The 121,896-nt window shown below is 50.4% G+C and overlaps 2 protein-coding genes across 2 annotated transcripts; both read left to right on the forward strand.

The window, feature by feature from the left end:
- Positions 1-38,280: 38,280 nt before the first annotated feature.
- Positions 38,281-65,184, forward strand: ZBTB40 (zinc finger and BTB domain containing 40; the record flags this gene model as incomplete). Its single annotated transcript, XM_079545473.1, has 17 exons — positions 38,281-38,989; positions 39,629-39,762; positions 44,518-44,713; positions 45,292-45,434; positions 50,013-50,205; positions 52,842-52,978; positions 53,399-53,597; positions 54,696-54,829; positions 55,245-55,413; positions 59,926-60,336; positions 60,824-61,030; positions 61,917-62,081; positions 62,467-62,681; positions 63,273-63,435; positions 63,751-63,837; positions 64,138-64,313; positions 64,993-65,184. 17 exons carry the CDS (start codon positions 38,281-38,283, stop codon positions 65,182-65,184), a joined length of 3,630 nt encoding a protein of 1,209 aa, XP_079401599.1.
- Positions 65,185-84,042: 18,858 nt separating this feature from the next.
- EPHA8 (EPH receptor A8) lies at positions 84,043-121,175 on the forward strand (the record flags this gene model as incomplete). The annotated part of the gene is made up of 17 exons (XM_079545465.1): positions 84,043-84,127; positions 95,843-95,907; positions 101,516-102,179; positions 108,917-109,072; positions 109,563-109,898; positions 112,380-112,504; positions 112,667-112,829; positions 113,184-113,280; positions 113,712-113,779; positions 114,325-114,450; positions 115,191-115,376; positions 116,178-116,239; positions 116,514-116,723; positions 118,067-118,216; positions 119,347-119,537; positions 119,809-119,964; positions 121,061-121,175. 17 exons carry the CDS (start codon positions 84,043-84,045, stop codon positions 121,173-121,175), a joined length of 2,955 nt encoding a protein of 984 aa, XP_079401591.1.
- Between the last annotated feature and the right edge of the window lie 721 nt (positions 121,176-121,896).

Raw genomic sequence — 121,896 nt, forward strand, 5'->3', positions numbered from 1 at the left:
TTGGTGGTGCCGAAGCTCGTCCTGGCACCAAGCTGCTGTCTCACATGGGCACTGTGAATCTGGCTGAGCTGCCAGAGGCTTTGCTTTGGATGTCCCCAGTGCTTCTCCCCAGGCTGGACGCAGAACTGCAGAGTGCAGGAGGACGATCCCCCCTCCTGCTGCTGCCATCCTTCTGTTGAAGCAGCCCAGGATGCCGTTGGCCTTCCAGGCTGCAAGCGTGCATTGCTGGCTTGTGTCTACCAGGACATGCAGTCCCTTTCTTCAGTGCTGTTCTCCCACTCTGTACATATCCTTGGGACTGCCCCAACCTGAGCTCAGCACCCTGCACCTGGCCCTGTTTGGGTCACATACACCCACTTCTTGAGCCTGTGGCGTCCCTTCCTTCTGCTGTGTCAACTGCACTGCCCAGCTTGGTGCCATCAGCAAACTGCTGAGGGTGTTGAGGGTGTTCTCAATCCCACCGTAGTGGCATACCATTGGTAAGATGTTGAAGAGGACTGGTCCCAGGACGGACCCCTGGGGGACACCGTTTGTCACCAGCCTCCACCTGGACACAGAGCTATCGACCACGGCCCTCTGGCTGTGACCATCCAACCTCATCCACCAAATAGCCCATCTGATGTGGAGCATGAACTACTGCTGAAACAGGAGACAAGGGCCAGGCAAGAGCCGGGGCTCTCCGTGAAACACAGCAGGGCTTTATGTCTCTTTAGGATCCCGCAGCGGTAGGCTGATACTGAGCTGCAGCACGGTGCATTAACCTGGGATTAGGAGAAGAGTAACGACCGCCTGCCTGGCGCTGTCATCCCTCAGCATGACAGATGCTTAAAGACCTCTCCGGCACAACGCACACACCGCTGCCCATGGAGAAGCTGCTGGTGGGGGGAGGAAGGGAGCCTGGGCCCCGAATCCCCAGCCCCGTTCAGGAAACCATCAGCATGATATGCAGCCCTAATTAGAGGGGAATAAACTTCGTGAAGAATTCAAACATAAATTTGCCCTTGCTGATTTCGGGCTGCGCACATGTTTGCGGAGCAGACGGGTTCCCCCAGGACCCCGTACCGAGCTCTGCACTGTCTCTGATTTATAAGGTCCTCTTGGACATGTTAAATATAGTATTAAGTATAATAAATGTAGATCACTTTCCTAAATATTCTGTGATTTATGCCCAGGCTCCTTCCCCTGAGAGCTGGGCTCATAAATCCTCTGTGCAGAGCTGTCGCAGGGGGCACATTTCCTCGGGCGGCTCGGAGAGTTAATAAACGGGAAGGGAGCACCAAGTGTGAAAGGGAGCAGGAGAGAAAAGCCGAGCTGGGGGGGTCAGAGGGGATGGGATGGAGGGAGAGACAGAGGGACGTGCTTAGTGAGCATGGTGGGGATGGGATGTGGTTGGACTCAGTGATCTTAGAGGTCTTTAAACTACAAGAGGGGAGATTAAGGTTTGATGTAAGGAGGAAATTCTTTGCTCAGAGGGCAGTGAGGCCGTGGCAGTGCTGCCCAGGGTTGTGGGTGCTCCATCCCTGGAGGTGCACAAGGCCACGGATGGGACCCTGAGCTGCTGGAGGCCACCCAGCCCATGGCAGGGCTTGGAACTGCGTGGATTTTACAGCTCCTCACAACTCAAACATTCTGTGATTCCACGATTCTATGGCTGTGGCTGCAGACTTTCCTCCCTTTCCTCTTTCCCATCCCACACCTGGCAGGCTCTCTTAACATCCTAGTGATCCTCTACTTTTTCTTCCTTCATCCCCTTCTGGCAAAGTCCAGTCTCCTGTCCACCACCCCATCCCTCAGCCAGGCCCTCAAAAACCTTCACTGTCCTTCCCAGTGACTCCATCCCCAATGAGAATGACACCAGCTTCTCACCAGAGCCTCTCTCTCTGCAGGACCGTAATTTCTGAAGCTATTACTGCAGCTTGGGCATTGCCTGAGCAGAGCAGGGACTGGGGGCTGAGTCCGTGTCCCCTCTGAAAAAGCCTGGCCAATCAATGGGAAAGCAATACTGTGGGCTGGGAGGCTTTGCAAGTTCAGAGAAGGAACCTCTGGGCCAGAAGGGAAGTGGACCTGTTAGAACCATAAAATCATGGAATGGTTCGGTTGGAAGGGACATTAAAGCCCCCCAGCCCAAACTCCTGCCTTGGGCTGATTGCCCCCCACCAGATCAGGCTGCCCGGGGCCCCATCCAACCCGTCCTTGGGCATCTCCAGGGAGAAAAAGAACCTTCCAAAGGGAGGAGAGGGGGAAAATACTGCAGAGGGGAAAAAAAAAAAAAAGCTGCCGATTGGCATCGCTGTGCCCTTTGGAGAAAGGCTCATTTGTGATCGCAGACCGTGCTTCCTGAGGAGGACAAGAGGGTGATTTATCGGCAGGAACAAGAGATGGGTCAGGCAGGGAGAGATGCGAAAGGCGAATTTGGTCAGAGAAAAGATCCTGTCAGCCCTGGGCACAACAAGGGGGGCTGTTGTGGGATGCAACGGTCCCTTTTTCTGGGATGATCACACCAGTTTGCCTTCTGGTCCGTGCAAGGATAATCTCAGCGTGTGGCTTCATAGCTCCTCAACCACAGTCAAAGCAGGAGGGCTCGAGCGGGGCACGAGGCCAACTCTTTAATGACCGTGCTCTGCATTACGGATTTCCAGTAAAAATCCATCATGATTAACGCATTGCATTTGTCACAGCCTAGACTTTCATGACAAAAAACATGACTTTTTGGGTTTTCTCACAACAAGTCATGTTCTTTGTAATCTAATAAGCGCTGCTCCCCCACAGTCCTTTACAAACTCAGCTCTGTTTGGTTCCCGGGTCGTCACAGATGGGAAAATGACCAGAGCTGTGAAACGCTTTCATGCCATTTGTCAAGTTTTATTAAATGGCTTGGAATATTTTCATTACCAAACAAGGGCTTCTCAGTGGGACTGGGGACCCCACATGGGCCCTCCTCGATCTTCGGGGTTTTTGTGTGTTTTGTGTGACTCTTCCTCCCTGCTCTGCCCCTACAAACAGGCAGCCTTAGTGAGAATCTGAGATTTCTCAGCAGCCTTAGGGGAAGCCTGGAGGAGCATTGTATTCAGCTGTCTGTGGCATTTCAGAGGCCTATGTGCAAAACTGACAGTGGACCGTGAAGTCCATGTTTATCCCATTGGAAAGACAGAACAAACACATTGTGAAGGTTTGCTGGATACTTTGGATTTGGAGACTGATGTGGATATTGATATTCCATTGTGGGCAATGTTGGTAGTAGGGGGAGGGTTGGACTGGATGATCTTAGACGTCTTTTCCGACCTTAATGATGCTGTGATTCTGTATCAGCAGGATGACAGAAGCAGGTCACATCACTACTGTAACATGTAACACATTTCCTGCCCTCCATCCCTTGCCATCTCCTCCCCCTCCCCTCCCCTCCCCTCCCCTCCCCTCCCCTCCCCTCCCCTCCCCTCCCCTCCCCTCCCCTCCCCTCCCCTCCCCTCCCCTCCCCTCCCCTCCCCTCCCCTCCCCTCCCCTCCCCTCCCCTCCCCTCCCCTCCCCTCCCCTCCCCTCCCCTCCCCTCCCCTCTAATCCCATCTCCCATCCCATCCCATCCCCTCCCCTCCCATCCCACCCCATCCCACCCCATCCCATCCCATCCCATCCCATCCCATCCCATCCCATCCCATCCCATCCCATCCCACTCTATCTTATCTCACCCAGTCTCAACTAACATTTCTCAATGCTGCCCTCCTTGTTCACAGCTTGCAATTAAATTATAAGGCCAGCACAAGCACCTTAGTATGGAATCACAGAATCATAGAAAGGTTTGAGTTGGAAAGGACCCTTAAAGGCCATCTGGTCCAACCCCCTGCAATGAACAGAGATATCCACATCGTGACCAGCTGTAGATGGAGATGTATTCTGTGCAGTCAGAGAATCTCTTGGTTAAAATCATAACAATTATGCAGATTGAGGAAGAATGAGAAATGCTGGCAGTTGATACAAACTATAAAGCAAACTCTGGTCTCTGAGCACAATATGTATGTGACCAGAGGGTATTTCTGATCCGTGCCACAGAAAGCCCATAAACAGTCTAACTATTTATTGCAGAAATTGCAGGGATTCTGCAAAAAATGTCAGGAATGACGAAGGCTTGGGAAGCCCTTCTGCGAGGAGGGTTGGAAAGGCTTTCCCCTACCAGTAGAGATGAATGAGAGCAAAGAAGGCCATCAACAAATGCAGTGTTTGGAGAGGAGGGATGAGACCAACTTCCACCTCCCACACCAGCCCTTGAGGTTATGGGGTGGCCAGAGAGGCTGCCTCCATCCAGCTTTGTGACAGACATGACCCCACTGCAGGACAGTATAGGAAGCAGATGATTGCTCAGTGCATTGAATGGCACTGATTTACCCCGTAATTTTGGCAGTACCTCGAAGACTGAAGCTCTGCCTTCTGTATGAAACGTAAGATTGACCACAACATCAATAGCCTATAACCTTGATCAAGAAATCAGGGTCTGTAACGCAGCATCCTCTAACTCTCAAGGACCAAAAATGTGATTTGGATAACGCAGTGTCACACCCAGAGCCAACAGAAACGAGCATGCTGCCAGGGACTCTGTTTGGGGGATGCTGTTTGTGCTGTATGACGGGATCATTTATCTAGAAAACATTTTCCTCTTTGTGAGCCTCAAGGCAGTCATCACATGGAGCGTGCATTCCTCTGCACTGCGAAGATGAACCCTCCAGCCTCATCGGTGAATACTGAAGAAATATTTGAATACTAGGGAAGTCTGTGTAGGTTGGAAGATGGGGCCAAAGGCCTGCAGACTGGTTTGGTTAGAAGAAACCATAAGGAAAGTCAGGCTGATCCCCCAGTCCAGCATATCTGTTTGTACTACAGGTGTCAATCTCTGATCACATGCACATGAAGAGCATCCAAGCAAAAGCAGGGAATGTTCTTGCTCCAGGAATGGTTGTGGGAAGATGGATGGGGAAAGAAAGATCAAGCCTCTGTTAGGGTTTTTGGGCAACAGGTTTTGGCTGAGGCTGATGTTGGGAACGTTGCCCAGCTGCAGAGATCACGGAGTCAAAGACCTGAGACACTGAGACCTCAGGGATGGATCTCCAAGGTCAGTGAACTGTGCTGTATGCTGTACTCTATGCAAGCACCTTACATTTTATGACATGCCCTCTTGCCTTGGAAGGTGATCCCAGAAATGTGCAACTACAGCAAGTAGCACTGCCATATTCAGTGCAGCTCCTGACACTCACTGGGTTTCTCATCAGTTCAACATTCTGGTTTGGTGCATCATGCCACAGCCCCCCTGCTGCCACAGCATAACTTATTGCCATGTAAGGCTTCGTTTTTTCAACCTTTTTTCTTTTTTTAAGCTCCTGTTTCATTCTCAGCAGCGGCACTGAAGAACACAGTCATTTCTGTGGGATGTCAGCTCTTCCATCTGGTTTGGGGAGGGTGGGTATTTTCTTGGAAAGAATGCATCTGAAAGCTGTTTGAAGGGGCTGCGTGCAAGAGAAAAGAGAAATTTCCTGCTCTAAGACAATGATCCCTTGGGGGGAGAGTACTGCTGGAAGCACAGGATCATGGAAGGACTGGTGGAAGAGTTCTTAGGGCTCTCCAGGACAGCATCCTACCAGCAGCAGAACTATCAACTCCAGCTAAGGTTGGCTGTGTCCTGGATACCCCATGGACAGAAATCCTTCACCTCTATGAAGATCTGTCCCAAAGCTGCAACACCCTCCTGGGGAAGGAGAGCTTCTCATGTGCTGATGTATCCACCCCACCTATAGCTGAGGCGTCCCAGAATCAAGTATTTGTCCAAGTGAATGACACACCTCAGAGACAGAGACTGCTCAGGGATAGGGCAAATTTGTACGGTGCCTGAGCTTGGTCAAAGCTCGGAGGAGACCCTGGATTGAGATGCTGAGCACTGGCCCCTGTGTATCCATGTGGAATACTCCCAGAGACCTCACAGCTGCCACTTGTGTGAGCAGAGGTGATTTATGCTGACTTTTCATTTTGTTGTTGAGTAACTTGGAAATCAGCATGGTTTCATTGTGAGCCTCGCTAACGGCCCAAGGTTATCACAACAGCTATAAATCCCCCACAATTCTGGATGGGAAATCTCATTATTTCTCCTCTCTCCTCCCTTCCCTGGGCCACGAGACCTGGCAGAGCCACAGGAGAGAGGAATTGATTCAATCCAGCTCCGGCTAAAGTGATCAACCATGAATCATCATCTCCTGGAGACCCTCTTCTTTGCTGAGCCTAGGGAAGCCGTGCTGGCTGCTCCATCAGCTCAGGCACTGAGGTTGGGCTGAAGCAGAGAATGAGTTGGGGCATCTTCTACCCTAACAAGGAGAGAGATGGAAACCCTCATGCTTTTGTCCACTGCAGCCATTAGGGTGATGGATTCCTGTTCCCAAGGCATCGGGTTGGCACAACCCACTCCAAGATGTCCCTCTGGGCATGGAGGTCCTGATGTCAGGGCTTGTCCCTGCTGGAAGGCTGGATGATGGATAAATCCTGCACCTATGGGGCAGTTTTCCTGTTTGTCCTCAATGTCATGGTTTTGGCTGGGACAGAGTTAGTTTTCTTTCATAGTGGTGCCATGTTTTCGATTTAGGAGAAAAACAGTGTTGATAACCCACTGCTGTTTTACTTGTTGCTGAGCAGTGCTTACACTAAGTCAAAGACCTGCTGGCTTCTTGTGCTGCCCTGCCAGCGAGGAGGCTTTGGGGACACGAGGAGCTGGGAGGGGACACAGGCAGGAACTGACCCAAAGTGGCCAAAGGGATTGTCCATAGCATATGATGCCATGTGGAACCATAAAATGGGAGAGCTGGGGAACCTGCTCCTTGGGGACTGCTTGGGCATCGCTTGGTAGGCATCAGCCCAGGGGATCGTATGGTTCACGGCCTCCTCTTGCCATTGGCAGCCCTCTGGAGAAGCCAGGGCTGTCCATGTAAGTCCCCCCTAGCTGGTATAGCTTGTACAAACTCCTGCTAATCGATCCCCAACCTCAGTGCCCCACTGCTGCCACGTACCCCATGCAGAATGAGACAGTGACAGCAAAGGGCACAGCTCCAGAGGAGTGCACCATGATGCCTTTATAATATATTCCAGACTACCCTTATTCTCTTCTCTGCTGTGCCCTATCAGTTCTGTGTCTTTCTGGTGGTTTTTTTTCTGAATGCTGAGCACAGACCTTTGTGTGCATGTTTTGTGAGGAGCTCCATCACTTCATTCATGTGTTTCTACTCAAGTCCTGGATGCGTAAGTGGGTGCCAGTGACTCCAAGCCACCCCACTTATCTTCTTCTGATCTGGGCAGATCCGGATACCTGATAGCATCCCCCATGGTCCCGAGCTGTTTGAAGAAAGCGTTTTGCTTCTCATTGCTACTTTTTGCCATCACTCCCTGTTTCTCTCCCCCAGGCTTTCAACTTCTCACAAACAACAGATTTCAGATAATTTTAAGTATTTTCATTGTTTCGGTTTTTTCTCCTTTTTCTTTCTTCTTTTATAACTTTTTTTCCCTGCCATTTGCTCTGATGAAATCCCACCCTAATTCCCTTGTTACGTAATCCCTGGCACGCTTTACGCTCGCTTCCATGGCCTTTGCTAAGGCTGGATTTCCTTTTTTTTTTTCCTAAAGGAGCCCATTCAACTCAAACACATGATGAAACCTCATCATTTAATCAAATGCTGTTGATTTTCTTTCCCACGTGGGCCGTTCTGCTTTTCCTCCTAGGATATGCAATCTTCAGATCCTCACTGATGGGCACATACGTGGCTTCCATATCAAAGCAGCGGCCTTAAATGAATTTGCCTTTAGGGCTCTTTAAATGAACTCTCCTCATTTATTTATTTTGAAGTCCCACTTTCAAACACTGAGTGGTTCTGGAGACAGCACTTCCCCAGGGGACTCTGGCTAATTGCGTTGTGTTAATAGCTCACCACTGGCAGCTTCTTGAACTAAAACCTCCATCTGACTTTGGAGTAAGCGCAGAAATGACAAGATATCTATTAAAAACAAAGCCCCAAACAATTAAACAACTCATGCAGTAGTCATAACTCCATGTATTACTGTCTGGCTCGGATCAGTCACCCCTGCCTGAACTGGAGCCCTAACAGCTCTTACTGTGGTTAAATCACAGAACCATGGCATTGTTAAGGTTGGAAAACACCTCTAAGATCATCCAGTCCAACCCCAACCCGTCCCACCGTGCCCACCGACCAGCTCCCTCAGTGCCACAGCTCCACAGCTCTTGAACATCTCCATGTGCAGTGACCCACCACCTCCCTGGGCAGCCTGTGCCAGTGCATCACCATTCCTTCTACGTACAAATTTTCCTCATAGCCAACCTGACCCTTCCCTGGTGCAAGTTAAAACCATCACCTCTAGTCCTATCACTGTCACCTGAGAGAAAAGGCCGACCCCCACCTCGTTACACCCTCCTTTTGGGGAGCTGTGGTTCCTTGTGGAAGGAATGCCCCTTTAGACAACAGTCACAGTTCTGAGAGACACAGATGTTCAGTTGTGAATGTAAGTCATTTTGTCAGGTGGGTTCTGGATTCCTTGACTCAATGGGGCCCTTGGGAGCCTGAGCTGGTGGGAAGCAAGCAACCAACAGTAGGGGCTGGATTTGGATGAGCATTGAGGTCCCTTCCAACCTAAGCCATCCTATGATTCTATGATTTATAGGTCCAAACCAAAGACATGGTAATGAAGCTTGAACCAAATATTCCCCCAAATACTGCAAAATCCCAAACTCTTCAGACTTGCAAGCACAGTGAGATGCATATTTGGGCTGCAATGCAAGCAGGAGTATCCCTTATTAAAAATATCTCCTTCGTTATGTATTATCCCCAAAATATCCCCTTGAAAACAGCATTTGCATCCAGCATCCATGCAGAGGTGACGGTGCTCAGTGCCCCAGAGGCTGCAGGCCCCATTGCAGGTCCTGCCAGCTGCAGCCAGAGCCAGAATTCCTCAGCCGATGAAAAGCCCCAATTCAGCCGAGTACCTGACACCTTCCCCTGCACAAAGAGGGCTTTCTGCACCCCGCAGCCGGAGAAGCAGTGGGCACAGAGAGCTTTCCCTCGCCCAGAGAGGTCACAGAACCCACATCCTGAGCACAGCCCGAACAAAACTCACTTGTGTGGGGGTGTGCAACCTGGGCAGGTCTGATGGCTGAGGCTCCAGGCCTGACATCTGAGGGATGCATTGAGTTTCCAGGCCTTGCTCATGTCACCAGCTTGGTGAACCCCAGCCTGCTGAGGCTTTAGGATCAGCAGCACCCACGCTTAGGCTCAGAGCTGCTGATTGAAGCCTGTATTGGGGTCTGCACCCCACGAGTGGGTGATCGCACCGAGACAGCCATGTTGGTGGGTCAGCGGGGGGTGATGATCCCAGCCCTGAAACAGGGCTCGTGATGGATGGAGGGCAGCTCATTTAGGGAGTTATCCCCTGGGGAAGCAATGGCCAGGCTGTTAGTCTTTGTATTATCTTCTTCGCTCTTCCCGTTCCCCTGGGGAGCCGGAGTTGGAAGTGGTCCACAAAAGCTCCCCAACCCGCCAGCGCCTAAATGCAGACAACAGTGTGTGACACAGACCCTGCAGGACATAAATTTCTCTGCTCGGAGATCCTGCACCATTTCTGCTTTTCGTCCAGGGACTGTCAAACACAACGGACATAAACCATCGAGGAGGAGAGGACCAGGTCTCAGGGCTCCCTTGGTGCAACTGAGAGCCAAAATCTCCAGACTACAGCCAGGGCTTCCCATGCCTGCTCTGTGTCTGTGCCTCTGAGCCTCTCCCCAGCTCATGAGCAGTCTCTTGGGCTGATGCTCCAGTACTGGATGTCAGGAAGCTGCTTGAGCCCCATACCCAGCTTCCCTGATATCTACAGAGGGAACCCAGCCTTGCAAATCCTCTCTTTCCCAGTTCATTGCAGGGGAGTTGGACTAGATGGCCTTTAAAGTTCCCTTCCAACTCAGATAACTCCATGATTCTATGATTCTTCCTTGCCAGTCAGGTGTCCAGCACACCTCAGGCACTTCCACACCTCAGACACTTCCCACAGAGGCTCAGACCATTAAGAGATACTGGGATATGCAGGAAGCCTTTGCACTCCTTCTGAATATAAGTCAGATGTGACGTAAGAATCACAATCCAGGCAGAAACCAAACCCAAGTCTGCATTTAGCAAGATGTGCAGAATCCTTTCCTGTCTCCCATAATCACTGTTCTGACTTGTTCTTTAGCTCTAATGACTGCTGCTGCAGAAAGCACACGTGGCTTAAAGAACCCAGATCTGTTCACAGACTCCTACAGTCATCAAGGCTGGGAAAGATCATTAAGATCATCCAGCTCAACCCCAACCCATCCCACCATGCCCACTGACCACGTCCCTCAGTGCCACAGCTCTGTGGCTCTTGAATACCTGCAGGGATGGTGAGTTTTCTAGAAAAGGGTAAATACGCCATGCACTCATTTTAGGTTACTACACACATTTCCAAAGCAACAATGGAGCACTTAGCAAGGGAAGCAATAAATTGCTCTGAGCGTATTTTCAAGGAATAAAATGCTGTAGCCCTGCTCTGGGGCTTGTAAAGCCTGATCCCCATGTGGGCTGCGAGCACTTCTCCATTGGAGAGGATGCCACTGGGGAGAGAACTAACTCTGCTCTTAGTGGGATCTGCTTGGAGGTGGCCAGCAGACATCTCCCCACCTCCTTCCTTTCCTTCAGCATCTCAGCAATTCCTCTCTCAGCTCTTTCTCTCTTCTGCTTGGAGCTTCCCCATGGAGATGCTATAAACAGGATATGGGCTCTCTGGAAATCTGCAACGAGCAGGAGAGGCTGAAGGTATTTAAGAGTATCCCTGCAGTAAACAAGGATAAAGGGGGATCAGCTGTATGGAGCAGAGAGACTGTATCAGATAGGGTTGCTCTGCCATGCTATTTACTGAAACAGGAAACAAATATTTTTTTGGCTTTTTCCAAAGAAAGATTTCCTTTAAAAATGTGTTAATATTAGAATTGAAAACGTAGCTTTTAAACATGTTAAGTGGCCACATTCGCTGGGGTTTTATTTACTATATAAAGGTTAACATTGGTCTGTTTATCCTACGGACGAGATTTCCAGCAAATTACAAGAAGGGTCATATAACAGTCAGCTCCTGCTTGCCTTAGCTTATTTGCCAGAGCCAAATCCCCAGAGCCTGGAAAGCTGGGGCAAAGGGAAGGGATAGTCCAAAGGACACTGAGAACTGGAGAAAAGAAATAACAGAGAAATAACAGGTTGCTCAGAAAGGTGGTAGATATCCCATCCCTGCAGACACCCAAGGTCAGGCTGGATGGGGCTCTGGGCACTGAAGGAGCTGTGGGTGTCCCTGTTCATTGCAGGGACACTGCTGTCAGTGTCGTGAAATCCCTGCTGAATGGAGAAGTGAAATTCTGCTCTAATGAGGCAGTGCTGGTGCAATCAAGTAATGCTGCTAGCTGGAAGAAATGCTTTTGACAAGTTATTAGCCCTGATATAGGAAACATCAAAGGCTTGAGGTACCTAGGAGGTTGAATGAGGTAATTTTCTGCTTTTCTGGTCTTAAGCATGGTGATTTGCATAGTCTTATTAGCTGGAATCAGCATGACCTTGTGATGTCCTAGCAAAGGACAGGCAGGGATGGAGTCAGAGGTCTTGGCTATCAGTGCTGCTTGGGGTCCCTGAGATGTGGTCTTGGTAAGTGGTTGTTTAACACCTGGGAACACCTCAGCTACTGGTTTGCATGGTAATTTGCTGAAGTGTTTGGCACAAAATGTGCCCTTCTGGGTCCTGGCAGCATTTCCACACTCCACACATATAAAGCTGAGCATCGCTGTGGATTGTGGCAGATGGGTACCTGGAGAGGAGGGGAGGCCAAAGCAAACCTGGGCACATCCAGGCAAGGACCAGGCTTCACATCTGCCACCACGTGTGGTCTGAGCACTGATGGAGCTGTGGGTGTCCCTGTTCATTGCAGAGGGTTGGAGCAGGCGGCCTTTAGGGTCCCTTCTCACTCAAAATTTCTGGTTTCAGAAGGTAGGGAACAAATTTTCCCAGGCAGGCTGCACTATAAGGATGAGAAGACCTATACAGTTAGATGCCATTAGGTTAAAGAGGATTTGCAGCTTCTCTGAGGGATCAGTCCAATTTGCAATGAAAGGGGATGGATTTCTGTCCTCTTTTGGAATAGCAAGCAGGGACTTTTCCCCACTATGTGCAAATGTATCTCCAGATGTCCCCAGGTGTGAGGTCTCTGCAGACCTCCCTGCACATTCAGATAAATCCAGACCCTGACATCTTACCAAGAAACGGCCCTTTTGCCCTATATTATTCTTCCCCTGGAACACCTGGCCTGGCAAGCCTGTGCTTTCTTCTGAACCCTGCCAGAAATTGCATAGTGCTGATGTGACCTAAGACAGAGGCAGAGTCCTTCTCTTGTCCAGCTGTTGTGACTATAATGACACGTCTCCTCTTTCTGGTCAGTGCCATCTTCATTCAATTGCTGGAAATGGTGGATTAATAAACCACAGATCAAAAAATGTCGAAGAACGTGTGGGCTGGCTGCATTGGACGGAAGATAATTCCTGGTGAAATCCACAAAACGTCTGGGATTTGTAAATGTTTTCATGATGACTTTGCTCCTCCAAACACTCCCATCTACTGACAAACTCGAGTTGTGAATCACTGTGCAAAAGAAAATCTCCCAAGCCCTTGACTTACTCCTCACTCAGATCTGCTGGACTGGCTTTGATGACACTCACTGTCTGTTGGGGTAAAAAGGCTTTAGGGTCATGGTGAAGAAGATGCTTGGCAGCCCCACAGATGCCCTATATTGGTCCCTGGGCAAAGGAGGTGATGACAAAAAACCCAGGTCGTAAAATACTCCCCTGCTGATTCATGAGCACAGTAGGTGGCCACAATATGTTGGCCACAAGTGCTCAGTCCATGTGCCAGGAATGGGCACACAAGAATAGCTGGTGATGTGGGGACAGGATATTTTGTCACTCCATCCATAAGCCCACACGTTCCCATGGCTATCATGCTTCCATCCCTGATCAAGCCAGGAGAAGATGGAGAAGTGATTTCCAAGCAGCTGTTTTTCCTCCTCCTGTTGGTCTCTCCAAAGGGAATGCATCCATGGCAGCCTATCCTTGTCACTGTGCCACTATGTCTTCTTGCTACATCATGAAGCCCTCAGCTCTTCTTTGGATGCATGTGATTACCCTACTTGCAAATACACTGAAATCCAAGGATCCCAGCATGCAGCAATCCCAGCAAGTCTCCATACGTTTCCTCCTAAGTCACCTTACCTTTCAACAGAAAATACAAGATGTTCAGGGCAGGCTGGAGGAGCACTGATAGAGCTGTGGGTGTCCCTGTTCACTGCAGAGGGGTTGGACCAGATGGCCTTTAAAGGTCTCTTCCAACTGAAACATTTATTAGATATTATGATTTTATATACTGAGAAACTCCAGCTTTCCCTTTTGTTTCCTCTTGCCTATGCTATGGCTTGCTTTGTTGGAATCCCTAAGATCCTTGGACTTAAGGATTCACCAGAAGGCCAGTCTGCTGTTCCCACCTGATCAAAGCACTTGAAAAGGACAAAATGTGTCACCATTTTGTAGCCTGGGAACACCAGTACCCATTCTTTCTATTGAACAACTCATCCTGTATCTTTCCAGCATCTTTCTTTCACCCTGGATCCTATTGTTGTCTCCCAAAGGCTTGACAGCTTCTCAGCAGTGGCAGTACTTAGTCACGACATGGTGGAAGTGCTCCTCATAGAGTCATAAATGTTGGGAAAGACCTCTAAGGTCATTCAGTTCGATCATCACCCTTAAAACAATGTCAGATCTTAGCAGAACGCCTCATTCTGCACTGGACTGACACAGACCTCTTAAAATCTTTTTAGAGGAAAGCTACCGAGATGTTTTGTTTTGGAAACACCTGCAGTGCAAACAGTTTGCTATTTCTGAAACCAAACTATTCATAACTTCCTGCAAACCTGGAAGCCACTGTTTCCTGCCAGCTGCTCTGGATGTGGCTACGGAGCATGGGAGGGCTGGGAGTTGTGGCTGCCTTGGGGCTGGACGGGCAAGCGAGCCAGCAGGAAGGTGGGCAGAGCCCAGACAGATACCAGCTTGCACCTCACATGCTTTACAATGCTGCATTCCACCCAAAAAATACCCACCAGTGAGCTCTCATCCAGCCCCACTCTCACTTCCGAAGGAGACACAGACCACTTAGCACACTGCAGCAGACAGAATGGGTAAGAGATGGGTGGTTTGTTTGGAAGTCTGAGCATGTGGTTCTCATTGTAAGACCAGGAATGCTCTTCCCATGCAGTTCATGCTCTCAGGGCACAACCTGAACGGTGGCACCTTTATGCAGGAAGATGATGGAGTCTACAGTTCGCAGCATGGGCCAGTTCTCTTCCCAGAAGGACATCACTGTGGAAGATGTCAGGGGCAAATGTGCCCTTTCTGACTATAAATACCTTTCCAATGCACTCACACCTTCTGCACAGCTTTTCCTGCAGTATCTCTGCCAAGGAGCATCCTCAAAGTTGAAGGATGGAGGACCAGTAACCTAGCAAGACACAAGGAAACATTTCAAAGTCAGAGGCATAGAAAAATCTTCTGTCTTTCACAGAAGCACAGAATCATTAAAGTTGGAAAAGACCTCTGACATCATCCAGTCCAATTACCAACCCATCCCTACCATGCCCTCTAACCATGCCCCACCTCCACAGCTCTTGAACACCTCCAGGGATGGTGACTCCATCTCCCCGGGCAGCAGTGCCAGTGCATCACCACTCCTGACAAGAACTTTCTCCTCATATCCAACCTGAACCTTCCCTGGTGCAAATTGAGGCCATTCTCTCTCTTCCTAGCCAATGCCTGCCTAATGCCTCTTGGGTGAATGTCATCCATGAGTGGTGGATGCTTCTTGCTATCTGCAGACTCACTCATTTTCTTCTCAGGACTTTTGTGATGTTGAATCACTCGTACTCCCAGGACATAGCCACTGGTGTGGAAACAAGAGAGGTCCTCTTTTCCACCAGAACTGCATTAGCTCAACTCATGTACCATCATGCTGGTGTCAGCATTAGAGATCTCATGCTAACAATGCTTAGTCCCTCATGGAAAGAAAGTTGTTTGAACAGAATTTCCAATTAAAAGGAGGTTACTAGAAGAGATGGTTTGGGAAATCCCAAGGAGTTCTTGTCGTGTGTGGAGACAAGTCTCCCTCAAACAGGTACACTGCTGTTGGGGGGAAGATGTTTATTTTCAGGGGGAGCTGCAATGAAGTTTTCATTCAGCGTTGGAATTAAATTTCACTTTATAATGAGGACTTTAAATATTTCCAGAGCCTGACCTTTTCTGGAGGCTGTTGACTAATTAATGTCTGGTCTGCTATTCTTCAAACTTTCCACATAGTTCAACTTGTTGCCAGCTGCTTTCAAACACATTTTTCAAGAAATTAAGTTGTAATTAAGTATAGTTATTAATGACTGTTTTTCCTGCCTTTCCCATTGGGTTTGCAACCTACTTTCTTCCATGAGGCTGAAAAGATGGCCAATATTTCACGGGGGTGAGTGAAGGAATGTCTAATACGATCTCTGACATGTTGATTTGACTCGGCTCCAACTCTGTAACACAGATTGCGGTGACCACCAAACCGCACAAGAGAAACACAGGTAGAAAAGTACTGAGTCAAAGTAGAGTTCTTGTGCATGAGTTGGGGCAGGGGCAGGGACCTCCTGCATCCCTGGGTATCCTGCCTACTGGAGAAGCTCTTGGTCAGCAATGATCAAGGCCAGGTTGAACAGGGCCCTGGGCAACGTGATCTGGTGGGGGGCAACCAGCCCACAGCATTGGGTTGGAACTGGATGGGCTTTGAGGTCCCTTCCAGCCCAAACCATCCTATGGTTCTATGATCTTTGAGATCCCTTCCAACACAAACCATCCTATGGTTCTATGATCTTTGGGATCCCTTCCAACACAAACCATCCTATGGTTCTATGATCTTTGAGATCCCTTCCAGCCCAAACCATCCTATGGTTCTATGATCTTTGAGATCCCTTCCAGCCCAAACCATCCTATGGTTCTATGATCTTTGGGATCCCTTCCAACCCAAACCATCCTATGGTTCTATGATCTTTGGGATCCCTTCCAACCCAAACCATCCTATGGTTTATGATCTTTGAGATCCCTTCCAACCCAAACCATCCTATGGTTCTATGATCTTTGAGATCCCTTCCAACCCAAACCATCCTATGGTTTATGATCTTTGAGACCCCTTCCAACCCAAACCATCCTATGGTTCTATGATCTTTGAGATCCCTTCCAACCCAAACCATCCTATGGTTCTATGATCTTTGAGGTCCCCTCCGACCCAAGCCATCTTGTGGTTCTATGATTTTACGGTTGACGCAGATGGGATGATTCCCTGGTTGGTCTTCACCTGATTCCCTGAGGGATGGAAAGGAGAAGCCACAGACTCTGCAAAGTGAGGGAAATCACTTGTGAGCTTAAATTCAGAGCACCTTTGATCTAGATCCTTGGCAAATAATGTTGTCTATTTGTCCACCCTGGAAGGAATAATAGGGAAACCTGCGCGTGAAGGGAGCAGATGGAGCTGGGAGCAGCTAGGAAGGGAAGCAGCACTCTTACACAGAGCCCCGAAAGGTTTTACACACCCTTCACTCTCCAGTATTGCTGAGGTCACTCCTTTTGTCAGGCACATGGCAGCAAATCCCCCTCTAAGCCCCAGATCTCGGAGGCATAATAATAATAAAAGCCTGAGCTGAAGCGTCTGAGCAAACACATCGGTCGAGCAAGTGTTTTTCCCCAGCCCTGGCCCAGGTTATTTTGGGACCTGGCAGCCCCGAAACATCGGGCGGCAACATCATACAGCTCAGTGCACTGCCAAGGGTCGGCAGGGCCGGCTGGGGCTGCCGGCAGGTGAGGCAGCCCACCCACACAGGGCAGCCCGGGCCCCCAGCACCACGCTGCATCGCACCTATTTCATTTCCTGACTGGCCTTCAAGCAAGTCCTGGCAGCTCGGGGCAGCCAAGGAGGCAAGGGTGGAGGCAGAGAGATGCTGACAAGTACTGCACGTGTGCACCCATGTGGGTGCATGCATATGAGTGTGCACAGCCCCTTGCCAGAGGGTTGGGATTTACTCAGATGTTTTTTTTTCCAGGGTCGTGCCCTTCTCGTTTTGCTTTCATCCAGTGTCCCATGTGCCACATAGAGCTGTGGGATTGGCGTCGCTTCGGTTGTGGGATGAGCTGCACACTCGCAGCCCCATTCTGGTCCAGGTGCCCATGCATGGCAGACAACAGAATCACAGAATCATGGAATCATAGAATGGTTTGAGTTGGAAGGGACCCTTAAAGGCCACCTGCTCCAACCCTCTGCAATGAACAGGGACACCCACAGCTCCATCAGCACTCAGAGCCCCTCCAGCCTGACCTTGGTAGCCTCTGCGGATGGGGATCCAGCACTGCTCCAGGCAACCTGTGCCAGTGCCTCACCACTGATGGGATGGGAAAAGAGCCTCCAATGGAGGTGCACAGAGAGAGGTGGGACTTGGCCTTTCTCAGCCTCTATGCATCTCCCTCTTGGGCAGCCTATGGCCATTCCCAGAACTGGAGCAAGGCTGGCTTCTCAGAAAGAATGAACAACAGCCATGCTTCATCGGCTCAGCCGCTAGGAAGGACGGAGCAAAGCCAAAAATCCATGAGAAAAAAATGTTATGCAAAATTGTTCATCTGTTACTGATTGGGAGGCTGAGAGCTCAATTCAAACCACCCAATAAAACTGGCTTGGACGAGAATTTCCTGAATCCCAGATTAAGTGAATAAAGATGTTTCAGGAGTTCAGGGCCACAGTTGGGTGGTTTGCGCACAATTTGCTGTTGGTTTCACCCTTTGTTGCTTAATGAAGAACAGAAGGAGGATCTCCCATCTCATTCAACCAAGGCAAAAATTATTTCTTGTAAATTTAAATTAATTTCCTGTTGCAGGGCTGGCTCTGTTTATCTGACCTACACAGAGGCACCATCTTGGATTGCAGCTCCTTCTGCTCTGTGCAAGACGCTCTTCCCCTTGAGGACTGCATCGTTCCCAAGCCTGTGGCACTGGGTCAACATGGCTGGGTTTGTACAAGTGCAGCTCAGAGACTGAAAGCTATGGTAAGAAATACTTTGAAAGCCATTTCTGGAATAAATCCTGCAGTTCTGTCCCCCTTGACTCATTCAGGGAGCAGGTTCTTCCTCTTAATAGATCACTTCATCCCAGCAAACACCTCACTGCTACCAAACCCCAGCAGACACCGGTGGGTATTAAAAGTAGCATTGCAGGATTCTGCTTTCTTCCAACCAGGGCTGTAGGATGGGCTCACTGGGGACAGAGGGGACTCCCCACCCTCGTGGACAGCTGGTCTAGCAGGTGGGCTGCACAACCTAAAATTTCTCTTATTTAAATAATCCTCTTATTCAACAAAAGGGAAAGAAGTTAAGTATATGTACTGAGGTCCTTCGGAAGCTTCCAAGCCATGGCCACATCTCTTGCTCCTGAGGATGTGGAACCATAGAATCATTAAGGTTGGAAAAGACCTCTAAGATCATGCAGTCCAACAGCCAATCCACCCTACCATGCCCACTGTGTCCCTCAGTGCCACATCTCCGTGGTTCTTGAACACCTCCAGGGATGGTGACTCTCCCATCTGTGCCAATGCATCACCACTCTTTTTGAGAAAAATATTTCCTCATATCCAGCCTGCACTTCCCCTGGCACAACATCCCCTGGCCATTACCTCTCCTCCTATTGAAGCTACCTGGGAGCAGAGGCCGATTCCACCTCATCACAACCTCCTTTCAGGAGTTGTGGAGAGCGATGAGGTCTCCATCAATAAGAATATCTTACTCCTTCTCCTTCTCTCCTCATTTGTCTTCCAACTTGCTGTTAAATGCCGAATATTTTACAAGAAAATCCCTCCAGATTATTTCCCTGTGCAGAATTTCTGGGAAAACTGACTTCTTAGGAGGAGACCAAAGGCTCCAAGGATGAAGAAAGCTATTTGAGGCTTTGGCTCAGGAGTCATCATCACAGTACCATGAAGTGTAGCTTGTCTAGATGGTAACCCAGCAAAAATAAAACACGAACTGTCAGCAGGAATGTGATGGGCACGAACACCAAGGAGAGACGTGCTTTCAGAGGGCCCCGCGGGAGGATCAGCAGGAGTAATGGGATGTATGTGAGCAACAGCATATTTAGGCAGAATATCAGGAAACGGTTCCATCTCAGCTATTAGTTTTATTAGGAAAAGTCTCCCGTGGGAAACTGGAAGCTGCATCACTTGACTCACTCCAAGCTAAGCACTAGATAACATGAAGCAGAGAACAGGCGGGGGCAGATGGTCCAGATGACCTAATGGTCTTTTCCATCACTCCGATTACAATCTCGCCCGGGTAGAGGCTCTCTGTTTGTCTCCATCTGACTCAGGGCAATGACAGGCTGGAGAATAACTTGTGAGTTTGTTCCAGTGTTGATTTCCAGTTTCTCCGTCTGAAGTTGCTGGGTAAAAAAGATGGGCTGCAATGCGACCTCAGCTGGAGCGACAGTATTTCCCAGTCCTCCTGCCAGGGTTCTGCTGGGGGCTGCAGGGTGGCATGGCTTTCCTGGGTTCCAAAGGTCCTTGTTTGGAAATTGTAGCTTCATTAAGGAGAGGGGAAAATACTGGTACCAAAGGACAGGAAATCTAGAAGAGCTTCTCCCTTGGGCTGCTGGTTTCCTGCAGAGGGATGGTAGAGACATCCAGGGATTCATCTTACCCCTAAAGAGAATGGTTTCCAACCTGCAATGATAAAGCACTGGCACAGGCTGCCCATGGAGGTGGTGGGGTCACCATCCCTGGAGGTGTTCAAGAACCATGGAGATGTGGCACTGAGGGGAATGGTGGGTGTGGGTTGGGGTTCAACTGGATGATCGTGGAGGTCTTTTCCAATCTTAATGATTCTGATCTATAATGAGAGGCTCACAGGTGGCTCTGGGGCCTGTCTGAATCCTCCTGCTGACATTAAATATGTTTGTAAGTGCTTTATTAGGGGGTTATATAATAACTCCCTATGTCTCGTTTTATAAATATCTGATTTCACATTTTAGAACTGAAATGGGTCACCCGGTCTGCAGACGTTTTCTATCCTGGTTGGAAGCGACTGGGAAGTTGCAAGCACAAGAACTTCATGGGAAAAGTTTGTTTATAGGATTAATGACAGCTCAGAGTGATTGCCTGGGATGGGATAAAATCTTATCTAAAGAAAAATACAGATGGTTACTTGGTGGCATAGGAAGAAGTCAAGCTGGAGTAGAGAGGGGTATACAGTCACTGAAATACAGGAAAATAGAAACAGAATCACAGAATGGCTTAGGTAGAAGGGATCTTAAAGCCCATGCAGTTTTACACCCCTGCCATGGGCTGGTTGCCCCCCACCAGATCAGGCTGCCAGGCCCCAACCTGGCTGTGAACCCCTAGTGATGCTCCAGTCAACATTTACTGGCTGCTTAACACCAGATGTGCAGGGCACTTGTGGAGTGATGGACCATAGAAAGCAGCACCTCTAGAATGGGTTTGGGTTTCAAGTGAAATTCAGAGAACAGAAACTCCCAGTGCTGCCACAAGGCTGAATAAGATCTTGATACGCACAAGCAGGAGGTGGCACAGCTCCTGTGTGTGACTTTAGTGACATCATCACCAAAATGGCACATCCAGGTCCGGTGCTTATTCCTGAGAGTGACCCTGAACATTTGGGAAAGACTCAGGAAAGGAGGAGCAAATTATCCCAGGGCTAGAAATCATTCTTAGTGAGACTGGCGGAACACGATCTGCTTAGTTTATCTAGTTTTCAAGAGGTGATTTAATCATGGTCTGTGAGCAATGATGTGGGGGAATATTCGGAGTGCACAGGGCTCTTTAAGAGGGCAGACAAAGAAAAAGATTTGGGATTGGGAAGCAAAGCTGGTGGTTGTTGGGCTAAAGATAAAGCGACTATTTTTAACAGTGGGAATAGCTGACCATTGGAACAAGGAGCCCAGAGGCCTCATAAACTCTCCACTGCACACAGCCCTGAAAAGCAGACTGGCTGCTCTTCTGCAAATGAACCTGAAATGACCAGTGGTGGTTCCATGGGGATGTGGTAGTGAGGCCAGGCTTGAATCTCAGTCACACTGGCAAAGCCAGACAAGCACAAAGCAACGTTTTCTCTGTGTACCATCCTATCTGAGGCTACAAAACATCTGCTAAAATCTCCCTTTTCTATTCCACTCGTTTACATTGATTCTTTCTTCTTTTGGCTCACTGCAATGCTGCTGGGGGTTACTTCTGCATCTGTTTTTCAGGACAAAACTGGAAATAGACTTCCTAGAAGAAAACACTATGTGAAGAAATCACAACCTTGATCTTCTCCTGGCAACGTCTGCTCAAGGACCAGCAGAAGCTGTTGGTGTCCCCACTCATTGTAGGGTAGTTGGACCAGATGGCCTTGATGGATCTGTTCTAACTCAAGCTATTCTATGATTCTTTGGATCTCAGAGCTCTTAATGTTAATGGGCAACTCATATCTGCCTCCCTTCCCAAATGCACCTTGCCCAGAAGCTCCTTTTCTCCAGGAGGATTAGCACATATGCAGACACTCATCTTGGGTGCTCCCCCACCGCCTCCATGAGGGATCAATATCATACAGGATCTTTGGTGGTTGCAATGATAGAAATTATGCTAGATCACAGCTGGAGCAGCAGAAGAGTTGGACTCAACAATCCTTACAGGTTCCTTCCAAATCAGGACATTCTATGATTCGGTGATTCCATAATTCCAAGAGTCTTTTAAGGGCTGCTTTCAGCCTGGAGGAGTTTGTGGGCTTGCTGCTTCTCCAGGCACATTCTGCAGTCATAACAACATATGATTTCTGAATTAGTGACACTGTCCCTCCTGGGACGTGGATCCAAGAGCAGTAGTCATTGCCGGGTCATATGAGAAGAATTAGAACATACAAATAGTTTTGCCCTAATGGATATGAGACCCTTCTCCGTGTGCCATGAGTCTATAAAGGTTGAAGCACTGTGAGGATAAGAGGCCTTCCAGGCACTCAGATGGAGCATTGTGCTGGTAGGTCTTTGTACCTTAAATGTCCCTTCCCTGATATGAGAGGGTTCAGACAAGCATCAGGGCAGGAACTCCACATTTGACATTGACATGACTTAAACCCTGCATTCAGCCAAGTTGGCCACTTCTCTGATCAGCTGCCCAGCAGAAGGGCTGAGACCTTCCAAATGTCTGTTCTGTGAAACTGAGAATACAATGGGAACTAAGAGATGAAGCCTCCTTCCTATCCCAGCCCAAATCATTTCACCCACCCCTATTTTACTCAGGGAAGCAATTTGCTTTCTTGCTGTGTGGATGTGGCACCAAGGGATGTACATTAGAAATGGGACTTGGTAGGTCAGTTTGATGGTTGGACTTGATCTGGAAGGTCCAACCCAGATGATCCTAGGTCTGAGAGAATAGGGGACATCATTGTCTTTTTGTTGTCTCAGGTGAAATAGAAATCAGGAGCATCTATTTGGTGCTGTAAGAGGTGGTTTCCTATGCCTTTTTTAGTCTCTGTGATATAAAAATGATGCTTTTTAAAAAAGAAAAAGCTAAAATGAAGCTCCTCGCTGTTAGAACTTCTGCTGTAAAACTTTTGTTTCCCACAGATTTCCAAACAAATTGAACCTTTGCTGGGGATGCCTGGTTGACTCTGAACTCTATGACACAGATAATCTTCAAAGTGAGACTTTGTTCATTATTATGAACAATTATTATTATGGCACCAAGCCTCATGGAGCTCAAGAAGTGTTTGGACACCACACTTAGACACAGGGTTTGGATTTTGGATGGTCCTTTGTGGAGCCAGGACTTGGAGAAAGTGATCCCGGTGGGTCCCTTCTAACCTGGGGTGTTCTGTGATTCAATGCATTTGGTCCCATTCCTGGGCCCCCTTTTGGGTGTCAGTCACTTCTGAGATCTAGTAATTTTTGTGGTAATCTGTAATGCCTTCTCCATGCTGTGAGTGGAGGTCATCCCAAAGACAGGGGGGTCTTTGGGGTCCGGCCCCTCAGCCCCACGGCTGAGATGACCAGTTAGGTGAGTGCTAAACGATGAAAAATCCTGAAGAACATAAAGGAGAACACTGGAACAGGCGAGGGAATAGGAACATAAGGATGCCTTAATGGGACAGATCTACAGCCCATCTGGCCTGTGTCCAACAGAGACAGTAGGAAATGCTATTTTGGGTGGGACTTTACAGTTTAAACCTCTTAACACTGACAGACTAGGACCTAGCCTCCACAGTCTAGGTACAGTAGAGGGCCCACCTCTGCCAGTTCCTTCAGTGTTCCGTTATGGACCTCCATTTATTAACTGGTCTAATCCCTTTCCAGCAGTGCTGACAGCCTCTCGTGGCAGCAAATTCTTTAAGTTTTACTCACTACATGAAGAAATCTTTCCTTTTCTCAGTATCAAACTGACATCCTACCAGTTTCACCAAGACTCTACTTCATGGACCCACGTCCATGATTTCATGTTCACCTGATTCACCACGTTGGGGATGTTGCAAATTTCATTCACATCCCTTTTCCTCCTCTACAGGATGACCAACCCCGACCTTCCAACCTTTTTAATGCCTCTTAGAATCACAGAAGCATTAAGATCGGAAAAGACTGCAAACGTCATCCAGCCCAACTCCAACCCATCCCCACCATGACCATGTGGCACTGAAGGACGTGGTGCTGTGGCCACACAGGAGAAGAGGGTGGTGGGAGAGGAGGTCCCCACTGATATCTGTGATATCTGCATCCCACATGGGCAGAAGCAGTTCCTTGGCTCAGCAGCTCAGCTGTCTCTTTGCAGATCCTGTGCAGAGCGAGCAGGATGCTGACCTCTCCCTGCACGTTGGCTCAGGATGGCTGGACACCACGGTCTGTGCTTTGGGACCTGCTGACTCACACGTCTGACTCACTCTAAAGCTGAATTTCCATTGCCCCACATTACTCCCTTCTGCTAACCCTTAAATCCCACCCACCCACAGGGATCCTCTCCCTGTGGCAGAAAGAGTAACATCTTCAGTGAGAGCCAGCAGAGCAGCTGAGAAATGACAAACAAGTTGGTTTGGCTGCAGTGTGTGCAGAACAGAGTCCTTGTGCACAGCTACTACCTGTACTTACTGCCTTCTTGCTGGGGCAATGCAGGGGAGTCCGGGCCAACTCCAGCCCACAGTGCCCATGCCAGATCCAGAGAATCACAGAATCACAGAATGGCCAGAGTGGGAAGGAACCTCAAGGATCATGAATCTCCAACCCCCTGCCACATGCAAGGCCACCAAAATCCACATTTAATACTAGACCAGGTTGCCCAGGGCCCCATCCAACCTGGCCTTGAACACCTCCAGGGACGGAGCATCAAGAAGGAGGTGGTCCAGGACAGAACTGCGTGACTGTTCACGTTGCCAGCTAAGATGTTAAACAGCACTGCTCCCAATACTGATGACTGAGAAACACCACTTGTAGATGTAGAGCTCAGTAAGAAAGATCAGAATGAGTGCAAGCCAGCCCAGTGCTTGTTCCCGTAGCACCTCCTAAGTTTGGCCTTAACCCTGCCCTTCTCTGTGAGGTCCAGCTCAGAGCTGGTTCCTCCCAAGCTCTGCTGCCTCTGCCTATAAGGGCGGTGGGGACCTGGCTGCTGTTGATTCAGGAACCCAGTTTGGCATCACGGTGTGGCTAATGTACTGCACCCTGCTATTATGTACGTGGGCCACCCCCATGAATGGCAATGGGGAGCTGACAGCCTTGGCTGTCTCCAAACTTGTGTGATGTAATGGATGCACATCTCTGTCCAGAGATGATACGGTATTTCTTCTTCCAATGCTGGAACAAATCACACTCAGGTCTCTAAAACTCCGCAAAGAGGAAGACCCCTGGTGCACAGGGTCCCAGGACAGGTCATAGGGTGTCCCTCTAGCTCCAGTTGGGAGCTCTGACCTTCAGGGATGAAGAGTTTGGATGTTGTGGTTGAATTTGAAACCGCTTACTGTGATTGAAACACTTCCTCTTTCTGGAGGTGCTCCATCCCAGGAGATTACTCACTTAACTTCCTTTTATGACAAGGTTACCCACTTAGTTGACCAAGGGAAACGCGTCAGTGCAATCTTTTGGTATTTCAGCAAAGCTTTCAATGCTGATTGTTGCAGTACCTGCACCAGAGGGCAGCGGGCATGGAACTCCTCCTCCAGGCGGTGGGCACAGCCTTGAGACGCCGGAGCTCAGGGACGCAGAGCCCCTTCTGGAGTGCCAAAGGGGAGAAAGAAGCAGGCAGCATCACCAGGCTGATGTACTGCATGCAGGACAGCCACACAGACCCACACTGTTGACAGAGCCCAAAATAACTCTATTTAATACTATTTGGAAAAGCCTCCCCCTCCAAAATGGTCAGCATCCCCAAAGTCAGGATCAATATTTATAAACGTTGTGACTTCTGTGACCCAGTGATCTGTAGGGGAATTGGGCTGTCAGGCAGGGTTGCTGCAGCCCCAGCTGGGACTCTGTGCTTTAACAGTGTCAGCCAGGTTTGCTGTGCCCCAGGGGAGCCAGACGGGGCTCCTGTACCCTAAAGGATGCAGATCAGCTTTCCTCTTCCCAAGAGCATGCCCTCCCCACGTGGAGAGGAGCCTGGAGCCTTAGAAATGACCCAAATTTGAGCCAATAAGGAAAAACGCAGAAAAATACTCCTAGTGAACTGAATTTTCTGGGATGCAGTCTTTCAGTCCACAAGTTAGTCAGCAAACAGTGACTGCTGAGCCCTGATCACAACAGCTATCATTCCCTAGTAGGCAAACTGGCAGCCCCTTTGCACCCTTTCAGCACAGATGGAGTAACTCAGCGTGTGACAAAGGTGACTGTAATAATTTCTCTCCTTCCTCTCAAACCTCAACATCTCAACATCTCAACATCTCAACATCAAACCACTGCCCCCATTCACCTGAGTGTGGGCTGCAACAGAGAGCAGACAGAGGTATCAGTCTGGGTTATATTTGCCTCCACATCTCAATCTTTAGCACAAGTAACTGTGTCAGCACATGGCAGAGACAAGTGGCACGATGACAGAGAAACGATTACCAGCAATTCCACATGCTGATTTTCCTTGATAAAAGAGCCAGCTATGCAACACCACTTCTCAAAATGTCCTGCTGGGCTTTGGGACTGGGATACTGAAAGGATGGCATGCATGCTGCTGGTTGCTGGGGATATCACAGAATCGCATAATGGCCAGGGTTGGAAGGGATCTCAAAGACTGTGAATCTCCAGCCCCCTGCCAGAGGCAGGGCCACCAACCTCCACATTTAATGCCAAACCAGGCTGCCCAGGGCCCCATCCAACCTGGCCTTGAACACCTCCAAGGACGGGGCATCCACAGCTCTCTGGGCAGCTGTTCCAGCACCTCACCACTCTCACAGTAAAGAACTTCCCCCTGACATCCAACCTAAATCTTCCCTCCCTCAACTTAAAACCACTTCCCCTTGTCCTGCTAGGTGGATAGGTCCCACCTTGCTGCATGCCACCATAAGGACCTCTCCTACTGGGTCTTCACTGACCCCAGGTGATAGGTCCCAGTCCATGACAAATGACCCTCTGGAAGTGTCTGAGGCACTACAGCTGAAACCCTCTTCTACAATGGAGTCCTGAAAACAGGACTATTCCCATGCAGGTATACAGGGCCTGCATGTCCAAGTGGTGGAGAACATCAAGCCCTTCTTTCTGCAGCTCAACCCTGCTGACTGGAAAGAAATCCATGGTGCTACCTCTGCACTTGGCAACGGTGGAAGTCTCCATCGTCTGCACCTCCAGAGAAAGCAAAACGTGGTGGGAGCACTGGCGTGCAGCAGCCTGTGTGTGCTGAGGGCCATAAAGGGGACTGGCAGGAGGCTCTGCCCTAACAGGAACATGGTCCATGCAGCAACTGGGGTGGGACGTGCGGAGGGACATGTGCCCCAGGGGGCAGTTTGGAGGGAGAGCAGCTAAGTCAGCATGCGAGCACATGGCTGGAGCCCCGCCAGCACCTGCCACCCCTGGAAATAGCTCTCAGAACTGGGTTACAGGCGTGGAGTCCCTTTCCCTTGTGTTATTATGCAGCGTGTGATACATGAAACATATTGGCTGTGGTCTGTCTTGGGAGAGTTGCAGCAAGGGAGGGAGGGAGATTAATAGGAAAACAAATCAGCACCTAGAAACAGAGCAAATGGACAAATGGAGGGACCCAGACCACCGAGGATGCTGGAACGCTGACAAACCAGTGCACATGTATGGAAGGCAAAAGAGGCCATGTGCAGAGCTGGCCACGGGGAATAAGGATGGGATAATGAAAGAAAAACCCTTTATTATCTAAATGGGAATATGATTTCTGGAAGAACAGACGCTTCAGGCCAGGAATGGTGTATGAAGAACTGGAACAGCTGAGAGAGGTGTTGATGGGTGCTGTCACCAGAGCACGGAGATATTGTTCTTACCTAAGACATGGGAGAAGAAATAGATATTTGATTCTGGAGCAGGGAAATCTGCATCAGCGTTAGCCTGCTGAGGTAGTAAAGAGGAATGTGTAGGGGAGAAGTTGAGAGAAGCAGATCTAACACAAAGGAAATGTCACAAGACTAACAGTTATGAGAAATGATTGCTAACAAGCAGTAGCTGCTGGTGTTTGAGACATGCTGGCTGAGTGTTGTGTAGCAGACAGAAAGGAATACAGTAGATGGAAAAATGCATGGGTGATAGGAACTGTTCTGTGCTCAGTGCCCTCTGGCAGGCGATGAACCCACCAGCTCACCACAGTGCGACGCTCTGTGATCCCAGGTCACCACGAAGAAGCTGCTATTGAGGGGCTTGGGAGATCAGCACTGAGACTGTATGAGTTGAGCTGGTCACGCCTTGCATCACAACACACATATCTGCAGTCTTTTGGTTTATTAGAGAAGCAACAAGGCTGGAAGGAGAGGCTCAAGGGATGCTACAGAGATCCCAACGGGAAGGGGTACTGGAGGTGAGACATTAATTTGTACTGCAAGGTTGGTGAGATGGCAGACGGTCAGTGTGATAGATAGCAGCTACTCCTACAGCACGTGAGGGGTGAGTTCCGGGCTACATTTCGGGTGGGGTTTGGATTAAAGGAGGCCAGGCACTAATACTGGGGGACTTAAGGGCTGACATCATGGACAGATGCCTAGGCAGACTGAGCTGGGGATGAAGTCATGCCTGGAGGGGCACCAGGGCTGAACACTGATGCCCAGCTGAAGATAAGGGCTATGCCCCATCCTGAAAAGAACATCCTGAAATTCTGACCTGTCTGTGAAAGAAGAAACCTTATCACTTTAAGTAACAGATCCCAGACAAGCGATTCCAATGAGAGCAACCACAGAACCTGGGAACTGGATTTTCTAGAGGTGAATCAGGTCACAGACCTGGTGAAGAAGCTGAAGATGCACTTTGGAAAGTGTGATGCTCTTGAGGGCGTTAGGAAGTCGGTCTGGGTGCACGCATTTGGGCCAGCAGTCCACCTCTGAAACAAGAGAAACACAGCAGTGAAACAGCACAAAGCAATTCACAGTCCCAGCTTTTTAATTTGGATGCCATCATCTCCAAAAGACCTCATCAAAGTGAGTTGTGTGTGTCATTTAGCTGAGGTAACAGGGCAACCTACAGCCCTAGATCGTGCTGGCATAGGCAAGAGGACAGGATAGAAGGGGTGACAGCAGCTTCTCTGCTCCCCTGGGAGAAGGGGTGAGTCCTGAGGTGGGAGGAAATCTGAAGTTTGATACACTGAGAGTGCACTTTGCTCAGTACCTCCCATTGCCTCCTCTGGGACAGCTTGGAGGGATTGTGCATGGTGTTCTGCTCCATTAGTAATTACTTTATGCCAGCACATGTAAATAATTACTCTGGCACAGCTTCTCAGCAGAATGCTGTGTGCACTCCTTCTGAGCTGTTGTAGCATTGACCCTGGAGCACAGCCTGCTCTGCTGGCTCCCTTGGAGGCTGACAGCGATGAGATTTGTGTTTGCACACAAGTCCATGCATGAACAGCACTCACAGTATCCGTGCAGGTGAAGCATATCTGCATGTGATCTGACCTTTTATGGTCTGCTTCCTCCCAAGAACCGACTGTGCAACGCGCTCCTCTCCCTAAAATTGAACCTTTTAACCTTTGGGGTTAAATGTAGAAGGGAGAAATGCTTACAGAAAAAAAAAAAAACAACAAAGATTTAAGAAGCCTCCATTACCTAATATTTTCTGAGAAAGTTTTTACCTGAGACAGCGCATGCATGCCAAAGTTACCCCTGCAAGCAGCAAGGCTGCCAGTGCTGGAGTCCTGGCAACCTGACGTGCCTCTGCACGGTGCGGCAGGAAACAAATCCTTCACCCCACAGATCAGCCTCGTTCCAAATTCCAACAGTGCCCTCAAGCGCTCGAAGGAGAAGCCGCAAGCCAGGGCTTGCTGCCTTCAAGGCTGCACTGCAGTGGAGATGATGAACAGGGGGGAGGTGGGGAAGATGCGGTTGCACGGCCTTGAGCTTGCTCCCATATCAGCAAAAGGCAAGGAAATCCCTGCTGTGCTGAGCCGAAATGGCTGCAGCTCTGTCTTACAGCGTGCCAGCTGTCACCAAGAGATGCTCTAAGGGACCTGGGGGAGGCCAAAGCAGACCTGAGGTCTGTGCTGCCTGGAAAAGGCGAGCTTATCAGAAGTTGCGTCAGCCGCATGGTTTGGTTGTGCCTGCAGGCTCACTGGTGAGGCACCTCTGCTCCTGCACTTGAGGGAAGTACCTCACCAGGACTTACAGCATGAGAGTTAAGATGCTTGCAAGAGACAACAGAGGGCTACTGTGATGGGAACTGAAAAAGGTGTATTAGGATACTGTTCTTGTTCCTATTTTCTTGTCCTTTTTCCTCAACAGGGAGATTATTCTTCACCTGAAACACAACACTGGCTTAATTTGCAATGTACAGCCCCCAAATCGTTTGAGTGAAGCAGCAAAGGGGACAGAAACAAGCAAATGAAGAAGCCTGAGTTGTTCTGAGTCCGTTTTTGTCCCTGTAGCCAGAGAAGCATGGGACTGTCGCCTTTAACCATCCTCCTTCAGCCCTTGGGGAAGCCTGTCTAGTTTCTCTGAAGCCAGATACTTGCTGCTCTCATCCATCAGTTCTCATCATGGTAGTGCTCTGTCATCTCTACAAACGATCCATCACCTCCAAGGCAGGAAACTGTAGCTGCTCTGTCAGCAGGCTGCTGTCATCCTGTCAGCCAGTCTTGAATCAGATATTACCAAACGTGCACTTCAGTTCCAGAGGCTCCAGAGCTGTTTTCAGCCATCCCCTCATCACTTTTGCTTTGAGCAGGGCAGCAACAGGCACTCAGTTTTCTCTCTGTAGTCTCAGTCAAAAAGCTGCTATCCCATGTCAGCTCCAGATGTTCTCTAGAAGTACTGTGGCACAAAGCAGATACCATACAGACAGGCTCACAGATAGCAAGCCACTCATGCATCACTGGATGCCTTCTTAGTGCCAGTGCTGCAAGTTCCTTCCCCACTGATTAGATCTCAAGATGGAAGGTGGTCAAGCATTGGAACGGGCTGCCCAGAAAAGTGGTGGAGTCCCCATCCCCGGAGGGATTTAAGAAATGTGTCTGTGGCACTAAAGGACACAGTTCAGTGGTGGGATTTGCTAGGTCAGGTTGGTGGTTTGACTTGATGCCCTTGAATATCTTTTCCAGCCCACGTGATTCTAATGTGGTTCTATGAAACGACCAGCAAATGCATTTGTGAGAAAACTGGCAGAGCTGGAATCGACAACTCTAACAAAGACAACTTGTTGCACGAGGCTGGCAAGGACTGTAGTCTGAGCATCTCCTCAAGGAGCCTTTCTCTGTAATCCGACAAGAAAACAGCCAAGCCTGCCTTTCTTGCATCCTCCAGAAATGACCTTGAAACCGGCTGCAGCGATACCATTTGTATCCTAATGGCCCCAACTGCAGGCTGTGCCGTTTGGAGCTGAGGATCTCTGGCAGTGTGCAGAGGCCCCAGAACAGAGCAGATCTCATCATGACATTATGGATTCTTAATTAATACCCATTTGTTTGCAAGATGATCTTCCTGACCGCATGCCAGCCTCAGAATTTCATTCACTTTCCTGTGGAGAAGGCTTGACAGCAGACAGGACACACAGTCCCAATCCCTGCCTACCTGCTGCTCCTTACCAGCTCACACAGAGCCTGGTGTCAAAGCTACACAGCCGAGGCTGTTATCCCTCTGCCCTATGCATTTATCCAGAAATTAACACTTGCTCATGAGGACGAGTTGGCTCATGAGGTCTTCTTCTCCATCTATCAATAGGTGTCAGCAGTTAGCCCCCTTCCAGGCATCAAAACACAAATGGCAATACCTGAATTTGCACTGTCTCATGATTTCCTTTCCTTTCCTTTCCTTTCCTTTCCTTTCCTTTCCTTTCCTTTCCTTTCCTTTCCTTTCCTTTCCTTTCCTTTCCTTTCCTTTCCTTTCCTTTCCTTTCTCCTTTCCTTTTTCCTTTCCTTTTTCCTTCCCTTTTTCCTTCCCTTTTTCCTTTCCTTTTTCCTTCCCTTTTTCCTTCCCTTTTTCCTTTCCTTTCCTTTCCTTTCCTTTCCTTTCCTTTCCTTTCCTTTCCTTTCCTTTCCTTTCCTTTCCCTTCCCTTCTCCCCACCTTCCTTCTTCCCTTCCCTTTCCCTCTCCTCCTCTCCCCACCTTCCTTTCTCCCTTCCCTTTTTTTTTCTCTCCACACAAAGTATGGCCAATCCCTTTTGCTTCCACCATTTCAGACAAACCCATTCCAGAGAGCCCTGCCAGAGCTGCACGCAGAGCACCCTGCAGCGGTCAGGTGTGCAAGCCGGCACTGTGCAACAGCCAATTCAAAGAAGATCCCCATTTGGTACAACACACAGGGAAGCTTCATCTGCCCTGACGTCCTCCCTGACTGTACAGGTTCGGTGCAGGTCCTGCACAGGTTCGGTGGAAGCTCCCACTGAACGCACCCTGAGCCCTCCTCCGAGCTACGGGCTGGGTCAGGCCACCGCCCCGAACCTCCCTCAGAGCAGCGGACAGAACCGCGCATGCGCCTCCCCGCAACGCTGACTCCTCCGTCACGTGACGCGGGAACCAACCCTCAGCCGCTTCAAGATGGCGGCGCGCGTAGAGCGGCGTAGAGCCGCCGAAGGGGGCGGGGGCGGCTGTTGTTGAAGCTTTATTGTTCCCCCGGCTGTCACAGGGCGCGCGCCGTGTTCGCCGCGCTGCTCCCAATAAAGGTAACCATGGCGACGGCGCGGAGTGCTGTGCGCTGGTGCGGGTTTGGCTCGGAGCGGACCTTGTCCTCTGCTCCCCTCTGCTCTGCCCTGGGGAGGCCGCATCCGGAGCACTGGGCCCAGTGCTGGGCTGCCCATTTCAAGGCAGGCAGGGAACTGCTGGGGAGAGCCCAGCAGGGCTACAGAGAGATCGGGGCCTGGAGCATCTCCTGCATGAGGAAAGGCTGAGAGCCCTGGGGCTGCTCAGTGTGGGGAGGAGAAGGCTGAGAGGGGATCTGAGCAACGCTTAGAAATGCCTGCAGGGTGGGAGGCAAGCAGATGGGGCCAGGCTCTTTCGGGTGGTGCTCAGAGACAGAATGAGGGGCAACGGGCACAAACTGGAACGCAGAAGTTCCATATGAATGTCAGAAAACATATTTTAATTTTGGAGGTGGCAGAGCTCTGGAACAGGCTGCCCGCAGGGGTGGTGGCATCTCTTTCTCTGGAGATACTCACAACCCACCTGGACGCTTTGCAGTGTGACTGCTCTGGGGAGCCTGCTTTAGCAGGAGTTGGACTGGGGATCTCCAGAAATCCCCCTTCCAACCTTTTTGATTCTGTAAACATCATGGCAAGGAAGCAGCCCTTGGAATAAGGACCAGGACAGAGGTCCTCTCCCATCTTGCCGCACCAGCCCCTGTGCACTGCCCCATTCATATTGGCTTATCTCCTTTTCCAGTATAGCTTAATTAGCTGTATAAAGTGGTGTAATGAGATGCACCACTTTAAGTGCTGAAAACATCTCTTTTAGCCCAGACCACAACTTAGTCTTTCTTGGAGATGCAGGAAGCAAGCTTGCTTCCTGAATAAATGCCAATAGGTTTTTACATCACTACATCCTTCTCTGGCTGTGTTTTAAGGCAGCTGCACTGGCTTCTTCTGAAGAGTGGTTGTGGACCACAAAGAGGTCCTTCTTCCCTGCAGGGCTGTTGGGGCTGTGAGGGTGGTGATAGCACTGAGAGGCCAGGTGCTTCTTGACTCGCTCTCAATGTGTTCAGCTCAAAACAATTCAGACTAACAAGTCTGGCACAGGTTGCCTAGAGCTGTGGTGGGTGTCACATTCCTGCAGACACCCAAGGCCAGGCTGGAGGGGCTCTGAGCACTGATGGAGCTCTGGGTGTCCTTGTTCGTTGCAGGGGCATTGGACCAGATGGCCTTTAAGGGTCCCTTCCAACTCAACAGTTACATGACTGTATAATGATTCTATGATAATCAGCGCTTTCAGTGTTGGGCATAGTGAGATAATGATGAACAGATTGGAGAGTAAGATTTGGCCATTGCTTTGGGTTCGTGATTGTCTGATATCACCCTTTTGTTAGGGCTTTTGCTTTGAAGGGTAATGGAAAACTTGCTATTAAGAACTGGAGAACACCTATTTGTTTTTCAATCTGCTATATTTCCATGTAAAGCATCAGTCCAGACAGCCAAAATGTTGCTTGTTTTTGTGACGTATATTCTGCTGCTTTTAGAGACCGCGGAGCACTGAATTTAGTCAAAGTGTTGCTTGTTTTCCTCTTATCTGTCTGCACTGATGCTCTGTACTGAAGTAGAATAGATTGAAAAACAAATTGGTGTGCCCTGGCTCCCTAGACTGGATTTAATATTACCCTCAGGGAGTGCTGCCTGCTCTGGCCCTTTGGAGCCCCCCAGGGAAAGGTAATGACCTCTCAGCCTCCCTCAGCTCTTCAAAGACACAATTACTTCTGGTGGGAGAGGTGAGAAAATTGAATTGCAGTACATGATTTCCTGGCTTTCTAATAACCCTTTTTGTAAGGTCATCGTCTTTGCAACAAGAAGACAGGCGGCTGATAAACACACAAAAAGAATTCAGATTTTGATTCCAGGCTGTCAATGTCTTTAACTCCTGCGCTGGCTCTGAGCTGGATGCAGATCTTTTTCCTTTCATGATCTGTGCACCAGGCTGGGTTGGTTGCAGGATGCTGTCAGCAGAGGGAGTACAAGGCTGTGGGTTTGTGCGTTAAAAAGCTGTGTCGGGATATTGCTTAATTTCTTGGCAGTGAAGTGTTCATTATTATTATTGAAATCTTAAGAAAGCCTGCTTCATGTGCATCTCAAAAAAGAATCCCAGACATGGACTGCATCATTGTAATGGCCACTGAGGTGTTTACTAATCACAGAATCACCAAGGTTGAAGACCTACAGGATCATCCACCCCAACCATCCACCCATCACCAGTAGTTCTCACTAACCCATATCCCTCAACACAACGTTCAAACGTTCCTTCAACACCTCCTTGACTCCGACACCTCCCTGTGCAGCCCATTCCAGTGCCTGACCACTCTTTCAGAAAAGTCCAGCCTAAATCACCCCTGGTGCAGCTTGAAGCCATTCCCTCTGGTTCTATCACTGTTACACAAGAGAAGAGGCTGACCCCCAGCTCACTGCAACCTCCCTTCAGGTGGTTATAGAGAGCAATGAGGTCTCCCCTGAGCCTCCTCTTCTCCAGGCTGAACATTCCCAGCTCCTTCAGCCTCTCCTCACCAGCTCTGTGCTCCAGACCCCTCACCAGCTTTGTTGCCCTTCTTTCAACCCACTCCAGGGCCTCCATGTCTTTCTTGCAGTGAGGGGCCCAAAACTGAACACAGCGCTCGAGGTGCAGCCTCACCAGAGCTGAGTACAGCGGAGCAATCACTGCCCTGCTCCTGCTGGCAGCGCTGTTTCTGATGCAGGCCAGGAAGCCATTGGCCTTCTTGGCCACTTGTGCACACTGCTGGCTCACTTTCAACCGAGCATCAACCAACACCCCCAGGTCCATTTCCTCTGCACAGTCTTCCAGCCACTCTGCCCCAAGCCTATAGCGTTGCCTGGGGTTGTTGTGGACCTGGCATTTGGTCTTGCTGAAATCAATGAGGAAGGCAAGTTTTGGCATTGTTTTTGGCATTATTGTGGCGTACAAGCTCCTTTTGCTAAGGCTGAGGTGGCAGTAAAATTGCTGCAGTGCTGCTGATTGCACTAGATGTCCTTTAAGGGTCCCTTCCAACTCAAATGATTCTATAATTCTGACCTTCCAAAGGAATGAGAATAATTCCTTATCCACAGCCTTACATACAAGAGAGGGGTGTTCTCGTTTGGGTGCTTCTGGAGCGCCTATCTGCTGCCATCAGCTTATCCTTTCCTTAGTCTAGAGAAAAAGATGTGATTCTTTCCAACTGTGGACTGAAATACCCAGGGGAAGGAAGGAGGAGCTGCATCAGACAACAGAGAGTAGTTTGCTGTTCTGAATTTGGGAGGTGCAGAAGAAGAGGTTTCTTTGCCGAAGCGGCAGCCTTGAGAGCGGTCTCAGGTGATAGCTGCTGCCCAACAGTGACAAAGGGACATATATCAATATATGGTTGAGTGGAGCCTTAGCATTTCAAGTGCTTTTCAGGACTTGACTCAAATTCATTGGCTTTGCAGTCTCACTGGACATCAGTGGAACCAAAATAACTAAACTGCCCTGGTGTTTTCCTCTGTAAGCTGGGACATGTCACACCTTTCCTTAAAAGATTCATCATCCTTTGACAAAGCCTGCCTGCAGGGCAGCTAAGATAAGCACATCTCTCTCTGCTCTGCCCCCACTTCTGTCTCCAGTGAGCCGACATTTTTGGAAGAGGAGGGCAGTGTTTGTGTGGCTCAGGTGTCAAAGGCTGCAGCAGTCAACTTAAGACATTTTACTTTAAGTTTGAAATCCGGAAAGAAAAAGAATACCAGCAGTGGTCTTATCTTAGAGCGTGACTCCAAAGACGATGCAGAGAAGCAGCTTTAGGCTGAAAAGGTGACAAATGGCTTTTTCTCACCAGTGGCGCTGGCAGAGGCAGATAGCTCATACTCTGCAAGCACTCGTCGGTGCTGAAGTATTATCTGCTCTCAGAGAGATTCCAAGTTCAGCCCAGTTCTGCAGGCAAATCTCCCAAAAGTCATTTAGAAGACAGCTGGGAGACGAAGCTGGGCAAATTCAGGCAAGAAATGAGGCATGTATTTTAAAAGTCAGAATGACTCACTATGGCAGTGGAGGGTTCTCATCCTAAACATCAGTTCTTATCGTGAGTAGGCACCTTTCTGGAAGAGCAGCTTCAGCCAAACCCAAGATATTAAGTCCAGAAGTCTAGGAGACAGTGACAGATGAGATGTCAGATTGCTGCTGGTGGTCCCTTCTGGCCTTCAGCTCAGAATAAAAGCTCGAAGACTGCTATAAGTAGCAGGCAGTTGCCTTGACGATAGTCTTGGCAATCACCCCCCTGTTAAAAAAAACCCATCATCATTCTCTTTGGCAGGACTGGATATTTTGGTCCCTATAATTAAGGAAATACAATGCATTTGTACAAATATATTTGGTCTAATTACTCAGAACACGTTTTGCATAGCTCTGAACTATTGTAATAAAGATGGCAAGGTGATATTAGGCTGCTCAGAGCTTTCCTGTTTTGAGTTGTCATGGGCAAATATATCTTCAATACCCTTGCCAGGAACAGAGGGAGCAGACGGTGCTGCTGCTTCAGACCGTGGAAGTGAGAGGTTTTATGCACAAGAATCTCATCCAGGGCGCTGATGTTTCCTGCTTGTCCTTTTGTAGGAAGATCCGCAGCTATTATTTCTTAACCAGCAGACCCAATTTCATTTCAGATACTGGAAGCTCTTCAACTCCAGGCAAGGAGTGGGTGGACTAAAACTGTTATTACACTCAGCCTGGCAAAAGAAATGGGGCTCTTTCTTCTCCCACGTTCGCCAGCAACTCTGCTGACATCAACTTGGTTGCCTGTGATTTACAGCAGTGTGGGAGGATAACAGAACCCTTACGTTTAATGGGATTGAAGTGCAGGTGGCCAGTCCTGTGCACGGGTGAGGCAGTGCTTCAAGGTGATGTATGAGCAGCACTGGCTAATTAAAACTCACGTCCTGATTGTAGGCAGTATTATTTCTGTTCTCTGTGAGAGAGCAGGAAGCTAAGTGAGGAGAAGCTAAGCAGTTGAAGGCCGTGTAAACTGTGTCCATCCAGGTGCTCCTCCTGTAGCACTCATGCTGTTTTGTTTCAGCATCATTGCCAGCATCCATGTTAGGCATCCTAGTGTATAGACGAGAGACAGTAACGTCTTTATCTTGTCTAACGGAGACAAAAAAACTTGAGATATCCTGCTGATAAAAATTCTACTGGTGGATCTATTTTTTTTTTTTTTCTCCCAACAGCAACACAGGAAAAAAAAAAAAAGGAAGGAACAGGAAAAGAGATGCCATAGTAGAAGAGACTCGGCCTATGGAGGTCTGCCTCTGTGCTGTATGATCAGTTCACTTAGTGCTTTGTAGGTCAAAATCAACACCTCCGATTTTCCTCTGCATTTGATAGTCTGAGCAGGTCTTCCTGCATTGGTTCCCTACCTGCCCTTTCAGAGACTGACTGCTGAATCCAGCATCAGCTCCAGTTGCTGGATGCAGACAAAGCCTGGCACTGCGGTACCTCAATAAAAAGCATTCGTGTTTCTTAGAGCTCTATGGTGTGAGTTATACCAGGGAGCCTCTTCTTTCCTGTCTCAGTATTCACTCCTAAGCTCTCTCTGAAGTATTTGCAATTGAACAATATTGGGTAAGTTGCTGAATTTGGGGAGTCAGAGTTAAGAATGGAACCTTTTTCTTGATACAACCACTAAACTACAGCACAGTAAACTACAGCAGGTGTCAAATGAATTATTTGTAATTTTTCGTTTCTTTTGCTAGCAGAACCCTTTGTTTTTCCTTTAGCAGGACCTTGTGAAAGCAGTGCGAAGACCAAAGCAAGAGAAAACCACTAGATCCAGGAGCCATGGAACTTCCCAGCTACAGCAAGCAGCTGCTGCAGCAGCTGTACACTCTTTGCAAAGAACAGCAGTTCTGCGATTGCACCATCTTTGTTGGGACTGCTCACTTCAGAGCACACAAGGTTGTTTTAGCTGCTGCCAGCCTGCTTTTTAAATCTTTGTTGGACAGCACAGACACCATTTCCATTGACGCTTCCGTGGTGACACCTGAGGAGTTTGCATTGTTGCTGGAGATGATGTATACTGGCAAGCTCCCAACAGGGAAACACAACTTCACCAAAGTCATCTTTGTGTCAGATAGTCTGCAAATGTTTGACGTGGCTGTTAGCTGCAAAACCCTCCTGAGAGACCTCATCAGCTGTTCAACTCAGGATCAGGTAGAAGTCTCTGCCCACGCGGCAGACTCATCTGGAAGCAGCGCTGAAGCTGATAACCTGCCCCAATCTGAAAAACCTGCTGCTGAAGGAAAAACAGATGCCCTGCACCCTTCTGGCCCTGGAGAAGCAGAGATGGAAGCAGATATTTCTCTTCCTGAGCAGGAACTGACTGTGAATCACACCTGGCTTCACCAGGATGTGATGCTGAGCAGCTCGGGGTCCCTCCAGGAGGATTCAGGCTCTTGTGCTGCCCAGCCTGCCTGCCCAGAGCGTGGTTGCTGTGTTGAAGTGGAGCCTGCTGAGCCTCTGGAGAAGAAAGGAAGAGTGAGTGGTTTAGGTGAGCCTTGACAGGATTGCCTCTCAGTGATTACTCTTGAGTTGCTTTACTTTTTTTTTGTCACGGGGGATCTTTTTCCCTGTGTTTCATCTTTTAATTTGCTATGGGGTGGTAACAGCACTGACATGTGCCCCTTTTCTGTGGGGACTTTCTTCCTTTGGCACAGTGCAATGCTATCCTTTGGCCTTTGTGGTTGTTTTGCTCTTAGCACTTTACCAGAGCTATATTGAGCAAAACTTTTTATCTATTCATCTTTGTATAGATGAATATCTTATCTATTGCATCTCATGTATAGTGGGATCTGCATTAATGCAGCACATGAGGTTTGTAATTCAATCTTTATAGCAGTAAGTGAACAGAGTTGCCTGCTAATGCTACTTTATCTTTTAAACTCATGTTCAGCATGGGAGGGAAACAGAGGCTGCACTGGATTTGAGATAAATGTTCCATTTATAACTTGTGTTAAATAAACTGTTGGTTTTTCCTCCGGGCTGTGTGATATCTTTAGAAAGGATTTGTGAGTCACAGTTTCCATGTTACAGCCAATGTGCTGGTTACAAACTGATGCTTTTCAATCACATCCCGCTTTCTGTGAATCCCTTCAATTAGCAAATAACTCATCTTGTTTCTCTCTCACAGCAGCAGAGAGCAAAAGCTGTAAACTGGATTTCTTTCTTCGATATGAAAGTGTTTTCTCAGAGGCCCTTTCTGATGCCCAAGCCGTGCTGAGAAGACTAGAAGAGTGCAGAGAAATTGATGCCTCTCAAAGGGAGGTAGGTGTGTTTATTGGATAAATAATACAAGTCTTTTCTTCCCCACCCTGCTGTGGGCTAGAATAGTTCCATCCCTGTTTAGGAAATCTTTTCATAGGGAAACTGGGGCTCTGGTGCTTTGTTGTTGGAAGGGCAGATCGTGCTCACCTGAATGATGCACCCAAGAAGCATCTGTGAGACAAAGCAGCTTGTGCATGTAGGTGAGAAAGTGCATGTCCTGCCCCAAAGACATCTTCCCTGTGCTAGGAGAGCTCCAGCACTCCTCCTGTTTGTGGCATTTGCTTCAGGAACTGCATCAACATGGGAATGACTGACACATGGGATCCCAAAATAGATTTCCTGTGCCCGTGGTGAGGGCTTGCTGCGGAGCAGCTGCTCTGCTCTGTGTTGTGCAGGCCGCTCACGAGGAGCCTTATGGGTGGGGATGGATACAGGGCATGCTGGCCTGCTGTCTCATGGTGCTTCTGGCAGCATTCAGCTTGAAAAGCTGTCGTTGCAAATGAGTGATGCTCAAGTTATTGTTGGAAGATGTTTGAGCGTAGCGCTGAGTTGGTGCTAAAAGGGATATTCTGGGCTATGAACAACAGATACCAGCCATCGTACAAGGCTTTAAAAGCTGGGAAGTCCTGGATTAGGGGACTGAGATCTCTGATCTTAGAAGCTTACTGGGTGGGAAGCCATCTGGGTTTGAATCACCTGGACCCTCTTGTACCAGCATAACTATGTGATGCCAAGACATCTTTCTGTTGCGGAAAACCGAAGCCAACGTGTTTAATAGAAAAAAGATGTGTGACAGCAGGTAGGAGAATTCCCTCAAGTCAAGGAGTACAGATTTATTTTCTGATAAGCCTTTGAATGTTGATGGGTTGGAAGTCTTTGTTCCCTTAGCAGCTGGCCCCTTTGACAGCGTTGAACTTATCTAGGGCTCTAAGAGGTGAGATGTGGGTCCTAATTCGTGGTTACGCAGCAAGCCCAAGCCTGGCCAGACTGACGAGCACCTGTGAGCGTGTTGCTCTCAGCATGCCTCCAAAGGATTATGTTTTTGTGTGTTCATTCATCTTCCAGATTAGAAAACTGTCAGGTTTAAAGTTGTCCCAGCTCTACATGTGGGCAATTGGTGCTGCAACTGGAGCAGTGCCCCAGCAAGAGTGCTGAGCCCTTGCAATGCAGACAGGTGCTGCCCGTGCCAGCGTGCCCTCCTCACCCATGTGCACAGCACAGCACAGCACTCACAGCCCGGCATGCACGCTGCCTTGCTTCTGTGATGGTTAAACAGCCCTGTTTTTCTGTTGCTTTGCAGTAACTGTAATGCTTACTGTGTCTCCAGCACTGCGAATGCATAGCAGGTGGGGTTGGTGGGCCCATCTATGCCGTGTGCCCTGCCTGTTTTGCTCCCGAATGAGCTGTTGCTGTAGGATCCAAACGGGGAGAGTTCAGAGACAGTGTGGGGATCTGACTGCAGAACAGCACCTGGGCAATTTTTCTGTAGCTATAAATAAATGCTGAATAAATGAGAAATGGATTTTCTTTAAGCCTCACAGAAAAATCACTTCTCAGCTGCAACAAGCATGAAAAGTGTTAGCCCCAAAGGCAGTGGGGAAAGGAGGGGGATTGCAGCCCATTCTAAGTAAGGGCTTAGGAGAAAACTCTCAGCTCAGCCTATTCTGTCGCTCTCTGAGCTCCCTGCTGGGATAAGCAGCATCTGTCGGCACCGGCACGACTCTGAGCTCTGCTTCCAGCAGAGGGTGTTGCTTTTTCCCGTAAGGGCCGGGTGTTTTCTTTGGGGAAACACAGTGGTGTGTTTCGAAGTCATGCTTAAAGAGCAAGTTTAGCTGAGAAGAGCACAGCTCGGGATGTGTAACAAGGGCTGAAATTATGGCAGTGGTAAAAAAGTCAATGGATTTTCTTTTTCCCCTCCCTCTTTTTTTTTTTTTTTAATTTCCTTTTTATTTCACTACTTACTTGTTTGAAGTCTCTCGGGCACCTTGGTGCAAGTGAAAGCCAGTTTGGAAGACAGTGAGATGGCTGTGGGTGCAACCATGCGACGCAAGGAGCTGCCTTTCCTCATGCTGAGCAGGGCAGTGCTTGCCATGCTGCAGAGAGCTCCCATCCCTGCGCACGTCCTTCTGCTCACAACTCCTTTGTGGGTGCATCGTCTCTATCAGCAAGCAGTTTTTGACAACAAAGCCCAGGCAGGCACAGCTCTGGGGCTTGGAGTGTTGGTGGAGATGTTGCACACCTGCCTGTTAAAGCTGAGGCTGCTCTGGCTCCTCAGGTTTCAGTGGGACTCTGCCTTGGATGTCACTCTACTTCTGTTCCTTTGCTCATCCATCCATGGGTGCCTCGTTGCCAGCAGCCCCACAGAATAAGGGGTTGTGCTTTGCTCCCCTCAGGTGTCGCTGCTTTATTTCCTATTACATCCAGTGGGCGTTGGTGAAGCTGTGGGGTTTTTTTTGTTTTCCCACTGAGGTTTGTGGCTTTGCTTTTGTCAGAGTTTTTACTTTTCTCTAAGTTTGCTGCTACTTTCTGCTCCCTGTGCTGAAAAATGCAGACGTACCCTTGTAAGTTGGTTTTCTATTTAGGGAGATGTGATTTTTTGGGGGAGTTGTTTTTTGTTCTGAAGTCTCTCTCTGTAACTCGCATAAACTATTCCTATCTAATTTGGTTCTGGCCTGGATGAAACCTGCTTGGAAATGAGAACGAGTCTGAAATTGCAGTAATTTGGGGAAGCGTAGAAGAGCTTTGCTGGTGTCAAGTCTTATCTTCCTGTGCTTTCTTAGAGAAACTCAATTCAAATCATTGCACAGCTCATTTGTTCCCTCTGCTTCTGGTTTCAGATGAAGTGGGGAGTGTTGATTCTCTAGCGCAGAATAAGTGTCACAGTGCTTGTGGAGCATTTCCATTGCATATGGGCCTGTCCAATTATTGCTGTCCTTCATTTGCAGCTGCAGGAATTTCTGGATGCGGCATAAAAGTTTCCCTTTATCTCCTGCATCCTGATGAGAAGTGCTGGTTGTGTTTTCGCTTGTTTTAATGGTGGCAAAGCTGGCTAAATTTTTCCCTTGTTCTGGTATGTTCGTGTGGAAGCTTTGGCTGAATTTTTAAAAGCAGCACAAGTGGAACCAGTGTCTTCTGCTATCTCTTGATCCCTCCTACCACTTGAGGAGCTTGTGTTGCCCTGAAGCTGTTGTTAAGGAGAGCTCACTGGATAATAGTTGGTGAAGTGGCTTTCTGCTTGGATCACTGGCACTTGACAGTGAATAGAAGTAGAGATGTGGTTTGAAAAGCCGGAGCAGTGCTCCTCCATCTACAGGAAAGAGGCAAGGCTGCAGCAAAAGGGTGTGATGGTGTAGGGACTGAATGTGTTGGGAAGGAAATTTCTCAATCTGTGATCATTTTGGTGCTGGGCTGGATGTGTTGTGGACACCACCACTGATGCCTGCAGCACGAGCCCAATGTTGCAGTGGGCATTGATCCTGTTTGGTGGCACAACTGAAGCTGAAGCCGTGTCTTGGTGACTCTGCTGCCCTGCCCAGAGGGTCTGGAAGGTGCTGCTGTGTACTAATGTGGCTATGAAGGATTTTGCAAATATCCTGTGCAGTTAAAACCTAATGGAAGAGGCTGTAATGCATGGGAACCTTATGAGTAAGTGGAAGCTGCAATTCCAGATAATATCGGTATTTCTCCAGCTCTTCCAGGTTCTCTGGGAATTGTTATTGCTTCAAAGTAAGTCTAAAATGCACGGTGCACTCTTTCTAAACAATACTAAAAGGCTGTTGCTCCCACTGAGCAGTGTGTCTGAGGAAAGGTCTTCCAGAAAGAAACTATAAATAGCAGAGCCTTTCCCTTTCTCAAAACTCAGTTCCGCTAATGAAAACCGTGCACCGAGGAAGGGATGTTAACTGAAGCTCTGGGTAGTCATTCTGTGCTGATTTTAATTTTAATTAAGGCTCTTTTCCTTTATAACAGAGCCCTTCATGTCCACGTCTCTCTGTTTGGCAGGAAAAATGCTGTTAGAGGGTAAGAGCTGGGGCTCCTGCAGCTCTCCCTCTGCAGATGCTCTTTGCAATAGGTCATTGCACTGTCATGCTGCCCTAATATGTGAGCATTTACACCTGCTAGGAAAAGCAAGTCCACCATCCCCCTGGTGCGGCCTCAAGCAGTTACATTCAGTCTTTTTATCATAGAAATAAAAATGACAATGACAGCAGAAAATGGCCGTTATCTTGGGAGCTGGGCTAAGCTCTCCACTTCAAAGGTACTTTTATAGCATCCCTGGAGTCTCTAATAAAGGATGCCTGCTCTGAAAGGCTGGCATCTCTCGTGGAGAGCTGGGAAGTGTGTGTCTTTAGGGGCAATGTTTACAGCGTTAAAGGGCTCCAGGGAAATGGGAGCAAGAGTTCCAGCTTCTTTCTTTTCCTTTTATTTCCATCACCGTGCAGGCATGTTTGCCTCTGGTTGCCATGTGGGGTCACAGGAGTGGATTTTGGAGCTCTGAGCTTGATTGCCAGGTGTGCAGAGAGCCCACAACACAGCACTTATGTGCCTTATCTCCAAAGCTTAAGCCCAAAGCATTCGCTGGGAGACGTGACTCCTTTATGACTTGAGAAGGGGGATGCCTAAAGTCCCACTGAAATGCTCTCTGCTTTCTGTGCATGTTTTCTCCTTGTTCTGCAGTGAAATCTGCTCTTTATGTCAGCTTGCATTAGGCAGTTGACTCTGTTACTAAACATCTCCTGTGTTTGCCCGTTTTAGGTTGTGCTCGCCTGTCTGGCAGAGGCAGGGGAACAGTCAGTGTTCATGAAGCTGTTGAGCAAAGTGAAGGATGCTCACACTCTGGATTCTCAGACCCTTGTGTCTCTACTGAAGCTGTTTCAAGATGTGAATCCCAAGCTGAGAGCGGCCTTGCTGGAGAGGGAGCAGGGCAGTGGAGAGGTCCTGCAGCAAACAGGTACAGAGAATTGGGCACAGCTATTGGCAAAGTGAGTGGGTAACCTTACAGGCAAAGCTTCAGAAGATTATCTGTGTCCCCTGGGCAGACTGCAGTGCTCTAGCATTTGTTCAGAGCTTGTATCCTTACTCATATGTGGGAGGCTTATTGTGTGCTGGCCAAGATCCTGGAGTGTTTCTGCTCCACAGCAGTGGGGTGCAGGCAGTGCAGGGCTCTCCCCATTGCTGCCTGCAGGGTTGGATCGATGGCTGCACAGCCAGCGTGGGCTGGAGCACAGCTGAGCCTCGGGATTGAAAGCTCCTTTCTTACTTGAGTCTGACACAAAGCAGTGGCCTTGCAAACCTGGTGTTAACCTCCAGCTTGCTTTATGGCTTTGTGCTCTGTTAGATAAATGAGACGTTTTCCTTTCATAGAGTTTAAAGAGAATCGTAAAGTGGTTTTTCTCTGCTGCTTGTGCTTGGGATGAGCTTTGCTATTCACTTAGATCTTTCACAGAGTCTCACTCGCTTCAGGAGCCTGTCAGTTCCTTCAGACTGACTTGTTTCTTCTCTTGTGCTTCTGAATCCTTTTCTCCCCAGAGAGTGCACAAGAGGGAGAGATGCTGACCGCTCGTTTGCTGGGATGCAAGGAGGAGCTAATCCAGAGCGTGACACAGCTGAGCCCCATTGTAGAGTTCTTGGAGGCAGCAGAAGAGGGATTCCTGACCGCCGTGGAGAAGCGGGTAACAAATCTGAGATAAGGGAAGCTCTGTGGGTGAGGGTTGTATGTGTGGGTCTGCCAGGCACTGTCTTTCCACACGGTTTGCCCAGTGATGCTCCAGGCTCACCTGGGGATTTCTCTCTGCGCAGCATGGACTGCTTATGTTAGCTGTCTCAGTTGCTTCCATGCTGAACTGTGGGAAAACTGAGAGGTGGACTGCAAAAGTGTAATCTCAAGGCCAGGGGGAACACTGACCAGCGAGCCAGTTTGTCCCTGAAAGCAGAAACTGGGGCAAAGGAGGCAGCTGGTGTTTCTTACAGTCTCTTTTTGTAAGCCTGAAGAAGGCTCTGTAATGCAGTTTGTTTTCAGCAGGACCATTAGAATCGTGTGCTGCCTGCCCACCAGTTATATCCTTGTAAATTCAGCCATCAGCTTGCCTTTAGCCAACTCCCAGGTTCTCTCTTCTTTAACTCTATGCACACAGTTGCCTGCAAATGCAGCACATCCACTGACAGATATTATTTTTTTTGATGACTTGAGTGCAGCAGTTGGTGTGGAGGACTACTGCTTTCCCGCAAGCAATTGCATTATGTATGCAGATTTGCAGAAGCCATGAAGAAAAAAAACCCATCAACCCAACATTGTGCACAACCTGCTTTCTTTTGTGTTTTGAGGGGAGCTGCCTATACCCTGCCTGTGAAGCTGAAACTTGCAGGTGTCCTAGCATGCTGCGTTCAGTACACGGCTTGCAGACCTGCTGTCCTAGTTTGTCACATCAGTTAGTTCCCCTGACATAGGATTATAGCGAGAGGAAAGCGCTGTTGTGCTCAGTGGCATGAATGATGTCTGCTTTCTGTCTGAGCGAGCCTGACCAGAGACAGGCTGGCTGGAAATTTTTGCTCTTCTTATAAGTGCCTTGATTTTGGTCTTGCTCCCTTGCATGCAATCCCTGACAAGGTTTCCAGCATGGGGCAGCCTGGCCACAGCTTGTAGGAGGGCCAAAGAAAATGCTAGGGATACCCAGAGGTGCCATAATTCTGATCCTTGGTTATAGCATCTGGTAGCATTCAATTGCATGATCGTACATTCTGGCATTCACAGGGCTTCTGCCTTGGTGCAGGGGTGGTGTTATTCAGTATTTCTTCTTGTGCTTTTTGGTTGCTCTCTGCTCCCGCGCTGTTTGCTGCAGAGCCTCCAAACCCTGCTCTGAATACAAAATCCTTCTCTTCTCAATGGGTTCTCAAGCACAAACGCTCTTGTTTTAGCTCAGAGGTTGCTGACAAATAACAAACGTATTTGCAGGGGACCTCAGTGAGACTGTGTGCATAGCTGTACACTGGGAGCTGAGGCCCAGGAAAGTAAGGCAGAAATTGCCACATGTAGGCTGACCTGAGAGGCAGGAATCCTTTGGTGCCATTTTTTATTTCTTTAAGATCTCCCTTATTTGTTTGTGCTGTTTTTTCCCCCCTAAACAACTGGAAATGTGCATAATTAATTCAGAAGTTGACTTGATTAAACAGCGGGGCTGTAGCATATCTCAGGTGTGGAACATGGAGTTATCAGCCACCTCTGAAGATTTCTTCTTACTGAATAACATGAGAGCTCTGGGCTGGCAGAGATAGGATCTGGTACTCCAAAGCTTCATGGAGATGAAACTTTTCTTCTTGCAGTCTCTCCCTCAGCAGACACACATTTATTCAGCAAACAAACTTGGATAAAATGACAGAGCAGGGTAACCTCTTGTGTGTGATGTCTTAAGTTGCTGCAAAGTTCAGTGTGACCAATCCTCAGTACAGCCCTGAACCTGGAGCAGCATAGTAGCTGGTAAAAACGACCATCCTTTCTTTCTGCACACAAGTAAGAGCTCCTTGCTAGGGTTTATTAATGACAATGCAAACAAAGTTGCTTGCCATTGTGAGGGCAATCCTAACTGGGCGTACTGGAGAATGCAGAAAACTGCCTGCAAACACACTTGGGGGGTGTTTCTGACTGTCCCACTCAGATGTGGTCAAAAAGAGTCTCAAAATCACAGCCAGGGCCATCTGTTCTGGGCCTGCTGGAATGCAGCACAGAAACTTGTCTGGGAGCAGCAACAGGTTGTAGTCTGAACTCTTCATAAGGATGCTGTTCTTGTACCCCTCTTGTGTTCTCAGAAAAGATGACTTCAAAATGAGTGCTCAGGGGTCATCTCGGTGTGAATTAAATGGGAGATTCACTAACAGAGGTTTTTGCTATAAAAGGACAGATTTCTAGAAATGAGAGAAACTAATTAATGAGTTCAGCTGCTCATAAGAGCTCAGGAGGAGCTGTTGGATTCGTTTCTTTCATGTTAAAGGTATGAGAACTGTCTGAAGTTTGTTTCCTCAACCGAAGAGGAGAATTTGTACAAGAAGTTGCAGACCTGAGGGAATAAATAACTTGAAGAGTATTAGACCAAGTGGAGAAGCTGCCAGGATGGCTGCAATGGCCTACAGACAAAGGAGTTTGCTTCAGAGGTCTGAAAATGTCTGTAAGAAGGGGGTCTTGCAGCTCATCAGGATGCTGGACATCACAGCATATGTTGAGTGAAGAGACAAACAATTGTTTAATCAAGTGAAAAAAAAGAGGATAGCGAGAGATGACCCACAATCTCATTGGTGAACTGAGGGACAAACACAGGAGAGCTCTGGCAAAGATACAGGAGTGGAAATTTCCTGCAGCTGAACTGAAACCACAACTCAAAGGGTGTAGGGGCAGCAGGCTGGAGAGCTAACCCACGCCTCACATGGCTGTGAGAGCAGTGGCAAGTTTATGACTGCATTTTTCAAGCTGGGAGTAGCCCCTACAATTGGTGACCAGGACATACGTGTAGGAAGAGGGAAGCAGTGATCCAAGCAACCAGGTCTATGGCTGCACAGGAATCTGCACTGGGACAAGCTGGAAGGCTTGTGTAATTGAAGCACTGCATGTAATCAAAGAAATGGAATAAAATGCAGCAAGGGCGTTGGAGTAAATTGTTTCTGCCTGACCTGGAATCTTTATTTGATGAGATAAAAATGGGGTTTTCTGCCTCAGACTAGACTTGAGCAAAGCGTTTGAATTTCACATGGGGGAAATTGTTAAACCAAAGGAAATCTCGATATTAAAAAGAGGAGATAGCTTATTGGGAGATAACTACAGGTTGTGCTGAAGGCAGGGTTGACACGTTGAGGCAAGGTTACCAGCAGGTTTCCTGGTACTCGATTAATCGCTAATGCTGTCGACACAAAAACATCAAAACGTGGTGGGAAGACTTGGTGATGAGCACAGCCGTGAGCTTTCCTCTATGTGGAGGAGAATCTGCAGGTGGGAGAAGGATGGCATGGCTGGAGAGCTGAGCGGTGAGAATAGGAAGATGGAAGGGTGCAAGTTCAGAACAAGAACTGAAACCTTGTCTGAAATACCGCATGCAGCTCTCATCTTCCTCCAAAAAAGATGAATTTGTATTGGAGTAGAGTCAGTTGTTAACATCGGGGAAGCGGAGAAGCTATTTTATGAGGGAAGCTGCCTTATTTAGACAAGTGAAATGAAGACTGAGAGGGAATATGATCCTGCTTTTATAAAGAAATTGGAGAGAAGAATAGGGTAAACAGAGAGTTTAGAAGAGCTTTTTAAGCTAAAAGATAATGTTGGCAGATGAACAAGTGGGTATGCGCTGGCCATGAATAAATTGAAGCTGAAAATTAGAGGAGTTGTCTGGGGAATGAGACTGCGGACGAGCTTCCCAACCTGAGGAAAGGAGCAAAAATATAACTTTGTTTAGGACAGATGCTAATCGTTTTATTAACGGGCCGTGGATCTACCAAGTTTCTGCCTGTGTGTGTGCACTTCTATGATCCCCTCCCTTTCCCCAGAAACGGGCTGTTTTTTCCCCATAAAGGCTGTCCATCTTTACTGGTTGTGCTGGGGAGCTGCTGCTACAGCATACTTGAACCACAGGGATTGTATCTCACAGGTGAGGTGTCTTGTGTGGACTCGTCATAAAAATAATCATTCAATTAATAGGGTGTTTATTTAATGAGTCTCCTTTTTTTTTGTCTCCTTGTCTTCAAGTGTCAAGCAGAAAAAAAATGAAGGGAAATGAGGGAAAAGAGATTGCCAATTTAGAAAGTCTTTGCTCAAAATATTTAACGAAGAGTTGTTTTGAACCCTGCCTTTGAGACTTTTTTTGTATTCCTTTGAAGAAATGTTTTCTGTTCGTCAGACATTTCCAAGATGTAGATTTGGTGGAAGAACCCACCGGGGTACTTTTCAAAGTGCCAACTCATGAAATCATCTAGGGTTGGAAAAGACCTTCAAGTCCAAGCATCCAAATGACCTACCAAGCCTCACCATTAAACTGTCTCCTGATGCCACATCCACACGTCTCTTAATTAATCCCAGGGATGGGATGTCTGTCACTTCCATGGGCAGCCCCTCCCGATGCCTCATCACCTCCACAAAGAAATTCTTCCCGATACCCAATCTGAGCAGTGGGTATGGATTTGTTGCACCGTGATGCTGTCCCTGTTGCTTCAGTGTTGTTTAGATCCAAGAATTTGAAGGAAGTGCAAACAGTTTCTTGTCTGTTTCTTTGTTGCAGGTAGTTTTGAATTGCTGTGAGGGCAAATCCCAGAGGGAAGCCATGGACAATTTGCTCAAGAAGGTGGAAGAGGAGAAAACCCTGAAAGCTGAAAGTTTGGTCAAGCTTCTGAGGGCTGTGAAAGCATCATTCCCTGGTCTCCATCTTTTGCTAGACAACTTGGAGGTGAAAGCAAACGTCTCTGATGGCAAAGGTATGATGGCTACATTAAATTCACATGTATGGGGGCTTAGTGAAGGGAATTTCTAGGAAATCTGGATGGTTTTTTGCACCTCACTGTGCTCTTATGATCCTAATTTCACACCGGGGCATAAGATGCCCATTTTATGCAAACAAAACAGATCTGGGACCACTGATTTGAGGGGGCTCAGCTAGAAAACAGCCCAGTGCATTGCAGTGAAAATTGTATCAGGGAAGGTTCAAGTCGGATATTAGGAAAAATTAGGAGAAATTGATTCTCAGAAAGAGTGATGAGGTATTGGAATGGGCTGCCCTGGGAGGTGGTGAGGTCACCATCCCTGGCAGTGTTCAAGAACTGTGGAAATGTGGCACTGAGGGATGAGCTTAGAGAGCACGATGGGCATGGGTTGGGGTGGGACTGGATGATCTTGGTGGTCTTTTCCAACCTTAATGATTCTTTTATGGTCACTGGTTTGTAATCTTCTGGGTGTCCCACATTCAGTGGCCCCATTGGACATCCTTATCTTGGAGTGCTAGTCCCCCTGTTGCTGGGTGTGGGTTTGTTTGTTTTTTTTTGCTTGCCTGTGGTGCTGCCAGGACTTGAACTCCTCATCTTTCCCCTGGTGGAACAGCTTTCCAAGTATGAGTGGGTTTAGGCTGAGCAATTCAGATAGACTAGCAAATTTCACCAGCTCTGAAGTCACTAAAAAATTAAAATCTAAATTAATATGCAGTGAAATGTAAATTACTGTTTAATAGAAAGCAAAACTGCACTCATAATGCTGATAACTTCCTCTGTAGCAAACATTCCCGACAGGCAATTTGCTTTGTCATTTGTTAAGCACGATTGCTTTCTTGAAACATCAGACTCCCAACATGCTTAATTATCTAGTGGTAATACCCATTCCAAGGAGGAGCATTCCTTAATTACATAGAGTTGAATCTTCTCAAATTGCAGCTTGAACAAACAGAAGCACAAATATTTCTTATCGTGGAAATGAAGAGGGAGGGAGTGAATCTGAGCCGCCGACGGCCGCCTTTGCTGTCCTGTGCTGCAGTGCTAACAGGCTCACATGAAGCTCACAGCAGAGCTGAGTGCATTTGTAGCAACTCAAGTGGAATAAAATCAGAAGCATTTTGATAGAAGAAGGGGAGAAATATAAAAACATAGGGTCACCTGAGTCGGAATGAACCACTAAAGGCCATCTGGTCCAACCCCCTGCAGGGACACCCACAGCTCCATCGCTGCTCAGAGCCCCTCCAACCTGACCTGAATGCCTCCAGGGATGGGGCACCCACTGCCTCTCCTTTCATTTGTTATCTGTGCCCTGATCCATGTAGGGTGCATGCAAGTCAAAACTTACAGAGCTAAATGAGATTCCCTTAACTTGACCAAGGAGCAACTAAGCTGTCTCCAAAAGGTCTTTGTCCAGGGAGTTTTTCATATAAGCTCAAAATCATCCATTGATTATTCCACAGATTGCCATTACTTCCTTCCCCACCTGGGAGAGCTTTCTCTTCTTGCTTTGCAATGTATGTTTTCTGGGTCTCAAGGGCTGTACATTTTTTTCACCAACCTGTAGCTATTGTGAGTAATTGAACTTTCTGTTTGGTGCTGAACCAAAATGATTTAAAAACCTGAGCACGCAAACAAAAAAAAACAAGCACAGATGTCCTGGATGAACTACAGCTTTTTATTTTCATTTCTCTTACAAAAGTGTAACTATGCATCTTCACCTCCAATTCTGTAACTCCAACAGTGGAAAAAAAAAAAACACCAAAAACCTTTCAGGCTTTCAGGTTCATCTGTTTGTCAGTTCCCAGTTTTATTTATCAACTAGTCTGGGGACGAGTACAGTCATACAATCATAATTATTTTGGGTACACAGCATGTTGTCCCAAATCTTTACATTACCCTGGGTGAAGGCTAGCCCTCTTCCTTGAATTAGTTCATTGTGTTCTGCTGCTGTGATGTCTGCTGAGGATTGTGCTGTTACTCTGAAGTTACCGTGTCTCAGATTCATCAGGTCAAGTCTGGAATCAGATGTATGAGGAACAAATTAGGCTAAAGTTGTATTTTTTTTGTGCATAAGTGAGAGAAGAGGGTGTTACTGCTATTTTGCAATCCCAAGTCTGGTTTGTGTTCCCTTAACATTTTCACCAAAGAAACTCAGCCCACTCAGTTCTTGCTTATGTTGGACCATATGGGTGTTTGCAAAATGTTGCTGTGTTTGAGAGTTGCGCACCGCTGAGACAGAGTGTGCTGCAGAGCTCCTTCGTGGTGGAGTGGATGTAAGACTCAATTAAAACCTGCTTTCAATGAAACTGCAATTAAGAGTTAGTGGGAACTTCTTGCTAGCAGGACATCAGAATAGACTGGAAAACATTTTGAGGTGTTGTCTTGATATACAAAGCCACACATTTACCCCACTCTACTTGGCTGCAAAAAAGGTGAAACCAAGTGTCCTGAGTGGTTGGCAGCCCTGCCTGTGTCTGGGAACTAGATCATCTTTGAGGTCCCTTCTAACCTAAGTCATCCTATGACAAGGGATATCTGGCATCCTTGGTGTTTTCAAGCCCTCTGTAGCTCTTGAAGCCCTTTGGGAAGATGCTGTGTTGAGCTGTTCTTATTCCTTTACTTGCATTCAGCCAAATGGAGTTTGGAGGATTATGGAGCCCAACTGCTGAGACGATACCAAGAAAGGTTAGTGGAGCACCTCACAGACACCCAGACACTGCTGCGTGGCATTTCTGCTGCACAGAGCCTAGCTCCTGCTGACAGAGAGGTAAGCAGTCTCCTGTCTGTGTGTTAAAGCTGATACTGGAAGCAAGGTGTCACAAGGACTTGATTTACTGGTTGTCATGGCTTGGTTTTGGGGCAGTCCTCCAGCAGGATTCAATTTAAAGATTCCTCCTTAGCATCAGATATTGGGAACGAAGCAGTTATGTGCAGGAAGGTGAAGATAGGCGAGGAAGAATGGCTGATCTGGGGACTGAGGAGAGATGAAGCAAGGAAACGTCCCATGTGTTTCAGCAAAAGGCTGGGCTTTGAAGTGGTTGTTGCTTGGGTTGTGTTGTGAGCCAGGTCTCAAGCAGGGCAGGAGTAAGGGAAGGCTGGGGCTGGGGCAAACCATGGCCTTGGCTAGGGCCATGCTGGGCAGATGGATGAAGTCACTCGTTAGCACCTCACTGACGATCTTTTGAAGGCAATGGAACAGATTGTGAAGTGCGAGACTGGCTCAGGTGGCTTCATCTCACTCGTGTCTGCGGCACTGGAGGAGCAGTCTCTGTCTGTTTCTGTGGTCTGGCAGCTGCTGCTGGCTGTGCGAAAGGCCGAGCTGCCACTGAACGTGCTCATGGAGGAGATCCAGAAAGAGCCGGGCGCAGAGCTGTTCTTCCAGGCAGGTAATGCCCTCAGTCTCCTCTGCACTTTTCCCGCTGCTGGCAGAATGGACTTCCTAACTCCTTCCTCTCCGCTGCTGCAAGCTTCACAGACCCTTTCACACTCCTTCCTTTGGTGTCTGGAAATACTTTTCTCCAGTGTGTGTCCAAAGCCTGTGTCTTTTTTGAAACAGTCGATTGGTTATGTGCTGGAAAAACACTTCCCACACAAATGCCACTGCTTTGTTTGTGGCTCTGTGTGTTACAAGGGCTATAAGGTTTTGTTGTGAGCAAACCTTTTGAGAGCTGGCTGCCACTGTGTGCTAAAAAGCAGCTGAAGGCCCGTCAGACTGAAAACATGGGTTAAACTGGAGGTCTGTGTGCAGCCTCTCCCCTGTCCTCCCAAGAGCTCTGGCGTCTGGCTTTGAGTTTCCCTGCCAGCTGTGGGAATCTGTCATTGCATTTCCCTACTTGAAAACATAACCTGTGCTCCCCCCTCTCTGCACAGTTGCTGAAATCTCATGAAAATTAATGGATTTGGGGTGAATGAGAGGGGGGAGGCTGTGCATGTGTCTGTATGTGTCTGTACATGAAGCTGAGATTCACTTGCCCATGGTCAAATGCCTGTGGGATAGCTATCTACATCTGAACTCCGTTGCCTCTGTGCTCAGTGCAGAGAAATCAGCACTTCTGGTGCATGATGCATGTGGCTCCTTTTTATGTGGTATCCTTGGATGAGGCATCACTCTGCAAAATGTCAAAACGGGATATCTCCAAATGGGGAGAGAAGAAATCCTGTGTGTTGGGACAGTCGGTCTTGCCTTTTAAGGTTGTTAGCATCTCACTCAATAACGTGCTTTGGAAAACCTGATCTCCTCACCCAATGTTGTACAAACACTGAGAAGTGAGGTCTGCCAGATTGCTGTGTTTTAGGCTGGATGTCTGTGAGGCAGTGAACGTAACCAAAGTTTGCCTGGAGCTGCTCCCTGTTTCCTGCTCCATAAAGAAAGGACTCCTGCTGTTAACAGATCACCTTTAGCTAAGCAAAGCTACGTTTAGGTTCTCCTTGCATATTGAGTTTTTCATATTGGGTTTTTACATACTTTTTATTTTCCTCCTCAGTTGCCACCAGTGAAAGCACAGCCATTGAAATCATCCTGCGGCACAGTGAGCTCATCTCAGAGGCCATTAAGCAGAGAGCAAACATGGAGGGCTTGGCTCCAGGGGAAGCAGGACTCACAGAAGCAGTGAAAGAGGTATGAAGGGGTGATGCAGTGCGTACCCCCCTTTGGAGCCAGCACAGTTTGCATTCTACAGAGAGTTATGCATGAAAGACAGATTTACAGATTAGGTAAACTCAGTGCAGTGAGGCATTGAGAAACCTCTCTTTTGATGGAGGCAGTTTTAAGTAAGCTAAAGCCGAATCAGAAAATCTGAGAATTGATTTATTGTAACTTGTTTTAGTCCAGAAATTCTCTGCTCATGCTTATACATCAGTGGAAGGGCAAAGACTTGTTTGGGAAGATAATTTTTTTCCTGGTTTCTCTGAGCAGGTTCCCAACAGCAAGGATGAAACAGAAAAAGGGAAACTGCCCTCATTCCCAGACCATCTCGACCCCTGACAGCCCAGATTTTCTGTCTCGTGATGTTTTCTTCTTTTTACTTCTCCAGCTACTGAGTATTTCTGCTCAAAAGAAAAGCTCAGAGGCCTCCTTGAAAGCAGCTTTGAGTACAGCACAGGAGAAGTCTGTCCCAGCCATCAAGATCTGTCAGCTGCTGTGCAATGTCCATGAGTCTTTCCCAGACTTGCAGCCAGTGATGCAGGAGCTAGGGCATGTGGGTAAGGAATGAACAGACTTCCATCTTTCTGTGGTCGGTTACATATAGCACTGTGAGTTCTGAGGAGTTGGAGTGGTAGCAGACAGCAGAATCCTGGTGCTACGATGTGCTGATTTGCTGTATGTGCAGATACTTCACAGGCTGATTGTGAAAAGCTCACATCCGAGTGCACTTGTCTCATGAAAGGCTGACAGTGATGGTGCACTTTGTAGTCCCAGACTATTCCCTGAGTTAACTGTCTCACCGTGCCTTCATTTGGTTTTGCTATATGTACATTTTCCAGAGCAAATGATCCCACAGGAGAGTCCCACAGCAGTAGGTGAGTGTTATGTACTGTAGCAGTTTGACAAAGGTACGAGTGGAGCATATGCAGATAGCAATTTCCTGAACTTCAGAAACAAATGCATATCAATAATGGTGTATGAGACCCTGCCCTGAGCTATGGAATTATTTCCAGCTGAGCTGAATTGTGTCTCTGCATCCATCATTTGAAGGAAAAATGCTTAACAGGATTTGGTGCTTTAATGAAAAAGATAACAGAGAGCCAGAGAGGCAACTGCAGGTTTGCATTCTCTTGAAAAGGATGCAAATGTGGCTTGCTTCTTCTGTCTTCTCACATATGTTTTTATGTCACCACATTTCCCAGTGCATCCAAGTACAGATGTTTTGGGCTGCACAGTCTGATGGGATGTGCACAATGTGTTTTTTATCTGAGCACGGATGCTGATTCAGCTCAGTCCATCTCCATTTCCTTGTGGTGCCAGAGCTGCTTAGCATAGACACAGCGTGGAAATACTCACAGTTTGCTGGCTAGTTAGAATAAGCAGCCTGTTATTGGTATCTTGCCTTTCTGTAAGGGAAATTGGTTTGAAAATTTGAGTCAGGACCATAGCTGGATGGATGAATGCCAGCCTACTGGCTCTGACATTTGCCATTGTTTCATGTTTGTCAGTGACAGGCAAAGCAAATGTTCCCTGTATGCCAGGAAGGGGCAGAGGGAGAGTGGCCATTCATCAGCCTGCCTCTGTTCCTGAGCAATAGGAAAAAGTTGTTAGGGTGGTAGATGGGATTGGATGCATTCGTAGAAGGAATCAAAGACTAGTTTACTGCTTATAGAGCTCCCTTAGCATAAGTGGTCTCCCAGAGAAATGTCCTATGCTGTAGATATAGTATTCATACCCAGTTCAAATCTAGTTTTCCCCTCTTAAAACTCTGTAAGGGGTGCTGCCAATCCAGCTGGCCTTTTTGGCTGGTCATTGCTCTGTTGAGGATTTCCAGAGGAAAGGTGATTCCTTCTCATCTGCCATTCCTTCTCTGTCCCCTGCTGAAGCTCTGGTCACTTGCTTCACTTGCCTTAGCCCTAGCTGACTGAGGGATGTACCAGGACTGATGCCCTGGTGGCTCTAGGAGAGGTAGGCCAACAGAAAACACACGTGTCTTTGAAGGTACAGTCCACCTTAGCTGCTGGACACCTTGCAGTGCTTATCAGTGAGGGACTTGGGGAGTCAGCTAAATTGCTCTGACAGATGCCTGCTTCTCTGGCACCAGTATCAAAGAGAACAGACTGCTGTTACTGAGCGTCTTGCAGGGCTTCAAGCCAAGGAGAAGCTGAGACATAAGCAAGCAAGAAACGACATCAAAAACAAAAGGACTGGAAAAATGGTATCTGCTTGGCAGAAACATGTATTTTGTATGAATCGGTCCGAGGAGAATCGCCAGTCACTGGTCTCTTTTTGGCATCTGATGATCTTTGCATTGACATTCCATATCTTAATTTTAAGACTGATCTCCTCAGCTGTGATATCACAGCTTAACAGCCCTGAGTGTTGCAGGTGGCGTTCTGGATCAGTAGCCATGTGGCTCTCAGCATGAAACGTGAATGATAACTGAGGGCCTCATGTTTGAGGAATGTGAGCTCCTGCTTAAAACAGAGAAAATCTTACTTTCTGAAGAACATACGTGCTCAAAGAGGTGCATACAGTTTGCATTTCCACTGGAAAGCTATCTTTTTTTGCATCTTTGCCACAAAAAGAAGGAAGAGAGATCTCTGATACCTGAGCTGAGTAACTTGGAAAGCAACAGGGCTTCCTGTGGAGGAATCTGAATCCATCCTCAACCTCATCCAACATCATCAAAATAACAAGTTAGTTTCTCTGGTGGAGGTATGATATGAAGTCTATTGGTTTTTCCCACCTCTGTAGCTGGAGCACTCTTAATGCTTCAGTTGATGCTTGCAAAGACAAGATTTGGCTGTTTCCAACTATCACTTCACTATTGAGCTGTTTCCTATGACTTTTTAGAGTCACTTCTTGGAAGATCTTACTTGTCAAGGTATGCCTAATTTTCAAATTTCAGAAATGTGTCAAGAACTCCAGATAATAAAGTTTTCCTCTGCGTAATCTTGAGCTTAAAAAACACAGTTGAGATTTAATGTGGACCTGAAACAGCTCCCGGAATCCAAGAGTCTGAAGGCAAAACTTCATTCTCTCCTGTAAAAGTTCTGCTCATTTCCCTATGCTTGTCAGCAACCATTGTAATGACCATCAGGTGCTCAGTGACACAGGATAGATGCAAAAAGGTGGGTGGAATTTTCTTCCAGCTTGAAGAGTGGAGACAGGTGGCTGTACATCAAGAACGTTTTGCTTCTGGGTTCTGGTATCTGCCATGAATTGCAGGTAGAGTAGAGCAGCCACCAGAATTATCAACTTAGCAGAAAGCTTATAAAAGAGAAGGAGAACTCATGAGGAGATGCACCATAATTACCAGCAGGAATTTTCTTCCAGTACTTTGCCATGAGAGAACGCAAAGCAGAGCGAAGTCCTGGAGTCAGCAGTTCCTGCCTGAGGCATTTCTGCTGTATTACAGACCTACCATCCAAGCAGTGTGTGTTGTACTGGCAGAGGAATACAGGGTGTTTGTACCTACTCACTGATTACACACGATCTGCTTCAGCTTTCATTCAGAACTGCTCTCTGGTAGTGGTAGCATCACCCTGCAGATATAGAGGGCCACTCCTTGATGTTTTTCACCACGAAGGTGAGCTCTCCCTGCCTTTATAACATAGTCTTCTGCTGTTGTGTAGGCTGAAGGCTTACCTGTACCTCTCCCAGAGCCATATTCCAGCACATCTGTATCCTGATTTAGTTCTTGAGATACTCTGGACTGTCCATCCCTGAGATCCTCAGCAGCACTATCTCAGGCTTAAGAGCCAGAGCGCCATAAGCTAGCACTTGGCCCAACAGAGTGTATGGCAAACTTGCTCTCTTTTGTCTCATTCTGATTATGCTCCTGCTGCTGTGGCCTTTCCAGGCATATCCATTTCTGTCTTCTTTAACATGCATATCTTCATCCACATTCACCCCTTTCTGATGTTCAACATTTCAAGATTCTTGTTTGCTTAAATCAGAAAAACTGTCAGTGTTGGCTATAGGGATGAGGGAAGAGACCTTAGGGGTGAAGAGTGTGTATTGCTGTCTTGACAGAGGAGGACAAACTGCACAACAGTCTTACAGTCTGTTTTATTCCCTTGACATATTCAGGGGCTGATGGGTCACCACTTGACATCTTAACATTTCTGAGTTGGTGTCCGTTGGAATATGTCAACTGGTTTCTGGTTGGTTGGAAATTTGGGCTTATATCACTGTGCAGGGAGAAAACTTTGCTGAGCTCTTCCCGTAACGAGGAGGGCAGAAATGAAGTTTTGCAAATATGGGCTGAATTTCCTGTGCATTGGCAAAGTAACTCTGCAGTGGTTTCCATGACCACAGAATTGCATGGTTCTTGTTATAACAAAGGAGCCAAATATATCTGTTTGTATTTTGATTTCTTCCATATGTGTATTCCATGTGGGTCTTTTCTGTAGATTGAGAACCTTGTGCTTTTCAAAATGATGACATTACAGGGACTTGGAAAAGCATTAGACTTTTAAAGAAACGAATGTAATGAGTGACTTAAAATACCCCAGGGCCCTAACCAGAAGACTTGAAAGGACTGTAGCAAGACTGTGTGTTCTCTTTAAAAGAATTTGTGTTTGGAAAGTATTCCTGAGATTTCTTGTGATTTTAGTGGCTAGATATCCACTGTCAATGCCTGACCCAGTGGCACAACGTCGTGCCCGAGGCTCAGATCTTCAAACATTTCAGCACGAGCCCAACATCACGTGTCTGAGCTGGTGGCAGACTCTCAGAAACAACAGTTATTTCTGTTCTTGCCAGGGGATGAATGAGCTCTTGGAAAAATGTGGCTGTTGCTCTGACATCTAATTGAACCCCTGGTACACGTGTGTGGAATTCAAGGATCGCTCCATGCCTTGTACCATGGGTTACCACAGCCACGTTTGGGCAGAGCTGTGAACCACTGCTGTGTTGGACAGCGTGGCCACTGAGCATCTCTTGAGTGTGCATTCTTGCCCCGTAGGGATGACTTGCTGTGTAGGAGTGTTCAGGAGATGGGAGACCAGGGGTGTGGTGCTCAGGCCTGGTCACCTCTCAAGCAGGAGCTGCTTTTTACACAGGGCTCTTGACTGAGGGAAGTGGAGAGAAACCTGGAATCAGAAAGTGGAAGGTGAACAGCGAATCCCAAGTGGAAGCTCTGGACAAAGAAGAGGACAAGGCAGGAGGTGCTGCAATCAAGGAACCGAAGGAACCTCAAGGGAAAGCATCTTCCAAGAAGAATTTCATCTGCAAAGCCTGTGAGAAGAGCTTCCACTTCTACTGCCGCCTGAAGGTGCACATGAAACGTTGTCGGGTGGCCAGAGGAAAGCAAATCCAGTGCAAGGAATGCACCGAAGTCAAATCGACAAAGAAAGAGCTGGAGAAGCATCAGCTGGAGGTCCATGGAGAGGTGGGGATGGCCAAGAAGAAGAAGAAGAAGCGTCTTCCTGTGACGTGTGACATCTGTGGCCGAGAATTTGCTCATGCTTCAGGTAGGGTTGGTGATAGCAGGGAGGAAAGGGGTGTTTGTTCTGGGGCCCTGTGCACACACTGGGGAAACCCAAATGACATAATAAAATGATAATCCGTAATCTTCTCCTCCTCCCTGCAGCTCTGTGAGTGCCACGTGTGGGAAATGCAGCTCAGCTTGTTTCTCCTGCCCCACTGAGCACAAATGCTTTCTGATTAGTTCTTCCCTAATTGGTTTTCCACATGGCTCATCAAGGAAAAGTGGGGCTACCGGCGAATTTAAAAGCCTCCAAAAATAATTGAGCTGTTCCAGTCCTGCGGCTGGCTTAGCAGGGCCAGACAGAGGTCTGGAAGCTCCCAGCCCTCCCTGGCCAGCTCTCAGTGCCCTGTGTCTGTTGGGATGAGAGTGAAACAGCAGGCGGTGCTCCTGACAGGGCTGTGGGAGCTGGCACTGGGTTGCTGTACACTAGCGTTGTACTGGTCCTCTTCTTGTCCTCCTCTTGTCACCAGGAATGCAGTATCACAAGCTGACTGAGCATTTTGACGAAAAGCCCTTCTCCTGTGAGAAGTGTGGGGCCAAGTTTGCAGCCAACTCCACGCTGAAGAATCACCTGCGGCTGCACACCGGGGACCGGCCCTTCGTGTGCAAGCACTGCCTGATGACCTTCATGCAGGCCTCAGCCCTTGCCTACCACACCAAGAAAAAGCATTCTGAGGGTGAGTCTTCCCCACCTGCTTCTTCATCTGCCTCCTTGCTGCTGGCCTCTTTCCTGGTCTGTGCATGTTTTGGGAGAGCGTGGGCTGCAGGCTGCCCTCAGATCTGCTTCATTTTTGTGGTTTCAGCTGCTAACCCTTCTCAATCCCAGCACTTCCTCTGCTCCATTCTATCTTCTCCATGTTAGAAGCTTGCCTCCTGTTAAAGGGATCTTCCTCTTTGTCTGTCTTGTTTTTCTACTGGGTAGCTCTGCTCTGTCCCTTCACGTCTAAACTCCTGCAATGTGGCTGCCTCCCTCTGGACCACCTGCCTTCTCCCATCCTTCCCTCTGGCTGAATTTCCTATAATGTTTCACATCAGCTCCTACACTCAGCCCCTTCCACAGGCAGGGCTTAGCCATGCCCATTTCAGCTCATGACTGCAGAGGATGTGTCACTGTGTTTGTAATTAATATGCTCAGGCATTACAATGTTGCATGAGCGCCACGCACTTGGGCAATTAGTTTTGAATGTGAGACACGCCAACGTATAATACCTCCAGACACTGGAGGTCTCTGCTAATTGAATACTCCTTGTGCAGGCATGATTTCCTCTAGGACCTTTTCAACTAAGTGTTGAATCGATCTGACTACCCCAGGAAAGCTTGTGTAGTTTGCAGTCTTGCAGAATCATAGAGTGCCTTGGGTTGGAAGGGACCTTAAAGCCCATCCCATGGGCTGGTTGCCCCCCAGCAGATCAGGTTCCCCAGGTCCTTGAGCACCTCCCGGAATGGGGCACCTGAACAGCAGTGCCAGGGCCTCGCTGCTCTCTTCAGTGAAAATTTCTCTTCAAAGCTGACCTAAATCCCTGTTTTAATTTAAAGCCATTACCCTTTATCCTGTTCCTGCAGGGAAGATGTATGCCTGCCAGTACTGCGACGCCGTGTTTGCCCAGTCCATCGAGCTCTCACGCCATGTTCGAACCCACACAGGGGACAAGCCGTACGTCTGCCGGGAGTGTGGGAAGGGCTTTCGCCAGGCCAATGGGCTCTCCATCCACCTCCGGTCCTTTCACAGTGAGTGTGACCAGCTGTCTCCCCAGTTTTGGGCAGCCCAGCCTGCAAGGCAAGGCTTCTGCATGGCTGTAGCCAGTGGACACGTATGCAGGTATTTGGTAGTTTCCAGACTGGCTTGGTGTCTCATGGTTGAGTGCTGTGAATAGGGTTATCTCAAAGGAAACATCAGAGCTGGCTTCCAGCAGGCTACGGGCTGCTGGGAATTCAACACTGGGAAGCTTTAGGTGCATGCAAGGCCAAAACCTAAGTGTTATTTTTAATCTGGGAACTTACAAACGCTTCTTTCCCTTCTCTTTCCCCATTCTATGAATTCTCTTCTGAATTCATCTCTTTTTTTCGTCGCATTCTTAATCTCCTCCATCTTTGTGGCATCCCTGGGCACCAGACATAGAAGATCCCTACGACTGCAGGAAGTGCCGGATGAGCTTTGCCACCCTGCAGGAGCACCGCAAGCACATCCACGAAGTCCACTCCCGAGAGTACCACCCCTGCCCTGACTGCTCCAAAGTCTTCAGTGCCCCATCCCTCCTGGAGCGCCACATGGTGACCCATGTTGGAGGAAAGCCCTTCAGCTGTGGCATCTGCAACAAAGCTTACCAGGTGAGCTAGGGCAGCAAGGATTTAGCCTGGCGTACTGGAGGTTGCTGTTGCCTGTTACTGCATGAGGACGTCTGCCCTGGCCATGTGCACTGAGTGTCATCATTAGAGGAAAAAATTGCACATAGGAGGCAGAAACTGTAGGGGAAGGGCAAGTCTGTGGAGACAGATTGGCCGTGATTGCAGGAGGACTGTGTACTTGTCTGTCCAGACCTTCAGGAATCTATTTCACCTAAATTTCTAGCTGCCAAGAACTTTAGGAATAAAAATACTCCTTTGGCGAATGGCGTGCTACAGTGGGAGTGTGTGTGGGAGCGCATTCTTACAAGGCAACAGAAATTCAAAAGGAGACCTGCAGTGAGTAGTGAAATGGGGACGAGGGATTCTGCAGTGTTCAGCTCTTCAGGGGGTAATGGAGAAGAAATGCGGTGTTGGCCGTTGTCCTGTGGGAAGATGTGTGGGTCTGACTGGTGTCTTGTATCTGCTGAGCACAGTCCTGCTCTTACTGTTGCTTTCCATGCACAGCTTCTTGCTGTCTTAATACTCCTGGAGCAGCTTTGGGTTGTAACCACGATTTGGTCCTTATCATTGCAGCAGTTGTCAGGGTTGTGGTATCACAACCGGACCCACCATCCTGACGTCTTTGCAGCTCAGAATCACCGCTCCTCCAAGTTCTCTTCCTTGCAGTGCAGCTCCTGTGACAAAACCTTCTCCAGCACTGCTGCTCACCGAAGGCACGTGAAGGCAGAGCACTCAGGTAACAGCCCATTTCTTAGCCAGCAACAGCATGTGCTGACTGCTGGCAGAGAGGTAGCAGTAACTCTTACAGGACAAGTTTGTGCATTATGTTTACTTGCAAATCACAGAAAATTCTCTGTGTCCCATAGCAGGGGCAAGTCTCATCTCAGCAACTTGCAGCTCAGCTGCTCTTGGCTTCTTCTCCCCCTGCCTTGTCTCCAGAGGTGCTCCCTGTATCTGTATGCAGATGTGTTGCTGAAGTGTTAACAAAGCCCTGCTCCAGAAGCACTGTCTCTTGTAGTGCTCGCTTTTCTCTTCATGATCTTGTTTGCAGGTGTGAAGTTCCATGACTGTGAGATGTGCAAGGAGCAGTTTCCCACACTGGCTCTCCTGCAGGTCCACGTGAAGTGCCAGCACTCAGGTGTGTTAGTTACCTCTGCTGTTACTCACATTACTTGGGGTTTAGTGGTGTCCTGTAGTACTGGACAGAGAGTTAAGAGAGCTAAGTACAGGTTAAGAGAGATCAGCATGAGGAAACAAGGAACTGAACCTATGCAGTAAGTCCCCAATGGGTTTCAGCCCTGCACATCTCAGTCATTTGCAGCTCCCTGTGTCCTCAGGCTGGCCCTGGCCATTGCACCCCAGGCTCAGAGTGGTGCATCTTCCCCAGGGTCAGAACCATTTCACTGCTTGTACTGCTCAGCCTCCTTCTGCTTCCCAGGGGCCCTGCAGCACCACGTCACCACCGAGCACTTCAAGCAGGCACAGAGCACCTTCACCTGTGGGCTCTGCGGGGAGCTCTTCACCTCCCAGGGTAAGCTGGAGGAGCACTGCAGCGCCGAGCATCCCAAGGTCATCTTCACAGAGGCCCAAACCACCACAGCCCAGATTGTACAGGTAGAGACTGCTCTGTTTTGCAGCCCTCCCCTTTCAACCCTCTTGTTCTTTCCCAAATCCACTTTGTGGTCACCTCTTTCTGTACTCTTGACTAGAGGCATCCAGGACATAAGCCTTTGAGCCAACAGTGCTCTAGGGTTGGAGTGCTCTGTGCTAGTGCAAGGCTGGCTTGCAGGAGGGCTCAATGAAGATGCTGCAACACTTGCAGTCTGAGTAAGATAGGGCAAAGACCTCAACCCACCTGGATTCCCACCACCATCATTCATTCCTTCCCCTCCTTGCTTTCTTTCTTGCAGACTGCAGTTCCCAGTGACAAATGTAATATTTCAGCCATCAGTGGAGATTAGCTCCTTGCATGAAGGAGCCCAGTATGTGGGATTCCCTGGGCTGCCATTCCTCTAGTGTGTAATCATAGTATCTTTATCGTCTATGACTGCTTATGGAGCTAAATTATAGCAATTTTATGGAGGTAAATATTTAAATGGTTCTTCCATTTTCTCTTTTGCATCACTGATATTTGGAGCTTTGGAGTTTACCATTAGCCTCAAGCCTATTGTAATTGCAGTCCTCTGGTGTGAAGCTGAATGTTACTACAGGAGCTGGGCTGGGAAAGATGTGCATAGCAAAGCGACCACAAGGAAAGCAGTGCAGTGTCTGACTCAGTTCATCTTGCACACAGGTGATTCAGACGTCAGAGCAAGGAGCAGCAGAACACATCATCTCTTTTGATGAGGCCCAGCTCACTGGCTCCCAAGTCTTTGTGATGTTGCCTGAATCCCAAGCAAGCCAAGCTGGTCCGGAGCTGGTGACAGTGTCTGTGGAAGATTTGTTTGATGACAAAGTCACTCTGATTTGTGAAGAAACCAAGTGAGAGTGAGCAGTGGGTGCTCATTCGTGGCACCTGGTGTGTACTGGACTGGTTCTGGAGCCGTACCTAGGCATGCTGCTCTGAAAAGGGAGGTTCAGGTTTGGGATGTTTATTTGTATTTTGGGGAAAGCAACCCAGTATATAGGACCCTGACAAAAGAAATGATGTGCAGCAAAGACTGAAAAGGTTTGTAGAGATTCATAAGGCACTAACAAAGCTATTTGTGTCTCAGAGCAGCACGTGGGATGTTGCTTTGCAGAATGCATTCATGTACCTGCTGTAAAGCTTCTTCGGTGCTGGGAGGATGCAACATTCATTGCAGCACACTGGCCCCTTTAAGACTAAAATTTCATCAAGTCTTTTTTTTTTTTTTTTTTTAATCTGCAGTTTCCTAAAATATAATCTGATAATTAATGGTTTGCTGAATCCATTATGAAGTGCAATTAGATAGATGCAGAGTTCCTGCGGCTCGGAGGGGACCGGTAGCATTTATCTTCCTTTCCCTAATGCCAAAAGGTTGAACTCTGCCACTGCAACATTTACATACGGAGCGGCGATCCCTGCCACAGCCCTGCGGTGAGCAGCGCCTGCTTCATCGCACAGCGCAGAGGATGAACAGATTGAAGTTTTCCAGGCGGTTTTTGTGACAGCGTGATAGTCGGTCGTTCCCGTTCCAGCTCCAAGAGTGAAAGCAAACAGCAAGGAATGCGGTTTGTCCCCAGGGCTTTGCTGTGACAGCGGAAAGGAGGAAGTGTCACTCCCACTGAAATCAGGAATGACCAGGAGATGGTGCTCAAGGTCTTGAGTAGTGCCAGCGGACAGGTGTCTGCTCTGCCGAGAGCCAGCCCTGCCGCACTGTGCTCCATCAGCTCCTGCCAGGCTGAAGCTCAGCCCCAGGCCCTGCGAATCGCTGCATAAAGAAGAGCCTGGAGCTGGAGGGGCTAAAACACCCTGATGGGGTGAAGCAGTGAGGCTGGCACCCTGCGCTCCGGTCAGGCTGAAGCGTGAGGTCACCCTGGTGAGCACCGTCCAGTGGTTCTTCAACCACACCAATTAATGAGGGAGGTGGGTTTGTTCATCCTCGTGCGTTAATTGGTGGCACTTAGGGTTAAGCTGGCACCTGCTTTCTGCACCACTGTCACAACCCAGCGCCCACAGGCAGGCGAGGTGCTGCAGCGTGTGCAGGTGCTGCAGCCCCCAGTGCCATGGTGTGCAAACCCTGTGTTCTGGGATCAGCTGCTTTATTTATTATTTTTAACACCCAGCCCAAGGGGTGGTGGTGGCAGGAGCGCTGAATATCAGTTGCAGAGAGCAGAGTGAGTCCCTGGGAGATGGGCTCTGTAACCTTTTGTAATGAAGGGGTTGGCTGGCTAATGGAGAGGGCTCGGTCACCTCTCCAGCAGCACTTAATGCCTCTAATCCGCCTGCAGTCCGCTGCCTTGTTGCTGAGAGTCCCAGTGCTTCCTCATGCCCTGTGCTAAAGCAGTAATTGCTTCTCTTGCATCTCCAGCCAGCTATAGCACACGGCTTCCACTTTGCCTCCCCTACTCCGTTTGTGATTCCTCCAAGCAGGAAATGCATCCTGCCTTCTAATCAGGCTCAGGCACACCTGGTGAACTGAGCTGGCACTAACGAGGCGTGTGGGCATGGTGTACCACCATTGGATCGCTGTTTTCAAAGGGAACGGGGCTGGAGAGCCCCCGTGGGTCACAGTATTTGTCATGAAGCCTGTTCTGGTGTTCTCTGTGCTTCCCAGAGCCTCTTGTAAACAAGGTGGGGAGGGGACAGGTGGGATGGCCTGGTGCGCATTCCCCTTATGAGCATGAGATAGATGCCAATAAATGTGTTATTTCTCTTATTTTTCAGGTAGATGGGAGCTTCACCCCTCAGCTTGTTGTGAGAGATGGAGGCGTCCTCCAAGAGACGGAGCTTGCTCTCCTCCTGGCTGCAGTCAGGTGAGCAGAGCCGTGCCGTGGGATTCCAGCTGCCTGCAGAGATAATCCCTGCCCCTCTAGCAGTGCCCAGCCTGCTGTCAGGCATGGCCATGCCTCTCTCTGACATGCAAATCCTCCTATTTTTTTACCCACGGAAGCCGTGGCCATATGCCACCACTCCACAGCATCGCTCTCCTTGGCACATTCACCCACTGCACATCGAACCCGACGTCGTTTGCTCTCAGAGCATCCCCCGGTTGCTGCTATTCAGTCTGGTGACACAGGAGCTTCTTGCAGCCTGCTCACAGATCACAGTGGATTTGGCCATACACAGGAGTAGGTCAGGGGATCCTTGCGGTGCACGCAGAGCTTCCATTTATCAACACGACGTTTCCCTTGCAGCAAGATGGGTTTCTGTTAGCAGTGCGATCTCTCTGCGGCTCCTCTCTCCCTGGCTAACCCAGATAATCCTCTGCTATCTGCCACATCTCTGTGGGTCTGTTGAACGCATGCAGTGCTGCTGTCCTTGCACACAGCTGGGGTAGGTTGTGAGATTCTGCACTTCCCCGAGCATGGGATGCTGTCAGGGTTTTATTGGAAGTCCAAACAAATCTGGAACAATGCTTCTGGTGGGGCCTTGGGTGCCGGGTTGGGGCTTTGCGTGGTTGTCATGGCTTGACTTCAGCTCGGGAGGAGAGGGAGAGGGTGTTACCACTGCTGTATCCATTTGGGACCCTCATGTGGTCACTCAGGCTGGGGCACGTAGTGTAATGAGAGCCCAGCTGCACACACCCGGCTTCTCCCTGAGCATCCTTCAGGAAAATCAATGAGGAATAGGATTAGCCATGCTGGTTCAGTGTGCTCGGGGTCTTCTCTTTGGTCCCAAGCTCCAGAGGTGACCATCCTGCTGCTCATGCAAACACTTCTTGCAACAAACAGTCCATCCTCGTGGCCCCCCAGCCGTAGGTCCTGTCCAGTCTCAAGCTTTCCTCTCCCGCAGAAGGAGGCAGTTGAGATTTGTGAGTGTTAGCTTCATTATTCAGCAATTAAAACGTTCCGGCCTCGTTGCGACGCGGGAGTGCATTAATGATTTATAGCAGCATGCTTTGATTCGACGGCACAGGAGTGAACTTTGAGAGCGGTGAATTCTGCTGAAATCCCAAATTCAGATCCCAAAATATTGTCCCTTGTTGGTCTGAGCTTGTCCCAACCCTCCTGTAGCCTTCGTCATCCTGTGCTTCCATGGCTTGGTCAGCCAGCACGGTGGGATGGGTTGGGGTTGGAATGGGTGATCTCAAAGATCTGTTCCAAACTTACTGGCTCTGTGTTTCCATGATGTGGGCAGTGGGCATGTTGGGATGGGTTGGCTATATTCCCATTCACCTTATTCTTCCAATTTCCCCCATTTCCTCCCCCAAATCCCCAGTATCCCCAACCCCCCACCCCATTTTCCCTATTCCTTCCCCTTTCCCCTGTGCCCACCCCATGTCTGGGTGGTTTGGATATCCCCAAAGAGGAGACCCCAAGGAGGAGAAGGTGGGAGATGTGGGGGTGATTATGGGGGAATGTGGGAAGCAGTTTAGGGTAAAAAGTGGGGGGCGTGGGGTGGTGTTGGAGTGTCTTTATTGATTTAACTGAGATTAGAGGTCCCTGTAGCCCAAAGGTGGGGTGCTGATCCATAACCTCACATGACCCATAACCTGAAATGACCCCATAACCCTGTGCGACCCCGTGTGACCCATAACCCCACTGATGCCCCCTGAACACCCCATAACTCTGTGACCTCTGGCCCCATGTCACCTCTGACCATGTCATATAACTCCGTCGTTCTGTATGACCCTATAACTGTGACCTATAACCCCATCTGACCCCACGAATCCATGTGACCCCATAACCCCATGTAACCCCATAATTCTGTGACCCTGCATGACCCTCACATGATCTATAACCCCATGTCTTGACCTCACTGTGGCCATATAACCAGCTCTGTTTGGGGTAAAAGTAATTCCTCCTAGGTATGGGTCTGCCCTGTAGTGCCCCATAGCTGCCCCATAGAAGCCATGAAATGGATACCATGGGGTCTGGGCTGTGGGGCAGGGGGCTGTAGGAGCAGTTATGGGGCAGTTGCAGGATACTTCTAGGGCAAGCACGATTTGTTTATGGGGTAGCTGTGGGGCGCTGTGTACCGTATAATGGCTGCTGTCACCCTATAGGAGTTGGGGGGTGAACTTCTGGGTTATAGGGCAGTTACAGGACACCTGTAGGAGGGTTGCAGGGGTGCTGTGGGGCAGCTATGGAGCAGACCCTCATCTAGGAGGGGCTGATGCTCCCCCACCTGCAGCTAGTGGTGGAACTGCTGCTGACCATGGGCTACAGACCCATTGGCTGTTATAGGGTAGCTCTGGGGTGGATATGGAGCAGGCCGACACCTAGGATGGGCTGACATTCCCCTCATGGAGCTGCTGATAGAGCTGCTGCTGACTGTGAGCCGTGGGCAGTTATGGGGCCATTGTAAGTGGATTATGGGACAGCTCTGGGGCAGGTTGTGGGACAGCTATGGGGCAGGATGTTACCCAGCAAGGGCTGTTTCTGCCATGCATGCAGCTGGTGTGGGACTGTACTGATTGTGAGACCCTATAGCCCCCCCAACCCCATATTGCCCCGATTCTGATTCTGTGGTGCAACTGAGGATCTGTGCCTTCCAGCCCCCCCTCACTGGGGGGACCTATGGGACCCTCCAGGACTCCATAAAACCTCCTAGGACTCCCATAGCTACCTATAGAGTCTCATAATGCCATGTATTCTCCTCCCCTCTCCCCCTTCCTGTAGACTTCCATAACCCACCCATAACTCCCCACAGACCCGTCAGGACCCATGTAACTGCCCTATACCTCCACAGGATTCACCCTCAAGACCCTGATAATCCCTCCCAGGACTCCCTAGTAGTCCCTATAGTAGACCCCTATACTTCCCCCAGAGCCCCTCATCCCCCCATACTCCTCCCTGACCTCCACGTTGCCTCCCAGACCCTCTACAACTGCACCATGGTGCAGCTGGGGATCTGCGCCTTCCAATTGCACTGTGGGAATTGGACCACGTATCTCCCCATAGGATCCCCATATCCCCCCCAGTACCCCATAGCCATTCTGCAGCTGCCCCACAGCCCTGCAGCAGACCACCTAGAACTCCCCCAGGTTCCCCATATTTCCCCCCCAAGGCCCCTGTGGCTTCCCTGTAGCCCCTCAAGGACCCCCCTGGAACCCAATAGACCTCCCCCATAGCCATCCTAGCACCTCACAGAGACCCACAGTCCCTGTAGGGCATCCAGCCCCCAGCAGGGGGTTGGAGCTGGATGATCTTTAAGGTCCCTTCCACCCCAAACACACAGCCCCGACACAGCCCATAGCCCATCTGGTGGAAAGAACACAGCCACAGTGGGGAACGGGGAATTTCCCAGGGCTGGGGACAAAAGGGTGGATGAGGACTGCAGACACCCGCATTGTGAATAGGGCTGAGGCACCAGAGGAAAGTGTATCTTTAAAAAGCGGATTATCTGGTTAAACAGAGGGCAGGGGGCTGGGCCAGGAGATAATGGGGTGTCTGTGACAGCTTTATTAGGAAGTGCCTAACGTCGGAGCGATTTCATGGCGGGGCTCAGAGTGACGAGTGGCTCCGGGAGCGCTCCGGTGACGCTGTCAGATGGGCTTAGGGACAACCGGCCCCTCTCTTTGCTGCAGGAGACAAAGGGAACAGCAGGGACCCGCAGCCCGCCGCCTGCCTCGAGTCCCTGCAGAGGGTGGGATCTGCTCTCTTTGCCTTTTTTGCAGTTTTCCTCGCGCCATCCCTTGCATTGCCATCTTCTTTGAGGATGTAATGCGTGCAGGGCATCTATGGGACCGTAGATATGTGGGTTGGAGGGACCTCAAAGGTCATGGAACCTTGGGGTGGTGGGGTTGGAAAGGGCATCAAAGACCATCCCAATCAGCTCTCATGGCGCTTAGGGTGGGATTGACAGCCGCTCCAGTGCCCCAAGCAGCTCCTGTCACCTGGGCTCCCTGCAAGAAGGGGACAAGCCCTCGGGGCAGTGAAGGTGTCCCGTCCTTGGCCCCACTGCGTGGCTTCCCCTGGTGCCCTGACCTCTGTCCTTCACCAGCGCTGGCACTCAGATCTGTGACTGTGGGGTCTGAGGTGACGTGCTACCCCGTTCCTGGCCACGACCCCAAGCTGACCGTGGCAGTGATACTGCATTGCCTCTCCAGAATGCACCGAACCACCAAAAAGGGATCTGAAGCCACTTGTGTAGGCGTGCAGGGTCAGCACGGAGCTTCCCGTGCACAGATTTTGATGCACGAGCCTCAAATTGGCCATTTTCCCCCAAACCTGCCGTTTCCCCCCGCCCACCCCACAGCCCTTCCCTTCCTGCACCCAAATCCCACCGCCCTCGGTTTCAACTTTTCCCCTCTCTCCTTCCCCCCCTCTGTAACAAATCGCCGAAAAGAGGGACGAGAAGAGGCTCCAATGACAGATGGAGCTGCTGCTGTCATCTCTCTTAACTGTCACCGAGAAAATCACACGGCGGCCACTGAAATTCAAATTAGAGTTTCGCTGAAGCTGCTAAAACTCATCAAAAGATATCTTTGAAGTCCACTGGCAGGCCGGTCATTTCTTTTAAATTAGTCCCTGTTGAAAATGAAATTGCAGGGACTTGGTGTATTAGCATACGGGAGTGCGAGAGACGGCACAATGCTGCCTTTCCGGGGAGCAGAGGCAGTTTGCTCCCGCACAAAGACCGTGCTCTGATTGCATTAGGATCAATGAAAGGGTCATTTCAAAGCTTCCCATTAACTGGGCTGGGCTGATGCTCAGGGGGAAGGCAGAGCTGTCCTCACGTCCCCGTGCCCTACAAGCCAACCTCCTGGCTGTGCATTGGGAGCCCATTGTGAGCCCATGTTAACGAGGAGCTGCCTCGTTAGTGGAGCTGGTTTGATGATGATGAGGGAGGTCCGTCTAGCTTGGCCGAGGAGCAGTGGCTGGCTGCAGTGGGGTGGTGGCCAGTGGCCCCAGGAAGGGTTGTAGCATAGAATGGTAGAAACATCATAGAGTCATGGAATGGTTGGAGTTGGAAGGGACCCTAAATGCCATCTGGTCCAACCCCCTGCACTGGGCAGGGACACCCACAGCTCCATCAGTGCTCACAGCCCCTCCAGCCTGACCTTGGGTGTCTGCAGGGACGGGGCACCAACCAATGGAGGTGAATGAGCATCTCCTGTTAGCGAATATTTCCCAGCATGACAAAACTGGGTTGATGTCCAGCTCCAGTTCAGCCCAGGTATCTGCCCAAGAATGTTGGCCCTGAGGATGAGTGCTGTCTTCTCTGTTATTCATCTCCGTTCTCCCTTTTCCCTCTCCTCCCCTTCCCCATTGCATGGCACCATTCTGCCCTCCCCAAGGAGCTGAGCACAGTGCTTTGCCTGCTGTGGGCCCTCTCCCAGCCCCACCACCCATCCCTGCGCACCCAGTTTCCCCTGCCTGCCCCAAATCTCTGCAAAGCAGTTTTTCCACACCAGTTGCTAGTGGAATGAGCTATTCCACTCATAACCGAGCTGAGGAGGTGGAACTTTGAGTGGCATCATGTACACTCCTGCATCGTCACACATTTTGCCGTCAGGATCTCACACAGCTCCAAGAGAGGCTCAGGGTGAGTCAGCAGCAGAAGCATTTTCCTCGTGGTCTTGCCTGGCTCCTGGTGCTGGGCTGCATCTCCAAGCCTTGGTCCAACACCTGAGTTTTTGGATGGGATGGGGACCCTGAAGCAGAACCTGAGCATTCCATCGGCATGCAGACAGGTTTGGGCCTTGCGTCCCTGTGCATCACAGGGGGTTGTGATATGGAGTGGAAGGAGGGAATGGGAATGTGTGTGCCATGCATGGACCCAGCAGACACGATGGCCAGCGGGCAGCACACGCTGGGAGGTGAGGCTGCTCTGTTTAGACCTGCTTGCTTTTACTGAGAGAAGATCTCAGCAGTGAGCTCAAAATGAAGGAAATCTGTGGAAGCCTCAATGGGAGACTGCATGGCATGGGGGCATTGATCAGTGGTCATCTCCTCAAGTGGTGACAAGGAGACACTGGTGCTGTTATGAGGTGATCTCTCATGATCCTGCTTACTGAGATCATGGGCCATGCTGCTGCCCATTGGAGTGTCTTTGTGTTGGATGTCCTCAGCTCCAGGCGTCTTCTGGAGAGCTTCTCCTCAACTAGGGGTTTTATGGCCTTGAAATCCTCCTCCTCTGTCATGGGCTGTTGCTAGCAGAGAGCAGAGAGGTTTTATTATAGGGATAGGAAGGGAGAAAGGGCATCTCTCCAACAGTTTGCTCAAAAAAGGGTTTGTTGCAGCAGCCAAACAGTGTCAGTAGTTTTCTTGGTGTTCATGGAAAGGTTTAACATCCTTTAGGGTCTGGCACCAGCCTCGGTGTAGTGGTGATGAACCCATGCCCCACAGGGCAGAAATTGAATGACTGCCCCATAAATGCTAATGCAGAACTAGAAAATGAAGATCACTTTAATGGTACCCAGGAAAGGAGCGGTCGTCTCTTGGGGGATTAATGGCAGAGCAACTCAGTGCTGGGCAGAGGGAACCACGTGCCCACCTCTCCCTGACGCGTGAAGGATGGCTGTGCTCCTGGAGCTGCATGTCTCCTCAGGCTGAGTTCCTGGAGTGCAATCTGGCAGCACTGCTGGGCTCTGCCGTCCTGCTCAGCACTGTGTGAGTAAGGGGGCAGGTGAAAAAGTGCATAGGTCTTATTTTCCCTTTGCAGAGAGAAATGCATTGCCCATTGACAGGAGAAAGCGGGCTGTTGAAGAGCTTGATGTTGAAGGTAAAGGCGAATCATAGGGAGGAAGTCATTGAGGCTAGAAAAGACCAGTAAGATGAGTCCTACCATCAACCCATCACCTATGGCCACTGCACATGCTGGGTCACTGCTTTCCTTCCAGAAGCAGCTATATATATATATATATATATATCCACATAGCAGAAATAGCACCCAAATACTTCCACCAGTGGTTGGAGGATCTCCCTACCCACAGTTGGTTCCACATGGGCCAAATGGGCAATGCTCAGATGAGCCCTTTTCCATTGTGCTGACAGAATGCAACCATGGCTCCCACTCTTGACATCTCCAGGACCACCCTTCCCCAGATGGGCCATCAGTGTGCCTTGTCTCACTTCCATTGCTGGTGGGCCCCAAAATAAAGGGCAGGTCCTACAGTGCCCTAGAAAAAGAGCTGACCTCACGTTAGAGATGCAGCCATCCAGAGGGCAAGTGAGTGGAAAAGCTGTAACATGAGGAACTGTGAGGGAGTTTTCCATCTCAGAGTACTGGGAAATGTACCAGAAGTGGAACCAATGCTTATCTGTCAGTCACACAATCAGACTTTAAATCTCCTGTCTTTTAGCTTAAAACCATTTCTGTCAAAGCACAGCCCAGCTCTAAAGGAAGAGATCCTGAACTTTTGCTTTCTGACAACATCCAGAGCGGTCACTTTCAAAATGTGGAGACTTATGAATCCCTATTTGTTTTTCATAGAGGTGTGTTTGTCCAAGCCAGCCATTTCACACTGACAGCTTTGAGATCAACAAATCCTATGAAAAAATTCATTGTGGCCTCAGCCATCCTCCTCCCCCATCCACCCATCCATTTATCCACCCTCCCACCCATCCTCCAATAGCCTTCATGCCACGGAATACCTCGAAGCTCACCCGGATCTCCAGTTATGCCATCATCTTCTTCTTCTCCCACTTCCTCAGCCATCTTTCTGTTCTGCGGTAGTACAGCAGGCATTGCTGAGTGCAACCCCAACCCCAAGCCCCGCTGTCCTTGCTAGGGATGGAGGCCTCGGTGGCCTTTGGTGTGGCCAACATGTGCACAGACTGCTAATGCCAGAACCCCTTCCCATGAATCCATCCCTCAAGCAGTGACGGGGCTGATTGATATGGGGGCTGCTCTTTAGCAGTCCCTGGCAGGGAGCAGCAGCCCTCCTGGTGCTATCTGCCAGGCAGGCAGCTACTTGTCTGCAGGATGGATGAGGGGACAGATTGACGACGGGTGGCTCTTCCACCTACACGTACAGACTGCTGCCATGGCCACGGCAGGGCAGGCTGCAAATGGATGGGGACGAGGCGCAGAGAATGGCTCACACGCTGCGAGTGTGCAGGTTTGTACTCATGTCTGTGCAACTCGGGGCTGTGCTGGAGGGTAGCATGGCCCCTGTATGGCTCTCTGACCCTGAGATCCCACTCCAGGGCAGAGTGGGACACAGTAAGGAGCAGCACAATGCCACCAGCATCCATGCGGTTGTGTGTGGCAACACCGCCATCAGCAGCAGATGGGAAGCAGGGTGTAGGCAGCGCCGTGGGGCTGGAAGCAGGGAAGGGTTTAATTCAGCAGCCTGGGTTTAAATTGGCTTATTCTGGCTTGTTGCAGAATCCAAGCCAACAAATGCCTTACGATAAACCAAAGCCACAGCCACCGCAGCTACCAACCAGGCTTCGCCTGCATCAGCCTGGCTGAATTCTGCATCCCCACGAAAAGTCCTCTGGGGAGGTGCAACTTGTTCTCTGCATACACGGACCATTTAGATGGGATATAAAGAAATATTTTTTTATAATGAGTGGTGAGGCACTTGGCATAGGTTGACCGGGTCAGTGCTGGATCCTCATCCCTGCAGATGCCCAAGGTCAGGCTGGAGGGGCTCTGAGCACTGATTAATTTTTCACTGTTCATTGCAAGGGGCGTTGGACCCTGACGGCCTTTAGGGTCCCTTCCAACTCAAACCATTCAGTGACGGATTCTCTGCACGGTACCCTCGGCGCCCCTGAACCGGCCTCCCACCAGCAGCTCTGTGCTGGCAGCAGCTCCTCCACAGGGCCCGTCACTGTCAGCAGACAACAAAGAGGCTCCGACGTGCTGCTGCTCCTGAGCAGGGACGGGATCTCCCAGGACTGCCTTGGCTGCCTTCCCCAGCTTGTTTGGGTTTTGAGAGCGGTTCTATGAGAATGCTGCCGGCCCAGGAACTTCTTGGCAAACCCTTGGTGCTTTGCTCCAGTAGGACCTCAATTCCCAGCAGCACATGGCCCACTGGGAGCCTGGTCCTGGCCCCATGCCGCAGATCCCAGGCATGAGCACGGGGCAGCACGGCTCATGGACACGCAGAGGTTTGGGCTGGGGAAGAAGAGACACAATCCTGGAGTCATAGAATGGTTTGAGTTGGGAGGACCTCCCTGCAGTGAACAGGGGCACCCACAGCTCCATCGGTGCTCAGAGCCCTGTCCAACATGACCTTGGTTGTCTCCAGGGATGGGGATTCACCACTGCTGCAGGCAACCTGTGCCGGCATCTCACCACTCTTATTGCACGAAACTTCTTCCTTACGTCCTATCTAAACCTCCCCTCTTTTAGTTGGAAACCATTTCCCCCTGTCCCATCACAACAGACCCCACTAAGGAGTCTGTCCCTGTCATTTTGCTGAGATCTGCAGTGGCAAATCCTCTCCCTCAGCTCCTGAATGCTCACCTGGATCCCTCACCAGGCTGGGCCTTGGCCATCACACTTCAGGGAGAACTCTCAGGTCTTCGTGGCCTTCCAACCAGGAGCACCACCACGTCCGGACACTGACGGGGTAATTGCAATATTGTCATGACATGAAGGAGATCAAAGGCTGAGTGCAGGGGAGGTGGCAGCAGTGGTAAGAATGACATGCAGTTTGCATTTAGAAAGCACTTAAGAAGCAATTATCCAGTGCTGGGAGCCCTGGCCAGAGAGTGTGGCTCATGTATTTTAATGCCTATTTCAAAGAGATGAAGATTGGTGCCCAGCGGGAGGGCCGGCAGTCGCAGCAGCTGTGTGCAGTTTGCTCAGGGTCAGGCTGCATTGCAGCGGCCTCACGCAACGCTGTGGGCTCACGGTGCCACGTCCCCCCACCCCTGCATCTCCTGCCCCACTGCAGCACGCTGCGCCCTGCATCTCCTGCCTCGTGGGCGCTATTGGTGGCCAGCAGACTGGATGATCTTCGAGGTCTTTTCCAACCTGGCTCCAAATCCTGCAGCAGATCCCTCTGCAGCTTGGTTCAGTGCTTGGCATGCACCTGTGCACTGTGCAGCAGCCTGTGGATTCCTCCTCTCCTGCCATGCACCAGACCTCGATGCATCAGCGCTGCATTGCTGGGCTGCAGGAGGGGCTGCGTGCTCTGCCCATGGAAAAACTGAGAGTGGGGGTTCCTCCCTGCCCACCTCATCCGTGCTCCATCAGAGCAGGGAACTGCCTTCGAGGCAAGGCCGTGGGATTTAGGCCAAAGTGGAACAGGCTGCGATGACTGAAGATAATCCCGGAGCCGCGGGGATATTCATACTGATCCCAAATCACAGTTCTGATTTCAGTCTAAGCTGTTTGTTTTCTCTTGCTGTCCCCCACGCACAGCAGCACCCACTGCAGTGCTTTCATGCTGAGCTGAAATCAGCTCTGCTGGAGCTTTAGGGCTTTAGGACATCTGTCACCCCTGGATGTGGGCTGTCCTCAGCTCCTCTCTTCTGCTGCGCATAAAATAGTTGCAAAGTCTTTGAGAAAAGTATTTTCTGACCCCACATAGACAGGGTAAAGGCATTACTTTCTTCAGGAAATGGAAGAGCCTGAGAAATGGTGGCCTGGCCAGGACAAGCACTTGCCTTGCTTCCTTAAGGGAAGGCAGGGCCGGAGTAACCATGCAAATAAAGGAGAGAAGAGGACCCAGCTCTCCCATCCAGTGTGCCAAAGCTGTCCTCTACTCTGCTCTGTTTCCTCATTTCTGGTGCACTCAGACCTTCAGCCACTTCGTTTAACAGTCTCTGGAGCAGCCGCATTTTGTTACGAGCAAAGGAAAAAAAAATGGTCTGGAATTCTCCAGGCTCAGAAGTGTCACAGGCATCTCTGCTGCTAAAGACAGCACTGCAAGTGGGCAGGGGAACATAATTTCTACTTCTCTGGTCAGAGCCTTACGCCTCCCCTCTGAGCACCTCCCCACGTCAGTGCACATCCTCAGCAGCACCTTGGCACCAACGCCAGCCTGCAGCCCACCTTCCCTGTTCAAGGTATTGGATGCACTGCAGAGATGAAACAGAGCTTGGGGAAAGCTGGGGGGCAACAACCTCCGCTCACTCTATGGTTGGGGTGCAAATCTCAGGTGTGATCACCACTACTGAGCCATCTGAGCTCCTTCCCTTTGGAATTGGAATATCCCAGATTGGAAGGGACCCATAAGGATCACTGAGTCCTGCTTCCCTACAGTGGACAGAGATGCCTGCAGCTTGATTGGGTGAGCAACAGGTTGCAGTACAAGGGAGGGTGCTAAGGCAGCACTCTTATTTTTGGCACTGGCTGGTTCTGAAGCTTTGATTTCTCCGGTAGCTTTCAGTTGACTCACAGGACAAAAATCCAACACACATTGGGATGCCGGGGAAAAAAAAAAAAAGGAACATATGAAAGGCATAGTTTTAATCTGGGAGCACTGAAAGGAAGAGGGATCTCAGAAGAGCTCATGACTGATCTGAGACTGGAGAGAGAGATGGAGGCAGGGAGGGCTGGTTGCAGAGCTAACTCCAAGCAGAGCGATTAGAATTTGCAAGACAGCAGAAGTCAACCTGTCCAGAATGACAACTTTGAAGGGTGAGTAGCAACGTCGCTTTCATGGACACGGTTGAAAACACTTGACACCACCTGAGTGACCCGTGGCAGAGATGAGAGCAGATCTGAAAGTAGGAATGAAGCCAACGCGGCGCCTGGAAGCTGCATGCACTGTGATAAGCAGTGGAATCAGCGCCCTGCACACTGGAGGAAGGCAGAAATGCAGGAGCACACAAGCACCAGCAGATGCGCAGGGTGGATAACGGGGAAGGTGATCATGTTATTAGCTCAGGTGGTTTCTTCAAAGGAGTGCAGGATAGTGCTGCTGTAGAAGGCAAGTGCTTAAATCTGAAGGCCAAGGTAACTTGCTTTGCTTTAAAGGTGTATATTTCAAAGCAAGCCAGAAATTATCTCATCACCAGGCACTTCTTCGGACAATGGTGGGGGTCAGGGAGGGGGTCGGCTTCTTCTCCCAGGTAACAGCAGTTAGATGAGAGGGAATGGCCTCAGGTTGCACCAGGGGAGGTTCAGGTTGGTTGTGAAGAACAATTTCTTCTCCAAAAAAGTGGTGATGCGTTGGCCCAGACTGCGCAGGGGATGATGGAGTCAACAGCCTGGAGGTGTGCAAGGAGCGTGGAGATGTGGCACTGAGCGATGTGGTCAGTGAGCGTGGTTGAGGTTGGACTGGATGGTCTTAGAGATCTTTTCCAACCATAACAATTATTGGTTATATGAGGATGTGACCCAAGTGTGCCATTGACTGGAGAAGATCCTGTTTCTGCTAGCACATCCCAAGTGCTAAGTCACACGTCCCAGACACAAATGCTGTAACCAGGGGACCAAAGGAACAAAAGATGTTAGGGAATGGGCAGATGATGGGAACCACGGGCACAGAGTCTGCTGCTCTGCTCACCAAGATGTCAGTGATTAAATTGGGGTGAGAAATCCTCAGTGCCAAATTCAATGCCTTAAATCCTCTCCTAGGGCCTGGGTCACCCCGTTACGAAGATGAATGAGCAGACTGATTGTAAGGATGGCTGGGAAGACAAGCGGTCCAAGGGTGCCTAGGTGGGCTGCCATGCCCATTCAGGAGACAATGTCGTGCCTTGCAGGCGGAGCAAGGCTTGGTGGGCCTCTAGCTCTTGATGCCACATGTGAAGTTGGTCAGCACAGCTAAGCTCAGGTGGGCACAGAGCTGCCCAGTAATGCTGTAAGGCCCAACCTTGGCTTTGCCAAAGGACAAGGACCGTGTTGAGGTCACAGGTTGTCCTTTCTAAAATGCTGCTCCGTTTCAGGGGTGAAGGCTGGGTTTTATCTACACCAGATCGCTGGCTTTGAGCCCTTCTCTCCATGTGAAATATAGAGCATGTTCTCCCTGACCCTTGGCCACCTACCCTTGAAACATAGATTATTTTCCTGACGATTTCCAAGTGAATCTGTTAATTAGTTCCTGAGACAGTATTAATTAAATATGAGCTTTTTACACAATTTCAATTTGTTTGTTCATCTTCTGTTGGCCTTTGAACTAACAAAGGTCTTTTCGCTGACCCCGCACATCCCACAGGGAGTTAAATCTCAGTTCAATAAGGTGGAGAGGTGCATGTCTGAAGAAATTAGGCTGCAGTTCTACAAGGTTACCCGAGGTAAGCAGGTTATTTATGACTTCGAATTGTAGCCAGAGCAGAGATCGTTCTTCCTAAACAGTCTTGCATCCAACATCCCACATGAAGGAACACGACTCCTGGGCAGGAGACAGGCTCCAAACTGTGAGCTGGCTGAAGAAGATCGTAGAACCATGGAATCGTGAAATAATTAAGGTTGGAAAAGACCTCTGTGATCACCCCATCCAACCACCCACCTGCTGCCATTACTGCCCACAAAACCACGTCCCTAATAACCAAAACCTTGCCTTGCTGCCATCCTTCACCATTGCCAGCCCCACTTTTGCACATCGGTGGCCTGATCCCAAATTTCTGAAGGCAGTAAAATAACGAAAAGACAGAGGTCACCTCCCTGAAATCACAGCCCCAGCATTCCAAACAGTCTGTGAGCCAAACGGGGTGCCTGGAGCAGCGGGCAGTCGTACTGTCAGCTCATCCCTGCCCAGTGCCCCCTCCTTGCGAAGGGGCAGCCCCGGCTGAGCTCTGAAGTGGCTGTGGGTGTTCCCACGTGTCTCCCTATTGTTCCACCCATCACTCACCCTGTTTCAAATGGAGCTTTGTTTGGTTATTTTGCAGTTTCAAAATTAATTTTGGAGAGCGTCTCATTGTAGGCTTTCAAAAGGATTACGCCCGTGTCTGCCCGGCTCTATAATTAAGTCTCTTTGAGATTTCCACTTCCAGCAGAAACAAAGTGCCTGTAATACAGCTGGCAGTTTGGGCAGCTATCAGTGCGCTCTGCAGTGCAAACCGTGTGCACTGGACAGAGGGGTGAGACTTCAGCCTCTGCTCCCATCTTGGCCTGTCCTTCCTCCGTGGCCGCTGACTCTCAGTGCCACGGGCAGCGACAGGATATTTTTGGCCGCTTTCAAACCCCAGCTCCTGGAGGCGTGCGATTATAACAGCAAAGCCTTTGACCTCGGTGGCCGTGCAGAATGGAGCCACAGGCTAGAAACGGCAAAGCAAAGGAGAGGTAACAAGAGCAGCGAGGTGCAGTTGTGTCTCTCCTGCCATTTTAGCGCCTGCTTAACGGGCTTTTTTTCCTGGCGTGCCTTTGAAGCGCTCGGGCTTAACTATTATTGCATCTCTGCTTTTTCAGACAGCAAAGCTGAAGTTTGAATTGTTTGGGTTGTCTGCAAAGAAATCCAGAGCGGGCTGCCCTGTACCTCCTCTGGCTGTCAGAGCTGTGAGCTCCATCGAGGCACGAGGAGGTTCCTCCGTTTGGGCTGCACCGGCGTGGCAGGGCTTGGAGATGCTTCACCAAAAAGGTGCCCAGGAGGAGGTTGATTGGTCAGGATCAGGCAGCCATACTTTGCAGCTGTATGCATACAGCCCCTGTCCCTACCAGCTCTGCAGCAACTGTGCACCCACCTCAGGGAGCCGGGACTTCGTTCCACTTCAGCAAGATGGAAAATAGGCAAGGAGGCAAGCTCAACCCCGCGCTCCTGGATAAAAGAACAGTAATGCCATTAATATCCAGCAATCAGAATTTCTTAGAGAGAGAAGAGTGCTGCATCCCCTTCCCTCCTGCTCATCCCTTGCTTGTTTAATGAAAATCAGAGACAGCCATTAAAGAGCTGCTTAGCATTTCAATACGTTTAATATCCTCACTGATAAGGGAACGATGGGCATTACCAAAAGGCCTTTCTTAAACTCTCCCCTTCTGCAGCCGGTGCTTCTGGCTTGTGTTTGTCTCAATTCCAATTCCAAGCCATCTCCTTCAATGAGGAAAAATTATGATAAGATTATTATTATTTTTTTTAATTTAAAGGATATTACTACGCAGCATGACAAGGAAGAAAGGCATACCAGGCCTGCACAGACCTGACCTTAATTAACTGGGGGCTGATTGCTCAGCTGGTCAAGGGCCTCCCACAGTCATGCTGCGTCACTGCTGATGCTGAGGGCTGGCCCTCACCAGTGGCCTCCTCAGAAGACATCAAGGGAAAGGCTGCCATGAGGGAGGTGTAGGGACACGAGGAGCTGTGGGGCCATGAGGAGATGTTGGCCATGAGGAGTTGTGGGCCATAAGGAGCTCAGGACACTCTGAGCACAGTATGGTCCTCTGCTTGGACTCAGCACCCCACTGCACCCACCGCTGCACGCATACACACCTCCTCAGTTCTAGTGATGCTTTGGAGAGGTTTCCCAATCCCCAATTCTGGGCTTGCGGCATGCTGGCTCCTGCAAAGCTCCTTTATGCTCTGTAAAGGGGCCCGACCATGGCAGTTTGCATCACAGCGAGGCCAAAGGCCACAGGGACCCACATTGCTGGGACACCTGGGGCTGGGGGGGGCACTGGGGGACAGGAGAGCTCATGTCCTGAGCTGCTCAGCAATCCCAGCCTGCGATACCACTGATGACAGGACCTCTCCAGTGCTGTCTGCTGGTGGATGGCTTTCCCAGGCTGCCAGAGGGGAAAATGAGCCGGAGGGACCCGATGAGCCAGGTCGTTCCCAGGTCCTGGTGATGAGTGCTGCGGATGTGTCCCTGCAGGCACAATCCTCAGCTGCTGTGAATGGGGAATTGTCAGCACCGGGCTGTGAGATGGGCTGGGAGCCCCTCGGGCTGCAGTGGTAGCGGCTGCTGGCAGTGCCATGGGGGGCTCCTGGTGGGATGAGTTTGGCCAGGGCTACGATCACAGATTGTCCTGCCCAGCCATGAACAAGCGGATAAGGACACCTCTGATGGCACAGGTGGGAGCCAACACTGCAGTGATTACAGCTGAGTATCAGTGACTGCTCAGCACTCGGATGGAGAAGTAATGGTGGCAGCTGGAGGGGATCTGGTAGATGCTGAGTGTTGAATGCTGAACAAGGCACTCACCTGGCTCGGCTCAGCAATGCCAGCAGCTCCAAGCAGGAAGGTGCCCGGCAGGCAGCAGGGAGATGCTTCCTGTCCAGGCAGCCCTGACCTCATGCAGGGCCCCTTTGCCCACCTGGATGGGAGATCTGCTGGGGGTCTGCATCCTCCCAGGCTCTGTTTTGATGTGGCACAGAGGCAGGGGCTTGGCTGTCTCCTTGGGCCCTGGATGTGCGAGGGGAACACATGCAATAGGTTCTCATCCTCCCTGTGCACCAGAACTGAAGAGCAATCCCACCTCCCCTTCTGCCTGATCCTGACCAAGCTTGTGCCCCCTGTTTTGCCAGCCGGAGGGGAAACCTCTGAGCAACTCTGTCCCCTCTGACAGCCAATCCATCCCACGGGCCGGGACAGGAGGCACGGCCACAGCACCGGGCTGGAGGTTCGGCTCTCACAGCAGCGGAGCGGAGCCGCAAAAGGGGGACGGCGGGGAGCGCAGCGTCAAGAGACGGGGGGGATGGCCAGGGGGGGGGAGCGGGAGCCCGTGGTCGGGATGCTCCGGCTGGGTCCAGCGTGTGCGTGCGGAGCGGGAAGGGGGGCTCGCTGCAGAGCCCACCCACCCCATTGGCTTGCGAGCGGTGACAGGCAGGCTGCGCCCTCCCCGCCGAGCCGCTCGCCTGTGTGGATGCGAGCAATGTGCGCAAAGTGCCTTTGCATGAGCCGGCGTGTGCCGTAGCTCCGGGCGCTCGATCGCAAAGGTGCCGAGACCACCGCGGCAGCCCCATCCCGCAGCCGGCGGCCCCACCGGACCATGGCATGGGCACAGGGGGACCTGACGTCCTCGCTCTCCATCGTCATCGCTTTGGCTGCCTGCCTGTCCGCCACCACCAGTGAAGGTAGGACGTGAGGTGGCCCCGGTGCCGTGGGGCAGTGTTTGGGGGGGATCGTGGCTGTGGGTTTGGATGTGTCAGTGGGGTTTGTGGTCAGGAGGATCTCCGCTGGTCTTTGCCTCTCCCTGCTCTCAGGGGAGCAGAGCCGGGCTCCTGCCTGCCTGAGTTTGCTGCTCCTGGAGCTTCTGCACTGTGGCTAAACTTCGGAGCTGGGCAGGACTCGATCTCTGCAGCAACACCTGGGAGCTCTGCCCGGCCTTCCCCCGCGAGGGCACTGCTGCAGCACGCAGGGGTGGCTGTGCTGGGAGCTGGGGCCGTGCAGACCAGCTGAGCTGTGGCTGTGGTGTCAGCTCAAGGTGTGCTGGTGGGGCCACGGGGCCGCGGGGTGGGCGAGGGAGGGCTGTGCAGGGGGTGTGTGCGGGAGCGGGCGGTGGGAGCTGGAAGGGCTCAGGTGGGAAACTTGTGGCGAGGGAAAGGGCTGTGAACTTCCGAAGTGGGAAGCAGGGATTGGGGCAGGGACCCTCTGCCAGGATCTCGGTGTCGGTGCTGACAGGCCTGCACCTGGCTCCTGGCTGTGCTCAGCCCCAGCCCATGCCGGCCTTGCAACCACCGGCTCAGGCCCCCTCGGTACGGCAGCGCTGCTCCCGCTGCCTGTCATCCGCTCGCTCGTCTCCTTCCGTGCTGGCAGTGGTGTGACTGCTTCCCAGGGCTGCTGATCTTCATCACCCGGAGATCTGCTGTTCCCACTCCCAAGCGTGTCCTTGGCACTGGCAGCAGCATCCTTCCTCCCTTCTGCTACGCCCGACAGCCGCAGCGAGCCCGGTGCCGATGTCCCTGCCGTGATGGTGGTGGCATCCCTCCCTTCTCCTCGCTGCAGCTCTGATGTCCTCCTGCCACACTGAGGCCCATGGGCTGCTTCATGCCCTTAGCAGCGCCCAGCAGGGCTGGCTTCCTGCTGTCATCTTCCAACACGCAGCCCTACCTCCCCTCCCAGCCGTCATCTCTTCCTTACCTGTGTTACCCATTTTTAGCTCTCTGTTACTCCTACCCCTGCATCCCTGCACTTCTGCTCATTTCCCTCTGGCTTTCTTTCCTGTCCTTGCCTCAGGCTCTTGCTGGAGATGGGCTTTGTGGGATGAGGAGTGGACCCCAGCCCCCCAACCCCCTGCTCCGTGCTGCTGCCCATGCTCAGGGCCCTGTGCTCCCCCAGGCTCCCAGTGTTGGCACAGGGAGCTCCGAGCAGAGCAGCCAGCCTGACCTCGTCTCACCCTGGCCATGGGTAGAGCACAAGAGGGGAGCCAGACACTGACCTTCGGCTGCCCCTACTCTTACTGCTGTCCTTGTGCCTGCCCCAAAGCAAAGGCAAAATGCAGATGTGCAAAGTGCGGGCCCTGGCTGTGCTGTGAGCGGGGTCAGGGCCTCCTGTAATGATGTCTGCGCTGGGGTGGGTTTCGTGGGGTCTGCGGGGATACCTGGGTCCCAAAGATGGGAAGACTGGGGCTTTTCCCAGGATATTTGGAGAAGAAAGCTTATGTGCGGAGTGAGGGATGTGCAGGGCTCTGGGGGGGATGCGGCAGATGGGGTCTGGGCTGGGTGGGGGTGGGCAAGGCAGTGGGATGGCATCAGGAGGACGTGTGGGATCCTGCAGTGGTGTCCCTCCGTATCCCCCAAAGAAATCCACATTTCCACCATCCTGAGCACGGCTCCATGGCGGTGCAGAAAGATTCTGCGTCAGCTGGGCCCAACCAAAGGGGCAGAGAAGCATTCACAGTGCTGGCTGTGTGGCACGCAGCAGTGCAGGGCACTGGGTCAGAAGGACAACACTGCCTGCACCGGGGCTGCTGTGGGGCTGCAGGTTGAGGCTGGCATAGGGCTGATACGGCCTTGCAGCCTCCTGCCTGTGCTGGGCTTCAAAGAATCCTAGAATCACAATTTGGAAGGGATCCATAAGGATCACAGAGTCAACTCCTGGCTCCACACAAAACCACCTAAAAATCAGAACATAAAAAAAACGTAACCCTACAGCACATGCCCACAGCCAGGGCAACCAGGGTGCTTGCCATGGCCGTGATCACACATGGTTACTCAAACCTAACTCCAACCCTGACCCCAAACCTAACCCTAACTCTAACCCCAACCCTAATCCGAGCCCTAGACCTAGCCTTGAATCTGTAACCATAACTTTAACCTAACCCCATCATTATCCCTAACCATAACCCAAACCACAACCAGAACCCCAACTGTAACCATAGCCATAACTTCAACCCCAAGAGCTCACAAAGCCTTTCTCTTCCCTGCAAAGCTGTTTTTTGGGGTTTTTTTTTTGTTTTTTTTTTTTTTTGTTTGTTTTTTTTGTTTTTCCCCAGGATGTTTCAAGCTATTAATTTTTTAATTCCATTTACTCATATGTTGGTTTTGTTTTTTTTTTTCGCAGTCAGTACCATGGGAAAGGGAGCAGGCAGTAAGTGGGGATCGCAGGTCTGTGGGAAATCCCCACAGCTCGGTGTGCTGATCATTGCAAAATAGATTGAAAGCCAAAACTCAGGTATTTTGTGGGGAAGAGAAAATCTGAAGGGTACTGAATGGTCTCAGTGGGAAAGATTTGGAAAAAAAAAAAAAAAAAAAAAAAAAAAATTTGGTTTGAAATTGTTGTATTGCTTTGCATCTAAAAAAAGTTGTAATAATGCATATAATAATTTGGAAATAGTGCATTAGAGTGAGATATTGAGTGTGAACACTGAGTTGCAGAGGAGAAAGCATTCGTGATATTTTACATGACATCACGTATCAAAGTTAAATAACAGAAAACAAAATATCTTCGCTGTGTTGAAACAGAGCAGAAATTGCCACAATTTCGAGCTTGGTGCGCGCGTGACAGAATTGTGTTTTCTGCTGGAAAATGGCCCTTCACATCCCGCTGTGGGGCTGGGTCTGATCCCGCTCACTGTGGGGCTGACGTGGTGGGGGACCACGGGGTTTTGGGGCACGTAGGGAGCGTGGGGAATGGTGGGAGGTAGAGGATGGAGCAGCATCACCTCCGAAATGGCTGAACGTGCGGGAGGAGGGAAAACGTGTGGCAGGGGAGAGAAAAAAAGAAAAAGGAAGAATTGGAAAGAAAATAAATAGATAAGGTGGGGTTCGGGATTTGTGCAAACGGAGGGGAGAGGGAGAGCGGCCACGGGCGGTGGAGATCCTCGCTGGTGGTGATGGAGGAGGAGGATGGGAAAACCCAACGTTTCCCCTTCGCCGCCGCAACCGGGGCCGCCGCGCGGCACCGAGGAGGGTTTGTGCCAATCTCCTCTGCTAATCTCCCGATTGTAATCTCATTAATTGCCCCTCTGCTCAAACAGAAAAAGAAAAAAGAAAAAAAAAAAAGGTAAAACTCATCCGTGCCTTTATTCAGCGCTCCTTTGCCAACCCTTCTGCGGCAGCGCCGAAGTCGGGGCTGCGGGCAAGCAGAGCGCTGAAAGGCAGAGGAAATCCTTTCGCAGTTGTGAAAAGACTTTGAGGACGCTCTGCTCCTCAGTGGGAATGGGAAACGAGAGGGTTTTGGTGAGCGCCGACGTTGGGCGGAGGTGGCAAGGTTGGAGGGGCGCCGCTTCGAGGTGGGGAGCGGATTCTGGTTGTGTTTAGAAAATAGGAATAAATCAGGTTTGTCAAGGCATAATTTTGGGGTTTTTTTGTTTGTTTGTTTGTTGGCACGCAGAATGCTGCTAGGAAGCCAACACTGTGAGTGTGGTGTGACTGTCAGAGAGCTGAGGGGGTGCTCCTATCCCTGCCTTTATTTCCTGTGCTCGTACTTTACCAAACTTCTGGAAAAAACAAACGCCAAAATTTGCAGGAAAAATTTGCGGTGCACAAAATGCGCTTCCTTTCTGTCTGTGTTTGTTGTTGTTGTTGTTTGTTTTTTGGGTTTTTTTAAACCACATCCTCAAATCTTTATTTCCCGAAGTCCTGAAGGGCTTTACGTACAGCGAAAACAAACGGGAGCCCATTTTGGTGAGGGCAGAAATGGATCTGATGAATCCAGATCAAAGTACGGCAGGAAAAAGCGATCCATCCCTGCAGGAAGGAAACAGGGAAGGAAATCCCTATTTATTTATTTATTTATATGTCTCTCTATTTATTTATTTATTTATTTAGGATTGGTGAAGAATTACTGGAGAGAGAAGGCAAAAAAAATAAAAATAAATAAAAAAAATTTCCTAAAAAGAAACGGAACGAAAGGAAAGGAACGCCCGTAGCTGCTGAGGCAGGAGGGGAGCAGCCGGCATGGGATTTGTGCTGTGATCCCAATACCTCTGCTCTTTGTTTCGGTCGGGTCCTGCGCCTCGCCGCAGCCCTCGGTGCTCCTTTATCTCCCAGTGACTCCATTCATATGATAACTCTATTCTTGCCCTGGTTTTGATAGTTGGTTCTCCTAACCCGGTAGCATGAACAACACTCAAAATTGCTCTCCTGCCCCACAGAAGCAATTAACCCATTCGGCCCCAGGAGTGAGTGGTGGGGTCGTGCAGGTGTATTTCCTGCAAAAAAACCTAAACAAAACAGACCCAAATTCCATAAATAATCACCATCGTCCTTTCCAGATCCGCTCTGCCCACGCCGATAAACCCCAGCAGATTGCGTTTGCCCGCGAAGGTACGCGACATTTATCTGAGATCAGAAAGCAGAACCGTCGCTTTCTTTAATCATTCGTTCCAATGGCTCCGTGGTAAAAATAATTGGACCTTTTCTGTTCATTTTGTTTTGTTTTTTTTTTTTCCCTGATACAAATTTGTCTGGTTTCACCTTCCGGCCATTGGTTCTTGTTAGGCTTTGCTCGCGCGACCCAAAAGCAACCCATGGCCGCGGTGCCTTGCAACCCTTACAACCAGCCCAGGAGCTCCATAAATCCCTCTCTCGAAGGCTTTTCCTCCATCCTGTGACGCCTGCACCTTCTGCTCCATCTCCACTTTTCCATGTAGAGAATATCGGGTGCCTGAATGGCGCACGGAGCACGAGCAGCCGGTTGGGATTGAGCGTTGGGCAACCACCGGCTTCAAGCTTGGTGATTAATTCACCCAGATGATGAAGCCTGATGAGGAGGAGAAGCCTTGTGAGTCTTACAAGGAGGAAATTCTGTTAGGAAATTGCGCTGTAAGATTTTTAGCCTTTAGAAATCATTCCTCACGGGAAGAGCTATTCCGCCCCGTCCACTCCAATGGTTTTAGGATTGGTGTTTTTGTCCATGTTCAGTTTTAGAAAGCGGTTTTTAAGTAAGCGAACTAATTGTCATTAAAGGAATTAGCTTGTTTAAATTAACTCACTGATTAACAAAGAGCTAAACATGATTTAGACAACGGGTTTGAAACTGAGAGATATCCTCAGAGAAATTAGGAAAAGCATCCAGCAACATCAACGGCTCTCATCCAAACCTGCCCAAGTGATGCAGGTAACCAAGCACACCAGCAAAAATAACACATTTTCTTAATGAATGTTCTAGGGAAAAACCTCCAATCTTTGCCAGGACCGCTGGGGTGGAGGAGGCAGTGGGATGATGGGGTGCCTGTTGCAGAAGGGACTCTTTTGCTGTTGGGCTGAGCGCATGGGGCCGTGTCTGCTGAGTGAATACATTCCCGTTTACTTCTTATTTTATTTTATTTTATTTTATTTTATTTTATTTTATTTTATTTTATTTTATTTTATTTTTTTATTCTTTTAATTTAAAATTCCTAGGGAGATGTCCTGGAGGGGCTACGGCCAAAATCCTCCATCCCGGAGACTTTCAGTGGTTGAATTGACAAGACCCTGAGAAATCTGAATTTCAAGTTGGCTCCGTCTGATGCAGGGGGAACAATGCAGACCAAGGCTAAAAACCCAAAGCCTTTTCCGTGTTCTGCGACTTCATTTTTAGTTTGTCTGGCTTTGGAAGCCCGGATTTCATGGGGAGCTGGTCACAGCACTGGAAGAAGCCAGCAGGCTGCATGCGGCATCGGTCACTGCGTGGGATGCTCCAAAGAGCCCTGTTTGGGGCAGGAGAGGTGGGCAATGCAAAATCCCACGCAGGCAGCAGATAGGTGAAGGGGAACGTGGTGAGCAGCCACGGAGTGGAAGTGCTGAGTGAAATTGGGGTTCGCTTGGTACGAGCTCATCCCCGAGGACAGGTGAAAGTGTGAATTCACTTATACCCAACATATGTGAGAGGAGAGAAGGGCGATTCAGGCTGGTGTAGGCACCACCCCGAAGAATCAAGGGTGGGAATGTCTCCCCCAGGACTGGACACAAGGGCTTGCAGAGCCCTTCCTGATGCCGCTGCCCTTTCCCCATCCTTGCCACGCTCACACTCCTTCCCTTCACACACATCGGATGTTTCCATGGAGTTCCTCGCCTCCCTGACCTTTCTCACCCCCCTTCCCCAGAGTCTTCCCACCTCCTCCTCGCTCTTCTGCCCTGAATTACAACGAGCCCATCCACCCCGTAGCCCTGCAGTAGCTCCGTCCCCTCCAGCCGTGGGCACAACTCTCATATTCCAACATTTCCTATGGGTTCTTTCCATTCAGAGCTGTGTGTGCCACACACCAGGACGTGCACCACTGCCCTGGCTTTAATTTTGTTCCCTAAGCCAGCACGCCCAATTAGCCCTGCTGTCCCACTGCACGCGAGCATCAGCAGCGAGAAACACCAACATTTCATGTCTATATTTTCTCACCTGTATTTTCAAGCAGGAAGGCTGTTTGGCTTTTGATGCTTTTTGTGTTGATCTCTTTCTTTTCCCCTGTCCTTGAATGTCAAGATTTTTAGCTTCGGAAATGCTTTATTCAGAGTGTTTTGTTTTGTTTCTTTTATTATTATTATTATTATTTCACATTACCTCACGACATCTCAGTACTACCACAGGTTATGCCCTCGCACTGCATATTATCCTGCTCGATACCATGCAGGGAGGAGGAAGGATCAGGTTGATTATTTTATGTTTAAAACCCGAACCGCAGCTTTTTTTGTTAGCACAGATTGAACAAACAAGCTTTCTTCCTGCATCAAAGTATTTCCTGCTCGTGGTCTATTGAAAAGGGGTGACCCTCTGGGCAGACCTTGCAGGCGTTGCTGCTCCCGACGCAGTAAAAAAACAAAACAAAACAAAAATGATACAAAATTAAATACAGAAAGTTCACAGTGATAATCCAAAGGTCTGACAAGAAATCCTGCGATGGGAACTGGGGCACGTCCAAACCCAAGCACTGCTTTTTCATGGCAAGAGTTTGAAAATGCTTCTTTCTAATCTATTATTTTCAGCCTCATTTTGGCGTTTCCAGCAAGGTGAAAATCCCATCTTCGTGCTGGGTTTTGGCGAGCTCTTTTCTATTCACCCCCGACGCTTTCCTGCATTTCCTCTCAGGGCAGCAGAGGCCATCGGGTCCTGGTGTGAGCATCGTCCCCGCTGTGTCCCGGGCAGACAAAGCCTGTGCTGGTGCTGACCCACATCCATGGGGCACAAAATGCCCTGCCCTCAGGCTGGTGTCAGTCTGGAAGTGCTGCTGTCTCAGGAAACCGGAGCCTGAAAACGAAGCGTCCCATCCTGTCTCCCCCCGATGCTCCGAGGCCAGGAGGACACGACTTTGCAGTGCAATTTTTCCCCCTTCCTTGATTTTGGAGGGGTCACAACCAGCTATTCAGCGGGCTGGTGGATTAAACGGTGGGATACAAATAGCTGACCCCTCCTGGCCCCACCTGCCCCTCCAACATCCTGCCTGAGATTATGGGACATGAAAGCCGCTGCCTCTTGTTCCCCCCCTGCCAGGGAGCCTCTCCCTGCCCCTTTCCCATAGCCCTGCCGCCATCCCTGCTGAGGGCAGCCCTCCCCACACTGAGCGGATTATGGCCGTGGGGTGCCGTGGGGTGGGCAGAGCCCTTTGGGGTGCACAGGTTGAGCCTCGGGTGGCGGGGAGCCGAAGCGTCCAACCGTACTGCTAAGGGTTTAATTATCAATGCAAAAGGCGTTGTTGGGGGGGGGGGGGAGAACCTTGCTGTGAATCTTGGGAGGCCTTTGAAGTTGTGATAGAGAGGAACTGAAGCCCAAGGGAACGGGGCTGCTCCCACTGACCCTTCCTCCCCACGCCTGCGCTACAAAGCCCACCGCCTGGGAGGGAGACCGTGGAGTAATTAGAGCGAGGATCGCAGTGGGTTAACAATTATGAGGGATCTCTGAGCCCTCTTTGGTCCCCCACTGGTTTTCTGGATGCTGAGGCTCAGCATGTCCCCCAATGTGTCGCTGCCCCACCGTGCACCCTGCACTGGGCAGCAGCAGCTCCCATGGCATCGCTTGTGTGCTGGCACTACTGGGCATGGCAATGCAATGTGTTGGTCACCAACCCAAGTGTTGGGAAGGACTTGGAGCATTCCTTCTGAAGGGAGGGATATCTGTGGGTAATGGATATGGGGGTGCAGGCAAAACGTGCGTTTCTTGGATGTGAGCTCCTTTATCCCAAGTGGGAACTGGAATTTGGTAGATGTGAATATGGGCATGAATCTGGAGGAGATACGCCTATAAATGTAGATGCGGGTGTGTATAAATAAACGTACGTCCACACAAACGTATATCTACTTTCTGGCATACATATATCTACTTTTTGACATATAAATGCATACACATACATCTACTCTTTGGCTCCTGCACGGATGAGATTGCAGTGTGTGCTAATTGCACCGCATTACACGGTGCAACTCTTCAAGTTGGTCTCCCTTGCGTGAGACTCCAGCTCAACACCCCAGTTTGAGCCGGGGAAGCAACCTTGCAGCTCTGTAGGTGCTTCCATTCGAACGGGCAATCAGACTTGACAGCTCTTCCATCAGTGCGAGAATTCCCTCTGACACCTCCTGGTGTTTTGGCTCAATACGCCGAGTCAAAGCCAAGGCGCAGAATAGTGGAAATCAAAATGGTGCTCAGGAAGGAAAAAAAAGAGCTTGCAGTTTGAGACTGATACATGCGGACAGTCCATAACATCAAACAGAATTACCCAGCTGTAGGATAGAGGTCTCCCAAACCAGCAGGTTTTCTGAGAAGCATTTCGGCTGAAAGGAGTCCTTTGTGATGGACTTGCTTGCCCTCCTGCGTCAAGGCCCCAGCCTCCGGGGAAGCGATTGTGGCTGGGGCATCACCCACAAGGTGCTGGATAAGGTTCGCAGTTGGGTTCCCAGCTGGACTTCGGGAAGGAGCTCGGGTGGGGAGCCAAGGAGGGCTGTGCAGACTCTGCCAGCTAAGCCAGTGATTCCCTGCAGTTAGGGCTGGAGCTCAGCACCAGGAGCACGGCACGGCTCCCTGCAGTGCTTTGGACCAACCACACTGCAGACCGTGCTTCAGTTTGTCTCAGAGCTCACCGGCGGGGCTGTTGCACCAGTGGACTTCTGTATGTTGAGGCTGACTTCTGAGCACCTGACGGAGCTGTGGGTGTCCCTGTTCTTTGCAGTGGGGTTGGACAAGACAGATGTTAGGGTCCCTTCCAACTCAAACCATTCTGTGATTCTATATCTGAGCACGGCATGCAGTAGTGCTGCTAGGCAGGTCCTCATGTGCACAGCCTCATGTTTGCTCTATAGGAACTTAATGAGAGAGCTCTGCGTCAGAGAATGCCTTTCTGTTTGTGCAGTGCCCACTGCAGTGGGCTTAACGCATCGGACCCCTGTATGCGCTTTGCAGAAATGCTTTCTATGGAATAAAGAAATATCTTAGCCCTCTTCCTGCAAAGAGGCACGAGTAATCCGCTCCACAGGAGTGCTGCAGGGAACGCGTGCTTATGCAGTGCTGTGCAGCAAAGCACCTGAAAGAAGGCTAACCTAAACCTAAGCCTGACCTTAAGCCTAAAGCTAAGCCTAAGCCAACTCTAACCCTAAGCCTAACCCAACCATGACCCTAACCATAACCATAACCCCAACCATGACCCTAACCCTAGCCATAACTCTTAACATATAACAATCCTAAACATAACCTTAGCAACGACCCTAACCCTAACCATAACCACAACTCTCAGTATATGATCTGGCTCCATGCGTGTCTGTCTCAGAGCTGTTATTCCAGCACCGTGCCTCTGGGGAACATCCCACCATGGGGCTGCATGCTCTGACTCCACTCTGCGCCCCACGCTGCAGCGCTGTGACCAACCCTGGTGCTCCTGGAGCCCGTTCTGCAGCGAGCCGCAGGCGTGCCCAGCTTCGTGCATCGCAGCGTGGGAATAAGGGCATGGAGACAGCGGGGGGAGCGGGGCCGTGAACGCAGCCCTGCTCACGGCTGTCCTGCCGAGGGTCGTCGGCACCGTGCTCCAGCACGGCGAGCAGGGAAACTCCGCAGCCCCGGGCTCCTGCTGGGCGAATTACCCAGGGAAAATAGGCAGAAAATCTTCAGATTAACAATAACAAATAAAAATGGATTTGAGATCTCCGAGGTAATTACTCCGTGCTGAGGGCAAGGGGCCTCTCTAGCAGTGGGAGCAGCGCCTTGCAGCGAGCAGAGGGGCTCAGCCTGCTGTTGGGCCAATGAAGTCACACAAGAAACCCTGGAAATTCTTTCAAATTGTTCTGCTAACATTAATAAATGCCTCAAAAGCTCCTAATCTGCTCTGTCAGGAGCATGACGTCCGGGTGTTTCACAGCCAGCTCACGTCCCTGCTTCCTTCTCCCCCCTTTCCTTCCCTGCCTGGTAATCGTAAATGGAAGTGGCACCCGTTCCTACAGCTGCTGGGGCCCACTTTGTGCAGAGCCCGGCCTCTGGTGGGGCTGCAGCTGTGGTCCCCATGTGCCCCGTCCCACCGTGACAGCCACTGAGGCCATCTTCCCTCCAGAGCCTGGAGGTGCAGATGGGACGCAGGGCAGAGCCTCGTTCCCCGTGTGGACCTTAGGACCAGGCTGAAGGGACGAGGGAGATTTAAGTTAGATGAAGAGGAGAGATTTAGGTTAGATTTTGGAGGGAATTTTTTTATTCAGAGGATGGTGAGGACCTGGCAGTGCTGCCCAGAGCTGTGGGTGCCCCATCCCTGCAGGTGCCCAAGGCCGTGGATGAGCCCTGAGCAGCCTGAGCTGGTGGGGGGCAGCCAGCCCAAGGCTGGCAGGTAGGGCTGAATAATCTTTAAGCTCCCCTCCGACCCAACCATTCTGTGGTTCTATGATTCCATATCATTACCTCTGGCTCCTATTGGCAGAAGGGTTTTTGGAAGTTTGACTTTGATGGGGCTCCAGAGTGGATGTGCAGAAGCGAATGCCCCAGTTGTGCTGGCACTGGCTCAGGTGGGGATGGTAGAGAACATGGCACTTCTGGCTTTCATTTCCCAAGCTCCTCCTGCTCTGCATCCCCACTGACCTGTTGTTTGCAGCCCCTCATCTTCGAAATCACAGAATGATGGAATCACAGAAGGGCTTAGGTTGGAGGGGACATTAAAGACCATCCTGCTCCAAACCCCTGCCGTGAGCTGGTTGCCAACCACCAGATCAGGATGCCCAGGGCCCCATCCAACCCAAAAGACTACACTGCTTTCTCTTGTGACCACAGCCCAACTCCGCTGCATACCAGCAGCTCTGGGGAGCAGCATTTCTTGCCATTGAACTGAGCTACAGCCAGACGGGTCTCTGTCACTAACTGCAAGGTATCCCACGATGGGTGAATGAGGAGGGGTCAGTTGTGGTGCTTTGTTTCCCCTGCTCTCAGCGTAGAGCAAGGTTTCTAACACAGCATTTTGTTCCTGTGTTTTCCAGTGAACTTGCTTGACACGTCAACGATGCCAGGGGACTGGGGTTGGCTGACCTATCCCTCACATGGGGTAAGTATGAAGCAGCTGCTGAGGGATGCAGCATGGGTGGACCAGGCTGTGTGTGAACAGGCCCTGAGATTATTCACACCTCCCAGGGAACTCAAGAGATGGGTTGCCCTGTGAAGTGTCTTGGTCACCGCTGTGCTGGGACAGCGTCTGGATTTTCCTCCGAAATGACCAGAAAGGTCTGAAGGGTTGGTAATCTGTGGAGTTTGATGTAGGAACTGAGCAAATAGGGCAGGGGAGCACCCACTGCAGCTGAATCCTTATGGGGTATAAAGGCACAGCCCAATGGTGTGGCCAGGAGGGGTTTGGGGCCATCAACCCCATCCTCCCCATGTTCTCCCTTTGCTCCCATTTCCACAGCCAGGTTTTCCTGCTGCAGCAGCTTTCTGCAAACTGTAAATGTCAGTTTCAGATGGCAGTGACCTGGCTGTAAGGCCTTTGTCCATTTACTGAGTGAGCAGAAACAATTCCATAAATACAGGCAGGACCAACTGCGAGGCACGGTGTGGCATCCTGCGCACACAGAATGTGCCAAGTCGGGGTGCCTTACCCAGCTTGTGCTGCTGCATTGGTTTTTCATGTCCACTCTTTTTTATCCCCTCTCTGAACTAAATGGTGCTAATCTTTTCAATTCCACCTCCTACAGAAATCTTCCCAGGCCTCTAATCATTTTCATTGATCTGTTGCCTGAGACTTTTAGTCCTTGTGCTGTCTGTTTGAGAAGGAGTGATCCGAACTGTGAGTTCATAATAGGAACAGGGATAAGATTTATATCAGATATTATCATACATGTAAATATATTAAATCATTAACTCAGCTCTAATTTTAGCAGTTACAGTGATGACTGTTGTAGAAATATAATAGATACAAGCCCTAGGTAAGTCATGGGGTAACACCCGTCTCCACTTACCCCATGCTTTTGCCCAACTCATGGCCTTACAGTGGAGAAGAGAACCGTGCAGCTCTGTGAAAATTCCCTTGAACACCTCCAAGGAGGATTCCTGGGATTTGATGTGACATTCTTGCACTAATAACTTCCTATGTCTTTTTCCAGCTGGATGGAAGAATTTAGTTGCAGAAAGAGGGGGGGATGCACTGGCACAGGACCAGGGAGATGGTGGGGTCACCATCCTTGGAGGTGTCCAAGGAGAGTGTAGATGGTAGGTGGTACTCAGGGACGTGGCTTAGTGGGCAATACTGGTGATAGGTGAATGGTTGGACTGGATGATTTTAGAGATCTTTTTCAGGCTCAATGATTTTATGATTCTGAGTTTTAGTGGCTCATCTGAACACCTATCTGGACATTCCATGGCATTGCATCATCCTGGAAGAGCATCTCATTTCTTTACTCTGCTGGAGTCCTCTAACTCCAAGTGCTTTATTTTGGGCAGTAACTTTGCACTTGGTACCAATGGCCATCACCACAAATGGAGGCAGGAGGTGGGTGACCCATAACTTTGTAGCTTGTGCCCACCTGGATCCAAGCCTGGTGTCTGGGAAAGGGCTGGATGCCTGATGGTGGGGGACCCCTCTTGCTTTGGGATTTCTCTGCTCTATCCAGGTGTGCATCCTTTGCTGTACCCTCCTGCTGAGGGATGGCATCACTGGCCCTAACCCTGGCTGAAGGCCCCCTTGTGTTTCCTTTACCCTCTTCTCCATTCCCCTTTCCTGTGTGAGCCATGGGCCACCACATGAAATCATAGAGAGGTGGGGTGGGAAGAGACATTAAGAACCTTACAGGAATGCTTTTCCTCTCCGAGTTTGCCTTGCCCAAGCAGGGTGGAGGAGCAGGGGCTGAGAGCCCTTGGTGCAGTGGAGGGTCAGCAGCACTGCTGGCCCCAGGGAGTGCCAAGCCATCAGGGAGCCATGCGTGGCCTGTTTTGACATTTCCTCTTGCCAGATAATCGTCTGAGGGGTAATTGGCTGTAATAGCTGCTCAGGGGTTTAATTGCGTCCCCCCCTCACCTCCACCCCAAGACACGTGCAGTAAGCAGAAGGGTCACCGGGAGCATCCCCATCCTGCAGGCTGCAGCTCCTCTCAATTATGCCTTCAAAGGGCTCCCAGGAGCTTTGCAGCCTGCTCCGTCCCCAGAACAATTCCTTTGCATTGAAAATTAGACTCTTATCACTGCTGTCAAAGAGGCTGCCTCTGCCCTCCCGTGCCTCCGGTATGCCAGCTCTTTCCAGCAAAGTGCCCCAGTGCCCCAGTGCCCTTCTCTCCCCTCTCCTTGCCTGGCACGTGACCTGCCGGATCAGAGGGATCCTGATCGGCCCCTTTGCAAATTGCTTTTCTACTGACTAATTAAAATGCTGATGAGATAAGTCAACATATTATTAATAATTATTGTATCGTCTACTTTGATTTACAAAGTCAAACAGGAAATGATTTTTGTTCAGGCACAGGATATCTAAAGAGCTTGAGAGATGCCTTGCAAAAGCTAATTATAATGGGAGAACCTCGAGCACTGGGGAAAGGCCCCCACACTGCCCCTTGGCCCCACAGTTCCACCCCACAGCCCTCCCCAGATGTGAGCTCCATGCTGTGCCTTTGCTCTGAGCTCACGCTGCTCAAACCGTGCATATGCACCTGACATTCCAACACCATATGGGGTCCCAGCTGCCTCCTTGGAACTCTACAAGACATTGGACTCTGTCATCTACCCATGGCCTCCTCTCCTTACTCACTTTGGTGTCCTTGTGTCGTTTCCATGAGTAACTCTTCCAACCCAGAGCCTTTCTACCAGCATGTTACAGCTGTGATGAAACCCATTATCTATAAAAAAGGAAAGTGTAGGTGTAGAACGTTGCAAGGCAAAGATTTAAGCTAGTAATTGAGATAAAAGCTCATCTCCCAGTGCTTGTTCAGTGAACGCTGTGTTATTGCTAATTCCCCAGAGGCTGGTCACTACCAGGAGTTAATCACCGGCAGCGAAGCTCAGAGTAGTTAGCTGCCAAACAAATCCCTCCTCAGCCATAGCAGTGACTGATTTCAGGGGATTATCTCCATTAACGCCCCCCATCTAATGATTTATAGCCGCAATAATGTCCTTCTCTATTTTCTCTCCTGGTGACAGCAGTGTGAGGGCCTTGGTAGCTCCTGGTAAACGCTGCAGCTCAGAGCTTGCTTTGGGATGAGGGGAAGTGCTAGGAGTCCTGGTGGCAGCAAAAGGTTTGCTGTGCCAAGAGGACTCTGCAACCCTCCCCGAAGCCATTCCAGGGCCATGAGGGCATTGTCCCTTGGTCTCCATGGCCAACACATCAGCACTGTGGGGCGACAAGAGGCTGAATCCCCCTTTGGAAATGCAGCCTCTCCTTGCTTGAGCCCCTCCGCTTCTCCTCCTCCTCATTCTCTCTCCTCCTCACCGTGTCGCAGAGGCCCTGGGAGACTTCTAAGTCCTTGCTCAGCCGCCCAGATATCTACTGTTTGCATCTTTTCCCTTTCATAATCTGGCAATTTTTTTTTTTTTATATAACTCGTGTTGACTTTAATTTAAACTATTAGGCAAGCCCCTGCATACAGATGTGGTTGCATTCCCCCCCCAGCACGCACACGTACGTGTGCTCACCACGTTAATTATGATGTCCTCATTTCCGTCTCGCTGGGGGATCTTATCTCAGAGATGGGGCTGGGCTAAGCTTCCTTTAAGAAAAGACATTTCAAACTGGCAGCCGCTGGGAAAATGTGCCTATGGCATCTGAGCTACTGGTGTACATGGCCCTGCCTTTCTCTGTGTGTTTCCTCTGCTGGCAGAGCACTTCCCTGTGCCAGCGGTGGAGGCACGGTGCTCCAGTCCAGCTCAGATTGGGATCCCAAGATGGGTCCAGTCCAGCAGCAGTGCATGACGCACCATGGCAATGAGCTGGGTGGAAAGAAATGTGAGAAGGTTCAACGAGAGTGAGTGTAGAGTCCTACACCTGGGGAAGAAAATCTGCATGTAGCAGTGCAGTGGGTTGTGCTGCTGTAAAGGAGCTCTGTGGAGAAGGTATGGGTGTCCCGGTGGCCCAGAATGTCAATGGTGTCCTGGTTGACCAACAGTTGACCAGCAGTTGACCAACAGTTGAGCAAAAGGGTGGTCATATGAGCCAGCAGCGTGCCCTGGTGGCCAAGAAGGCCAATGGTGTGCTGGTTCTCCAGTGATCGACCAACAGTTGACCAACAGGGTGACCACAAGCCAGCAGTATGCCCTGGTGGCCAATGATATCCTGGGGTGCATCGCACAGAGTGTGGTCAGCAGGGAGAGGGAGGTTCTCCTCCCCTCTGCTCTGCCCTGGGGAGGCCACATCCAGAGCACTGGGCCCAGTGCTGGGCTGCCCAGTTCAAGATAGACAGAGAGCTGCTGGGGAGAGTCCAGCACAGGGCTGCAGAGACTATTAAGGCCTGGAGTACACAGTAACCTCTTCTATACTGCAGGCACTGCGGGAGTGCTCTGAGCAGCGCTGTGTTTGCCAAGGGGAGCCAGCTGTGCGATGCAGGGAGCACCCCTGTGCTGCTCCCAGCAACACCCCGCATGCCTCCTCCCCTGCATGGTTCTGCCTCATTTCTCAGGGGACTCAGCAGGGAAAAGACGGGAAACAGATGTTGTGTTAATTTGTGCTCTATTAATTGTGACGAGGACTTCCACCCCCTCCACGGTGCTGCGGCGCGTGCACACATCAGTGTGGGAGTGGGGCCACGACAGGGCAGGGGTCATTTCTGGGTGAAATTCAGGCCCAGCATTTCTGAACAAACGTGGGCATTTCTGGAATGTAGGAGGTGATTTTTTGAAAAGAACCAGAAATGCTTTTTTCTCCCGGCAGTAGCTTGACTTTCACAGCCTTTGCCAGCATATTCCCCTCTGAATGAGCTTTTGTTGAAGTCCACACCTGGTGCTGCTGCCTTTTCCAGGCTGCTTTGAGCCTGTAGAAGGGAGAAGTGGAGTTTTCTCCTAAAGGTGAGATGCTGGGGGAGTTCTGAAGATGTACATCACTGAAGTGGCTGCTCTGATCACCCCTAGCACTTGCAGAAGGCACCAGAACGCCAATCTCCGTGGGAGATACAGGTCAAGGAGGTTCAATGAGGAAGGACTTTTCTATTTGAGAAAGAGAAAGGAGCAGTCCTCTTTAAAGATGTTGCATGATGTACTTGTGCTGGGAAGGACTTGGGATGAAGAGGCGGTCGGAAGCCCCCAGAGAAGGGAAGGTCTGTGGATCCTGGTGGAGAGGGAGATGTGAGACAAGAACGAGCACCCAGAAGAGTCCAATAGCCCCCAAAATCTTACTCAACCAACTGAGCTTATCTGTATCCACAGTCTCAGCACTTCTTTTCATGTCTTCTCAATCAGAACTGCATAACATCCTTCCCTGAGTGGCACAAATGCCCCTATTCACTTCCAGCTCACCCAATGACTCCTCAAACCATCCCTCCATCACTGTCCTGCTTACTGCCACCTGCTTTTCCCCACCCTTCCATCCCCAAACTCATCCTGCTGCCACTGCTACATTGCTGTAGACTGCTGGGTTCCCAATGCCCCTGTACAGCCTTTCAGCCTGGGAGAAAGGCTGTTCTGAGCGCCCTGTTACTTGTTGGAAGTTTGGTGCATCTGGTTTGACCTGTTTTCTCTCTGTCCCGCAGTGGGATTCCATCAATGAAATGGATGAGTTTTTCAGCCCTATCCACACCTACCAGGTCTGTAACGTCATGACCCCCAACCAGAACAACTGGCTACGAACCAACTGGGTTCAGAGGGACGGCGCGCGGCGGGTCTACGCCGAGATCAAATTCACCCTGCGGGACTGTAACAGCATGCCGGGAGTGCTGGGCACCTGCAAGGAGACTTTCAACCTCTACTACCTGGAGTCTGACCGTGATCTGGGTGCCAGCACCCGTGAGAGCCAGTTTATGAAGATTGACACCATAGCGGCCGATGAGAGCTTCACCAACGTGGATCTGGGAGTCAGGCGCCTGAAACTGAACACAGAAGTTAGGGGTGTGGGGCCCTTGAGCAAGAGGGGTTTCTACTTGGCCTTCCAGGACATAGGTGCTTGCATCGCCATTGTTTCAGTGCGGGTGTACTACAAGAAGTGCCCGGCAATGGTGAGGAACTTGGCATCCTTCTCTGAGGCTGTGACTGGGGCAGACTCGTCCTCCTTGGTGGAAGTGCGGGGAGAGTGTGTGGGCCATTCAGAGGAGAGGGACACCCCCAAAATGTACTGCAGTGCAGAGGGAGAATGGCTGGTGCCCATCGGGAAGTGCGTGTGCAGTGCTGGTTATGAAGAGCAGCGGGATTCCTGCATGGGTGAGTCCTGCTTCTTGATAGCAGTGCCTGGAAGGTGATGAGGAGTGGCTGGGGGGAGTTCTTGGCCTGTTGTGGGAAGAGCTGGGGACAAAAACTTGGAAAGGCAACCTCTGTTGAGACCAAGAGATGCCCCAGCCTTTGGTTGTTGCCTCCCAAAAGGGTTGTCAATGCCAATGGCAAGCTCCTTGAGAGCTCGTGTGAGGCTGGCTCTTGGTGCATAGGGTATGGTTTTGGGATTGAGGCTAGATATGGGGTGGGGGCTGCCCTGGCTGCAATGAGAAAAGGACGCCACCCCAGCCCCATATCTGTAACAGCTATGACCTCTCCAAAATGCCCCAACGCGCTCGCTTCCCTTCAGCAGGCGGTTTGAAAGCAAAAAGAAAGACACAGAGCTTTGTGAAACAAGGTTATCACGTCCATCCATCACTCCTCTCCGGGGCTGACGCACAGCCCTCCCATCCTGGGGTGCAGGAGCCGTCCCGGGGGTCCTCCGTGCTGCAGGGCAGGCTGCAGGCTGCCAACTGTACAAACTGTGATAAGGAAGCGGGGTGACCACAGCTGCAGAGCACCGGGCACTGCTGCTGGCAAGGGGCCACGTGTGTACAGAGCTCGGCGCACTGGGCTCCCGGTGAGAGCCCTCGGCACGGGTTTGTTTGCTCTCGGTTTCTTCATCAGGGATGTTTAGGGGAGCAGCGTTCCGCCTCTGCAAATAAGAGCAGGGGGCCTTTGTTTGAGTTTCGTGGAAGTGTGAAGTGAAGCATTTGTCTTAGGGAGACTTGGTGCAAGGTTAGGACGTCCCGTGTTTGGCTGGAGCAGATCTGGGTGCCACGGGGACCGGCAGCGGCCCTGGAGAGTTCCTGGTTATGCAGGTTGGGAAGGACGGGCAGAATAAATGCTTGCATCCAGAATTCCTCCTCTCTATGGCCGCTGATTTGAAAGTCATCCTGAGACAGGTCTGATAATTCAGAATATGTTTTCCTCTCCCGTGTTAAGGGGGAGGGTGGGTGTGAAGTGTGCTCAGCACGTGCCACCATGGAAAGGGCACAGGCACTGAGTTGAGTGCATCCCATGGCTACAAGGAGCTGTGAGCTGGAGGTTTGGTTCCAAAGGGCCAAACATCCTCTGCGTATTCCTCCTCAGCAGGAGGTCACCACTCTTAAGCATGGAGGCTGGGAGCAGAGGGAGGACTTTTTCATCCTCATGCACTTATCCAGCCCTGTCCAATGATGGCATAGCGGTCACGACCCCAACCAAAACAACTGGCTATGGACCAGCTGGGTTCAGCAGGATGGTGCTGAGCACGGAGAGTCCAATAGCCCAGCACCAAGCGAGTGGAGACAGCGCTTCCTTCCCAGGATCTCCTTTGGTTCGGGGTCTGGATTACATACATCTACACACAAAACCAAAACAGACGCAAATCTCTGATCTTAGCTTCTCGTGCTCGACTGGGGCAGAGTTCATTTTTCACAGTGAAAAGTGCCTTTCTGGGATGATTTATAACCCAGGAGGATCTGTCGGGGTTGGAAATTAGCCGTTTTAATTGTCAGATGAACAAAAGCAGGATTCCAGTGGCTGTCGTCCCCACTAATTTTTCATTTTCCGTCACTGGGATGAGATGATATAAATCACTCCTTGTGGCCCTAATAATCTTTCTATAAATACCAGGGACAATTTTTTTAATTTTTTTTTTTTTTTTTGCTTGGGGGAAAAAAAAATTAGAGAGAAGATACTTTGCCTTTATGGCAGTGTTTAAAATGTGATTCCAAATTAATTTCCTTTTGCCTTTCACAGCCAGACGCCTTATTTGTCAAAGCTAAAGATGTTTGAACAGCGGAGTTTTCTCCCCCTCCTCTTTAACATTCATTTTTCTAAGGACCTGCCAGAGTGATGGAAGAGAGCTCCGGAAACCAAACCGTGGCCTGAGCTGTTCGCAGCCCTCTAGAGGAGGCAGAAGGCAGTGCCACGGAGCTGGGAAGCATGGAGCGAGGCTGGCCACTCATAGAGAGCAGCACGTTACTCTCCCTGTCATCCTTCTTCCCTTGCTTTTTACCTTGAGTGCCCCTTTCTTTGACTCGGATGGGATCTCTGACCCTTTGTGTTTATCCTATTTGCAACCCAACCCTTGGTGGGCTCTGTCAGGCTTCACTTCCTTCCAAGGACACCCCAATGATGACACCTCTCTGGGTCTCCCTCCCAGGGCAACAGAACTGTGCCACGTACTTGCTTTTCTCCTTCAGTTTCAATGTTCCAAAAGACTTTGTGCCCCTCCCTCCCCACCATCCACAGGCAGCCTCAGTTTCCTCCTTGAAGTGTCACAGTCCACAGTATCTCTTACACACAGCAAACAGCCACCACTCAGCCTAAATAGCGGAATAAGTGATAGCATAAGTGAAAAGTGTCCGTTCCAGCAATTTACCAGGTAGGAAGACAAGCAGCATAATTCACTGTATTTATATACAGTCGCTGTACCAAGTTGAGATGCATTTCAGTAAGGTCAGTGCAATCAGGGAGATGCACTAAGGGGGGTTTCAAGGCGAGCATTTCAACACTAGTTTGCTTCTGTGGCAGGGAAGACAGTCTCCTTCAACAGCTTCCAGCTCTAACCCTATCCCACTACTGCCACCACCCTAACATTAACCCTAACCCTAACCAAAACCATAACCCTAAGCATAACCATAACCATAACCTCAACCCTAAACCTGAACCTGAACCCTGACCCTAACAGTAACCATAACTTAAACCATAACTGTAATCCTAACCCTAACCCTAACCCAAACCCTAACTAATCCTAACCCTAAGCATAACCCTAACCCTAACCATAACCCTAACCATAACCCTGACTCTGACCCTAACACTAACCATAACCATAACCCTAACACTAACCCTAACCTAACCCTAATCAAAAAGTGAGATGAGAATGGGATAGGGGCAGTTGTCCAGTTGTCCCCCCCATGAGCAAACCCCTTTGCCACTAGGGTCATGCCCAAAGGAAATGAATCTGGAGGGTCTGGTTGGCAATCTGGGAACCAGTTACTTTTTTTCCAGTTGGTGAAACTTGCACTGATGAGCCAATCAGCAAATTTAATGTACCTTAAACCTTTATAGTGGGCAACTTTAATCGAGCAATTAAAGCACCACCGCATTGCTAATGAAGAGGAGAAAATACCCAGCTTGGTAATTATATGCTCATGAGTACAGCTGTGCGTCCATGGGAAGAAAGTCAGTAGGGAAGGATGGTTGCCCTGAGCGGTGGTAGCTTTGAATACATGCAGTGCAAGGGATGCAAGCATCCTTTGAGCAATGCCAGGCAAGGAAATCAAATTAACTCAGTGATTCACAAGATTTCCATTGTTGCTTTGCAAGCTTTGTAAAAATGCGGGCAGGAGCATCTGGCGAGATGATATCACCTTCTGTATATCTCAAGCAAGGTTCCACATCTAGACTGCAAAGAGGATGTGTTGCAGCTATGCGCTGCTTGCAAAGTTTAGTCTGCGCATTAAGAAAAAAGTTATTTTCTCAATGGATTATGCAGCCCCAGGAGAGGTCATTGCAGAAAGAGCAGGATCTGCACCCTTTAGATTTCCAAGACTAACCTAGGCAGCATGTAGTCTTTTTCTGGTTAGAAATAAATGGTTCTGGCAGTATTCAAAGACCTTCACCACATCGGGAATGAGTGGCGTTGGTGTGAATTCTTCTGTTCTGCAGAATTTATCCAGGTTTGGGAGTTGTCCCTCTGCACTACCAATGTTCAGGTGCCACTGGGGAGTCCGCAACCCAGCAGCGTGCTTTGTGCACCAGTGCTTACAGTCGATGGCACATTGCAACGGTATGCTGGGAACCTTCAGCTCCCCACCAGTCTCAGTGCGATCACCCTACATGTGGAAGAGGCTCTTGCTTCCCACAGAGCAGCAGCACCCTGCCAAAAATGCATCCTGCGCTTGGCACGAGGTCCAGATCCCACCCATGTCAACACTTCTGACGCAACACGATGTCTCCTTCCCCTTCCTGAAAACAAGATGCTTCTGATAGCGTGTCCCAAAATGAGAAAGGGAGCCAAAACTGGTGGTGCTCAGCTGTGTGGGGGCTGTGCTGGCCTCTGGGGTGCTTTTCACTTGCATGCTGGCCCCTATTTTAAACCTTAGCCCCACGCATACATCCGTAGCCATAAAGATGTGGTGAGACGTCTCACACACCACCCAAAACTGTGAGCTGGTTCCAGCAGGGGCTGGGATTAAGCTCTTGATTTTTTTCATGTAGGCATCTTCACTCCCCAAAGCCCTGCAGCAGGGATGCGGGGGTACACCCAGTGCCTTCATCTGCATTCTGCTCCACTCCTTCTGAGCAGAGCTCTCCGGGTTTGTTTTTGGTCTGGTGAAAATTGCTGGTTTCTCTTTTTTTTTTTTTTTTTTTCCCAGAAACCTTAAATAGTTCTAAGAGCCTCTGACAAGGCAGTTTTGGAAAGAGATTTTCTTTCTAACTCTAGCATTGGGCCGTGGGGCAATGCATGGTATAGAAATTCAGGCAGATGCCTCCCCATGCCACCAAATAACTGAGATAGAGCCTGTGCTGTCCTGGGATTAAATGCACAAGTTTTGGGGCAATGAGGCAGATGCCTGATGTGATGGATGCCCCATCCCTGCAGAGGTCAGGCTGAAGGGGAGCTGAGCACTGATGGAGCTGTGGGTGTCCCTGTGCATTGCAAGGTGTTGGTCCAGGTGGCCTTCAGGGTCCCTTCAACTCAAAGCACTCTATGATTCTATAGTTCTGTGTGGCTCTAAATAATGTTTTGTATCAGTGCCCGTGTCACACTGGAGTAGAGATTGCCAGCATCATGCTGAAAATGGATTTAAAAGAGCTGGGACTTTCAGTGTCAGCTTCTCCTGCAGCCTGGATGGCACTGGGACCCAATGATACCCTTATTTCCATCTTTATCTCTTCCCAAAGGATCAGGTGCAGGGAAAACCTGAAAAGCTTTGCTGCAGGGAAGGCAACAGGGCTGCCCCAAGGCACCTCCCAGCCATGCCCTGCACAGACCTCATGGGATGGGGACACAGCCCACAGGGTGGGGGCTGTCGTTGGCAGCCTTGGCGGTCCCACTGGGTGTGTGTGGAGCGCTCATCCTGACAGCTCCCCAGGCTGAACAGAGTGCGTCCTGGCTGGTGACTCCCCGACAGGTCCATCTATCATCTCCCCTGCCGTGCCAGATCATTAGCAGATGTTGTCCCGTCCCCAGAGGATGGGGAGGGAGGGAAACAAACGGACTGAACTACAGATGGTTGGCAGAGCCCTACCCATGCTCGCTGCCTCTGAGACAAACCTGCTGCTCTGGGGGCTGCTTGTTTTGCCTGAGATCCTCAGATACACAGAGAGGGTATTCATTGCAAAAAATAATTCTTTTTAGAAGAGAAATTCTTACCTTTCTACAGGGCTCCCAGGAGCTCCAACCCAAAAGCAACACTGCACCTGGCCACAGTGAACCTCATTAGGTTCTCGTGCACCCACTTCTCGAGCCCACCCAGGTCCTTCTGGATGGCATCCCTTCCTTCTGCCGTGTCAACTGCACTGCTCAGCTTGGGGCCATCAGCAAACTGATGAGGGTGCTCTGGATCCCAGTGCCTGTGTCACTGATAAAGATACTAAAGAGCACTGGTCCCAAGATGGACCCCCGGGGGGTACCACTCATCACCAGCCTCCATCTGGACACACAGCCATCGACCACAGCCCTCTGGCTGTGACCACCCAACCAATTCCTTGTTCACCCTTCAAATCCATCTCTCTCCAATTTAGAGATAATGATGTGATGTGGGACCATGTCAAAGGCCTTGCGTAAGTCAATGAGGTGCACGACTCCACCCAGAGCACCACCAGCCCCAGCCTCAGCCTCCCCCCAGCCTGCTTGCATGCCTGTACTGTTCAGGTGCTGAGAGCTTGTGCTGCCCTGGTGCACAAATTCACTTGCAATTTGTCATTTAGGATAATTTTCCTCCTGGGCGCATCTAAAATAATTGTGAGTTATTGCCATAGGTAATTAATGTTTCTTTACAGCATTAAATGCTAAGTGATTACAGTTGGTGCAAATCTGCGACGTTTCATGTTCCCATCCTTCCTGTCCATACAGCGTTCACTCCTCTGCCCCTGATTAAACATTGATGGGGGGAACCACTCCAGTTCCCCTTTAATCGGGACTCCCTGACCACTGTTAGCTGCACAGATAGATGTGCCCTGCAAAGACTCATAGCAGAGCTGCTCCAGTCCCCGCACCATCTTGCTGGCCCTCCATTAGGCTGTCCCCAGTATGACTGTGTGTCTTGTACTGGAACTGGACCCAGTACTCGAGGTGTGACCTTATCAGTGCTGGCTGGGGGAAAGGATCACTGCTCTCCACCAGATCTTCCTTCCCTTGCATCTCTGGCATTCCCACTCTGTGTTCTGATGCCCTTTGGGGGGCAGAGGAGCAGGGATTTAGGAACAAACTGAGTTATAGTGCAAAGCAGTGAGAGCTGTGTTACCAAACAAACCTCACCTAGCCTTGCTGTCCCTCTGCAGAGAGCAGGCTGTATGCATGCAAAGTCTCTTTGCTGCGACATGAAATGAGAGGAGATGTTTTTTTCCCTTGGAAAAGGAAACTCGTGGCTTTGTTATACAAACCAGGGGCATGCAGAGCGCTGTGCTCCTGTGGATGATGCTCTTGGGCACTCTTAGCACACCTTCTGACCACTGCCCCTTCCTCCCAGCAGCATGCCAGCTGGGCTTCTACAAGTCGGACCCTGGGGACCAGCTGTGTGCCAAGTGCCCCCCACACAGCCATTCGGAGAGCCGGGCAGCCCGCGTGTGCCGCTGTGACAGCAGCTTCTACCGGGCAGTGCAGGACCCCCCCTCGGCTGCCTGCACACGTAAGTACCCCCCGGCATGGCTCTGTGTGTGCTGCCCAGGGGCTGCAGCCTTCTAGCTTCAGCTCTCCTTGTGTTGCAGGGTCGGAGCCCTGGGATTCCATAGAGCAAGGCAAGCTTTGTTGTGCCATGGATGGATGGTGGCACTGGAGCTTGGCATCCAGGTTCAGCCCAGCTCTCTGCATTGGGAGCTCAGTGCAATTGAAATGGGCTGAACACATCACAGGAGGGTTTGCTTGCTGGAGCTCCAGAGCTGTTTGCATAACACTCGGACATAGGATTTGGGTTTTGGGTGGTCCTGTTCAGAGCCAGGGGCTGGACTCAGTGATCCTTATGGCCTCCAGCTTGGGATATTGGGATATCCCATGATTCTACGGTTGCTCATCTTCCCAGGACACATGAGTTCACCGTTTCATTTCCCCACCTTGCAGCCTATTGACACTTCAGATTTGCTCCCCTTTTGCACCGTTTTCACCCTCTCCTCCTTTTCCAGGCCCTCCCTCCGCTCCGGTGAACCTGGTCTCCAGCGTTAACGGCACCTCGGTGACACTGGAATGGGGTCCTCCCTTGGACAAGGGGGGGCGCAGTGACGTGGTGTACAACGTGCAGTGCCGGCGCTGCGGGGCCGATGCGGGGCAGTGCGAGGCGTGCGGCGGTGGGATCCGCTTCGTCCCCCAGCAGATGAGCCTGGTGCAGGGAGCGCTGACCATCACCAATCTCCTGGCCCACACCAATTATTCCTTCTGGGTGGAGGCTGTCAATGGGGTGTCGGATCTCAGCGTGGAGGCCAGGAGAGCCGCCGTGGCCAACATCACAACCAACCAGGCAGGTAGGAGGCTTTGAGTTCTTGAAAGGCAGGTCCTGCTTGACCGACTTGGACTCCTTCTATGGCAGGGTGACCCACCTGCTAGGTGAGGGAAGGACAGTCTATCTAGAGTTTCAGCACAGCATCTCACTCTGTCTCCCACAGCATTCTCCTGGGGAAGCTGTGGCCTGTGGCTGGGACAGATGCACCCTTTGCTAGGTAAAGAACTGTCTGGATAGCCAGGCCCACAGAATAGTGATGAACGTAGTCACGCTCAGCTGATGGCCAGTCACAGCGATGTTCCCCAGGGGTTGGTACTGGGACCCTTCTTGTTTGATATCTTTATTGACTGTTTGGATGAGGGAAATGAGTGCGCCCTCAGTAAGTTTGCAGATGACACCCAGCTGGGAGGAGATATCCATCTGCCTGGGGTGGGAAGGTCCTACAGAGGGACCTGGACAGGCTGATCAATGGGCTGAGGCCAGTATGATGAAGTTCACGTTAAGGTGGTCAACACTGATCAAGATCAAGCACTGTATTCTGCACTTCAGCCACAACAACCCCAGGCAGTGCTACGGGTTTGGGACAGTGATTAAAAATTTGTATGGAAGGATATGGGAGTATTGATCCATGCTCAGCTAAACATGAGCCAGCAGTGTGCCCAGGTGGCCAAGAAGGTTGATGGCATCCTGGCTTGTGTCAGAAATACCACAGCCAGTGAGAGCAGGAGATGATCATCCCTCTGTACTCAGCTCTGATGAGGCTGCACCCCTGTGCAGTGTGCAGTGTTGGGTCCTTCACTACAAGAAAGGCATCAAGACCCTGGAGTATGTTCAGAGAAGGGAATGGAGCTGTGAGGGGTCTGGAGCACAGTGCTATGGGGAGCAGCTGAGGGGGCTGCGATGGGTCAGTCTGGAGAAGAAGAGTCTCGGGGGAGACCTCACTGCTCCCTACAACTCCTGAAAGGAGGTTGTGTTGAGGTGGGATTGGCCTCTGCTCCCAGGTAACAGCAATAGGATGAGGGGTAATGGCCTCAAGTTGCACCAGGTTGGATATTAGGAACAACTCAATCTCAGAAAGAGTGGCTGGCACTGGCAGAGGGAGGTGGTGGGGTCACTGTCCCTGGAGGTGTTTAAGGACAGGGTGGATGTGGCACTGAGGGACATGATCAAGGGGTGCTAATGGTGGAAGGTGGATGGTCGGACTGGATGATCTTAGAACTCTTTTCCAACCTGACTGATTCTGTGATTTTCCTGTGTGGATGATGTGCTCCTACCTTGGACTCTCTGTTCCCTTTGCTGCTGGAGGTAAGTGTGAGGAGTAGGGACACAATGAGGACAAGCTGTCATGCAGCTCTCAATTTTCTCTGCTTTTTTGTGTCCTTTGTCATCTCCCTCTCTCTACACATCAGCTGGTGGAGGATCCCTTTCTGCAGGAGGCAAGGAGCACGGAGAGCACTTGTTTATTGACAGGAACACAAAGCGGAGAATGAATTTTTCAGGTTGCTCCTTGCAGCCTTCTGTCCCATCCCGAAGGGGCAGGCGGCAGTTCATGCTCTGCTCTGAGCTCACAGCAGTGCCACCCCCTGGCAAGTGATGGCAATGATTATAGGGAAAAGTGCATCTCATCTTTGCAAACCATATCATCACGGAATGGTTTGAGTTGGAAGGGACCCCTAAAGGCCATCTGGTCCAACTCCCCTGCACTGAGCAGGGACACCCACAGCTCCATCGGTGCTCAGAGCCCCTCCGGCCTGATCTTGGGTGTCTGCAGGGATGGGGATCCACCACCTCTCTGAGCTACCTGTGCCAGTGCCTCACCACACTTACTGTAACAAACTTCTTCCTTATATCCAATCTCCTCCTGCTGGCAAAAGAAAGTCAGGGTCCGCCTGAGTTAGCTCATGGTTGGCAGGAGAGCAAGGTCCTGTTGTTACCAGTGCCTGCTCCTACCACTTCTTTATCCCTCTGCTGAGCCCACCTGGAGACGAGCACTGCCACCCTGGTGCCTTACAGGAGCTGCTCTCAATGAGCTCTTCTCCCAGACTGTCTGTGTATCTGGGATTGCCCCAGCCCAAAGGTAACACCTCGCACTTGTCCTTGTTGAGCCTCATTCGATTTGCATGAGCCCACTTCTCAAGCTTGAATGACATCCCTTCATTCTGTCATAGCAAGCACAGCACTCAGATTTCTGCTCAGAAGAGCCAGCCTGAAGACAAGCCAGAATTCACCACTGCCATTCGAGCTCCCATTGTGTTTCCAGGACCCAGGTGCCCCATTGCTCTGCCCCAAAGCTGTCACTCTTTCACCCATGGGGAGCTTGCTCACTCCATAGGAAATAACTTGAGACAACTGCAGCAAACACAAGCCCATATACAAACCCATCCTGCACAGCCCTCAGCTCCACGTGGCTTTAATTAAAGCAGAAATGTGTTTTAAACTGTTTCAGAGGGTTCTGTGTTCCGTCATTCCCTGCTGCCCTAACCCCATGCCTCTGCATCCCCAGCCCCATCGCAGGTGGTGGCCGTCCGCCATGAGAGCACGGGTCAGAACAGTGTCACCTTGCTGTGGCAGGAGCCAGACCAGCCCAACGGCATCATCCTGGAGTATGAGATCAAGTACTATGAGAAGGTAAAGCTGAGCTTGTGGCTGCAAATCTCTCCCAGCATGGCAGTGGGGACAGGGCTTGGTTTCAGCTTCAATTGCTGCAATCAGACTATTTTGGAAGGCTTTGTTCTCTTCCTATGGCTGCCGTGCTGATGCAGCAAGGTTTTTGATGTTGATTTTCCACAGGACAAGGAAATGCAGAGCTATTCGACCCTGAAATCCAAGGGCACCGCTGCCACCATCTCTGGGCTCAAGCCTGCCACCCGATACATCTTTCAGGTTCGGGCCCGAACCTCTGCAGGATGTGGGAGGTTCAGCCAGACTGTGGAGGTGGAAACGGGGAAGCCAGGTGAGTATGTGTGGTCTCCCTACAGACAGTGTGCCCTGTGTGCTGGGAGACCCCCAGAATGGGCGTTGGATGGGTGATGGTGCTTTATTATTGAAGGCAGTGGTGGTGCAGGGGCACAGGGAGGTGGTGGAGTCACTGTCCCTGGAGGTGTTCAAGGGATGTGGAGATGTGGCACTGAAGGACACGGTTAGTGGGCATGGTGGGGATGGGTTGGGGTTGAGCTGGATGATCTGAGTTGTCTTTTCCAGCTGGAATGATTCTATGATTCTATGACCCTGGTAGGGTAGGGGAATTTCTGATCTCAGCAGAGCTTTCCCCATTCCAGCTCACCTCCTCCTCCCCTATTTCTTCCAGTTTCCCTCCGCTATGACACGATGACCATTGTCTGGATCTGCTTGACACTCATCACTGGCCTCGTTGCCTTGCTGGTGGTCTTAATTTGCAAGAAGAGGTGAGTGTTTTCTGGAGGTTGGTGAAGTTTGTCACCAGGTGTGACGGGAGGGACGAGAGAGCTTGGGCACATCTCTCTATCAGTTTTGGCTTGGGCAGTTGTACGTCAAGATTGAATAAGAAACCAATAGAGTCATCCTGCCTCTGCCTTCCCCAAGGCAGAACCAACATCTACAGCTGTCCCTCTAGACTGTGAGATGACAACGGGGTTGTCCAGTCTGGAGGAAAGGAGGGCAAGAGGTGAGCTCAGTGCTCTCTGCAACTGTTAGAGGGGGAAAATGGAGAGGGAAGCGCTGTGCAGTTCTCTCTGATGATGGGATGTTGGCAGATCCTTAGTCTAGCTCCAGGCCTGGCTTGTGCTGCTTTCTACCCAGCCTTCAGGCTGCTGGTGGGAGCCAGGAGCACCCTCTGACCCTTGTGTCCCTATGGCAGGCACTGTGGGTACAGCAAGGCGTTCCAGGACTCCGATGAGGAGAAGATGCATTATCAGAATGGGCAAGGTAGGGCCCTCTCTGCTTCTGCTCCCAGATTGTGCAGGACTTCAGTTTTCTGGGCAGGAACCTGTACTATATTCCCTGGCACTTCCACATGGGAGGGATGTTGACCACTGCCATCACAGGGTGGAGGGGTGGAGTGGCTGCACATCGTGAGATGCAGCTCTGGAAGGTTCATCACTTGAGCAACCTGATCTGGTGGGGGGCAACCAGCCCATGGCAGTGGGGTTGGAATGGAGTGGGCTTCAAGGTCCCTTCCAACCCAACCATTCTGTGATTCTGTGATTCAGTGTCAGGCCGGAAGAGTGAAAATTGCACCACAGACCCACATGAGGAGTTGTTAGGGGTGAGGATCATATGGAGGAGATTGGGGTGGCCAGGTCCTGGACTGCTCCAAGGACATTGCCCTGCCAAGGAGTGCTGTGGGTTCCCTTGGGGTTGCCCTAGGAGTCCTGCCCCTGCCCATCCATCTCCCAGCTCCTGGCTGCCCAACCCCATAGCAGGGCTGTGTGGAAGAGCTGGTTTCCTCTCTCCCCTCTGAAACCTGACAGTGAAGTTCCCCGAGTCAAAGTTCTACGTGGATCCCCACACATATGAAGACCCCTGCCAAGCTGTGCATGAGTTCACCCGTGAAATTGAGGCTTCCCGGATCAAGATCGAGAAGGTCATTGGGTCTGGTGAGTCCCCAGTCTGGGTTAAGCTGGACTGGATGATCTTGAAGGTCTTTTCCAACCTAAATAATTCCATTCTATCATGTTTCCCCGAGCAATTTGCTTTCTGAGGCATCTGTTACAATGCTCCATAAGGGCTTCATCTGCTCCTTGTTTCTCTGGGACCAGAATCGTAGGGAGGATGGTTTTTTAGTGCATGAAATAAACTCCTCCGCATCAGCCAGGCACAGGTGGGAGCTGCTCAGCTGGCGTGGCACTGACGGCTCTGGCTGACACTGGCAGATGGCTCGGCCTGTCCCGCGTGGGTGCCCAAACACAACTACCCTGCTCAGTGTGAGCAACTGGGGTGATGAGATGCAAGAAAATTGCAGGCAAAATGGTAAATGCGCAGAACAAAGTAGATTTTTGCCTAGGAACAGGGGCTTGCAGGGCAGCACAGGGAAGCACAGGAAGACAACGCTGGAGCTTCACCAGCACTAAGAGGCCCCGAGGTCTGGAGTGAACTGCAGGAACACAGGGCATCTGTGGTGCTGGAGGGCCGGTGCAAGGAGCTGAGGAGTGCCCCATGCCAGGGAGGTGGTGGAGTCACCACTCCTGGAGATGTTCATGGGATGTGGAGATGTGGCACTGAGGGATGTGGTCAGTGGGCATGATGGGGGTGGGTTGGGATTGGACTGGATGATCTTAGTGCTCTTTTTCCATCCTTAATGACTCTGTGCCTTCACTTTGCGTTGCCTTGCCTTCAGGGGAATCTGGAGAGGTGTGCTACGGTCGCCTGAAGCTGCCAGGGAAGAGGGAGATCCCCGTGGCCATCAAGGCTCTGAAGGCAGGCTACACTGAGAAGCAGAGGCGTGACTTCCTAAGCGAAGCCAGCATCATGGCACAGTTCGACCACCCCAATGTCATCCACTTGGAGGGGGTGGTGACCAGGAGTAGGTTGCACATGGGGAAGGGCAAGAGGTGGGAGTCAGAGACCAGTGTGGGTGCTGTTCTAGCTACTGGTTTGTCAGCTATGTGGTCCCCTGCGGCCCATCTCTACTGCTGATAGCATGGGAGAGCTCATGCAGCAGGGAGAGATCCCTTCTTGCCATGCTTCTTGCCAGGAAGCTTTCTCTCCTGATTGACATTCCCCATTAACATCTTCAGAGGGAGACGGTCTGTTCCCAGCTGCTTTCCTCCTTCCCCTTTGAACTCCATTAGAGAAATGAACCGCTTGTTGGCTGCATCCCAGACGTCTGGGTCGTAGGGAGGGGGCTAAATTAGATTAATTGAGATTGCCCCCGTGTCTTCTGCTACAGGACAGCCCTTTCACATGGCCGTTCCTCACCTTGCTGTGCAACGCTCCCCGGTGCCCCAGGTCAGAGCTATTGGATCAGGAGAAGTCCTACCCATGAGTGTTTCTTTTAAAAGCTGCCTGTATAGAATAGTAATTTGAAGCCTTCCTTCAAAAAGGCACATTGGGATGCAGAGCATTATGTTAATGGCATGCAAATTTCAATGGGCTAAGAAAGCTGACCCAGCCACTTCAATAACACCTGGAGGGAGGGTTAAGTGTCGAGGTTTTGGCCACATCTCCACTGGGGTTCTGGCCAGATCTCCATCGTTGTGCCCTCCACTGTGTGGGGCTGCAGGAGATCCCTAGGCCTGCATTAGCATTGCTCCCAGTTAAAGGATAGCATTGGGCTTCTTGGAGGAAGGTGACTTGTTAACTTGACCTCCTTTGTCTTCTGCAGGCAAATTGGTCATGATTGTTACTGAGTACATGGAGAACGGCTCACTAGACACCTTTCTCAGGGTAAGAAGCTCTCATATTTGTATTCATTGAACTCATCTGGTCCTCTGGGCTGCAAGACAGAAGATACGGTTGGGTCACACTCCTCAGCCCCATGGCCATCCTGGCCCCTGCGCAAGGGCAGTAGGCTCTGTCACCTCTTCAGTAGACTCCCCACAGCAGCACCGATGCAGGGCACCTGCCCAAGGGAAGAGTGGGCAGTGGGCCTGGGGGGCAGGAGAGAGGCTCAAGAGATAGAGAAAAACACAAACGAACTCCAATTTGCTTCCTTCTCCAGAAGCACGATGGGCAGTTCACCATCATCCAGCTGGTGGGCATGTTGCGCGGCATCGGAGCAGGCATGAGGTACCTGTCTGACCTGGGCTACGTGCACCGGGACCTGGCTGCCCGCAACATCCTGGTCAACAGCAACCTGGTCTGCAAAGTGTCCGACTTCGGCCTCTCCCGCATCCTTGAGGATGACCCGGATGCTGCCTACACCACCACGGTATGGTGGTTGCCCCAGGCAGGTGAAGTTAGACGCTTGTGTCAGGATAGGCAGTGCAGGAAAGGAAAAAGTCACTTCTTTGCTGTTATTTGGACGTGAACCCAAAGTGCTTTTAACACATTACATGAGAATGCTCCTCCTTTATGCTTCTCCACTGTGTTCAAGAAACTTGTAGATGTGGTACTTAGGGACGTGGTATAGTGGCAATATTGGTGGTAGGTGGATGGTTGGACTTTTAATGTAGGACATGTTTATCCGTGAATCTATTTTAAGATTCTCTGGCCAATCTGACTGCTCTGGAGCTCGATATGCTCCTCTACCAGAGGTCGTAAGAGGAGAATGAAATATATTGAGGGAATGTCTCCTTTTTGCTTTTTTCCTGGCAATGACATAAATCAGTGTGCTCCCAAAGCACTCCTCTGGCTGGACAAATGTTCTCAACGTGGGTCAGTTCGCAGAGGCAGCTGAGGAGTCTGAGCATCACTTTTCAGGAAAGGAAGTAGAGAAGCAAACAGAGCCTCAGGTTTATTTGGGGTAAACCATGGCACGAACCACGAGTATGCAGTGATAGGGTCAGGAGCATAAACTCTCTGACACAGTCTCATTCAGAATATCCTTAATATAAGGATGCTTTCTTCTTCATAAACTTGTGTAGGAAGGTATCCCGTCACAAAGGATGCATCTGTCACCTTCAATACCCATCAAGGAATGTGACAGAGCAGGTAGAACAAAGTTGGGTGGAGGCAATTCTCACTCTAGACAGGGACCTCTGAAAGGGGGTACACACTGAGTCTGCCTCAGCTGCTCTGGAAAGCCCCCCCTACATTCCGTGCACCGCAGCTTTTCTCTTCAAGTTGCCAGCAACCACATTTCTGGCTTAAATGTATTCTTAGCCCATTTATTGCTGTTTTTTGTTAGCACAGTCAGCCTTTAATTCAACAAGTTCTCCTCAGCACTTGCCTGCCAAATCAGTAACAGGCAGGGAGCACACAACACAACTCCCCTTGTTTGCTGCACTGAACTAGCCAGGCTCTCTGCCTTTCCTCCGTGTTCTTGTGCAGTGGTAGCCCTTGGCTCTGTAGTAATGGTGCCAGGGGAGGTTCAGGTTGGATATTGAGAAAATTTATTCTTAGAGAGAGCGGCAATGCGCTGGCACAGCTGCCCAGGGTGGTGGTGGAGCCACTGTCCCTGGAGGTGATCAAGGAACGTGGAGATGTGGCACTGAGGGATGTGGTCAGTGGACAATATTGGTGGTAGACGCACGGTTGGACTGGAAGACCTCAGAGGTCTTTCCAACCTTAGAAGAGCGTACAAAATGGTGCACTTGTCTCTTGTTGTTTCAGGGGGGCAAGATCCCCATCCGCTGGACTGCTCCAGAGGCCATCGCGTACCGCAAGTTCTCCTCCGCCAGCGACGTGTGGAGTTACGGCATCGTCATGTGGGAGGTGCTGGCCTACGGCGAGCGTCCCTACTGGAACATGACCAACAGGGATGTGAGTGGGCCTGGGGGAGCACGACAGCACATGGCCCCTCCTGCCCCACCCCAAGCCAGCCTAGCGGGGTGCTGAGGAAAAGGGAGGGCGGCCCCTACCTCTCCTCACATCCCTTCTGGGCGATGTGCAATGTGCCTGTCCCCTGCCTGGTGACACCAGTGTGACTTTGTTTTGCTGCACAGTGGCTCCTGGCTGTGCTTGGCTGTACACATCCCCATCCCTGCCTACCCCTAACCCTACCCCTAACCCTACCCCTAACCTGAACCCTTCCCATAACTCTATCCCTAACCCTTACCCCAAACTGAACCTTTTAACCCCAATCCTACCCCTAACCCAACCCATAACCCTAACCCAAACCCACATCCAAAACTAAATCCCAACCAGAACCTGAATGCTAACTACTCCATATCAGTCAACACGTTGTGCCACCTTACCATACCATACCGGCTAGAGCTCGGGGTCCCATGGTCCCTAGGCACTCACCTGCCAATTCCTCCCATGCTGGCATCCACCCTCCCTCTGCCCACAGGTTGTTCCCAAGAAACCCAAACCTGTGTCACCTTTGGTTTTTGACTCCATAGAACCACAGGGCTCCTTGTGTTACCTATGGAAACTATACATCTGCCTGCTTTCTCCCTGCCCTTGAGTCCTGAGTGTCCCCTCTCTCCTTAGTGATTTTCTTATCTTAGAAAGTAGCTCTGGTGACGGAGCCACAGGGACTTACACAGCATCCTCTGCGCATTCCTTTGAGCAGAGTTCTTGCAGCCTTGCTGTGCAGTGGCAAGCTCCAGTTGTAGAACAACTGAATGTGAATGAAGCTCTCGTGACTTATCTGCTGGAGGCAAGCTGTGATATTTTAGGCCTGCTGGACCACTTAATCAATCTGCTGTCATAGCAGTGATTTCTTGTATGTGTGTGGCATCCAGCCTGCTTCCAGCTCTCTGCAGATGCTGTGCACAGCTCACTGGCAATAAACTTGTCATTCAGCATGAATCTGGTGTGCACCCCGCTATTTCCCCTTCTGACAGCCTTAAGAGCTCATGCACCAGTGCTTCCCTGCGGACAGCAGTTTAGGGTGCTTGGATACGGGCAGGAGAGCAGCTCCCCTATAGCGTGTGGCTTCCTTTCAGGTCATTAACTCAGTGGAGGAAGGCTACCGCCTGCCGGCCCCAATGGGCTGCCCCACAGCCCTGCACCAGCTGATGCTGGACTGCTGGCAGAAGGACCGAAGCGAGAGGCCTCGCTTCTCCCAGATCGTTGGCATTCTGGACAAACTCATCCGAAACCCCGACAACCTGAAGTGCACTGCCACCGTGAACCGGTAAGGGCTCCCTGGGTGCTGCAGGGATACAAGGGAAACGTTGTGTGCACGTGGTGAGGAACTGGCACAGGTTGCTCAGAGAGGTGATGGATCCCCATCCCTGCAGACACCCAAGGTCAGGCTGGAGGGGCTCTGAGCAGTGATGGAGCTGTGGGTGTCCCTGTGCATTGCAGGGGGGTTGCACCAGATGGCCTTTAAGGGTCGGTTCCAACTGAAACCGTCATGCAATCTCTACTCAATCTCCAGGGCTGACCCCTTTGTTCTGCTCCAGGTTCACCCAGACGCCCTTCAACAGGACTCTCCTTGACTTCTCCTCCTGCCTGACAGTGGAGGACTGGCTGGACTCCATCCGGCTGGGGCACTACCGGGACAACTTTGCCATGGCAGGGTACTCCTCCCTGGGCATGGTGATGAGCATGAACATTGAGTGAGTACCAAGAAGCAGACAGCACTGATGGGGTTTCCCCAAACTCTGCCTTGGCTTGCTTGACCTTGCTAGTCCTTGAAGAGAACGATGCCACCCCTCAGGAAATCGAGATTGGTCTGTACCAGGATGCTCTGGAAATCCTCTGCCAAGTGAATACAGACCCTCCCCTGCCTCTTTCTCTCTTATCTCACTCCCATCAGGGGGAAATCAGAAAGTAAGAAGCTATAGGGTGCTTCAGGCATCACCACGTTCCACGTTGCTGGTCCCAGTGGTCCTGTCTGCTTGGAAACTTGATGGAACAGAGACAGAAATTGCTGCCTAGTGACCAAGTCTGGACAAAGGAGGGCTGAAAAAGGCTTATTCCACCATCTGTTCTCCTTCTTCTGTTGCTCAAGCATCCCTATGGAGGTTCTCTGGGGTAGTTGTTGCCATAAGTGGTACCAGAAGGGATGGCAAGTATAGCTGTTCCCCACCCTAGGCTTATGCTCCCCATCTTTTGCTGATAGCTTTCATATCTCTGAGTATGAAGCAGTCTTTTCACCTCTGAGGAGAGTTGCTCCCTGTCAGAAGGTGTGAGGCAGCCAGACATTAGCTACTGTGACTCAGGAAGGATGTGATAGTGCATGCATTGGTTGGGACAAGCAAAGTAGGAACCGGTGAAAGTGGACATGGAAAGATGCAGGCAGAGGGCTGTCGTGTGCACTGACTGGGGGCTGTAGTTGGGGTCTTTGCTGTGGCATTGAGCTGATATGGATCCTTGTTTCTACACTCGTCAGGGAAGCTTCCGAGCACAGAAACTCATCATCCGTCTGTCTTTCTGACCAGGTTATCTGAGGGTATCTCACTAAAACTGAATCCAATTGCAGAGCATTGATCTTGTCACCCACCAGCCTGTCAGGAGCAATGGCCCTTGCTCCTGCTCCCCCAAGGCTGTCAGGAGGCTGTACCATGGGGAATGACAGCTTCTTCCCCGGGCAGGATGCCCATGGCCCTTGGAGGAGGAACAGGCGAGAGGTCATGGGGAGTGCATGCAGTCAGGAGCTGTGTTTCTATGGGGCCAGCCTATGGGTTTTCTGACAGTGTCCTTCTTCCCCAGGGATGTTCGGAGTCTGGGCATCACCATGATGGGTCACCAGAAGAAGATCTTGAGCAGTATCCAGGCCATGCGCTCCCAGCTGCTGAACACAAACGGCCCCAGGAGGCACCTCTGATCACCAGCTCTGCAGACCCACACCACACATTCCTTAACACTTACTTTGGCACAGGGGCAGCAGGGGCGGGTGAATGAGAAAGGGGCACCAGACCATGATCTGGAACTCCTCCAGCATCTCTTTGATTTTGGGCTTTGGTGGAAGTATGGCTTTCCAAGTACCTTGACAATCCTGCTGCCTCCTTCCCCCATCTGAAGCCAAAAGGGAGGAGTAGCAAACAAAACAGCAATATCATGACCTACAGGACTGAGCTTGTCATAGGCCACAGCTCTTTTGGATTTGATGAGGGGAGTCTGTTGGATCTCTGAACTGAGGAGGGTCCCACAGACTGCCACACAGCAGAGGCAACCCTGCTCCCAGTACCTCACAGTGCTCTAACCTGGAACAGCCTGCAAGTGACTTCATGGGCACCTCCACTAAGCCTGGGAGAGCAGGGGACAGAGTGCCAGCCTGCAGCACTAGGGACTGCTGGCAGTGCTAGGGGCTGCTGGTAGGCTCCCCGTGCTCTCTCCATCTGGGGAAAGAGGGGGCCAGGGTTTTCTACCTGGATCCTTGGAAGCTCCATGTCCTACAGGAGTCTCCACCTCTTGAACACACCAGCACTGCTCCTGTTTGGACACAGCACAAGCACCCAGGGCGGCCTGGGCATGTTTTCTAGGGCCACACGCTCAGGTTTCTCTCCTGGCAGAACTGCCATCTCCTGTCCTTTGGTCTCCCCCAG

This window comes from Tetrao urogallus (assembly GCF_951394365.1).
Source record: "Tetrao urogallus genome assembly, chromosome: 21".
NCBI classification, from domain to species: Eukaryota; Metazoa; Chordata; class Aves; order Galliformes; family Phasianidae; genus Tetrao; species Tetrao urogallus.